Here is a 101873-nt window from a genome sequence, read left to right as displayed (position 1 = left end):
TTTAGCCTCCAACTCTTGATTTCAGCTCGGGCCATGATCTCAGGGGTCATGAGATATGCCCTGTGTCAGGCTCTGTGCTCTGCGTGGCACCTGCTTGAGATTTCTCTCTCTCCCTCTCGCTCTGCCCCTCCCACTCACGCTTGCGCACATGCTCTCTCTCTCTCTCAAATAAATTAATAAAATCTCTAAAAACAAAACAAAACAGCATATTATTAATCTCTAGGACCAAGATGGGATCAGGGAGGGGCAGAGAAGTCATAGGTGATGTGTTCTTTTCTGAACTGGATAGTGATACATATTTGTTTTATTGTTATGCTTCAAATATACATATGCAGTCCGTAAAATGTTTTATGCATGAAATACTTTAGAATTCTTGACATCAGGAAGATTATGTGGTTTCCAGTTCTAATTTAGCATTGCCTTCCATCCATTCATTCAAAATGTATTTCAAGAATTCTGGCTACATTATAAGCATTGTTCTAGGCTAGGTCTACAGAGATGAAGCAAGCCAGGTACAGGCCCTCTCACCACAGAGCACACATCCTAAGAACAATGGAAATTGATCCGGTAATCATCTATTGAGATTAAATATCTGATACAAGCTATGATAACTGCTATGGAAAAAATACAGGTGGTGGGATATTGATGGAGAAGGACCTTTAGGAATGGTGTGAACAGGTGCACATATTCAGGGACTGCTCCACCCATGATATAGACTGGGGGCGGGAGGGGAGTGGAGGTCAAAGAGGCAGAGGCAGTAAGGATGAGTTCCACGTTTTTGGCTTATGCTGTTGGATGGATGGAGACATTACCCACCCAGTGCTCACCCTGTGCCTTCTGCAGTGTCTGAGTAGAAAGCAACTTCTGACAACAGGCACAGAATAGAACTCTACCCACTGCCCCAAGGGGACAGGCCACCTGCTCCCCACACCCTGGCCCAGTCAGGGACCCTGTAGCTTCCTCCTCTTCAGCTTGGTTCTGGGTGAGCTAGATGAGGTTCCTAGTGGACCACGTCTGCCAGAATCTACCCAGCGCCTGACAGGATGGTTAGCACCCACTAAGGGCTCTGTTCATGTTTATTGAGAAACAGAAAGAGGCAGGAGGCAGGGAGGCTGGAACAGGAGGAGATCAGCCACTGGGGTCCAAGCCACCCTTCTTTCTCACCTGGATAACAGAGCCTCCGTTTCTGTCCTTTGGCTTTTAAAGGCCTTACCAACACAGCCAGAGGGGGATCCTGTTACCACGAAAGTCAGACTCAGTTACCTCAGGCTCTAAAATGAGCCTTTTCAACCTTGTTACTCTGTGGCCCCTGGTGATTCTTTGTGGGGGAGGGGAGAGAAATGCTGGCCTGTGCCTTATTTAGCAGCACCCCTGGCCTCTCCTCGCTAGATGCCCATATCCTGTCCTGACTTCTCCTCACCTACCCCCTCCCAGTTGAAAATGGAAGTGTCTTCAGACATTGCCAAATGCCCACTGGGAGCAAAATGACGCCCCCCCTGCCCGCCGACTCCCTCACTCCCCCCACCCCGCTCCTCCCTCTCCCCCCACTTCCCCCCCCCACCCGCCCCAGCTGGCCATTGAAAACCACTGCTCTCAACTCAGCAGTAACTCCGCATCTCACACACCCTCCCACACCCCCTCACCTCTCCCACCTCCTCCTGTTTTCAGCCCTCCCACTCTCCTCTTGCCAGGCCCTCTGGCCTCCTGGCTATTCCTCCAGCGCTGGAGGTCTGATCCCCGTCAGAGCCTCGGAGCCTGCCCTCCCATCTGCCTGGAATGTTCTTCCTTAGGATTGTCAGGTAACTCCCTCTATCACATTCTTCGGGTTTATTACTCAAACGTCATCAACTCAGTGAGGCCAGCTCGGGATGCCTTGTATGAAATCAAAATCTCACCGTGTTAGTCTGCTCGCGCAGCCATCACCAAATACCACAAATCCAGCAACTTAGACAACAACAGAAATGTATCGTCTCACGGTTCTGGAGGCTGGAATTCCAAGATCAAGGTGCAGGCAGGGTTGGTTTCTCCTGAGGCTTACACCTAGTGGCCCTCCTGCTCTGTCCTCAATGGTCTTCCCCCTGTGCTCACCTCTCTGGGGACTCTGTGTGTCTGAATTTCCTCTTTTTGTAAGGACACCAGTCATCTTGGATTAGGGCTGGCTCTAATGCTTCATTCTGACTTTAGCACCTCTAATGGCCCTATCTCCAAATATGGTCACATTGGGACATGGGGGGCGGGTTAGGGCTTCAACATATGAATTTTGGGGGAAGGGAACACCATTCACCCCTGTAACACCTACCAGACCCCCGCCACCAGCGCTGATTAGTCTAACATTCTGAATACTTTACTTATTCATCTCATTTATAGTCTTTTTCTTCTCCCATCTTCCATTCAAATGTTATGTTCCATAAAGGCAGAGATTTTGTTTATTTTATTCACCCCTACATTCCCAGTACCTAGAATAATGCCTGGCACATAGTAGGTGCTCAATAATTATTTGCTAAAGTAATGTGTAGACATAAAGTAATGAATAATGGCATCATGAATCTCCACTCACTGGCAGTAACCTTGGTGGAATCACTTAACTTCTCTGGGCCTCGGCTCCCTCTGACAAAGGAGAGAACTAGATCTGGAATGAGACAGCTGCTCTATCTGGATCTCAGCGCTAACTTAGCCCAGATTCCCTAGAAAAGTCTGAGGGGAGGCATAAGTGCTGACACTTCCTTAAGAGGTATAATCCCAGGGTAGCCAGAGTGAGGGACAGTGAGGTGATGGGCGGGGGGGGGCAGGATGGGAAACAAATACATGGACAGCAGCCTGCCACCAGGCAGACCCCCAGTTCAGGGAGGAGCCCAGCCAGGTCCCATATAGGACCTCTCCAGACAGGCTCTGAAGAAGCCCAGGATTGAGACCTGTCCGTGGAAAGAAGGCACAAATCTACCTCCTGCCTTTTGCTTCCCCCAGGTCAACGTTGGCTCATTGCAGGGCTAACTCTCTTGCACTTTAAAGTTCTCAGTGGGCCCTTTGAAGCAGCTCCTAGGGTTGCCAGAGCCCAGGTCCTGGGTTGGGGGGGGGGGGAGGTTTCCTCCCAGTCATGAAATGGGGCAGGTGTCTGAAGGGGCTGGCCTCAGGCTGTAGGGAATGCGGAAAGGAGCGTAATCTGGACAGCAATCCTTGGTCCCTAGGGCTCTGCAAGTGGCTCAGGGCCTTTGAGACTGGGGAGAGACAGGAGGGAGGAGGGAAGGAAGAAGTGGGGAAGGAAACAGCTGGTCCCTGTAACGTCCTGACAGGGACCCCAGCGCCCCAACAGCCCCGCCTCATGGAACTGTTCCGAGGGGCGTTTTGAAGAAGGGAACGCAACTGCATCGTCTGCAGGATCAGACTCCTGGTGTCTGCGGCGGCAGAGGGGCTCCGATGTTCTGGGCAGGGAGCCTCTTCTTTAGGAACAGTATGTGACCCCCAGCCCCCCCACGCCCTCCTTGGCCATGGGCCCCTCCCCCCATCATCACTTGGCAAACCATTCGCAGACTCCAGCTGCCCCCTTCACTGTCTCCGGAGAGAGAGACGGCATTCACCGCCGCGGCTCTCTGCCTCCTCGCAGGGGCTGTTTTTCCTCCTGTGTGGGCCGCGCGTGTTGGGCTGTGTCCCAACTGGAGGGCAGATTCCTCCCTCCAGAGGTGATGATACACGCTGGGAGCAGATTGCACATTTGTCTCCTGGGAGGCAGTGGGCGGGGGAAGCAGAGCTCAGCGTGTGAGCGTGGGGAGGGGTGTCTGCAGCACTGTGACGGGGTGAGGGGCCCAGAGAGCGGGGAGCTGATGCTGCGGGCTGTCTACAGAGGCAGCGGGATGCTGATTATAGGGCTGGGTCCCGCAGCCCTGGATGTGGGTGCAAGAAGCTGTGTACGCACTTGACTGTCAAGGTGGGAGTGATGGTTACCCTGGTGACCGGGCGAGGAAGTGGGTTGGCCCGGCAGGCAGAAATGCTGGAAAGAAAATATAGTAAGCCCCAGTGAGGGCTTCTGTCTTTCTTTTTTCTTTTTCTTGATTGGAGCACCCGTTAGATGGAGCCTCGTCATCGTAAGTCAAGGGCAACTTTCAGCGGTTGGGTCCTGCATCCCCTCTTCTGGTTTCCTGGGAACACACCCCCTCCACACTCTAAGCTGGCACAGAGGTCCCAGACCCTGGTCCTAACCAGCCCCAGGACAGAAGGCAGGTGGCTTCCTCGCTAAGCCTCTCTCAGCCCAAGCGGCCTCCAAGATCCATTGGTGCTCTGATTCCTCGACCCCACCTCCAGATATTTTGATGCAGCAGGTCTGGGGGCGTGCCCAGGAATCTGGATTGTGGCCACGCCCCCAGGAATTCTGCACCTGCTATTCAGAATCCCTGCCTCTCAACGTGGGCGTCTCTCCCCCAGGCGTGGGAATCAGACAGGCGCAGATTCCCACCTTAGCTTGGCCTCTCTGAACCTGTTTCTTTGCCTCCTTGATGGGGAAAGGACACAGGGTATTATGAGAAGGGGCTGAGAAGCGGCTACCACATATAGCATGGTAGCACGGCGCTCGGTAAGGGGCCAGTGAGTGGTCGGCTTTTCAGCTTCTCATTCTGTCCCAATCTGTAGGGTCTCTACGACCCTCTCCCCTGCCTGGCAGCCCCCTCCATTGGCTTGTTCACCTCCAGCCAAATCCCACATCCAGGAAACCGATCCAATGTTAAGCAAAGACTCCTCGGGGGAGGACCCAGGCAGAGGGAGGAGAGGGTATGCTCAGAGCAGGGGTGCCCACACCCAGTTCCAGCTCATCTGTTGTCATGACAACCAGCTTACCAGCCTCTGTGGGGTGCCATGGCTTCCTCCAGCATCTGGGGGCTCTGGCTGCGAACGGTCATTTCAGCAAGGTGCCAGGAGATGGGAGAACCCCCAAGCCCACCCCATCCTGACCACCACATTGTCATTTTCAGGATAAACTGAGGGCTTCTCCCGGGATGAGGACTTGGCCAAATCTCACTCCAAAGCCTCGGGACCTAATACAATGCCAGGCATACAGTAGGCACTCAACAAATAGTGGTTGAGTGAATAAATAAGTAAACGTGATATGTTTCTGATTCTCTTAAATCTCTTTACCAACAATGAGTTTCATTTAGGAGAGAAGCAAAATAAAAGGAGGACTTCGGGCATCTGCTGTTTGGGGTCTTCCCACCTATTCCCTTTGGGAAAACTGCATTCCTGCCCCTCTCCGTGCCATCAATATGTGAACACATAGCAGGTAGAACTCTCCAGCCCCTCAAAGTGTGGCAGTAGCATTGCCTCAACAAATTTGTTCCCAGGAGTGTGAGAATCAGCTGTAATATACAGCAGCGTGGTTATTAATAGATCAAATTATATACACCACGAAAATTCATCTTTCTGTAGCGGGGACTTGCTTCCCCCCAACCATGAATTTTTCATGTCCCATCAGTTTCTGCTCTCCTCTCTCGAGGCCCTGTTCTCTCGAGCGAAGGACAGAATTGATGAAACAAATCTGCTCAGTATTGCAGCTGATTAACAAAACTCATAGGAGAGAAAGAGATTAAAACTCTTGGCTCAGTTCTTTTTAAAAATCATCGTCTGCCATTCATAGACCATTGTGAGCTAATAGAGAATATGTGCCTTGGTCTCTCTGTCCCCAGCTCCTGGCACAGAGCTCCTAAAAGCCTTGGAAATTCCTAAGTGATAAGAGCACGAGGAGCCTTTTTGGTCCTATGGAGGCAGCTCTGGTGGGCTCCTGGGAAGCTCCTGGAGGGGAGCTGGTCCCTCATTCTCCAGAGAGGGAAAGATAGAAAAGGAGTTTATAATTGATCATGCCTAAGTAAGGAAACTTCCCTAAGATCCCAGCGACGGGGGTTCGGAGAGCTTCCAGCTTGGTGAGCAGGTGCAGGTGTGGGAAGAGCACAGGTGGACTGAGCATGGAAGCTCCATGCCCCTGCCCATGTAGCTTGCTCTCCACACGTCTTCCACCTGCCTGTTCGTCTGCATCCTCCATCCCATGCCTTTACCAGAAACCCACAAACAGAAGTAAACTATTTCCCTGAGTTCCGTGAATCTCTCTAGCAAATTAATCGAAACCAAAGAGGGGCTTGTGGGAACCTCTGATTTGTAGCTGACCCATCAGAATCACAGCGACATCCTGGACTGAACTTGCCATCTGATGTGAGGGGGCAGTCTCGTGGGCCTGAGCCCTTAACCTGCAGGATCTGATGCTGCCTCAGAATCAAGTTAAATTGTAGGACCTCCCACAGCTGATATCGTGGGGAGTTGCCTGCTGGAAGGTGGGGGGAAAGCTCCTCGCCCCCCCCCAACTGTTGTAACTGGGTCCCAGACTAATTTTGATAATTGAGGTTTGGTTGATGAGATGCCTGTGCTTAAGATGGCATTCATTCATTCATTCACCAAATGTTTATTGAGTACTTACTATGGGCTAGGCAGGGCCAGCTTCATGGGGCAGCTGCCTGGACAGTCTCCCAGGGAGGGCCCGGCACTCAGAAGGGCCCTCCCCTCAAGGCTGGGTGCTCTCCTGTCAGCTTCATGAAGTCCTTAACAACTTTACCTTTTTTTTTTTTTAAGATTTTATTTATTTTTTTGACACAGAGAGAGAGCACAAGTAGGCAGAATGGCAGGCAGAGGGAGAGGGAGAAACAGGCTCTCCGCTGAGCAGAGAGCCCAGTTTGGGGTTCGATCCCAGGACCATGACCTGAGCCGAAGGCAGACACTTAACGACTGAGCCACTCAGGCATCCCAACAGCTTTGTCTTTGAACTGATGCTTTGTAAACCCAGTCCGAAGGGACCCTAGGGCATGCCCATGAGCAGAGCAGATTAGCCCAATATGTGTGTGAAGGCAATGTTTCATGGGCATCTGAGGCTGGGGTTCTGTGCTTGTTGGCCAGCACAATATTTTGTTTTGTTTTGTCATTTGCATTTCAAAGCCATGAAAGGAAGATGGGCCAGCCTCACGGGTCCCCTGCTGGTGTATACCTGGCCACCTTACACCTTTGTGACTGGGCTACATTTTTACCTTGGATTTATTCGTTGATTCCTTCAACACAGACATGAAAGCTATCTAGGGTTCCTGTCCCGCATGCTCAGCTCTGCTGTATAAGGGAAGCGACTCCTTTATTCAAGCCCAAGATGAAAAACTTGTTTGATAGAACAAGAACATGAATTCTTGCACCATGTTTGGAGCCAAGAGAAAAAAAGAGGGCGCTAGGCAATGCACCCTCTGTCTGTATGAGCTTATGATCTAAGAGGAGAAAGAGGGCTGCCTGGGTGGCTCAGTTGCCTGAGTGTCTGCCTCCGGCTCAGGTCATGATCCCAGGGTCCTGCCTGGAATGGAGCCCCTCATCATCAGGCACCCTGCTCAGCAGGGAGCCTGCTTCTCCCTCCCTCTCTGCCCCTCCCCCACCCCTACTCATGCTCTCTCTCTGGCTCACTCTTTCTCACAAATAAATAACTCTTTTTTTTTTTTTTTGACAGATAGAGGTCACAGGTAGGCAGAGAGAGAGAAGGAAGCAGGCTCCCCGCCGAGCAGAGAGCCCGATGTGGGGCTCGATCCCAGGACCCTGGAACCATGACCTGAGCCGAAGGCAGAGGCCTCAACCCACTGAGCCACCCAGGCGCCCCACTCTCACAAATAAATAAACAAAAACTTTAAGAGGAGGAAGAAGATGAGCAAACTGTTAACAAGCACAAGTTCACATAATGACCCTGACAGTGCTTTAAAACCCAAACTGATCGTAGTTATGCAAGAGCTATTTCTCAAGCAAAACTGGGGAGTGTGGGGTGTGACTTAGATCTATGGGCAAATCAAACCTTGACCCTACTCACTCCTTCCCCTGAAAAAGACAGGGAGGAGAGGGAATATGACCCAAGGGAGGGACTTGCGGTTCTAGAAGATCGCGTCAGTCAATCTCCAGCCATCTAATGTAGTCCTTGAATTATCTGGGTGGGAGGGGGCAGGAATGAAAGTCCCCCCAGCTGAGAGAAAGGGAAGAGTGGGGACAGCCAAAACACAAGGCATGGGAGTAGAAAGACTTTTAAAGACGGTGATGTCCAACATTCAGTGTTGAGTTGTTGGCATTGCTGAGTTGTAAAGGCTCCTTCTCTGCCAATAAATTTAAATCAGATCTGCCCCAGTGACCAAGGCATGGTGCCCCACGAGTGGGGCTTCTTCACCATGAAGAATGACATTCACTTTCACATCTCCCCGTGTGCCTGGCACTTGGCAAAAAATTGATGAGTATTTATTATAAGAGAGAACAAATAGACACGTTTAATGAACGGACACAAATGAGAGCAGGAATAATGTTCCACCAGTGCTCTGGATCTCCCAACTGGGTGCAAGCTGGAGACCCAGAGTGCACAAGGAAGGGCTTCCAGCTGCTGTGGGTTGGATGGCGAGGTGAAGCGAGCTTTGGTTCATTTATACTTGGAGACCCCACTATAAGCAGACACTGTGGCCCTAAAGACTCAAAGCACCTTGGAAGGAAGCCTGGGTGAAACGGCTCACATTCAAGATGAAATGGATCCAGCTGATATCAGATGCGTCTACACAGTTTCTCAGTAAGACCGTGCGAGGATCTCCAACGCTGTGCGCCGTGATCACATTTGCCTTGGCACACAAAGTGAGGCAGACTGTTGCCACCTGTTTGCAATAATACTCACTAATGCTCATTCCTGACTCATGCTGGCTCACTGTTTCATAAGAGGGGGCAGCTCCGTTTCTCTCCCTGTGTCACCACAATAATTATTGAGAACAATAATTTGAACAATGGCAACTTATAATTCTCCAGTAACATGCAAAAGTACCATTGTTTACAGCAAAATAATCTCCCGAGTTTGGGTAATGGAAACCATTATGTGCTGCTTCAGTGTGTGGGGCAAGTGGGAACCTTCGCTGAGAATGGAATTGGACTCATTCACTCATTCATTCCTTTATGCAATCATTCATTCATTCAGCAACCCCAATAGATTACCAGCGATGGGGCAGGCACTGTGGCCCATGGTGTCTGGAATCTGGAGTCTGGCTTTATTCCCTCCCACATCTTGGCCTACAGGTAGGGTCTGCCAGAACAATGATCATCTGATGGTCACAGACACCCAAAAACATTCTGGCCACCATGTTTGAGGAGTCACACTATATATACGGGTCCAAGTTTCAGAAACCTCCTAACTTCCCCACCGACATGGCATGTGGGCTGATCTGGGTCTGAGTCCTAGTCCTGACCAAGGGGTATGGGACTGATCCTCTCCCAGGCTCTAGTGCAGGAGGTAAAATGGAAGTAAACCATGTCCGTGAAGATCGTTCAAGCAACAGAAAGTAGGGTGGATTGATGGATTTAGAAACTAAGGCAGGTCTTCAGAATACATATTCTCTGCTACACCAGGCAATTAAAACTCAAAACATAGCACGCATTAAATGGTAAACATAAGCAGATAAGATTAGATTCTCTTAAAATTAGCTCCAGACCCATGAAACCATTTCAGAAATACTACAGTCTTTCAAACTCTTTGTTAGGTGACTACATTGCAATGGCGTTGAGAGAAGATATCAACAAACGCACAGAATGTCCATCGACATTCAGCAGTGACCACACAGCTACCGATACACAGGAGCCCAGACACAAACAAGACCTACTTAACAGTTTCTAGTTTGTTGCTAAGAAACCCTGACTGCCTGGTATGGGTGTATGACCACTCTGCGTCTTGTGTCAACTCATTATGCCCACGTGATTGGAATGTGGCAATGACTTTTCATCACCTACACAGTGAGTCTACTATTGTCCCAAGGCCTGAGAAATCTTTTCCAGAGCTAGTGAGAGAACAGAGAGGTCAAGGAAGAATTGAGATCATGTGGAGGAAGTACAAAAGATTCTTCACATGCCGATCCACAAAGGCCTACCCACCGGGTGGCAGCAAGTCATTGTTCTTTCCCTTTCCAATACCGGGTTGTCATGTTGGTCAAGCGTGGACACGTGTCACTGGACACCATTATGTCAGGAGAGCAGAAGAGTGAGGCGACACATTCCCATGACTGCGGTCATGTCACCCTAAGCCACACTCCTCTCCTGCTCATAGGAGAATGAAGCGTGATGGGTACATGGCTGCATTTCTCCTCCCCCGCAGTGAGAGGGTCAAAGGTGATTGGTGTTTTCTCCTAGTAGCTCTGCCCCACTGTCCAGCCTGCCCTACGTGACCGAGTTTCCATTAACCTGTCAGAGGCTGCAGTTTCCCAGAATTCCACAATCACCCGGAGCCCCAAAATACACGAGATGGTTTCTTTCTGAGCTTTCTAGAGGGTAGTTCTTAAATCACTTCTCTTAGGAAAGCAAATGGTCTTAAGATAACATCATTCATTCACTCCCTCCATTGGGCTTAAATTCCCTTACCCCATTTCACCGGTCCACCAATTTTTTTTTTTAAAACATTGATCCAAGCAATGGCACACAGCCCTGGTGAGATCATAGGAGACAAGGACATAGCAAGGGACAATCCAGTATAAGGAACAATGTGACCAATATAACACATGGGGTTGTGGGGTCCCAGAAAAGGAACATATTCCTGTAGGGGATAGGTATGTGTGTGGCAGAGAGGGGGTCCTTGAAGAAGTGATGACAAATGACTCAGACTGTGGCTTCCCCATCCCAGAGGAGATTTGGCCTCACTGGCCATCCAACCCCACCCAGCACAGAGCCTCATTCTCAGCGGACGTGGAATCACCATGGCCTCAGACCACCACCCACTCAGGCATCTCAGAGGACCCCTCACCATCTCAATGCCTGCTTCCACCCCTCTGTAGCCTTCTCACTTCCAGAGCCCTGCAGGAGGCTTGTTTATGCTCCTTTAACTTTGATTTAACAATCTGATAAAAAAAAAAAAAAAGAAAGAAAGAAAGCCACTTCCAGGCTCTCACCATATCTTGGAAGAGGAACTCTTCCACTGTGGGTCTAAGCAGAGCCTGGCACCCTGGGCCCATACCCTGGGATGGCATCATACCCTAAAGATTCTCAGACCAAACCCTCCTTTTCCGCACCTGCTGGGAGTTCAGGTTTGTCAGGGGGCAGAGGTCAGGGTGCTGGCCACCAGTGCCCACCACGTCTATTGTCAAAGCCACAGGGCTCCTCTCACAGCTCTGTGGGCACACACAGACTTGTAGGTTTTATGGGGAGGGGAGTAGTTTTCCAGAAGAGCAATATAAGTGTCAGTTAAAACTCATTAAGTCAGAAAAAGGGGAAAACATCTACTTTATGTGTTAGCTACATTTGGAATGACGTATAGCCCTTTTTAAGCTATACCTGGGGCTAGAGGCAAAATACACGATGACTGGGTTTGGAAGTCACCTGCTAGTAACACCCAATTTATAGAGCTAGAGCACCTGCACCCTTCAGAGTCCCATCTGTGGGGGGTCAACTGAGTAACCTGGATTTCAATCTTCCTTAAATCACTGCTTCCATCCCTTTGCATTTCTTTCTTTTTTTTTTTTTTTTAAAGATTTATTTATTTATTTGACAGAGATCACAGAGAGAGAGGAGGAAGCAGGCTCCCCACTGAGCAGAGAGCCTGATGAGGGGCTCGATCCCAAGACCCTGGGATCATGACCTGAGCTGAAGGCAGAGGCTTTAACCCACTGAGCCATCCAGGCACACCCCCTTTGCATTTCTGTTAAGAAGTTGAGCCAGTGCCGATGGCGGACTGCTGGAGGCCAGTCCACCATCTTGCCACCATAACTTTTACTGCAAGCCCCTCCCCACTCCCAGCTGAGCCTCCTGCTCTCACCAGGACTGCTGTCTCTGCTTGCGCTAGACACCTTGCCCATCCCTGCATCCGTGTACTTGGTTATGCTGTTCCCTTGGAATGCTTTTCCCCTCGCTCCACTCATAGCAATTCACCTTGCCCTTCCAAGTTCAATTTATGCCTGCTTTCCTCCTGCAACCATCTCAGATGGCCTTAAGGCTCCTCCCCGCCTCAGTCTGGGTCCCCCTATTGTGTACGCACACGGTCTGTTCCAGGCTTCTGCTCCGTGTGCTTTGTGTCTCTGTTAGGTGTGGAAGACAAAATAGGGTAATACGAAGCATATAGGGTTTGAAATTGAGCCTTGGCTCTGCCACTATTAGCTGTGTGACCTTGGGCAAGTTACTTCACCTCTCTATTAAAAAAAGGACAACAACGTCTACTTTGCAGGATTGTGGCGATTACTTGAGATAATGAGCACTGACGGACCTGGCAAACAGCGACCTTAAGGATGGTGGCCACCATTGATATGAACGACCTCCAAACCCTCCCTCTTCAGGTCTTTCCTAAAGGACCCGATTAAAGACAGTTGGCCCCGGCGCCTGGTTCGTCCCATTGGGGTTGAGCATAGGACTCTTGCCTTTGGCTCAGGTCATGATCTAGGGGTTGTGACACTGAGTCCCCTGTCGGGCTCTGCCCTGCACGTGGAGTCTACTTAAGACTCCCTCTCCCTCTGCCCCTGCCCCCCCACCACTCACCCACGCTCTCTCTAAAATAAATAAGTAAATCTTCAAAAAAAGAGAGAGAGTGTGAGAGCACCAACTTGCTGGCTGCAGCAGGCAGGAAGGCAGGCGTCTTCCTCATCCCAATCCTGTCTGAACACGCAAACCCCTCCTCCCCCGCCCCCCGGCCCTCCCTCCTGCACACCCAGGAAATGCCACACCGCATTGTTGGTTCCTGAGACAAATTGTGGGTTTTGATCCAGGAGTGTTGTTTGCACACACACACACGTGTCCTCTTCAAGCAACTCCAAGTAGCAGGGACCTGCTCAGGTCCTCTTCCTCCCTTGACGCTTTAATCAAAAGTGGCTTAGAATGCCTCCTTATCTTCACCTAGTTTAGGCTTTACTAGCCCTTTGCTTGGGCAACAAGGATTAAATCAATGACCCTGTGAAAAACCCTCAGGACAATTCTATGGGCTGAGCCTAGCCCCGCCCCTCACCCTCTCAGCAACTCCCCCCGTGTTACTAGCTCCAAAATATAGCGGGGTCCCTTTATTAAAGTCTCCTGAAATCACCCCAATTGACTGTTTCTTTTCTTTCTTTTTTTTCTTTTTAAGATTTAATGACACACAGAGAGAGAGAGACAGTGAGAGAGGGAACACAAGCTGGGGGAGTGGGAGAGGGAGAAGCAGGCTCCCCGCTGAGCAGGGAGACCATGCGGGCTCGATCCTAGGACCCTGACACCAGGACCTGAGCCAAAGGCAGTGACCCAACGACTGAACCACCCAGGTGTCCCTCAAATTCACTCTGTTTCTTGCCAGGCTCCTGACTGGGACATCTCCTTTGTAAGTATTGCATATAACTATGCATGGTTCAGTCCAGTGTCATAGGTCAGTGTCCCTATAAAAAATAAATGTTAAATTTATTTTTTAAAAGACTATTTTAAATATATATATCTATTTTTAAGATCATTATTAGTGTGAACTTAAAAATTCATACTATTTAAAAAAAATTTTTTTAAGATTTTATTAGAGAGAGTGCAAATGCACCCACGCATAAGCGGGGGGGGGGGGCAGAGGGAGAGGGAGGGGCAGTCTCCCCACTGAGTAGGGAGCCCCACACAGGGCCTGATCCCAGGACCCTGAGATCATGACCTGAGCCGAAGGCAGATGCTCAACTGATGAAGCCACCCAGGTGGCCCCAAGAATTCATACTAATTTTAAATATTTGATCTTGAGGCTCCTGAGACTAGATCAAGGGACCCCTGGGATTTGGTTCCTCAAGAATGCCATGTGATGCCCCAGATGAGGGGTGCTGGGGGATGCTGAACAGGCCATTCTAGGAAGGCTGTGACCTTCACGACAGGGGCAGAGTCCCACAGGTGGGCCTTCAGGAAAGAGTACCTTCTGTCCCCTCCTCAGAGCTACAGAGTCCCCCAGAGATCAGAGAGCCGCCCTGGTCATCTGCCCTGAGCACCAAGGGAATACCAGCACACACCAAGGGTCACTCTACACATAGCTCTGGAAAACAGATTCGGGTGTGCTGGAGGGAGCCCCACACTTGATTTGTTCCAAGAAAAAATAAAGAAATGAGACAGTTCTTGAACTTCATGGTTGTGGCTGTGACTATAACCATCACCCCTCTTATTTTGTAGGAGAGGCTGGAGACAAGGGCCATCCAGAACAAAGGTCCTAGTTCCCTGATCCCTCACAGTTAGATGTGAGCAGAGTTTTGAGGTCCTGCCCTCAAGGAAAGGGACACAATCACAGGGGAGGACTCTCCCTGAGTTCTGCTCTGTGCCATCTCAGGGGCCATGCTCCTTCTTTCCCTAGGGTGGTGCCCTCCTCTGCACCATCCGAGTTGGTTCCCCACTTATGTCTGCCTACTGGGCGTAGTGGGGGGTTCTGGATGGGGCACGGAAGGGAGAGGAGGGAGCGAGTTCATTGGAGTGGCGGATCTGTTCTGTATCTTGCTTATGGTGAGGGTTATGCCAACCTATATGAGTGTTAAAAGTCACAGAACTCTATACCAAAAAGGAGAAAAAGTTAATTTTATAGCATAATTTAAGGAATGGAATTGTCTCCATGTATATGTGTGGTGCACACACACACACACACACACACACACAGTGTTTAGTGGTGTGCTTGATGCACAGAAAGTGCTAGAACAGGGCTCCCAGTGTGTGGTCCACAGATCCTGTGGGTCCGTGAAGAGACAGAACCTGGTGCAAGAAGGTAGATCAGCTACTTTGCTCAGCACAAGCCCCAGGGCTGTTGCAGACTTTTCTTTCTCATAGTGACTTTCTCAGTGGCACGACAGGCGTGTTGGCTTACACTCTGGTGCAAGCTCCTTTTGTGGAAGCAGACAGGGGCTCTGAGGAGCATCACTCTAGAATGAGGTTCCAAGCATGTTATTTATACGGAAGCATCGCAACAACGGTCACCCAGGGCAGAGAGCATGGCCTTGACCTCTGGGTGGCCTGCACCACACCCAGGACTGGCTGGCGGACGGGAGATGTCATGTCTGGTTTCTCAGCGAAGAAACAGAGGACAGGGAGGAATGGCCTGAGCACACAGCTCATCCACTCCTCGGACCGATGGCGTTTACGGAGGGGCAGGCAAATAAATGACACACTGTAATTCGAGATACGCTGAAATGGCAGCTGAACAATGGCCCGAGAAAGGAGATTAAAGGGGGTGACAACCGGTTGAACCAGTGTCTTTCCCTGATGCCAGAGATCTGGCCTTTCTCTAGGTGCACCTGTGAATGAGCCCTTCTCTCGAAGACCGCACAGGCTGCTCCCCACTCCCCCCCGCCCCCGGCCCCAATTTGAATCCGGAGCCCTTTCTCCTGCTTAAGAAAGTCAGACGAAAGCTGGTCCATGAAAATGCAGAGATGAAGCAAGAGGAGAAACTGGAGGTCATGGTCAGGAAACCAGCACGCTGGCCCCAGTGCTGCCCTCAAGAAGCCAGGTGGCCTCAGGCGGATGTCCCTGTCTAGGGCCCCTCTGTTTCCCCAGCTGCACAGTGGCTGGGCTGAGCTCTCAGCCTCTCTGGCCTCCTACCCGACATCCTCATATTCAATGGACCCGAAATCATCACTCACAGATTGGACCCTTTTCCACCTTCTGGCCCACGATCTGCAACTCTGAGAATGTAGGTCCTTTGCCAAAGGCCGGCAAGCTTTGGCCGAAGAGGAAAGTACAAGGGTCTGCTGACAGGAAATGCAGAAGTTGGACACCTGGCTTCAACCTCCGCTCTGTTCTCGAGTTCTCTCTCAGCAATCACCCCACCCCCAGCCCGCCCGCCACTCCCCAGCAAGGCAATCCGTCATCTCTGCCATCGCTAGAGCGTCTGGCAGACTGCAGCAGAATGTATATTATTTCCGTGTATAATTTATACGGCCCACTTCCGTGGCCAAGGACAGCCCACAAAGCACACCCGATCTCACACAGGGAAACCGGGAGCTTGCCCTCTGAGATGCACGTGCTCTCCGCCGACGGCCACTCACCTCTCCTCTGAAAGCTTTCATTTTACTGGGGCACCTCAGTAGGCCAGGAACAATGCGACCTCAGAATAATAGGACAGTCCCCTCCATTTCAAGGCTGCTCTCAGAGGCAGGGGTGTGGGTGACATCAAACACATCGGTGGTTTAAAGTAGCTACAGAGCTGTGTGCCTGGCAGGCGAGAGCCCATGGCTTCAGGCCAGCCCGTCCTCCTAGTCTAGCAGCGTAAACCAGGCATCGACTTGCTGATCAGAAAACTGGGTTCCTGGACACCTGAGTGGCTCAGTGGGTTAAAGCCTCTGCCTTCAGCTCAGGTCATGATCCCAGGGTCCTGGGATCGAGCCTGGCATCGGGCTCTCTGCTCAGCAGGGAGCCTGCTTCCCCCCCCCACCCTCCGCCTGCCTCTCTGCATATTTATGATCTCTCTCAAATAAATAAATAAAACCTTTAAAAAAAAGAAAGAAAGAATGAAATGAAAACTGGGTTCCGATTCCTAGATGTTACCCAGGCGGCTCCCAATGCAGTCCTGCCCGCTCCCCGATCCTTAGCCTCTAGCACTAGGGCTGCCTTGCCCGCCCTTCTGGGTGGCGGCAAGGAACAAGAGGAGTCATACATGCAGGAGACCTTTGTAGAATACGGTGCTCTGGCTCCACAAAGTGCGGTCCGAGGACCAGCACCATCCGGAACCTCGATAGAAACCCATGCCCCTCTCCAGACCTGAATCTGATCTCCTCACGCGGGCAGGAGCACCACCCTGCTGCCGTAGGAAAATGTGGAGCTAAGAGGGGAGCACGCAGAGGGCGGGAGGGCGGGGAGAACTTTGCAGATGTGGTGACAGGAAAGAAAGGAGCCAGGGAGGGATTTGGAGGAGAATTGGAGAAGAAGATAAAAGATGGAGAAAAACAGGAAAGAGCTGGGTGCGCCCTTCTGCCTGCCCCCTGTCACTTCCACTGTCTTCTCCCCAGCCACCAAAGCCTCTTGACTGATTCCCCAGCGAGCTGTTGACCAAAGGCAGCTGAGGAGTGGGTAGCCCTCGCTTGACTTGCAGATAACCAAAGGGGACAACCTATACCAATGGAAAGCGATGTTCCAAGGCTCGGGGCCGTTCCTCCAGGAGGGTTGGGGGGGGGGGTTCAGCCTGCTTCCAGACCACAAAGCACCCCACGCATGGGTCCTAGAGACAAGACAGGCGTCAGCCAATGATGGGAGAAGCACAAAGCAGGCCCATCCTCCAAGTTGCAAAGAGGACAGATGAGGTCTTGCTGGCTGTCTCTGAGGCATGGCCGGATCACTTATTGGAGATAGTCTTATGACACTAGCTTTTCTATTAAGCAAGCTTCCTGATATAACTTGAAGGTGACGGTACTTGACCTATGTTTCAAAATTTTCCAGCAATGCTGGGAAATGGACAGCAATCACACACAACAAATTTCCATTCAAGCAATAACCCAGGGAGAGGTATTATAATCGCCCAAATATAAGTGCTCCATTTCGTGGGTTTCAAAACACCACTTTCCAGGGCTGCGGCCAGCATTAAATGAGATAATGTGTGGTCCGCTCTTGGCACAGGCTCCTATGAGTCTTTCCCTGGCAGTCTTGTAGAGGAATCAAAAGCTTCACTGAGGCCCAGAGGCCTCTTCCTTGACCTCAGCCTTGGCCGCTGCACGCTAATGGCTCTACTAATGGAAGTTTCGGGTCCACAAGGATGGAGCCCCAGACCTGGATCTTAAAACCCCCACGTCATGCTGGGGAAGGTTTTTCAGTTTTTATTATTTTTCAGAAAGAGCTCTTCTGTCTTCTCAAGCACCACAAACAGATCGGCCCCCTATGCTCCCAGCGGCCAACAGCAGTCCCTTGAGGAAATCAAATTCAAGCCCTTGCAGACACACAGTTTTAAATTCTCCTGGGGGCACATTCAAAACCCAGGGAACTTACATGGTGACACACAGGATGAACGGCTCGTACTGAGCACTGACCAGGTGTGGATTGAATTACTGGCCCTGATTCTTACCCCCTGCCCTGTATTCACACCCTCGCAGTGGCCTCTTTTTGGGCTGGGTAATTCCATACTCCTTGATTTGGGCCTTGACCACGTGACTTGCTCCGACTGACCACTGGAAGGCACAGAACTACCAGCTAGCTAGATGCAAGCACAGGTCTCCTGGGGCCTGTGTTTCTGCCCTTCCCCTATAAAGAACTTCCTCTGGGCAGCTGCTGCCCCATCAGAATGGACTACAGAAGGGACACACGTCGACCAGAGCTGCCCCTGCTAACCCGGGAGCCATGACCACTTGAAGTGGTCACCCAGCCCAGCCAAGCCTGAATTCACAGAAGTGCCCTGGCCTGCCTACAGAGCCACAAGGAGGGAAGAAAGATTGCTGTTTTAAGCCCTCATAGTCAGGGAGAGCTTATTCTGCAGCATTCTGGAGGTTACAGCAAAGCAATCCAGCATGTGAGAGAATCAATAAACTAGAATCGGAGGAAAAGAAATAGGGAGGGAGAAAGGAGACCAGGACTGAGAGAAGAAATCCTTCCACCATGTTCACTCTTTGCAGCTAAAGACTGGTGTGGCCCGTGGGCTGTGCGCAGCTACAGGTGCCTGTAGTGAGAACGTACTTTGGGGCCGTGCAGCCCAGTTGGAACAGCTGCTCAGAATACTGAGAAAAGGTCAGACGGAGCCCAGAAGGAGTGGAGTCTCAGGGATGCAGGAAAGCAGCCACAGAGCTGGGAGCACGCAGGACCACAGGGATCCGGCAGGACCTGAACTGTGCCGGAGGGGGCAGAAGATCAGGGATCCGAAGTTACACCATACAGAGACACCGGCTCAGCTTTGGAAGGCTGGACAGGGCCAAAGCAGGACAAGGCCAAAGCAGCAAGGGAGAATGAGACCTGAAGCCATCTCCTATGGCAGGAACAAGACAGGTACCAGCTTTTAGGAGGCAAGACTTTGAGAGAGCAGGAAGAAGTCAAAGAGAGTGGATTCACCAGGCTTTTCCAGGGAGACAGAACACACAGGAGACATCCGTAAATAGATAGAGGAGGAAATATATGATAGGAAATGGCTATAGTCATTTCCATAGTCATGGAAACCAGAAAGTCCCCAGATCTATAATCTACAAGCTGGAGACCCAGGACGTGGTATGATTTAGTCTGATTCCAAAGTCCTGAGACCCGGGACCACCGACATCCAGGGGCATAAGAAGGTGAAGGTCTCAGCTTTGATCTATTCAAGCCCTCAGCAGACTGTGTGATGCCACCCACACAGGCGAGAGCCCCCTTCTCTTCTCTTTCTACCAGCTTCAAAGCCAATCTCTGCCAGAGATGCCTTCACAGACACACCCATAAAGAGTGCTTTACCAGCTCCCTGGGCATCCCTTAGAACAGTCAAGTTGATACATAACCTTGGGCATCGCACAATAACCCCCAGGGGTTGCATTAGGGAACCTTAGGGCTTGGGATATTTAACCACGGAATCTGTGACTATAACCTCATTTGGTAAAAACAAAAAAACACAAAACCACCTCCCCAGTAGTTGAGTTAAGGATCTCAATGAGATCCTCCTGGACAATCCTGGCAGTCCTACATGCAACAGTGAGTGTCCTTGTAGAAGACAGAGCAAAGCAAATAAACACACGGGAAAATGAACGCGGACAGCAGTGATACAGCCGCCAGCCGGGAACACCTGGAGGCCCCAGAAGCTGGAAGAAGAAGTATGGTCCTTCCCTGGAGCCTTTAGAGCGAGCGTAGCCCTGCCAACACCACGATTTCAGGCCTTTAGCTCCTGGGACTATAAGAAAATAGATTTCTTCTTTTTTCAATTTAAATTCAATCAAACCATATAATGCATTATTAGTTTCAGAGGTAGCGGTCAGGGAGTCATCAGTTGCTTATAACACGCCGTGCTCATTTTATCACATGCTCTCCTTCATGCCCGTCACCCAATTACCCCAACTCCCCACTCCCCTCCCCTCCAGCAACCCTCAGTCTGTTTCCTATGGTTAAGAGTCTCTTCGGGTTTATCTCCCTCTCTGATTTCATCTTATTTCATTGTCCTCCCTTCCCCTATGATTCTCTGTTTTGTTTCTTAACCTCCACCTAGGAGTAAAGTCATAAAGAGAGTGACCCTATGGCCCAGCAATTGCACTGGTAGGTATTTACTCAAAGGACGCAAGCATAGTGATCCCAAGGGGGACCTGCACCCCAATGATTACAGCAGCCATGTCCACGATAGCCAACCTATGGAAAGAACCCCGATGTCCATCAACAGATGAATGGATAAAGAAGATGTGGTGGATATAGACAATGGAATATTACTCAGCCATCAGAAAAATGAAATCTTGCCATTTGCAACCCCATGGATGGAACTAGATGGAACTATTATGCTGAGTGAAATAAGTCAATCAGAAAATAGATTTCTTTTTAAAGCCGGGCAGTTTGTAGCCACTTGTCAAGGCAGCCCAAAGTAGTTAAATCAATTATTCTCCCCTAAATCACACAGCACAAGATCGGCACTGAGGGCACCCTGGGTGCTTGAGTATGTGAAAAACAGCTCATCCCAAGGGGGGGCCTTGCTTCTCGTGTACAGCAGAGCACTGGGGGACTCCCCCCCCCAAGTCAAAACTAGTTTCAGGTGCCTGGTTTCAGGTAAGGGTGACCTGGCAGGATTGTTAAAAAAGGTTTCAGATTTTTTTGAAGAGGCGCGGTCTTACTGGGCAAGTCTGGGGTATCAGGTAACAAAACTTTGAAAGACTTCTTTGAAGCGCGCAGGTGAGTGGCTATCTAGTGAGATTACAGATGCTTCCGAAGGGACCGTTCTGACATTGTGCAAACGAGGACTCGTGGTCTTGGCATTCGCCTTCCCGCGACAGCATCTTTCATAGAGTAGAAGCGGGGGAGAGGGGGCATCAGTGAAGATTGGGGGCCTCAGCGTCCCCTTTCATCCGGCATGTATGGTATTTTTGCCCCACAGTTCAGGGAAAGGCTCTTGGTCAAGGCTCCATGAACGCCACTTTGGGCACGGGGTTTGACACGTAGAATACGTAAATGAAGAGTTGCTGAGTAAATAAATGAACTCCATTTTGGCACAGGCTTCCCTTCTCATAACTCCGTAATCCCACTTGGCCACTGAAGGAGGGCTGGGGAGGGGAAGAGGGTCCCTCCTCCCAAGCAAGAGGAGATCACACTTGGTCCATCCCTCAGCTCTGTCTCATGGGAGAAGAAAGACGGAAGCCCCGAAAACACAAACAAACAAACAAAAAACAAGTCAAACGGGCAAAAGCCTAGAGCTATCCCATGGCCAGGACCCAAATCCAGCCCATTTTGGGGTAAGCCCTCATTCTTCCTATAAATACATGCCAATTTGCTGCCAAGGACCCAGACCTGCATCTATCAGGGGGTGTTACCCACCAAGCCTATAGATGATTTTGCATTTCCAGAATCTTGAATGGATCTCCCCAAAATAAACACTAATGTCTGATTATTAACTTTAAAAATGTAGCAGGATCGTAACATGTACAGAAAACCTTCTAATTGTCCCCTGAGAGCAAATGCCCACAAGGCCCCAAGTCACCACCCTGCGACAACCACACAGCCTACCCCCTCAAGCTTCCTCCACCCCCTCTGACCTCATGTCCAGCCCTCATTCGCTCCATTAGTCAAAGTCACTTCCTCGGTGTTCTTCAAATACCTCCTGCCCCAGGACCTTTGCACTTACTGCTCTCTCTGCCCAGCACTTTTCCCTAAGGTGCTACATGACTCCTTCTGCTTCTTCAATTCCTTTACATCTTTGTTCAAGTCCCACCTAAGCAGAGAAGCCTTTATTGACTGCTCTGTTGACATTCACTGTTCCCCTTACTCTCCTTCCCTTTTCTTCATAGCTTTAACACTGTCTGACATGTTGTATACTTATGGGTTTGGTGTTTTATATTCATCACCTCTACATGACAGTAAAAAAAAAAATTTTTTTTGTTTACTGCTCTTTCCCTAGTTTCTACCCCCTCAAGCAGTATCATTTGATATGTAGACAAGGTCAATAGTGACTTGCTGAATGAAGACATGAAGGAGTGATTGAATGCGTAGCATTAAGACATAAGGAAGCATACCCACTAAGTTCTAGGAGCATCTCAGAGCCCAAAAGCTGGATGCGGCCAGACCTCAGGGGCTTCTAGAAAGGAGAACACAGGGAGAGCGCTCTCTTGCTCTCTCTCTCTCTCTCATACACACACACACTGTCCTCTTTCTGCACATTTGCTCTGTTTCCCCAGCTCTCTCTCTTACTCAATCCACGTGGAGGTATCAAAGTAGAACTAAATAAACCGCTGCCCCACATTCCCCACGTTATTATAGACCCAATCCAGTTAGTGTCTCTGTCTTGCTCTCCTTCCAAGTTTCCAAGGAAACAACCCTGCGTGGTCCAGATCTGCCAGATGCCCACCCAGGTCCTCTGGCTGTGGTCCAGGAAGTGATGTCATGTTCACGAACAGGGATCCCAGGAGCCCACCGGGTGAATGAGGAAGAAATAGCATTTCGTGGCCTGGATGGGAGTTGAGGAGACATCCTAAAAAGAAGGTACTGGAAAACCTCCGTCACTGGGAGATTTCCAGTGCTCCAATGTTTGCTCCAATGAAGGGAGCTGCCTTTGCAGCCCAGTCAGTTGGAGACTCGTGACAAACCTGCTCCGGCGCTCAGAACAAATCTCCATCCGAAGGTGTGCATCCCGGCCCACCTGTCGCCGGGCTTCAGTTCGACGCGCTGCCACAAGAGGGCGCTCCAAACCAAGGCCTCTGAAGTGATGGCTCTCCCCAACCCTCTTCTCCGCAGTGACCTCCGCGGGCCCGCCTGGGGTGGCTGCAGGTAGGGGAGCCAGGGGAGGACCCAGGGTCTCAGCAATCCTCCACCTCACCTCAGCCCAGCGCTGCCACATCTCTTGAAGAATGACACCTCCCGGGCAAATTCACTCACTTGGTTACGGGTTGGATGATTGCCTCAAGACCCAATGTAATTTCCAGAAGAGCTCAGGCAGGAGGCCATAGCCAGAGGCCATTCTAAGGTCTACATTGCAGGCAGGAAAAACAGGGAGAGAGCTCTGCATCAGACAAGAACATGCGTAGTGGTAGGAAACCACTAAGGGCTTTGATTTTCCCCCCCCACTTTGCTTATCTAGAACGTCTCAGTATTCTAACGACCACGTATTGCTTGCATTGTTTAATGTACATTATGGGTTCTTTGCGGGGCGGGGGAGGGGTGTGCTATTCGGAATTCCGCTGTTTTGGACTTCGTGTGCAAGTCCGTAAGTGGGGACAGATGTCTACATTTCTCTTGAGTAAACACCTAGGAGTGGAGTTGATGGAATGCTTGGAATCTATAGGTCAGTGTGTAATATATTGGCAACTTAAAATTCAATCTTCTGACCCATGAGTATGGTTAATCTCTCCATTTGGGGGGAGGGGAGGTCCCCTAAAATTTCTCTGTGCAATATTTTCTGGTTTCGATGTACGTGTCTTGAGCATCCTTTGATAATATGTCTCCCTAAGTGTTTTCTGGTTTCAATGCCATCATGTCATTTGAAACCCCTTTGATGTTACAAAGCGTCATTTTGACTTTTTGTGCTAACATTTATAAATACAACTGATCTGGCAATATTGTTGAGTTCACGTGTTAGTTTTAGCAGGGTTTTTTTGTGGATTCCTTAGGACTTTCTACATAAACAATAATGCTGTACATGAAGAAAATTTTACTGATTCCTTTCCAGTCTTGTGCCTTTCTCCTCACACACCCCCACATTCTTCCTTGCGCAGGGTAGGACCTCCAGCACAATACTGCAAAGTGGGGGAAATCCACATCCTTGCCTCTTCCCAGTCAAAAGGGGAATTCAAAATATAAGCATGAAAAATTATATTTGTTGATGGTATTCTTCATGAAAAACTTTTGTCAGATTGTAGAAGTTACTTTTCATTCCTAAATTACTTAGAATTTTTCATTAAAGTCTTTCTATTCTTTTGTAGGAATAATTTATATATTCTGATTATCAATTGTTTGTTACTTATATGTATGGCAAATATTTTTCTCCCACTGCATGGCTTGGGTTTTCTTTCTTTCTTTTCTCAGTGACTTTTGTTGAATAGAGCTTCTTAATTTTAATGTATTCACATTCATAGGTGCCTGGGTGGCTCAGTGGAGTGTCTGACTCTTGATTTCAGCTCAGGTCATGATCTCAGGGTCATGAGATCGAGCCCCGCCTCAGGCTCCGCGCTGAGCATGGAGCATCCTTGGGTTTCTCTCTCTCCCTCTCCTTCGTCTCTCCCCACCCATATGTGCGCCATCTCTCTCTTAAAAAAAAAAAAGGTATTCAAATTAGTCATCTTTTCCCTTAATGGTTAAATGCTTGCTTGTATTTGCTTTAAGCTTACAGTCTTTATCTGCAATATGGAGGAAATCGGTAAAGGCTCAGGAAGACAGAGAAGGTAGCTGCTAGACATGTCAGTTTTAGGTTTTCTTGGGAAGCAACTTCAAAGAATAATAAAGGCTCTTTGTGGCTGGAGTTTTTAGTTAATATTCAATTTATTGGAAAACAAATTAAAAGCTAGCATTCCTTAAGTATTTAGGTTTAATTAAAAACTGAATTTCTACTTATCAATCTAACAGGACTTCGCAACTTAATCAAATTCCCCTAAATACTCTTAGGCTGTGTATATTTTAATATAGCCAATTTTATTTCTCAGTTTGTGTGTATCTGTGTATAAAGATAAACTGAGGCATATTAAAAATTACAAGTGTTTATTTGAGCAAGAATTGATTCAAACTGGGTAGCACCCAATCTAGGAGATAGAAAGGGGATCTGGGGAGTTGTATAAAATGAGAGACTTTTGGGGGCGACTGAGTGGCTCAGTGCGTTAAACCTCTGCCTTCGGCTCAGGCCATGATCCCAGGGTCCTGGGATCAAGGCCCGCATTGAGCTCCCTGCTTGGCCGCAAGCCTGCTTCTCCCTCTCCCAGTGCCTGCTCCTCAGCCTGCTGCTCTGCCTACTTGTGTTCTCTCTCCAACTCTCAAATAAATAAATAAAATCTTTTTTAAAAATGAGAGACTTGTATAGGCAGAGGATAAGGGAACAAGGAAGTTATACCAGGCAAAGAAGCAGATTGGTTCCCACAAAGTTACTTTGCTTTAGGAAATGCCATGGGTCTATCAAGCAGATGACTCAGCTAGAGTTAACAGGCACTTCCTGACTGGTTTAAGAGTCCATTTCTGGGAGAACAAAAATTTAATTAAGTTAAATCTCAGTTGGGTGTTGCAGGGTTTAGCATAAGTGACTCCATTTGGGGCCTGTTGTCTTGTTTTTTTAGCATATATAGTCAATTTCCTTTTTAAAGAAACTTTGTTTCTAACAAGCAAAACCTCCGGAGTGAACACTGGTGAATCATATAAATCTAATAAAATAAGCTTATACAGTTTTTAACTTCCAGTATTTTTAAACAATACTTATTTTCAAAACTGGTTGAAAATATAATCTTTTTCAACTTTATAATCATAAGATTAAATTCTTATTGAAGTATGCCATTAAAATTATAATCATAATTCTAGCACTACATATACCAAGTTCTTATGCATAAGTTAAATACTCAACTTGCACAGATTAGTCTTGAAACGAATGCCCAAAATTAGATTTTGGTTTGCTTTATTTTATTTCTTTCTTTAAATAATTATAAACATCCCGAAATCCCTAGGTTTTTTGTTACTGTCCAAAAGGAGAGTTTTTAAACAGGGTGGTACTGCCCCCTACGGGACATTTCAGAAATTTGATTTTTTTAAAAGTGGTCCCAATGACAGTGGTATGTTACCAATATTTAGTACATAAGGGCCAGAGATGCCTGACATCCTGAAATATGCAGGACCATCTCACACACTTGGAAGTTATCCTGTAGAAATTTCAGAAGTCCCTTCGTGTAAGCAAAAAACTCACAAGTATCTGCACCTAGAATGTCACTAAATTTTACAGGTAAGTATTTTTTATAAGCATTTTTTATAAGCATCGTTTTAACATAGTTGGAATTTTCCAGAAATTGCAATTATCTTGCAAGTCAGAGAGAGAGACTCACAAGCAGACTTTGCTGTAAGCACAGTCTGACAGGGGGCTCGATCTCATGGCTCTGAGATCACAACCAGAACTGAAACGAAGAGTCGGTCACTTTAACTGGGTGAGCCACCCAAGCACCCCTAAAAAGTTAATTTTAAAAAGTGAAACCCCAGAAAAACCTAAAGAAAATGCAGGTGATGATGTATCTGATAGCTGACGGGAACAGCCTCTTTGGGGACACAAAGACAAAAGAAATAAAGTAAAATATTGGCAAATTTATGTAAGCATTAAAAAGTTTTTGTGTAAAAAAAGAGATGAACTTGGGCTCCTGGGTGGCTCAGTGGGTTAAGCCGCTGCCTTCTGCTCAGGTCATGATCTCAGGATCCTGGGATCAAGTTCCGCATCAGGCTCTCTGCTCAGGAGGGAGCCTGCTTCCCTCTCTCTCTCTCTCTGTCTGCCTCTCCGTCTACTTGTGATTTCTCTCTGTCAAATAAATAAATAAAATCTTTTAAAAAAATTTTAAAAAAGAGATGAACTGGAAACAAAATTCTGCAACATCTGTGAGAATGGATTAAGAGAATTAATATATAATTCCTATACATCTGTAAGGGGGAAAAAATGACACCTCGATGGAAAAAAAAATCCAGTATGTGGGAAGATAATTCACAACATGAGGATTGCATAAGCCTAATAGACCCCAAAATAATTAGCCTCTGTTAACTTCAAAAATAAATTGCCAGATATTTTTACCAGCAAAAATTGCTTTATCCAGGAATAGCAGAAAATTACAATCTACAATACAGAACTTTGGAGAGCACACAGGCAAATCTGGAGAAAAAGGAGAAGTAAGCTCTCTTACAGAGGCAAGAGGGTGACTGGGAGGGCTGTCATAAAAACAAAAAGTCCTTTGGAGTAAACTGGAAATTCACCGTGGCTGGAGTTGTGACAATCTCTCATTGGCTGGTCTATTGCCAGAGGAGCAGGGGTGGGGGTGGGGGGGGTGGAATCTTTTTTCTCCAGGAGTAGTAAAGTAGTAGCTAAAACAGTGTCCACTTGGAAAGTAGGTCTCTTCTTGGAGGTTTGCAGTTGATGAGGAGTGGTAGAGCGTGAGTGCACCCCCTCCTGGCCTCCCCACTCCATTTCAGTGAGGTTTCCTTTTATTTATACACTTCATTAGTGGTCATATATATATATATATATATACACACACATACACGTATATATGTATATATATATATTAAAATGTCATTATTTTTCACCTTTCTTTAGCAAAGATTTCTTTTCTTTTTCTATGACAAAGTTAACCGTTGATGAGTAGTAGAAAAAAATAGATCTTCTCACACACTTTTGACGGAAGTATAGACTGATAACAGTATTTTTGGAAAGTACCCTAACAATAAATATCAGTACCATAAGAAATGCGTATTTTCTGATCCAACAACTTCACCTCTAGGAACATATTATCAGAAAATATTTGTGTATGGTGACCTAAGCTCTTCACGCCAGGATAACTTATGCGAACAAAAATTCAATTCGACTCCCCCAAAACTAGCCTCCTTTGGGGTGCCTGAGTGGCTCAGTGGGTTAAAGCCTCTGCCTTTGGCTGGGGTCATGGTCTCAGGGTCCTGGGATGGAGTCCCCCACGGGGCTCTCTGCTCGGCGGGGAGCCTGCTTCCCTTCCTTTCTCTCTGCCTGCCTCTCTGTCTACTTGTGATCTCTGTCTGTCAAATAAATAAATAAATAAAACCAGCCTCCTTTTAACCAGAAACCTTACTGATCCCATAAAGAGTCGATTCACACATATTTTGTGTTATATGTATTATATATACTGTATTCTTACAACAAAGTAAGCTGGGGAAAAGAAGTATTGTTTAAAAAATCTTAAAATATATTTACAGTGCTGTACTATTAAAAAAAATCCGCATGTAAGTGGACCCACGGAGTTCAAACCCATGTTTTTCAGCAGCCATCTGTATTCTTTTTTTTTTTTTTTCTTCACATTTTGTTTTTTGCTGGAAACAATTCTGTTTGGATGCTTCAGGGCGCCTTTCTCGGATGGAGTCATTGAGCAAGACGGAAACCACCACAAGGTCGAAGAGCTGGCGGAGGGGTGGGGTCAGGAGCTGCGGGGCCGCACTTGCTGAGACCCGGAGCAGGGAGTGGAAGGGTAGGGGCGGTGGGCGGGACCATCCCGGCTTCTGCCTGGGCTGACTGGCAGGGAAGGGCCCGCCCCCAGAGGGCTGGGCGGTGTCCCCATTGGCTCGCCCAGGGAAATAAGACCCGGTGGAACTTACACGGTTCTGAGCTGCGCAGGGGGGCGGAAGAAGTTTCAGGGATGCGTGAGTCTGCCTCCGCGGGGGTGGGGGTGGGGATGGGGGGTGGCAGCCCTCCCTGTCCCCAACCCGGGCTGGGCCAGAGGGGTCGCTTCTATTCCTCACTCCCTCCACCTACTACTAACTAGCTGACTCATACATTAATTCTCTCTCTCTCTCTCCCCCTCCCAACCCCTTCCCTTTCCGGACCCCAAGAACGGGTGGCTGGCGCTGTCGTGGGAGGAGGTGAGTTGCCCGGATCCTCTGGGTCCCCAGGGAGGGGACTTGGGAGATGTGGCGCTGCACCGGCTGGGAGGGGCCGCCCCTCGGCTCCCGGGACCGCCCGGGTGAATCTCGGGGGCGGAGAGCCCCGCTCGCAGTACCCGCCGTTAAGGGGACACCTGATCCGGGACCTGGCTGCTGCCCTGGTCCTTCTGTCCAGCGAGCATGCAGAGATTGCCTTTGACCGGGCCGGGGGGTGACGGCTGGAAACCGCAATGCTGTGTCTCACCCTCGCACATTTACACACACGCGCGCGCGCAAGAGGCCCAGTGAGGGGCAGTGACGTCCCCGGTGTCGCACAGCAAGTTAGAGACCCAAACGGGGCCTGTCTGGGGCTCGTGTGACACCTGCGCACCCACCTGGCTCCATGTCCCCCACTTTCGCTTTGCCTTCGGACCCTCTCCGAGCGGCCTCCTGGATGCTCAGCGCAGACAGGCCCCCGACACCTCCAGGGGGTTCCGGAGGGGCCCCTTCCCCCGGCCCACGCCCCGACCCAGCCCCTCTTCCCCGCAGTTGTGACAGTGGCGGCCGTACCCGCCGTGCTGGGCGCCGTGGGCTTCACTGGGGCCGGAATCGCCGCTTCCTCGCTAGCGGCCAAGATGATGTCCGCCGCCGCCGTCGCCAACGGGGGTGGTGTGGCCGCAGGCAGCCTGGTGGCGACGCTGCAGTCCGTGGGTTTGTTGGGGGACAGGTGGGGGGAGGGGCTGGAGAGGAGGGGCGGGGAGCATAGCCAGGAGGGGATTCAGCCCGGAGACTAAGCCTGAGGAGCCTGCCCTCTCTCTCCAGTGATGCGATCCTCAGTGTTCCTGGTCCTTTGACTCTCCCTGACCTCTTTCTGGCACCTCCTGCGCGGGGTTTCGTAGGAGTGGAGGGCTAAGGGAGCTCTGGGAGGGAGAAGAAGGGAAGGAGCCCAGGGTTCCTGGAGCCCTGCCCAGATCTGACACTTAGGGGGCTTAGGAGGGTCCCTTCCCCTCTAGGCCTCAGTGGCCTCCTGGGTAAGGTGAGGGGACATGTCACTGTCCAGGTATGTGGCTGACAGCCCTCTGCCTCTCACTTCCTCACTTCTCAGCCTCCTCCAGCATCCTCTGTCCAAAGTGGAGCCCTGGGGGTTTCAGAACCTAGAGCAGGGATCCAGGTTCCTGGGCTTCAGATCTGGAAGGGGGGGTGCGGTTCGGGGCCTCTGGCCACTGAATGTTCCTGTGCTCACCCTCTGTCCATTCCTCAGGGGCAGCTGGACTCTCCACGTCATCCAACATCCTCCTGGGCTCTGTTGGGTCAGCTTTTGGAGCCTGGCTTGCAGGTTCAAAAAAGGGACCTTCTTCCTCTCCCCCAGCAGAAGAAGAGAAAGAGGCTGAAGAGAAAGAGCCAAAAGAAAATGAATCCCAAGCTGAACTTCCCAACCCCCCCATCGGGTCAGAGAAGCAGGAGAAATAAAGATCATATGCAGACACACCTCCCTGTCTTTGCTCCTTGCAGCTCTGGTGGAGGCGGTGGGGGGCAGGGGGAGGCTGGAGTTTTCTAAATCCCCAGTCCTCCCAACCTGCCTTGTGGTGGGGGCCGGGCTCGGGGGCAGGCTGGCTGAGCACAGAATCAGTTGGCAGGAGGCTTTGGTTGGTCCTAGTCTGACGAAGGAGGGGCTGTATACACCCAGGGCCTTTCCTGAGCCTTGCTGGGCCTCAGTTTATTCCCTCATTCAGCTATGGGGTCGACAAAGGTTCCCGTTGGGCACCCAGGGTAAAGGGTAGCTAGGGTACATATGGAACCACTGACCATTTTGCTCTTCCTGGTGCATGGACACTAGATGTCCTGAGATGAATCAGACGCTGTCCCTTCCCTGCCTGACCTCAAGTCTGGTGGGTGGGGAGGCCAACAAGCAAACCAGCAGGACAACATAGTATCATGAATGTCACAGTGAAGCTCTGGGCACTTTTGGTCAAGGAGACTGAGTCAGGGTTGGTCACTCCACTGTGTCTGGAAAAACCCTCCAGTTCCTACCATGGTGATAAGTGCTCTCGGCGTCACTTGTCTCTGCTCATGTCCAAGTTGAGGGCTTATTTCCTGCCAGAGAGGTCTCATTCTCTGGAGTTGTTCTGTTTGTTGTTTGGTTTTGGTTTTTAAGGATGAGTTATCATCCTTAAAATTCTAAAACTTCTGCTTACACCCCAGCAGATAGCCTGGAGGTCTCTGGGAGCACCCTCTGCATTTTGTAGACCCCTATGGATGCAGAAAGAGCATCACCCCCAACCGGTTACAAGAAAAATCCAGACAACCCACAAAAAGTAATTTAAAAAATGAATATAAAATAAAAATAAATAACCTTTCATGAACCCGTAAGAGCTGAAAAGGAGGTTCTCCACTGAGAAAGACTGAGGCAGGTGGAAACCTGGAGAAAACTTCCCTTGCTGGGAGGAGATAGGGAGGCGAGCTACAGCTGCACCTTCCTTCTCCCTTAGGGAACAGAGGCCTCACACTGCTGGGGGAAGGGCAGTAAACCTTGAAGCATCCCAGAGCGCAGATGAAGATCACTGTAGTTGGGGGAAAGAAAGGAAAAACCTCTCCGCCTAAGGTTGGGGTGCTAAACCTTCCTGGGCCCAGGGAGAACCCACCCACCCCTCGGGGAGAGACAGGGCTATTGAGAAAACCCCATTCCCCAGCCTGGACCCATGCTGCCTGCCCAGACTGAGGCTGGATGGGACCACAGAGAACTCCACTGCTGCCCTCCCACCACCACCAGGCTAGGAATAAGCAACAGCCATCTACACTGTAGGGGGAGCAGGTATGCGGAGACCTTCCCCAAGATGCATTCACCAGACTGAAGCCTAAAGCTAAGGTTAGAGCACAGACAGAGAGACCAGTTTCCACCGAAAGCACAAGGTAAGGTTAGTTGGAAGCTGATGGATCACTGATGGGAACCATAGCAACCCCAAGTCCAACCCCAGCTCAGTTCCCAGTAAGATTGAGTTCCCAGGTACAGACCTGTTTCTTGACATAAATACTCTTCACTTCCTTGTCTCCATGGGGCTTGTGCAGCAGACCAGTGGAGGCTTGCCTTGCCCATCCTCCTCCCTCCCCCGCCCCACCCCCAGCACTCACTCTCCAACACCTGCTGCCTTTAAGGCCAGCACCTGTGCCCCCCCCCCCCCCCCCCCCCAGCCAACAGGACAGGCCAGAAGTGTTCAGGTGTCAGTCCCCACCCCCCAGAAGAGACCTTAGCCAGGATTTTAACCTTAGCCAGGATTTTAACTGTGTAAACACCCGTCAGGTGGAATGACTCAGACATGCCCCAGATTCCCAGAGATCTCTGGAGGATCAAGCCTCAGTCGCTCACAGTGCCAACTCACTCCTGAACGTACCCTTTCTTGGCTGTGTCTCTCCCCACCTCATCTTTCATTTCCTCTGGTGCCCCCTGGGGTCACCTCCCAAACCAACACCTTCACTCAAGTCTTCATGTTGGAGCGTCAGTCCAAGACAACTTCCTGCCCTCTCCTCAGGCCCACTCAGGAGCCCACAGGGCTGAGCCCATGACAACTACAACAAGCGCCATATTGGATTGTTTCTGAAACTTGGCTGTGTCCAGGCCTTATCCTTCTAAGAGAAGAGGGAGGCTCAGACAAGAGGCTCTAAGGTCTGTCTTGCAGGAACACCCCCTGGTCCAGACCCCAGCCAGGTCCAGACCTGTGGTGGGCGTTCCAGCAGAAACCACAGCTCAGCTTTGAGGCTGGTTAAGGACTTTAGGGCAAATCCCTCAAACCAGTCCCTAGGTCTTTGCAATCCTCAGGAAAAAGTCTGGCACCATGTCTGTTTGGAAAATGTTCCTTCTCAATGTCCTTTTCCTCTCGAAAACTCTCCATTACGAAAGATTCTCGGGAGAGTCTGGATGAGGCCACCCAAAGGTCACTGAACCCGTTGAACCCTTCCATCTCCTGGTCCCCTACCCTGAACCTCTTCACCAGCTGGTTCATTATGAAAATCATTTTATCTCCCTGAATACAGGCTGGCTGTTCACAGAGGGAGCTCGGAGGGAGCTGGTGGGCAGGGAGCCAGGTCAAGGCTCCAAATCTGGAAACAACCCACAAAGCCGGCCATTCTCGTTCTGAGAGGAGGCGCCCTTCAACAGCAGCAGGAATTAGGAACTGAATTGATCTGAAGAATTCGGATCATTTCTTAACAGGTTCTTTCTTCTTTTTTAAAAGATTTTATTTATTTATTCGGGAAAGAGAGCGAGCAAGGGCATGGGTCGGGGGGGAGGGGCAGAGGGAAAGGCAGATTGGCCTTCAAGGACCTGAGCCAGAGGCAGACCCTTCACTGACTGAGCCCCCCAGGTGCCTCTTACTAGGTTCTCGTAACAAGATCTATAAAACCGGGGCAGCAGCCATTGCCTTTCTTGGAATGCTGGGCAGATTCTATGGGATGAGGTAATGTCTTGACCATAGTAGGTGCAGTTTCAACGTTGCTTGCTTGGATCCCTCTGTTCTCACTCTGTGCGTATTCAGGGTGCCGCTGTGGCATCTCCGAAGTCGCTGTGGGGTGCAGGAGGACGGTGGCAGACCTCCGTTTCTCCTCTCATGCCGCTGCCAGTGGCGAACAGGGGAAGAATGAGGCACAAACAAGTCAGCGGCCAGAGATTGGGAGCAGGGGACCACAGTCAAAAAGACCTGCTGCCCCGAGCAACTCCACAGTCTCACTTTTATTAGATAGAAACAATAGCCAACAGAGGAACTGATGAAGGTCAAACTTTAGTCCTATGTCTTGTGGACAAACGCAGAGGAGGTTAAAGTTTATAGTTAACCGAGCACGTTCAAAGGACTCCTCTAACGGTGGGCTCTTCTGCGAAGGGAAAGGAGCGACAACAGGAAAAGGGAAGCAGGTGGGATTTCGTTCTACCCTGAGCTGACCAGGCGTTCCCAGCGGCCCAGCTTCTCCCCAAAGACCTGTTGCCAGTCTATGTTTTTCTTAAGGCCACACCTAAATGTGCTTGGTAACTAGTCAAATCCTCCATAGTTTAAGTAACACATTGTTCCAAGGGGCAGCGGCACTCTCGCCCAGACAGGGTGCTAACAGAACTCATGGAACAGAGCATCCTTCCTGGGCCAGGCACAGCCTCCCCCCCGCCCCTCCCCCGCCTGAGGACCCCTTTCTGTACCCACTGTTTTCCACACTCTCAGACCAGGCTCCTTCTTTCAGTGAGCACCCCTCCCCCATGTGTCAGAATGCGAACATTTCTTTTTGGGGGGCAGGTAAAATTCTTAAGAAAAAGAATCCTCCCCCTTTTGTTCTGGCTGTTGCCACTTGGCCACCGGTGCTCTGGATATCCATGAAGATCGAGGGTCTGCACCCTTGTATGGGAATTCAGCATTTCTCATAGGAAGACGCTGCACTTTGTCCCAGAGACCCAAAGCTTCCAAAAATAAAGTGCAGGCTGGAGGGGAGCCACAGGGATCTGCCTGGTTCTTTTTTAAAGATTTTTTTTTTTTTTTTTTTTTTTTTTTTTTTTTTTTTTTTGACAGAGAGAGATCACAAGTAGGCAGAGAGGCAGGCAGAGAGAGAGAGAGAGGAGGAAGCAGGCTCCCTGCTGAGGCAGCGGCTTAATCCACTGAGCCACCCAGGCGCCCAATCTGCCTGGTTCTTAAAGAGACATCCAACAGGCTTGTGCTGGGACACCCCATGCCGCCTTCCAGGAGCGGAGCTCTTGGGGGTCTGCCTCTTTCTCCCCTTCTCTCCAGAGGGGAGAGCGGCCTCTTTCTCTCCTTCTCCAAAGACAACTTAAGATTCAGCTTTCTTGGGGGGCGCCTGGGTGGCTCAGTGGGTTGGGCCGCTGCCTTCGGCTCGGGTCGTGATCTTAGGGTCCTGGGATCGAGTCCCGCATCGGGCTCTCTGCTCGGCAGGGAGCCTGCTTCCCTCTCTCTCTCTCTCTGCCTGCCTCTCCATCTACTTGTGATTTCTCTCTGTCAAATAAATAAATAAAATCTTTAAAAAAAAAAAAAAAAAAAAAAAAAAAAAAAAAAAAAGATTCAGCTTTCTTGGGACTGCTCAGTGGAACCATGGGTCCGTGTGACCTCTGGCTCCCAAAGTTATGTTCTTGTCATCTTCTCTTTCCTTCTCTTTGCTCACGTGATGCTAAGCCTCTTTAGTCCATTACTGTTATCGTAGTGGTGTATGGAGAAGGATGGCTAAAGTCCACTCCATTGGACTGCTTCCTCTGTTGCTCGTCATCAAGCAATAGAGGAATTCCCTACTGTGTTCATTAGAATACGTCGTAGGTGGCTGCTCGCTGTGAAAGAGACCCTCTTGGTTTAAGCAAGAGAAGTTTTTTTTCTGTTGCTCCATCAGCTGAGTCTCGGCTGGGGGTGAGAGAGTGGTGGAGGGGTGGCTCTGCTCCTGGAGGCCCTGGGCTCCCACGGTCTTGTTCTTCCTTCCTGAGCAGGGGGCCTGATGTCGGACTTGATCCCAGGACCCTGGGATCATGACCTGAGCCAAAGGCAGATGGTTAACCATCTGAGGCACCCAGGGGCCCCGTTGTTCTGCTTTCCTCGACGGGCTGCTCACATCAGCAGGTTCAAGACGGGTCACTCCCCTGCCTGCAGCAGAGCTCATGGGAAGGAGGCCAGGGGCTAGGGTGGGCCCACCTGTCCCCTGTCTCTGCGTGCCCAGAGAATGGCAACCTTCCTTCTGTTCATCTTTCACTGGCCAGAACCCCGTCCAGTGAGCGCACCTACCTGCAGGTTATACTGGAAACGCAGTCCTTCCGCTGGGAGCATCACCTAGCCAAAAATCAGGGCTCTGTTCATGGGAGCCAGAAGGAAGGAGTGGACATTGAGCTGCTCCTAGCAGCCTCTACCCTGTTGAGGAAGATGCTCATGTTGGAGGCCACGGCACGGTTGGAGTCGTGGATCAAACCACGACTTGTGTCTCCTTTAAAGCCCAGACGCCTTGATAAGGGGTTAAGGACAGGAAAGTCGAGGAACACTGAGAAAGGGTCTGCGCGGTGTGTCGTGCGCTCGCCTAGGTGACTTCCCACAGGTTCTTCCTACAGAAGGGAACAATGTGGTCAGGGTCATGAATTCTTTTTTATTTTTTTAACATTCTGCAGTACTCTTTTTTTTTTTTTTTGATTTTATTTATTTATTTGACAGAGAGAGATCACAAGTAGGCAAAGAGGCAGGCAGAGAGAGAGGAAGGGAAGCAGGCCCCCCGCGGAGCAGAGAGCTTGATGTAGGACTCAATCCCAGGACCCCGAGATCATGACCTGAGCTGAAGGCAGCGGCTTAACCCACTGAGCCACCCAGGCGCCCAGGGTCATGAATTCTTAGTTGGTCCTTGTTGTTCCTGTACTTCCCATGATCCAGTCCCTGGTTGACTGTAACTTCTTGTATCAATAGTAGCTAATGGCATTAGCCGTGATTACCTGGCATCACGAGATTTGTTTGTAGTTAATGTAAGACTTGTTATAGGAACTTGCGGTTATCTGACTAGATACTGATGTATTACTCCTTCTATTGTGGTCTGCCTTGTAAATGCTTGTAAGATGCGGAATAAAATCGGCGCTGTTGGACATCCTCCTCCGTGTCCCTCCAGCCCCCGTCTCTTTGTCTCTTAATTTCTTTTCACCATCCTCCTACCCTCAGGTTCCTGGTCGATTTGTCACGGCGGCCGCAACATGCCCGACCCGACAAAAAGCCGTCCCCGATCCCCATAGTAAGACTGTGTTTTCCAACGCTCTCCCTGGCAGGCAGCGTGTTAGCCACCATGCACCAGAACATGGGGAGCAGGGAGTGTGCTTGACTTCCCGGCGCGGGGAGCTCCTTCGGACAACCAGGGGCCCCTGGAATCCCACAGAGGCAGGACCTGGGAGTTGGGAGACCAACTGAAACCAGGAATTTCAGGAATCCTGGGGTCTCGCCAGGAGTATTTTCATTCAGTTCCCTCCAAAGGCCCTGCAGGCTGGTTAAGCGAGAAGAGGTATCAAGTCTCCTATTCATTTTCTAGTCCGGCAGAGCAAATGACCCCAAAGCCAGCAGCGTCAAAGAACACCCATTTGTTATGTTACAGTGTAAGGCCGACGTCCAGGCAGGCTTCCCTGAGTTGTTTGCTCAGGGTTTTACAAGGCCAAAATCAAGTGTTCAGCCAGATGGGGCTCTCCTTTGGGGCCAGGGGGAAGAAATAAATCCCCCTTCTGCTTCAAATCTCTGGTTCCTCCTCTGTGATGAGCGGAGAACATTCTCTGCTTCTGAAGGGCTCCTACGATGAATGTAGACTCCCCTGCAGAGTCTCCCTCTGTGTATAACTGAACATAATTACGGAAGTGGCATCTCACCACAGGACCCCCCACACAGGACAGTGTATGAGGGTCAGGGTCACTGGGCACCAGGTTTAGAAATCTACCTACTCCAGAGGCCAAACCTGGTAGCAAAAGGGGAAGGTGCAGGTCAGCATTAGCAACAGGCTCCCTGGGAACTTGAGTGGGACGAAGGAGGTCAGAGCACAGTGTCCAGAACAAGGGGTGGTCTTGCGAATGGTCTGCTGGGCCTCGGCAGGGAGGGAGGCTGGCCTGGCCAACCTTCCAGATCCAAGGCAGACCCATGTGCCCGGGTGGAGGCCTGGACCTCCAGTGAAAGCAGGGACATTTACCTTTAGCCGCAAGGAGGGTCTTCAGAAGTCTTAAAGAAGGCTTTGAAGTTGGAGGCATTATTTTGGGAACCTGTGATTCTAGGGGGAGAGGATTCACAGCCTTTATCAGATTTTCTGAGGCATCAAGGAAAGAAAAGAAAGAAAAAGAACCAAGTATTGAATTAATACCCTAAGGGAGTATTCTTTGGCTAAGTAGCAAGCATGCTTCAGTGGCCCCACGAGGCACCACTGGAAGACATGGCCGAGTCGCTTAACTTCCTTCAAGGTCCAGAGCACTATACTCCTAAGTTTGGTTCTTGCTGGAAACCAAGATCTTGTCAGCCTGCTCACAGCACCTGAGACAGAGCGTGCAGGGGTATAGGTCTGCGATCAGGTCAGTGTCACATTGGAAACACTTGTCTCTCATGACCCTCAGGATAGAACCCAAATTTCTCTTCCCCGACACGCTTGCTGTGGTCTGAATGTTTGTGTATCCCCAAATTCAGGTTGCAGTCCTACCCCACAAAGATGGTGGTATCAGGAGGTGGTACCTTTGGGAGGTGCTGAGATCCTGAGGATGGAGACTTCCTGGGTGGGATTAGTATCTTTACAAAGGAGGCCAGAGGGAGCTCATGCCCTTCCGTGATGTGAGGGCACAGCAAGAAGGGGGCCATCTAGGGACACCTTCTCACCAGCTTCTCATCAGCAACCTAGGGTTACCAGCGCCTTGCTCTCTGACTTTTCACCTTCTAGAACTGTGAGAAATACATTTCTGTTATTTATAAACGACCCAGTTTATGGGATTTTTGTTAGAGCAGACTAAGACTTTCTGTGTCTTCTGCTGGGCCTGGGATCCCTGGGCTGGCCTCTGGCATGGCACTTCCCAGAGCACATTGTCGATGGCTGTCTACCGGTCAGTCAATCCTCCCCGACTCCCCACAGGAAGTCCAAGTTTGTAGCCCCCAGCCAGTGCCCGACCCACAGTGTGTGCTCAGAGAGTTGTGGAAAAGAGGAACAGATCAGCACGTCAGCCAATTTTCTGATGCTCCGAGTTGGAAGTCATCCTAGCAAAGAGAAGTTTCTAGAAGATCTTGTTCTGGGAGAAGGACATTTAAGGGTGAGTCACGGCCCTGAAGTTAGAAAGCTCAGAGCCTCCAGCAAACTCCATCTCCCTTCTTGCTGCTGAGGAGAAAGGCAAAGGCTAGACGGTGGCCTTTGACTTGAGTCTGGAGCAATGACTCATATGGGCCTGGGCCTTCAGAGCCGGGCCGCTTAGGACAGAGCCATTAGACCTGCAGCTGGGAGGTGGTGGCTCCGAAGAGGATGTCCTTCCCCGCCGGTCCCCCGCCTCCCCCAATCCCGTTCCAGACTGCCCAGGAACTGAGCCAAACACCCACCCATGGCTGAGACCTTTGAGGTCATTTAGACCAACTCCCCATGCCCAGAGGGACAAATGAGGGCCAGAGAGGAGGTGGCCTGCCCCGAGTCACACAGAGTCACAAGCAGGGTGGGGGCAGCCACTCGCCCCCACGTTTTGGCACATCCCAGCCGAGCGCACCCTGCACTCCAACACCACGTTGCTCCGGACCACAGGACTGGGAAAGAGGTGTGACCCACCCTCCCCCGCCCCCAACTTCGAGCAAGGAGGAGGGGATTCAGGATGGGCTGCAACTACAATTTTTATTGCTTATTTTCCTCAGGGCACACTCTCAGCCAGGGACTGGTCCCTCCCTGCATGGGGGGGTGGGGCGTGGGGAGGGGTGGGGGTGGGGCGTGGGGAGGGGTGGGGTAGGGCCGTTCTCTTCTTTGCAGGCAGAGAGCAGGGAAACTCTTAGAAGCTCAGGAACGTGAGCACAGAGCCCAGGGAGCCCAGGATGATCTTGGTTGACAGCGAGAGTCCTGCTGCTCCTGGGGGAGAAGGAGAGGGTGGGCAGAGTGGTAAGGAGCAGACCTGGGGCAGCTCCGTGGGACAAAACCGAGAGGTCAAAGACTCCAGGGCCCCAGTCAGCACCCTCCCGTTTCCCAAAGCCCTCCAGATCTCTGCTATGGGAGGCAACTGCCCGCAGCCCGCTGGCCAGCACCGCCATGGAGAAGCCCGGAGCTGGGAGCTGTCCCTCTCCAGGGAAGAAGGCTGAGCCCAGGCAGGGCGGAGATCCCCGAGGCACCCAGCAACCGCAGCCTGAAGCCGGCATGCCCCATGCCCGGGGCCTCCCTCCTGCACCTCCCGGGGAGAACCTGGAGGGTGACGCTTAGGAGCAGACAAGGAGGGTGGGGGAGGCTAAGATCCGGGCCGGGTACCAAGGCGCTGGTCCTCCTCGCCCCTCACAGCAAGTCCCCAGGGACACTTACCCACCGACTGCAGTGTCGCCACCAGGCTGCCAGCGGCGATGCCACCCCCGTTGGCGATGGCAGCAGAGGACATCATCTTGGCTGCTAGCGAGGAGGCAGTGATTCCGGCCCCAGTGAAGCCCACGGCGCCCAGCACGGTGGGCACGGACGCCACGTACACGACTGTCGGGTTGGGTTGGGTTGGGTTGGGTTGGGTTGGGTTAAGGAGTGCACACACTCAATCAGGCTCAGGGGGCTTTGGGAGGCGCAGGCAAGGGGGTGAACTCTGAGCTCTGGAGAGACTATGCGCATGGCCCATTTTTCAGAAAGGAAACAGGAGCTCAGAAAAGTCAGACACCCCCAATGTCACAGGGTAAATGCCTGCAAAGAGGAGATGGGGTCCCTGCTGGGATCGCCTCCACTGTGGAGTTTCCATGACACCAGCTGGTCCAAGCTCCTTGTTTCTTGTTTCCAGTTCCTGGCTTCCTCCCCATTTCCACCAGTCCACTTCCTCCCCACCATCCGCGAAAGTGCAGGACAGACCTGGGCCTGGACAAGATGGTTGCTTCCCAAGACCCAGACTCGGGGGAACAGATAAGGACTTGAACCCCTTCCCTACAAAGACTCACCTCCTCCTATCACAGCTGCCACAGTCTTGACTAGAAACCAAAAGAATGTTCTGTAAGTTCTTGGCTCCCTGAGCCTCCCCTTGGCTCCCTGAGCCTACAGCCCACCCACAGGGAGGGCATTGTCCATGTTGGGAGATGGGAAGGAATGACCTCATCTGACACCTGCCTACTGCATTCAGACAGGGGGATTTCTGGGAAAGGGGGCCCCTCTTCTGAGCTTGGCAAGGATTTCTGGGGAGTCAGATTCCAGACTCAAATGACTTGTCCCAGATGGATTTGCATGCTTTGACCTCAAATTATCTGGAGACAGAGTTTGAGGTCCTCATTCCAGAAAACCCAATGATCACATAGAGTCTGCTTTGTTTTCTCAATCTGTCTGCAGATTGGTCGGTGGGGGCCTGTTTGCGGGGAGAGCAAAAACGATCTTTCTCTTTCTCTCTGCCGTCCAAGCCTGATTTGTTTAAAACAAACAAAACAAAACAAAGACAAACACACCCCTACAGAAGGCTGCCCTGCATCCCTTCTCGGGTGGACAAGGGATACTTGGCAGAGTGGTTTAGGGCTTGGTGGTGTTGGTCGAGGCGAAGGAACCGGATGCCTTGCTCTCTGAACAAAGATGTTAGTTCAGGGTCAGTGTTTTTTTAGGGGGAGATTATTTAACTTTCTCCTGTTGCCCCACAGATCTTTCCAGGCAGCAATAAATCCTCACGGAGAAAGATGTGCTTCATTTTGCACTGCCCAGCAAGTCAGGGCAAGCACTGCTGAGCACTTGAACTCTACTTGAGATGAGTTAAGGCCGGACCTGTTGCCCACTTGTCTGAGAAGCCCCCAAAGGCAGCCAATCTGGACTCAGCATTGCCCCCCTGTGACCACAGCCTCTCAGAGCACTAAGACCCTTCCGGCTTGCATTGGCCTGTCTCTCCAACATGTGGGTCCCTAGAGGGCAGGCAGAGGTCCTGGTCAGCTGCCCCCATAAGGGTCAGGCCTGCAAAAGTGTGCAGGAATGAATTCAGCCAGCTCCCCAGGAAGAGAGCTTTCCGGGGATAGGAAGGGAAGTTAAAAGGTGAGAGTCAAACCCTTGCAACTGGACATTATGGTTTGGCTGGAAGGGTGATGCCGGGCTGGCCGGCAGCTTGGCCTATCTGGGTCCCGATGTGCACAGAAGGCCCATGGGAAAGAGGTGCTGTTCCCCTGCTAACCTGCTGCGGGGCACCCCCAACGGTCATCCGTGGGAGGGTGGCCTGGTCTCTCGAGGCTATTCAGAACCTACTCTGTCCTGAAGCCTCCTCCCTACACCAGATTCTCTGCCTTTTGGTTCTACTTCCTGTCCTCGGTTTGGTAGTAACCCCACCTCCCTGCCCAAAGGCCCAGGGCCAAAAACAATTCCCTCATTTGTAGATAGGGAACAATGGTTACCTTCTGGGGTTGCTATGGCGATTAAAACAATTGATAAATGTTAAGTGTTTGGCAGAGTGACTAGGACAGCAGAGCATTAGATAAAATCTATCTGTCCTTACTATTTTAAGGATTGCTTATCATAAGCTTAGGAGTCCTTTGTGTTACTGGTAAACAGGAAGGACTGCTGGCTGGAGACTTGTCACGGGTCTAAGTATTGGGTGGGGGCCCGAGAAGCAGAACTCTGTCACCCTGGGCCAGTTACCTCCGGCTCTGGAAAGAGTCAATGCTGCCATGCTGGAGGCTTTCAGTGTCCCCAGCAGGGATCCCACGGAAGCTGTAGCCTGGCTCAGGGCAACTGTGGATGACAGGGTGAGTCCAGAGAAAGAACAGAGGATGAGTGCGCAGGGTCAGAGGTCAGCAGTGGTCAGAGGCCCCGCCCTCCCCTTCCATACTATGCTGCTGTTCGTGCTGGGGAAGGAAGAAGGACCCCGGGGTGGACACCAGGAGAGCAAAAGCGAAGTGGCATGTTTGCAACAATTGGAAGCCAGTATTAGACATTCACCTAGTGACCCTGACAATCTCAGGGTGGAAAAAGCAATACAACGAGTTCAACAGCACACTATCTATACAGACATTAAAACACATGCAAACAAAAAGCCAACACCCATTTTGCAAAAATACATATGAAAAACAGATACACATTAAGCATATTGGAAAGGCTGACTCTGAGGAAGGGAGGTATTGCAGGGGTAGTTGGGGGGGCGTGTGGTTAAAAAGAAAGCCACAGGTCCCACAATGGTGTCCCTTCAGTTAAGGCCCCAAGTGTAAACTGAGACTTAATACCTAACCTGACTGCACTTTCAGTCCCCCAGGAATATATCCCTTAACCAGTCAATGTGGGATTTCCCAGGGAGCACTAGGAAATTTCCTGATGGGCCCCCTCCGTTCCCCTTAGGAGGGTGACCTTGCCTACAACAATGGTTTCTCTCCTAATAATTTCTTGTTTTCTGCTCTCTCTACCTTTTAAAAACTTGGATCCTCTGTAACCCTCGGGAGCTCCCCTCTCCTTGCTCATTGGGAAGCTGGCCAATGCATGAGTTGACTACCAATAAAGTCAGTTAGATCTTTAAAATGTCCTTGGTTGGATTCTTCTAATACAACGGAGGAAAAGGGGGAAGATAAACAGCAAGAACGAACGGCTAAGACTGGAGAGGGAGCTCACACAAACTAATGAAGAAAACGGGCCCGGAATGAAGAATTTTGTTAACATCAGGACACGTCAGTGAGAACCAAGGAGGTGAAGCTAGAAATAGACTCCGCCCCTCCCCATCGCCCTCCTCGCCCCCCCCCCCACCAGCCCCTCTAGGAGGGCTCACCCCCGGAAACCACCTCTGTAGCTTTGGCCACGCTCCTGTCATTACTCTGGATCCCATTAGCTTAGAGACCAGGGAAGAGGACAAGGTGGCCACCTGGACGAATTGCATGGCACAGAAATTGACATGCGTGTGTCAGGCTGAAAGGAGCCCAACACCTCCATTTTGTCTCACTTTTCCTTTCTAATTGATTCGGTTCGTCTTACAGCTTATCTTTAACTCGGGCAGAAGCCTGGGTGGGCAAAGCCTCCCGCAGTGGAAACCAAACTACCCCCAACTCCCCAGCAATAAAGGCCCTACGACTGGGGCTCCTGGGTGGCTCAGTGGGTTAAGCCTCTGCCTTCAGCTCAGGTGCTCAGCAGGGAGCCTGCATCCCCCACTCTCTCTCTGCCTACTTGTGATCTCTCTCTCTGTCAAATAAATAAAAATCTAAAACAAACAAACAAACAAAACCCCCGCGACTGACCCCGAGGCCATGACCTTCACTGCCTGTCTGCAGTACTCAGTGACTGTCCCACAGTTTCCTTATATAAACCTGGCCATGTTTTCAGCACTTTGGAGACAGCTTTGGGGACACTAGCCCACTGTCTTCCCCACGTTGGCCTCAACTGAAATAAATCCCTTTCTTGTGGCACCCCTGCACGTGTGTGCGCACTCTCTCTTTCTTTCTCTCTCTCTGCCTTTGGATTTTGTCAGCAGTTAGCCCTGTGCCCTGACTCCTGGTTACAGGACAGCAGCCCATCGAGCAAGTAGAGAGATGCTTGGAGAAGCTGCGCAAAAATGAAGGCTTTCCTAAGCAGCAAAACGGAAGGTGAGGAGTCATCAGTAAAAGAAAAGAAAGGATTGTTTCAGGCCCGGACATCAGGGGGAAACAGGGTTTGTATCAGGCCGATGGCAAATGACCTCACTAGTGCTGAGCAGGACAGATGGGGTGGACTTCCCAAAGGTCACCTTCCTGGGACAGGTTGACGTTGTTCTGAAGTCTTGGTGTGCTGCGGTTGGGGGCAGATGACTCCAATGTGGGCTTCCTTCTTTTTGAGCAGGATGGAGCTTTGGTGCAGGGAGGGGACCCCAGAAAGGAAGGGGATCATGCCCACAACTTTGAAAAACTCTGTCCAGTAGGGACAGAGAGACCTCTCTGAACTTGCCAGGGCTGGATGTCCGCAAAGGGTCCTGGAAACGGTGAAGGAAGGGTGGGGAGTGGACTTATTTCTCCAAGCTGGCTGCTTCCTTCCTCCCAAAAAGCCCAGCGCCAACTTCCTAGCTATTTCTGGGAATCTCTTAAATTTCCACAGAGCATTTTATTTATTTATTTGAGAGAGAGTGAGCAAGAGAGCAAGAGGGAGAGGGAGGGAGAGACGCAGAGAGAGAGCTCGAGGGGGGCTGGTGGTCAGCGGGAGAAGCAGGCTCCCTGTTAAGCAGGGAAGCCTGACGCAGCACTGCATCCTGGAAATCTCACAGAGCAGTTTAAAAAGCACTAGAGTTAGGAAATAAGAACCAGTTACGTTTTAAGGTATATACTGTCGTCCAGTTGCTCTGGGTTCCTGTTCTCATGCCATCCCCTTGATGAGGGAAACAAAAGCAAGAGAAATGTGACTTCAATCTCCTTAGCTTGGAGCTCACTGACAGATACCTGAAATGTGTACAACATGACAATCCTCAAGAAATTTGTGTACTTAAAAAAAAAAAAAGATTTTATCTATTTATTTGACAGAGATCACAAGCAGGCAGAGAGACAGAGAGAGAGAGAGGGAGGAGGAAGCAGATTCCCTCTGAGCAGAGAGCCCGATGCCGAGGATCAATCCCAGCACCCTGAAATCATGACCTGAGCCCAAGGCAGAGGCTTTAACTCACTGAGCCACCCAGGCACCCCGAAATTTGTGTACGTCTTATTAAGGACTAATAGTAACCCGATCTTAACAGCAGTTGGCCCCTCAAAATTCTGAAAGCCTTGCTTCTAAATTCCTTAGAGACACTATCCTTAATCCTCACTAATTACAATATATATAAGAACCAGTCGCTCCTCACAATCCCAGTGCAGCTCTTTCTGCTTATGGGTCCTGTCCCTGTGCTGTAAGAAAAATACCTTTTAGCACCATCAAATGTTTCAAGAATTCTTTCTTGACTGTTGGGCTCAATGATCCCGCACTATCCCCACTTAAGATAGTGAGAACAAAGAGATGACTACCCCCATTTTAAAGATTTTATTTATTTATCTGACAGAGAGAGAAATCACTAGTAGGCAGAGAGGCAGGCGGGGGTGGGGGGGAAGCAGGCTCCTCGCTGAGCACAGAGCCCGATGTGGGGCTCAATCTCAGGACCCTGAGATCATGACCCAAACCGAAGGCAGAGGCTTAACCCAGTGAGCCACCCAGGCACCCTGACTATCCCCATTTTATAGATGAGGAAACCCCTCTGGCACAGAGAGGGTAAGTGACACATCCCAAGTCCAGCTGCTTCTAAAGCCTGGGCTTGGAATGATTCCAGTTTGATCCTCCTGACATGTGTCTTCTCCCCTGGCCTCACCCGCTGCCACCCAGGCTTGAACAACGCTCATTGTCCCAGAGTCCCAAGGTCAAATGGCAGGGACTTACCCTTCCTCCCGACTGACCTGATGAGGAACAAAAGAGCTTTCTGGGAGTGGATTCCCGTGGCCTTCCCTTGCCTGCACTGAGCCTACCACCCACTAGAGCTGGAGGTCTCAGGAAGGAACCCCCTCTGCCCAACCCCCTGTCTTACCCAGAAGCAGATCCTCTGGTAACCGACCTGAGGTCTGAGCTTGGCTGTGTTTTCCAGATCAGACTCCCGGCTTTTATGGCAACTTCCTCTTTGGCTCCCCCTTTGAGCACAACCAATGGGATAGGTTTTATTTTTACTGGGAATTGGAAACCGAAACTGGAAACTGAAACAAGAAATAGTTTGGGTTTGGGGGCTGGCCAACTAATAGAAATTGACCTGGTGGGGGTGGGGACTGGATATAGAGAACAAGATGGAGTCATTCATGTCAAGCAGGGATGTAAGCAGCCAGGGGTGTTGCCTCTCTAAGACCAGACATCACCGAAAACCAGCACAGGCTGAGGACACATCCAGAACTGAGAACCAGCAGAGCCAGAGGTCTGCCAAGGTCCAAGACTGATTAAATCCCTTCAGAAGGTGAGGATTTTTGTAGCAAACTGGCAGACTTTTCAGACGCCCATCCTTTTGTGTCTGATCACATTGGAAAAGCAACTGCCCGTGGCAAGACCTTTATCTGGGACATTAGGCTGCCATCTGGACAGTGGGCTTTCTCAAATAGATTTTATGCCTGCTTCAACAGCTTGTCACTCAACTTACTGGACAGCCGTGAGGTAAGCAGATCGATCGTGGGTTAAGTAACACTCTTAGGTGTACAGAGGAGAGTATTAATGTCCCTACATACGTTGTTTCTTCAGTAGTTTTTATTTAAAATAATCGATGTACCCAAGTAGCACATTTTCGGCAGCCTGCCTTTGGCTCCTACACTGGTCAAAGGCAGAATCTAGTTATTATAAAGAGGGGATCTGGTCACTGTATCTGCCACCATCGGCTAATATAAAATGCTTTGTCATTTAATTTGGGGACAGGATGTACTCCCTGCATAATAAAGGTCATAAGAAATCTGATCAAAGTTCTAAAAAAAAGGATGAATATTGATTTCTAATAAAGACGAGGTGGTTTTCAGAATAATCTTAAGCCTTGCAGTGGCCAATGTTCAGCTATTTGGAAAGTCTGTACTGAAGGCCCATCATGGCAGACACCGATCTGGGCACTGAGACAGTACACAAGGCAGATAAGATCAAAGTACCTGTCCTTACAGTTTATAAGCCAGTGTGGGGGGAGGAGGAAACAAGATAAACAACTATATAGTTGTGCGATCTATTATTTGAAGAAGTACCAAGGCAAAAGGAGGTGGAGGAGGGAGTCGGGTAGAATTGTGGGGGAAAGTCTCTCCAGGTAAAAGGAACAGAGATGGCAAAGAACCAGGTATGAGAGGAACAGGGAAGAGACCAGTGTGGCTGCAGCAGGTGGTTGAGGGAGAGAGGCAGGAGCTAAAGACAGAGGCTGACAGGGAGCCAGGCCATCTGGGGCTCCCTACACCATGGCAAGGACCTGGTCTTGATCTCTGAGCAAAGTGGGAAGCTCTTAGAGAGGCTGAGAGAGAAATGGTACCATCAGATTCACAACAGCTGTTGCGCCAAGAACAGACTGAAAAGAAATTTGTGTGCTTTAAATATTCAGCATGGATGGCATGACATAAACACGTTATTTTTGTTAGCTTAAGCTACACTCTGATGTCAGTCTGTTGAGGATTAAGCTACACTCCAAGCCCTGTTCAGGAACCTACACTCTCCCCATCAGCTACATTCGGCAGCAGGAAATTTGCGAATTCACAGGAAGAATGTGTGTGTGTGTGTGTCTGTGTGTGTGTGTGTGATTGTATGTGCACGTTCGTGTATGTAAGCTGTGTCATGAGTCTCAACATCCTAACAACATTTGGGGTGGGGGAGCTCACCTGGATTCTTCAGGGGTGTTGAGCGGGAACTGAGGCTTCTAGTCACTTCTAGATGGAATGACACATGGTTGGCATGTCGGCATGGTTTTTATCCAACAATTCTGCAAAATGTAAACAGTAAATTCAACTTCTCCTAAAACTTCTCCCACTGTCTCCTCCCAACTGACTCTCAGATGGCTATTTATTATCTCATCAAGAAGTTAGATGCAATCAGAAGAGAATTCTCTTCCCCATGTCAGTTCCACGGAACCCCAGAATCTGTATCCGTTTACTCTGGTTATACTTCTGGTTGCTACAGATTTCGTCCCTTCTTGCCTACTCAGAAAGATCAAACGTTGCTCTTACAACGATCCACTCTCTCTCCTGAGTTCTCTAAATAAAGGGGGAGTGAGAAAGCGAAACAAGAGGCCTCTAGTGGAGTCATTTGCCTCTATGACACTGAACTGAAGCTTAACTGCAGGGATGTGACTGACCTTTAAGCAGTCCATCTAGAAATTCCTGAAGACCCACCTTGCCTCCCTGTCCTCCAAAGGAAGGTGATCTGGTCTGAAACAATCTTTTGTTTTCTTTCACTAATAACTTCCTGTCATGCCTGTTTCTGCCTGTAAAAGTCTCCCATTTCCCATACAGTGCCTCAGAGCCCCTTTCTGCTAGCTAGATGGGATGCTACCCTATTCAGGAATATTTGAATATTTGAATATTGAATAGATATTCAAATTTTCTTGTTGTTTTTTTTTTTTTGTAAGATTTTATTTATTTATTTGAGGGGGGGGATCAGAAAGGGAGAGGGGGAGAGAGAGAGAGAGAGAGAGAGAGAGAGAGAGAGAAACAAGACTTGTCGCTGAGCAGGGAGCCTGCTGTGGGGCTTGATCCCAGGACTCTGGGATCATGACCTGAGCTGAAGTCTGATGTTTAACTGAAGGACCCACCCAGGTGTCCTTCCATCCTGGTTTTGTTTTTTAACACTAGACTGCTTCCTCCTCAAACAAAGGAGGAAGGAGGAAGCAGTAGGAGTCACATGGGTGTAACCATCTTTTCTTTTAAGTACCTACATCATCTTTTATTTTTCGGAGTTTTTTTGAATTTTATTTTAGAGGGAGAGAGCGTGCAGGAGGGGGAGACGCAGGGAGGGGCAGAAGGAGAGGGAGAATCTCAAGCAGGTTCCACGTCCAGTGCAGAGACTGACATGGGGCTCAATCCCAGGACCCTGAGATCACGACCTGAGCTGATATCAAGGGTCAGGTGCTTAACTGACTGAGCCACCCAAGGTACCTCAACTTTTTCATTAACTTTTTGCAACACATCTTTCAGTAAAGCTATTTTGGAATTTCGAAGCCTTTTGGAGGGTTTGTACACCCATTAAAATAGGTATAGCATTCTGTTTATTTAATTTGGGGACTTTTAAGTGCACTTCCTAAATGATCTTATCTAATTGGAACATTCCTCATGATGATCATTATAATTGCCCCCAAGGGCTGGCAGCAGTTTGCTAAGACCCTACCTGAAAGTGAGGTACAACCCACATTTCAGTTGGGCCGTATTTTGGGGCCCCAACCTGATGATTACCAGGAAGGTTCTCAGGGCACAAAACAAGCATAGTAGGACTTGGCCATCTTTGTAGATATTTATAGCTTACAGGAGTCTCGTTCTTGGACACAGAATAACCAGGTGTGTCAGAAAAGTGGGACATTTGACTCTTTAACGTTTAAGAATCTTGTTGGCCAAGGCTTTGGGTTCTGAGGGCTAAAAGGGCTAAAAGGAATAGGTTGAGGTTGTGCAGTGTTTCATAGCGTACTTTGCTTCATAGCAATTTTCTTGAGGCTGGTGAGTGACAGAGTGTCAATTTAACCTGTTCTGTGATCAGATTATCCTAACATTAGGAGTCTTTGGGTTTGGGGGCAATTGCTCTAATAGCTCTTAAGTTCTTGACCCGTGACCACCAATTTCTGTGGCGTTTTGGCTTTGGAGATCCCTGTTAGCAATAACCTTTACTTACATAACACAAGACAAATATATGCATCTCAACATACCAACAGTACCCAAGAAATGTTACTGCGACTGGCCAAGAGAAGGCCACGCACACCACCAGCAATTCTCAGCGTGGGCTAACCTGGCAGACTAGTAAATGGAGACTGCAGGCTGGCGCTGGGAAAGGAATCCCCAACAACTGGGGGACTGTGAACTAAACCAAGGGCTGGGGATTCAGGTTCTGCACAGAATGGTCTGCCAGCTAAAGCCGACCTACTAAACCCAGGACTGAAGAACCAGTTCGAGGGGGAGCTCAATGCAAAGAGAGCAGAGCTCAGAACTAAAAGGAACTTAGCCCTAGTCCTCTATGGCACATGGATTGGGGGTGAACAGCATGACCTCTGACCAGTAGCCTGGGTTGGAATCCTTACTAGTTATGACCTTGGGCAAGTTCATTAATCTTGATGTGCCTTAGTTTGGTGACACAGAGGCACCAAAAAAAATTTTTTTAAAGGATTTTTATTTATTTTTTAAAAGATTTTATTTATTTATTTGACACACACAGAGAGAGAGAGAGAGAGCACTAGAGAGGGAACAAGCATGGGAAGTGGGAGTGCGAAGGCTCCCACTGAGCAGGGATCCCAAGGCAGGGCTCTATTCCAGGACTGTGGGATCATGACCTGAGCCTAAGGCAGATGCTTAAGGACTGAGCCACCCAGGAGCCTCTAAAAAATGATTTTTAAAAAGAAACTCTAATACTAACAGGGGTAGCTCTGAAGAAGAGAATTACACATAGCCAATAAATATTTGAAAAGATGGTCCATCTCACTAACAGTAAAATAATTTTTTAAGGAGATAACTGTGAGTGAGTGTGGGTATTTCACGAGTCCGTGAATCCACCCATTAGTCAGGGTTTGGCCATGGGTAACAGAAGTCACTTGGGCTAACTTAAGCAGAGTGAATTTTAACACAGGGAATCAGGTGACTTCAAAATTGTTCCAAGACTGGAGGAGGAGGTTCTAGGTTGAATTTCCAGGAAGGACACCCTCTCAGAATGATGCTGAAGTCCTAGACCACCAAGGGTGCAGCAACCGTTATCATGATCAAGAAATTGGGGTATAGGGGCACCTGGGTGGTTCAGTGGGTTAAAGCCTCTGCCTTCGGCTTAGGTCATGATCCCAGGGTCCTAGGATCGAGCCCCGCATTGGGCTCTCTGCTCAGCAGGGAGCCTGTTTCCTCCTCTCTCTCTGCCTACTTGTGATCTCTATCAGATAAATAAATAAAATCTTTAAAAAAAAAAGAAATTGGGGTATCTAGGAGCACCTGGGTGGCTCAGTTGGTAAACATTTGTCTTCTGCTCAGGTCATGATCCTGGGGTCCTTGGATCGAGTCCCATGCCAGGCTCCCTGCTCAGTGGGGAGCCTGTTTCTCCCTCTCCTCCTGCTCATGCTCTCTCACGCTCTCTCTCAAATAAATAAAATCTTAAAAACAAAATAAAACAAAACAAAACTGTAGTATCAGAAAGCCACTGTCTGGGGCGCCTGGGTGGCTCAGTGGATTAAGCCGCTGCCTTCGGCTCAGGTCATGATCTCAGTGTCCTGGGATCGAGCCCCGCATCGGGCTCTTTGCTCAGCGGGAGCCTGCTTCTCTCTTTCTCTCTCTGCCTGACTCTCCACCGACTTGTGATCTCTCTCTCTGTCAAATAAATAAATAAAATCTTTAAAAAAAAAAAAAAAAAAAAAGAAAGCCACTGTCTACCTGTTGGCTGTGGGACCAAAGTGCCTCTGATAACATGTACACCAGAATAAAGCTGCATCTTGGTAAGGACAGGACCCTGGAATTCTCTGCTGCACCAAAAACCAAAGCAAAAGCCACAGAAGCAGAAACATGTAGTAAAAGCCTCCATTCTATTTGGATCAGAAATTCTGCTTTCTGGAATTTTTTTAAAGAAAAGAATCATGGGGCACCTGGGTGGCTCAGTGGGTTAAAGCCTCTGCCTTCAGCTCAGGTCATGATCTCAGGGTCCTGGGATCGAGCCCCACGTGGGCCTCTCTGCTCAGCAGGGAGCCTGTTTCCCCCTCTCTCTCTGCCTACTTGTGATGTCTCTCTCTCTCTCTCTCTCTCTCTCTCTCTCTCTCTGTGTCAAATAAATAAAATTTAAGAAAAGAATTAGACACACACCCCGAAATGTTAGCACATAACGTTTACCATGGTGTTACTCATGACAGCAAATGTTTGAAATAACAGGAAATCAAGTAAATAAAATGTTGTACCTCCACATAACAGAATTCTAGGCACCTTCATTTTGTTTCTTGTGGTTGAGATTCTCTTATGGTTTGTCTCCCTCTCTGATTTTGTCTTATTTTATTTTTCCCTCCCTTCCCCTGTGAGTCTGTTTTGTTTTTTAAAGTCCGCAAAAGAGTGAGATCATGTAATTGTCTTTCTCAGATTGACTTATTTCACTTAGTATAATACGCTCTAGTTCCATCCACGTTGTTGAAAATAGCAAAGTTTTGGTTTTTTGAAGACTGAGTAATATTCCATTGTGCGTATATGTGCGTATATGCCTAGAATTCTGTTATGTGGAGGTACAACATTTTATTTACTTGATTTCCTGTTATTTCAAACATTTGCTGTCATGAGTAACACCATGGTAAACGTTATGTGCTAACATTTCGGGGTGTGTGTCTAATTCTTTTCTTAAATTTTATTTATTTGACACACATAGAGAGAGAGAGAGACATCACAAGTAGGCAGAGAGAGAGTGTGCGTGTGTGTGTGTATACATACATATATATATATATCATGTCTTTTCTAGCCATTCATCTGTCAATGCACATCTGGTCTCTTTCCATAGTTTGGCTATTGTGGACATTGCTGCTATAAACATTCAGGTTCACGTGCCCCATCGGATCACTACATTTTTATCTTTGGGGTAAATACCCAGTAGTGTGATTGCTGGGTCATAGGGTAGCTCTATTTTTGACTTTTTGAGGAACCTCCATTCTGTTTTCCAGAGTGGCTGTGCCAGCTCACATTCCCACCAACAGTGTAGGAGGCTTTCCCTTTCTCTACATCTTGGCCAACACCTGTCATTTCTTGACTTGTTAATTTTAGCCAGTCTGACCGGTGTGAGGTGGTATCTCTCTGTGGTTTTGAATTGTATTTCCCTGATGCCCAGTGAAGTGGAGTATTTGCAAACAGTGTCTGTACTGCTGCTATACCCCTGACATAGATGTGTGGGTTTTTCCATACCAAACACTGCTCTATTTCTCTGTGGGCAGCAACTCAGTGTCCTGCAATTTAACTCTATTCTGGTACTAACTGCAGTAACCCCACAGGTTAAGGGCTCAGGCTCCTAAGACTGCCTCCCTTAGATTCTAATCCTAAGAAATGGGTCCCAGGTTACCCACAAGTTCTGTCCATTTTGGCTACACATTGGGGGTTCCCATGACCCCCTCCTTGGCTTGGACAACTGGCTAGAAAGGCTCATAGAACTTGGGAAAATTATTGATTTGACTATTACTGATTAATTACAAAGGCTATTAAAGGGTACAAAAGAACAGTAGGATGAAAAGTTATATAGGGTGAGGCCCTGAGCACAGAACTTCTTTCTGTCCTATGGTTTGGGTGTTCCCATGGATAGATTTGTTTATTTGTTTGTTTTAAGATTTTGTTTATTTATTTGAGAGAGAGAGCACAAGTGGGGTGAAGGGCAGAAGGAGAAGAAGACTTGCTGCTGAGCAGGGCGCCTGATGTGGGACTCGATCCCAGGAGTCCAGGATCATGACCTGAGCCAAAGGCAGACGCCCAACTGACTGAGCCACCCAGGTGCCTGGTAAGGAGGTATTCTTGTTTACTAAGCCAGAAGTCCTGAGAACCCCACATTTTAGGGACTTTACAGAGGCTTCCTCATGTCAGGATGATCAACTCAGACTTCTGTCCTTTTCCCCTCTCTGGAGGGTGAGGCTTAAAATTCCAAGCGTCTGGTGATGAGCCCCCACTGAGGGTCCCATTAAGAATCAACCCATTACAACAAAAGATGTTCCTGTCACCTAGGAAATTCCAACGGATTTAGGAGATCTGTGTAAGATACTCCAAATACTCACACTCTAACCACGAGTTCCTTCCTAAGCTCCAGAAACCACCAATCTGTTCTTCATCCTGTGATTTTGTCCTTTCTTGTCCTACATGCCCTGGAGACAAGGGCTTTCTTCACTCAAAATAATACCCTTTACATCTATCCAAGTTGTTTGTGCTACTAGTTCATTCCTTTCTATTGTTGAATAGACATACCATAGGTATTCCTCCCGGCTTTATTGAGATATAATTAGCATACAACTTTTTGTAAGCTTAAGGTGTACAACATGATGACTTAATATATGTATATATCCACATACCACAATTTAACCATCCACCTACTGTAGGACATTTTGGTTGTATCCAGCTTGGGGACATAACAAAAAAAGCTGCTATGAACTAGGAACAGATGCCATAGGACAAAGTCAGCCTTTGTCATCACTTCTGGTGCCAGGTTCAACTACACAAATAGGCAGAGGGTATCAACCCTCAGGCTAAGGTCAATGGCTTTCTCATTCATTCATTCAGCAAACACTTATGACTCACTACATCATCTAGACACTGACTGAGCATGTTAGGGAACACCCAGATAAATCTGAGGGCAATTCTTTGAGGAATTTGTAATCTAGGAGAACTAAGACAAGAAAGTAAATCTCCCAGTATAATGCAGAGCAGAAAGTGCTATACTCCATAGAGGACACTCTGGGAATCCTGAAGAAGGAGATGCTTGCTGAAATAAATTATTTTAAGTCCAAATTATACTTTATTTAACCTCAGCCACAAGTTGTAAGTTCTGCAAGGAAATGCTCTCTCTCAGCCTCTTCAATTTTGATCCTTTCAGACTTAGAACTAGATATTAAGCTAAGTGGCATGTAACTTGTTTGGAGACAATTTCCTTGTCAGGTCTAATACTCTCTAAGAAACCTGCTTTGGAGAGCAAGGAAACTGTGCTCTTACTGTTTTCCTTTCCATCTTTGTGCCTCCACTAAAACTGACTCGGAAAGAATGCCATTTTAAAATTTCATCTGTAGGGGCGCCTGGGTGGCTCAGTGGGTTAAACCTCTGCCTTTGGCTCTGGTCATGATCTCACAGTCCTGGAATTGAGCCCCGCGGGCTCTCTGCTCAGCAGGGAGCCTACTTCCCTGCTCTCTCTGCCTGCCTCTCTGCCTACTTGTGATCTCTCTGTCAAATAAATAAATAAAATCTTAAAAAAGAAAAGTCTTTAAAAAAATAAAATAAAATTTCATCTGTAATAATTAGGGGGAAAACACCCCCTCATGAAAAAAAAATAGTGAGTAAACAAAAACACCATCTAATCTGATGTCATAATTTCCATCTCACATGCAAATTTGTAACTTCCCCCTTTTCCCCAGTTTAGGTCTGATCGGGGCTCTGAAACACAGCTGGGAAGAGGGGACGTAATCTGCTCTCACCTCTCTTTCGTCTACTTCCTCTCCATATGGCTGCTTTCAACTACACAAAACCATGAGATAAAGGGGCGAGAAGCTATTTTAACTTAGTGCTGTCTGCAAATCTTTCTTGGCTGTCCAACAGAGTTGTCTCCTCCAACATGGGAGATGTCCAAACAAAAGCTATTCTTTTCTCTCCTAGAATGCTGTGGTGGTTAACTTTATGTGTCCACTGTGCGTGGAAATTTGGTCAAACATTATTCTAGACGTTTCTGTGAAGGTTTTTTTGGGATGAGATGAACATTTAAATCTGTGAACTCTGAATAAAGCTGATTACCTTCCACAGCATGGGGAGGACCCATTCAACCAGTTGAAGGCTTTAATAAAACAAAGACTGACATCCTCTGAGCAAGAAGGAATTCCGCCAGCTGACTGCCTTTGGACTCCTCCCTGAGTCTTCAGCCTACTGGCCTACCTCATCTAAGTTTGGATATGTCAAGTCTCCACAATCATTTGTGAGCCAATTTCTTAAGACAAATTTCTCTCTCTGCATACACATATCCTGTTGTTTCTGTTTCTTTGGAGAATCCTAACTAATACAGATGCTTTTGCCAGTTTTTCAGAGACCTTCACTGAGAATCTTCACCATGCCCCATTATGACCCTAAGTACCACTGCAGGGGTCCTATTTCTAGTAGGTTTCTGCTGAGGACCCTTTTGCCACCAAACAGCCCTGTTAGGCAAGGTTGTTAGGACTAATGCTGCAATCCTCCAACTAGGCCAGAGGGGACAGAAACCCTGTCCTTCCACGTAGGGACGTGCAGCCCTTTCTCCTCACTCTACCATCCAGACAGCCTCAGTGTCTGGTCATCAGACTTCTTCAGACACTACTTGGGCACAGGTTTTATGCACCCAGGCCCTTGGGGACACACTGGCAAGTTCTGTCCCATGTTGGCTCCAAAGCAGGGTGGGGAGGCTCACTTGACCTAAACTTTATTTATTTATTTTTTTAAAGATTTTATTTATTTATTTGACAGAGAGAAATCACAAGTAGACAGAGAGGCAGGCAGAGAGAGAGAGAGAGAGAGAGAGAGAGAGAGAAGCAGGCTCCCTTCCGAGCAGAGAGCCCGATGTGGGACTCGATCCCAGGACCCTGAGATCATGACCTGAGCTGAAGGCAGCAGCTTAACCCACTGACCCGCCCAGGCGCCCCTGACCTAAACTTTAGAAATGACTTTAAGACTTCTCAAGGTCACCAGCCAGACAGCATGTGGGAAAGGTTTCCCAGGTGGTGTGGTGACGGCCACATTGAAAAGGCGACTGTCTACTGTGAAGGTGATTTCTCTGCATATAACAAAGGAACCAGTTCAGTTTGGCAGTGAAAACGTGAGCTTTGGAGTCAGGTGGATCTAGCCTGACCTCACCTATCAGTGAGCAATAGGTGAGGCATGAAAAAAACCAGCGAAAACAGCACCTCTGATACTGGCTGGTTGGGTTGTAAATTAGAGGCTAAAACGTTTGCAAGGTTCGCAGGCACCCAGTAGGTACTTCATTCGCGGACAGCCACTGCACTAAAACTAGACCAAGAACAGAAGGAAACGCGTTCCGGTGCACCAGCGGGCACTGAGCGGGAATGCTGCACCGCGGGTTCAGCAGCTCCACCCGCTCCCTAAGCCCAGCGGAGGAGTACCGCCGCAGCGGCAGCGAATCACGCGGCGGCCTTTAGATGGGGGCGGGACTTCCTATCTCAGGGGCGCGCGCGTGCGTGAATGCGAGCCCCGCCCCGGAACTGCGGTCGACGCTGCAGCTGAGGGATTTCGGAGGAGGTGTGCGCGGCGGTTGGCCGGCGTGTGAGGGGGCCGTGACGGCGTCTCCATGCGGTGAGTACGGGAGCCGGAGCGGGGCTGGGGCCGGCCCCCGGGGCTGGCGTGGTGGGCCTGTGCAGGACATGGGCCTCAGTTCTCCGGTCCAGAGAGGACGGCTGGGGGTCCCTGCTGTGGGCGTCCAGGCCCGGTGGCGTCGGCCTCTCAGCGTCGAGCGCCCGTTAAGCCCCAGGCGAGGCGCGGCTCTGGGTCTCTCGCCCCCGGTGTCTGACCACCCGCGCCGCCGTGGAAGCGCGTGGTTTGCGGTCGTGGAGCCGGGGCCGGGGGTGAAGCCTCTTTGCGCGCTGACGTGCAGAGCCGGTGAGGCGCCATGCCCAGCGGGTTCTGAAGTGCGTCACCTTTTCGCGTCGGTGTAACGACCCTCTGGGACAGATACCTTCATCATCCCCATTTACAGGCGAGGAGACAGGGGTTCACAGGCTCAGACGCCCGCCACGGACGCGGAGCCGGTCCGCATTTGAACAACCACGTATTACTTTGGGGCTTCCCTCCGGGACCTGTTATGTTCCTTAGTCTTTCTGGAAAGGGAGACCGCGGATGGAGTGCCAGTCAAACGTCTCTGTTGAAATGTGTGTTAAATCGCTCAAAATGTGACAAAAAAGCTGGATGGGCCAAGGCCAGCATGGTGAAATAGGCGTTTGCCTTCTTGGGTCAAGGCTTGAGCCCTTGCAATAAAGCTGGCCCCCTAACCCCCACCCCCAAACCAAAAAGAAAAAACAACAGCAGCAACACCCCTTCGCATTCTTAATTCGGCCTTCAAAATGACTTGGGAATGGCGAGCTTCATGCTCCATGCTTTACATAATTTTATTTCTTTGCATAAAACATTTTGTGCCTTAGATATTATTGGGACCCTTTCCCTTATTTAAAGGATGAGAGCACTGCGGTTCAGGGTGGATTAAACACTACTGTCCAGTGACACCCAAGCAGTAAGTGTTGGGTCTGGAATCCCAACCAGATCTAGCTCATGTGTCTGTGCCCCTCCATGCCCTGTGTACCCTCTGTTCCAGGCCAAGCAGCCTACTCTGTTGGTATATTTCCTCTCTTTGATCTTCAGGGTCTCTGTGTCCTCACCTCTTTGCAGGGCAGGATACTATAGGCTGCTTAGAAAATATTTGTTGACTCAGACCCCTGTGCGCTTCAGTTGCCAACCTAATGGAATGCTTCTCTCCTTTTCTTTTCAGCAACCATGAAGTTGCAGGAGACAAAATCAAAGCCAAAGGCACCAAGCTTTGGCAGATTTCAGACAAAGGGAATCAAAGTTGTGGGAAAATGGAAGCAGGTGGAGATTGACCCAAATATGTTTGCAGAGGGACAGATGGATGACTTGGTGTGCTTTGAGGAACTGACGGATTACCAGTTGGTCTCCCCTGCCAAGAATTCCTCCAGCCTCTTCTCAAAGGAGGAGCCCAAGAAGAGAAAGGCACAAAGTGTTTCAGGAAAGGAAGAAGGAGAGTCCAGCTCCTCAAAGAAAAGGATGAAGTTGAAGAAGAATAAAGACATGGAAACTGAAGGAATCAGTGCCCAGGAAGAGTTTGAAGTCAAAGATGCTGAACCAGAGCCTCAGGGAGATGGCACAGTTTGTCCTAATCCACAGGTAGAGGAGATGGTATCAGAAAGCTCAGCCCAGTCTGTTCCAAAAAAGAAAAAAAAGAAAGGGAAAAAAAAATTGGAGCCTTCCCAGGGTACTACTCCAAAAGTGCCCAAGAAAGCAAAGACATGGGTGCCTGAAATGCATGACCAGAAGGCAGATGTAACAGCATGGAAAGATCTATTTGTACCCAAGCCAGTTCTCCGAGCACTCAGCTTTCTAGGCTTCTCTGCACCCACACCAATCCAAGCTCTCACCTTGGCACCTGCCATCCGTGACAAACTGGACATCCTTGGGGCTGCTGAGACAGGTAAGAGCGTCCTTAGCTGGCCAGGGTAAGATTGCTTTTGGGTTGACCTTGTGGCTGCTAACAGGTTGGATGGCTTGGGAAGAGGGGAATTTGGGAACCAAACCACAAATGCATTGTTGAATGAAGGTGTTTAGAAGTCATCCAACTCTTGAGTTGAGATCTGCTACTTTATGATTGGTACCCTGGACAGGTCGCTTTATCTCACTGACACCCATAGGTGCTGTTATAAAATGAAGATAACACTAGTGCCTACTACTGTTTTTCCCCTTTCTTTATGGATTAAATGTAAATGCTACAGAAAAGTTTACACAGTACATTGCAAGTGATTTGCAAATGGTAGTTTTTTCCTGTTCTTGAGCCTTCCTAAATGACTCAGAGGGGTAAAGTAGGACTAAGATTAACCCTCTAAAGAGGTACATCTTCACTAATTCTCAAGAGTTGTCCAAAGATAAAAGGGCTGCTTTGGGAATTGCTGTGTTTATCATTACTGGAAGGGTTTGAGTGTGTGGTAGGTAACCATTGGGTGGATTTTGTAGGAAGATGTTGGCCTGAGGTGACTGTTGGTACTAGGCATTATTTAAAGTTCTCTCATTCCCTGGGCCATCTTAAGACTTTGTGAAATAATGCCAGGTTGATTTGACCTCAGTAATTTAAGTTACTGATTGGAGGGAGGAGCTTGTACTGCCTTGTACTAAAATCCAACTAGACCAGCAGTAACCGATAGAAATATGTATATAATGTGAGCCATGTAGGGATTTTAAATTTTCTAGGAGCCATATTTTAAAAAGGTAAGAATAGGTAAAAGTTAATTTTAACGCTGTATTTAATCAGTTTATAAAAATTTCAATATTTAATTAAAATTATTGAGATATTTTACATTCTTATTTTTATACTAAGTTTTCAAAATCTGACATGTATTTTGAATTTGCAGCACATCAATTTAGAGTAACCACATTTGAAGTGCTTGATAGCCATCCATACATGGCTAGTGACTGTTAGATTATATGAGATAGAAGTAGACGATCTAGACACTGTGTGCCTTGGGTTTCTAGAAAGGGTGATCAGGAAAATACAGGTGAGATCCTGTAGAAGAATCACGTAGATGGAAGAGTAAGGAAGCCTCGGGAGTGGAAGTAATAGTAAGTTAGAACATTTTCTTCGCATTTAAAATCTGTCATGCACTGTATTAAGTACATCATATTGATGAACTCCGTCCTCAAAATCACTCTGAAATAGGTTGCATTTATTATTATCATCTTACTCATGAGGAAACACAGCCTCACAGACGATAGTATCCCTAAAACAGCAGCTGGAAAGTGGTAGTGCCTGGATTCTAGACTAGGTCTGTGTGCTGTTAAGCATTCTGCTACATTGCTTTGGTTTGTGCAGAGGCCTGGAAGTGGGTTTCTGGAAACAGAGCCAAGGTTGTATGAGCCACTGTGGCTAGAACCTCACATTTGGATTCATACCACTGCTCCTTTCAGGCTATCCCAGTGGAATGCTGTGAATCTGCAGGTCCAAGACTCACAAAGACTTTTGGGTCCGTGGACAAGCTGCCACTCCCATACAGATAATGAATATTTCCATCAGCCCCAAAAGATGCTTTGAGTCCCTTTTGAAGCCTCTCTTGGGTCCTGCTCCTTGTTCATCCACAAGGCAACCTCTGATATGCTTTCTATTACTTTGAATTAATTTTCATTTTCCAGCATTTTATATAACGGAATCATACACTAGGTAGGTACTTTTGAGAGGGGTTGGGTGTTTGGCTCTTTGACCCAGCATGCTTTGAGATTTAACCATGTTACTGCAAGTACCAATAGTTCATTCCTTTTTATTGATAGTTAATATGCTAGTGTATAGATATAATACAGTTTGTTTATTCATCTGTTGATGGATATTTTTGTTCTGTATAGTTTTTGGCTATACAGATAAAACTGTTCATAGGAACAGCTGCTGGCTCTGTTGATTAAGCCTCTAACTCTTGATTTTAGCTCAGGTCATAATCTCTGTGTCCTGAGATTTATCCTCCTGTCAGACTCTGCACTCAGCATGGAGTCTGCTTAAGATTCTCTCTCCCTTGGGGCACCTAGGTGGCTCAGTTGGTTGAGGGATCTGCCTTTGGCTCAAGTCATGATCCTGGGGTTCTGGGATCGAGCCCCACATTGGCTCCTTGCTTAGCAGAGGGCCTGCTTCTCCTGCTCCCTCTGCCGCTCCCCCTGCTTGTTCTCCCTCTCTGTCAAATAAATAAATAAATAGAATATTTAAAAAAAAAAAAAAGGCTTCTCTCTCCCTTTACTTCTCCCTCCCGTGCCTGTGCACAGTGTTGCCCAGGAGCTCTTTGTCTCTCTCCCTCCCTCTCTCCACCAATCTTCCCCTCCCACACTGTCTCCTCCCAAATAAATAAATAGATAAAATTTAAAAACAAAAAGTACTGTAAATATTGTTGTGTTAGTCTTTGTATGGGTATATGCCTCAGTTTCTTTTGGGTAAAAATACCTGTGGAATAGCTAAGTCTTAAGGTAAATGTAATTTTTTAGGAGTTTCCTAAAGTGATTATAGCATTTTACATACCCACCCAGTTAGAGTTTGAATGGGTCTCTGTCCCTGCTGATACTTGGTATGTTCAGTCTTCATTTTATTTTACTTATTTATTTGTTTGTTTATTTTTTATTTTTTTATTCATATATTTGACAGACCGAGATCCTAAGTAGGCAGAGAGGCAGGCAGGGGGAGGGGGTGGGGGGAGGGAAGCAGGCTCCCTGCTGAGCAGAGAGCCCTATGCTGGGCTCCATCCCAGGACCCTGGGATCATGACCTGAGCTGAAGGCAGAGGCTTTAACCCACTGAGCATCCAGGCGCCCCTTCAGTTTTATTTTAGACTTTTAAACTTTTAGCATGGTTTCCTTGTGGTTTTAATTGATATCTCCCTAATGACTCATTGAGCATCTTTTCAAGTGCCTATTTCTGTATTATTTGGTGGTGTCTTTTCAGTCCTCTTGCCCATTTTTTAATTGGGTTGTTGTTTTCCTATTACTAAATTCATTATATATTCTAGGTATACCCCCTTTATCAGATACATGGTTTATGATTTTTTTCCTCCCAGTCTGTGGCTTGTCTTTTCATTTTCTTTACAGTCTTTCAAAAGATCAGAAGTTCTTTATTTTGATGAAGTTCAAATTATCACAGTCCTTTGTGCAGGTGTGCTTATCTACAAATCCTTTGCCTAGCCCAAGATCACAAAGATTTTCTCCATTGTTTTCTTCTAGAAGTGTTACTAGTTTTAGGTTGTATGTTTCAGTCTTTGATCTTTATTGGGCTTACTTTTGTTTACAGTGAGAAGTGTGGATCAAGAGTTCCTTTTTATTCCCCTGCATACAGACATCCAGCACTGTTTGTTAAAAAAAACAAAAACAAAAACACAAAACTATCCTTTCTCCACTGAATTGCTTTTGCATCTTTTTTGAAAATCAGTGACTATATAGGTGTGGTTCTTTTTCTGGAGTCTTTTTTTTTTCCCTCTTTGATCTACTTGTCTTTTTACATCAAAACTTCACTGTCTTGGATATTGCAGCTTTATTTATTTAGTTTTTTAAAGATTTTATTTATTTATTTGACAGACAAAGATCACAAGTAGGAAGAGAGGCAGGCAGAGAGAGAGAGGAGGAAGCAGACTCCCCGCTGAGCAGAGAGCCCGATGTGGGGCTCGATCCTAGGACCCTGGGATCATGACCCAAGCCGAAGACAGAGGCTTAACCCGGTGAGCCACCCAGGCGTCAATATTGCAGCTTTAGAATAAATTTAAAATCAGGTAGAGTAAGTCGTCTTTGTTCTTTATAAAGTTATTTTGTGCCTGGGTGGCTCAGTGTAGGTTAAGCCTCTGCTTTCAGCTCAGGTCATAATCTCAGTGTCCTAGGGTCAAGTCCCGCATCGGGCTCTCTACTCCGCGGGGAGCCTGCTCCCTTCCTCTCTCTCTCTGCCTGCCTCTCTGCCTACTTGTGATCTCTCTCTGTTAAATAAATAAAATCTTTGGGGGGAAAAAAGTTATTTTGGCTATTCTAGGTCATTTATGTTTTCATTTGAATTTTGGCTATAGGTCCTTTATGCTTCCATTTGAATTTTAAAATCAAGTTGTCCATTTCTATAAAAAGCCAGATAGTATTTGGATTGAGACTTCTTTGATTATAAAGCAAACTGAGGACAGATGACATCTGGATAATACAGAATCTTCCCATGATTGTAGTATATCTCCCTTTTTTTAGATCTTTAATTTTTTTAGCAGTGTTTTGTAGTTTATACTGTATACACATTTGTTATTAGATTTATCCTTAAATATTTCATATTTTTGATGCTACTGTAAATGGCAACTTAAAGTTTTCTATTTCAGATTGTTGTTAAATAAAAATAAATAGAAATATGAAGACTTGTATATTGACTTTGCGGCCTGCAACTTGGTACCATCAAGTCATTTTTTTTGCTTGTTTGTTCTAAGATTTTTATTCATTTATTTTAGAGAGAGAGAGAAAGAGTGCAAACGGGGAGGGGCAGAGGGAGAGAGAATTCCAGGCCCACTCTCCACTGAGCGTAGAGCCCGACACAGGTCTTGATCTCACAGCCCTGAAATCATGACCCACACCAAAATCGAGAGTCAGATGCTTAACTGACTGAACCATCCATATGCCCCCCCATCCCCCACACACTCCCATGAAGTAGTTTCTTAAAGATTGTATCAGGTTTTATATAGTTATCATCCAGTCCACATGCTTTTTGTTTATTTTTATCTTATTGCAGTAAAACCGCCAATACAATTTTGAAGTGGTAGAGTGGACACCATTATTTTGTTCCTGATCTTTGGGGGACAATACTCCATTTTTCATCGTTAAGTATGATGTTAGATGTAGGTTTTTCATAGTTGGGCCTTTATCAGATTGAGGAAATTCTCTTCAGTTCCTAGTTTGCTGAACATTTTTATCAGAAATGGTGGTTTCTGAAATGCTTTTTATGCATTTATTAAGGGTTTTCATTTAGCATCTGTTGATTATGGTGAATTACACTGATTCTGAAATACTAAACTAAACTTACAATCCTGGGATAAACCAAATTTGGTTACAGTGCTATTATTCCATTTATATATTGGATTTGATTTATTAAAGTTTTGTTGATAATTTTTGAATTTCTATTTATGGGATAGTGGTTTGTAGTTTTCTAGTAATGTCTTTGGTTTTTCGAATGAGAGTAATGCAGGCCTTGGAATGACTTTGAAGTATTCTCTTCAGTTTTCTGAAAGAGTTTGTATAGGATTGGTATTTTTTTTCTTCCTTAAATATTTGGTAGATTTCATCTGTGCTTGGATACACTTTGCTTTATAGGGTGGGTTTTAACTTAGAGATTTAATTGCTTCAGTGTATTAGAAGTATTTGTGTCACTTATTTTTTCTTGAGTGATAGGTTACTTTGCAGTTCCATAAGATTTTATTCTATGTGTTTTGAAGCTCTGTTATATTTAGGTATATAAATGTTTAGGACTGTTACATTCTCTAAATGAATTTATTCCTTTAATTATGAAATGGCCTTCTTTATCCCCAAAGTACTCTTTTTTCTAAAATCTTCTCAATCTGATACTAATGTATCTTTTTTAGCTTTCTTTTGATTAATATTAGCATGGTATGTTTTGCATACTTATTTTTTTTAAGATTATTTTTAAGTAATTTTTACACCCAGTGTGGGGCTCAAATTTACAACCCCAAGATCAAAAGTCACATGCTCTATCAACTGAGCCAGCTAGATGCCCCTCATACTTGTACTTTTAACTTATTCATGTCATTGCATTTTAGGTGGGTTTCTTGGAGCTTCTCAGTTGGTGAACCCATCCTTATGCTGGGATGGTGGTATACCCCCAGTTCCACAGGGACAGAAGCCTTTGGAACCCTTCCAAACCTTGCCTTATGTACCTCTTCATCTGGCTTTCCATCTGAATCCTTTATCATATACTTTATTTTAAACAGATTTGTAAGGGGGAAAAATGGCATTCTTGTAGAGAGCATGTGTTGGGTCTTGGTATTTAATCATTGTGACAGTCTGTCTTTTATTTGTTGAGGTCATATACATTTAATGTGGTTATTGATAATGGTTAAGTTGTAATCTGTTATTTTGTTATTTGCTATACTCTTTCTCCTTTTAACTTTTTTTAGACTGATTATTTTTTGTGATGGCATTTTATATCCTTTATTGATCTTATTAGTTGTAACTGTTGTTACATTTATATACCTAAATCTTTTTTAGTGGTTGTTTTTGGGTTCATAGTATATATCTTTAATGTGATATCTTCGAGTAATAATATATTGTTTTTATATAGTACAAGAATCTTACAAGACTGTATTTCCTTTTCTCCTTTACATTGTGCTTTTTGTTTTACACTTTATATGTGTTAGAAACCCAAAATACGGGCGCCTGGGTGTCTCAGTGGGTTAAGCCGCTGCCTTCGGCTCAGGTCATGATCTCAGGGTCCTGGGATCGAGTCCTGCATCGGGCTCTCTGCTCAGCTGCTCAGCAGGGAGCCTGCTTCCCTCTCTCTCTCTCTACCTGCCTCTCCATCTACTTGTGATCTCTCTCTGTCAAATAAATAAATAAAATCTTTAAAAAAAAAAAAAAAAGAAAGAAACCCAAAATACACATTTGACAAAGTACAGCATCCTCTCTTGGTTAAAACTCTTAATAGTTTAGGGATAGAGGGCACATACCTCAATATCATAAAAGCCATCTATGAAAAACCCACAGCAGATATCATCCTCAATGGGAAAAAACTGAGAGCTTTTCCCCTGGGGTCAGGAACACCGCAGGGATGTCCACTGTCATCCCTGCTATTCATCATAGCACCAGAAGTCCTAGGCTCAGCAGTCAGACAAAAAGAAATAAAAGGCATCCAAATCAGCAAAGAAGAAGTCAAGCTCTCACTCTTTGCAGGTGATACGATACTTTATGTGGAAAACCCAAAGACTTTGTCCCAAAACTGCTAGAACTCCTATAGGAATTCAGTCAAGTGTCAGGATATAAAATCAGCATTTCTATACACCAACAGCAAGACAGAAGAAAGAGAAATTAAGGAGTCGATCCCATTTACAGTTGCACCCAGAACTGTAAGATACCTAGGAATAAATCTAACCAAAGAGGCAAAGAATCTCTACTCAGAAAACTATACAATACTTATGAAAGAAATGGAGGAAGACACAGAGAAATGGAAAAACATTCCATGTTCATGAACTGGATGAACAAATATTGTGAAAATCTACAACAAATGTTGTGAAAATCTAGAGCAATCTACACATTTAATGCAATCTCTATCAAAATACCATCAGCATTTTTTCACAGAAACGGAACAAATAATCCTAAAATTTGTGTGGAACTAGAAAAGACCCTGAATAGCCAGAGGAATGTTGAAAAAGAAAAGCAAAGCTGGTAACATCACAGTTTCGGACTTCAAGCTCCATTAAAAAGCTGTAATCATCAAAACAGTATGGCACTGGCACAAAAACAGACACATAGATCAATGGAACAGAATAGAGAGCCCAGAAATGGACCCTCAACTCTATGGTCAGCTAATCTTCGACAAAGCAGGAAGGAATGTCCTATGGTAAAAAGAGTCTCTTTAACAAATGGTGTTGGGAAACTTGGACAGCCACATGCAGAAGAATGAAACTGGACCATTTCCTTATAGCACATATAGAAATAGACTCAAAATGGACAAAAGACCTCAGTGTGAGACAGGAATCCATCAAAATCCTTGAGAATACAAGCAGCAACCCCTTCGACTTCAGTAATAGCAACTTCTTCCTAGACACATTGCCAAAGGCAAGGGAAGCAAAGACAAAATGAACTGGGACTTCATCAAGATAAAAAACTTAAACAGCAAAGGAAACAGAAAACCAAAAGGCAACTGACAGAATGGAAGAAGATATTTGCAAGTGACATATCAGATAAAGGTCTAGTATCCAAAATCTGTAAAGAATTTATGATAATCAATACCAAAAAAAAAAAAATCCAATCAAGAAATGGGCAGAATGGGAAGCCTGGGTGGGTCAGTCATTAAGTATCTGCCTTCAGGTCAGGTCATGATCCCAGGGTCCTGGAATTGAGGCCCTCATCAGGCTCCCTGCTCAGCTGGAGGCCAGCTTCTCCCTATCCCACTCCCCTTGCTTGGGTTCCCCCTCTCACTCTCTCTCTGTCCAATAAAAAAATCTTTTTTAAAAAAGTGGGCAGAAGACACGAACAGACATTTCTGCAAAGAAGACATCCATATGACCAACAGACACTTGAAAAAGTCCTCAACATCACTCAGTATCAGGAAAAATCAAAACCACAGGGATATACCACCTCACAGCAGTCAGAATGACTAAAATCAAGATGTCAGGAAACGACAGATGTTGGTGGGGATGTGGAGAAAGGGGAACCTCCTACACTGTTGGTGGGAATGCACACTGGTGCAGCCATTCTGGAAGCAGTATGGAGGTTCCTCAAAAAGTTGTAAACAGAGCTACCCTATGACCCAGCAATTGCACTACTGGGTATTTACCCCAAAGATAGGTAGTGTTCCAAAGGGGCATCTGCACTGCAGTGTTTATAGCAGCAATGTCCACAATAACCAAACTATGGAAAGAGCCTAGGTGTCCATCAACAGATGAATAGATAAAGAAGATGTGGTGTATATATTCAGTGGACTATTACGCAGCCATCAAAAAACAGGTATCTTGCCATTTGTAATGATGTGGATGGAACTAGAGGGTGTTATGCTAATCAAAATAAGTCAATCAGAGAAGACGGTTACTATATGACCTTACTAATATGTGGAATTTGGGAAGGCAGAGGACCATAGGGGAAGAGAGGAAAAAATGAAGCAAGATGAAACCAGAGAGGGAGACAAACCACAAGAGACTCAATCTCAGAATACAAACTGAGGATTGCTGGAGAGGAGATGGGCAGGAAGGATAAAGAGGCTGGGTGATGGACATTGGAGAGGGTATGTGCTATGGTGACTGCTGTGAATTTTTAAGACTGATGAATCACAGAGCTGTACCCCTGAAACAGATAATACAGTGTATATTAATAATAAGTTTTTAAAAATCCAAAATACATTTTTATGTTTAATAATTTTTAGTTTAAACTTAAATAATATGATTTAAGAAAAATCTTTCATATTTACCCATGTTACCATGACTGTTTCTGGTAGTCTTTATTTGTGCAGATCCACAATTTCATCCGGTAGCATCTTTTGTATGGAAGACTCCTTTAGTACTTCTTGTAGTTCAGGTTTGCTGATGGATAAATTATTCAGCTTTTGGGTGCTTAAATGTCTTTATTTTGCATTTGTTTTGAAAGGAATTTTTGCTAAGTAGACAGTTGAAGGTTGTCTTTTTTTTTTTCAGGTCTTCAAATGAAGATGTAGTAATGTCTTCTAGCTTTGATGGTTTTTGATAAAAAGTACTGTTTTATCTAAAGTGTTAAGGGTCTGTTTTGCTCTCTTTTTTTCTTATGCTTATTTTTTTGTGGGCTTTTTTTTTTTTAACTGAGATCTCATTTTCCTTTGAAGATTATTTGTGAGAACTCTCTTCTTAATAGGTTTTAAAAAAAGAAGTTTTTATTTGAGAGCGAGCAAGAGATCAAATTGGGGAAGAAGCAGGGGGAGAGGGAGAGAGAGGATCCCTTCAGTGGACCCTGTGCTGACTTGGGGCTCAATCCCATGAAACCAGGCCAAAACCAAGAGTCAAGAAGCTCAACGGACTGAGCCACCCAGGTGCCCTTTGTGAGAATTCTTTGAGGTTTCTTCCTCCAGAGATCACTAATTTGCTTTTGTTGAGGACGTAACTTTGGAACTACTATAAATTCTCGACTTGAATTGTTTTGTTTGTTTGTATTAACTACCCAGAAGATGTGAATTTGGACTTCATATACATTCAAAGATCAGTTTGAAAATGTTCAAGCATAGATAAAATTGTGCTAATTTTAGGTTTTCTCAAAAACTAAGAAAATTATCCTCTACTCCCATCTTGTCCACCTAGGAAATTAGAGATTTCCGATCCCTATACTAATGTGGTAGTGTATGTTACAGCAATGACAAAAAACACAAAACTTGTCTATTTCTAGAGTTTCAGTGCTTGGATTTTGTGTGTAGTTTATATTGGTGATATCAGGCCTCAGTGCTTGTCTGCTAGACTTTTTCTCAAGCTCTTAATTATAGATACCCGCTGTTTGCAGTGCTGTCGGGAAGCCTCTGCTGAGTGTAGGAGCTTTGGGTTGTTTGGGGTAGCACTCGGCTATATTCTTTATATTCTTTACCCAGAATAAGGGCCCCTTATTCTGGGTAAAGAAAGAAGCCCAAACAGAAAGTATGTGTATTTATTGATTCACACTGTTTTTGTTTTCTGTTTTACTTCTAAGGAAGTGGAAAAACTCTTGCCTTTGCCATTCCAATGATCCATGCAGTGCTCCAGTGGCAGATGAAGAAGAAGCCTACTTCAGCTCCAAGTGACACAGGAGCAGTACCTGGTGAGACTAGAACTGAGGCGACAACAGAGTCTGGAGTTCCGCCTGATGAGATTGGAGTTAAGGGCGAAGTCCTGCCCAGTGAAGCTGGAGTGAAGGCTACAGCACCACCCAGCAAGGTCAAGTCCGGAGCTGCTGTCCCTGACCAGGTGCTGCCCTTCTGTGATGGTGATGCTGGTGAAGGACCTTCTTCTCTGGTGAGGGAGAAGGCCATCCCCAAACAGGATGAAGACAAAGAGGAAAAGCTTGATGAAGAGGAGACTGGAAGGTTGAAGCAAGAGTTGGATGGCAAAATTGCCACCTGTAAAGCACATCCAAAGCGCCCTCTGCTTGGGCTGGTTCTGACTCCCACTAGAGAGCTTGCTGTCCAGGTCAAGCAACATATTGATGCTGTGGCCAAGTTTACAGGTGAGGTTTAATTCCATTTAATAAATACTTCTGAGAGGATCTTAGAATCTGGGGTGGCAAAGGTGAATAAGCTATGGCTCCTGCCCTCTAGGGGAAATCTTTCTCACCTGCCAGAGAATTAAGCCTTACAGAAAATTGTTTGAGTTAACACTTTCTCAGTTCTCCCAAGGATGGCACATAGCTTATGCCACTTGAGATGCATAAGAAGTTAGTTTATTGGATATGATGGATGCTTAAGGCAGGGGTTGGCAAAGTACTTCTTTTTGTAAATAAAGTGTAGCCTCACCCATTTGTTAATAACATAGTGTCTGTGGCTGCTTTTGCACTACCAAGGTAGAATGAAGTAAAGTTAGTAGTGACAGATTTAGCTCACAAGGCCAAAATGCTTATATTGACCTTTAAGAAAGTGTATGCCAACCTCTGCCTTGGGGTACTAGAACTTACTCTCTCAGGGAATTCCTTTCGGGAAGGGCTGCACAGTGAGAATTTTATCTTTATAATAAAAGCAACAGTTACTTACCAAGCTTCTGCTATATGCCAGGCGCTTTGCTAAGCACTTTGCTGACATGATCCTGTGTTTTCTTTCCACATTGGATACCTTGAGAATCTGTTCTCCATCAGAGAACAGAACAGACAGTTGGCATTAGAGGAGGTTCATCTTAATTCTCATTCAAGGGGATGGGCAGGGCTTTCTAGGGAGGTGTTGTCACAGCTGCAGAGTGAGCTTATTCCCAGCACTGTGGTGCAGTATTGCTTAGTTTTCCTGGAACTTTGGGTAAATATGCCTGGGTTCAAATCCAGCTCTTCTATTGTTGATAAAGGGGAAGGATTAAGAAGAAATGAGGTTGGGGAAGTAGGCAAGGCCCAGATCTAGGAGTAGCGCAGAGAATCAGGCTAGGCCCACTTTTTAGCCTTCTACTCTTCCCCGCCCCCACAAAGGGGAACTGTCCTGGTGATTGATTGCCTTTGCCAATCTGGGGGCGCCTGTCCTAGTTGTGGCAGAAAATACACAGCCAAACTGGATAACAGGGTCTTTTATATTCTGTGTGTTGTAGGAATTAAAACTGCTATTTTGGTTGGTGGAATGTCAGCGCAGAAACAGCAGAGGATGCTAAACCGCCAGCCGGAGATTGTGGTTGCCACTCCGGGCCGGCTGTGGGAACTAATTAAAGAAAAGCACCCTCATTTGAGCAACCTTAGGCAGCTCAGGTAAGTGACAGTACTTCCCCTTTCCCTTTCACTCCCTTCTCTGTTGTGGGCCTGAGGTAGCACCATAGCGTACGCACTACCTTCTCCTGTCACTAAGTGCCATGGTGTGGTACCAGCTGGACTTTGGCCTCTAGAAAGCTGGGCATGAGGGGATGGAGTCCCTCCTGGTGGTGATGTGTGTATGTCTTTGTGTGTTGGGGGTGAAGCTGGTAGTTGAGTGTGCTGTGGAAATGACTCCTCAGGTTATGTGGGTCTCTCTGCATCTGCAGGTGTCTGGTGGTCGATGAGGCTGATCGGATGGTTGAGAAAGGCCACTTTGCTGAGCTCTCTCAGCTGCTAGAGATGCTCAGTGACTCCCAGTACAACCCAAAGAGACAGACGCTTATTTTTTCTGCCACACTGACCCTGGTACATCAAGCTCCTGCTCGAATCCTTCATAAGAAGCATATAAAGAAAATTGACAAAACTGCCAAACTTGACCTCCTCGTGCAGAAGATTGGCATGAGGGGCAAGCCCAAAGTCATTGACCTGACCAGAAATGAGGCCACAGTGGAGACACTGACAGAGACCAAGATTCATTGTGAAACGGATGAGAAAGACTTATATCTGTATTACTTCCTGATGCAGTATCCAGGCCGCACCTTAGTGTTCGCCAACAGTATCTCCTGTATCAAACGCCTCTCTGGGCTCCTCAAAGTCCTGGATATCATGCCACTGACCCTACATGCCTGCATGCACCAGAAGCAGAGGCTCAGAAACCTGGAGCAGTTTGCCCGTCTGGAAGAGTAAGTCAGGCCTGTACCCAGAGCCCAGTTTCTAGTCATTAGATCAAGGTTGCCAGGATGGGGAGATGATGGGAAGCTGCCTTCTGACATGGAGGTCTTATCAGTAGATGGTAGCCCTTTTTTGCACATCATGAGCAGGCTTACTCTTATCTGATGCATTTGGTTGCTGATAATGCCCAACAGAAACTCTCTTATTAATGAGTAACGGTGACAATAATACATGTTAACAATAGAGTAAGTATCATGTTGACATTTTAGATACGTTATCACGTTCATTCAGTTCTAGCATCTTTGAGAGGAAACAGAATAGATTTATTGTTAAGAACACAGACTGGAACCAGACTGCTTGAGATTAAGACCTTGGCTGTGCCACTGTCTTAACACAAATTACGTCAGTGTGTTCCATTTTTCTCATAATTAGTGTAATAGAATGATAGTAGAAGCTAATTGAGAGGGTTAGTTAGGAAGAGTAAGGGAATTTATACATATAAAGCATTTAGAACAAATGTTTAGCCCACAGTAGGTACTTGCTAAATGTTTTAATACTATGTAGCATATATTGTCATCATTTTCATTTCATAAGAGTAAGATCTAGAAAAGCTAATCAGCTTGCCCAAGATTTCTTAGCCTGAAAATGTCAGAGCACCCTCGGCCTCAGACCGATCAGACCCAGAGCTCTTGCTTTGTCCTGCTATGCTGCCACTGTGCATCTCCTTTTGGGCGCAATGATGCTCACCAGTGTGCATATTGTCAGGATATGGAAAAATTGAGGTCAAATGTAGATTGACTTTTGCCCTGTGTTTTGTCAGGTTACAGAGTGATTAATTTCTAGAACAAATGTCTGGTTTACCTCCCTTGGAATATTGCTAGGTAGAAGTTAGTGGTTTATATGGTGTCTAAATGGTGGTGTTTGTCTAATTGGATGGGGGACCCCAAATGTGGGGCAACAATCTGGTAGAAGCCAAGGTGCTGGCATTGAAAGAATTCACCTGAGGCAGAACAAAGGAGATGGAAGTTTATTGACTATACCACAAGGGAGTGGGCAAGCAGGACAGCAGAGGAGAGGCTTTCTGCAGTGAGGCAGTGGATGGGGCTCTTTCTAAAGGGGGAAGATGAGGAATTATGGCCATGTACGGAATTCTCCCTTTCTTGGTAACTGCCTAGTTGTAAGTAGCCTATTGGTCAGTTAGGGCCTGTGGGTATTTTGAGGTGGGTCCCCTGATGGGTCTGTCTGTATTCAGCCAGGTGGTAGCTGTGGGCCCTTTCTTTCTACATTCCATTCCTCAAGCCTGTTTGCCTGCAAATGGCCTCTACATTTTATTCAATCAGGAGATGGGAAACTATGGCCCATGGGCTAAATCAAGTAGTTTTATTGGAAGACAGCAAGACCCATTTATGTATTGTCTGTGGCTACTTTTGCAGTAGCAGAGTTGAGTAGTTTCAACAGAAACTTACCACCTTCAAAGCCCAAAATAATTTATGGTCTGGCCCTTTATAAAAAAAGTTACTGCTTTTGACTTCGAGCAGTAGTTGAATATTTTAAAAACTTGCATTTGCATCATTCTTCAGCCCGACCTCAGAAATATAGGGAGCAGGGATTCTGAAGAGCCCAGAATCTCAAGTTTTGAAGACACAGATCAGGTGCTTTTGACTTTTCTTGAACTACACATACATTAAGAAATTTATGAGTGTTTACTGGAAACCAGGAACCGTTGTAGGTAATAGAACAGTGAGTAATGCAAAGTCCTTGCTGTTACAGGGTTTACGTTCCAGTGGAGGGAGATCATAAATTGAAAAGCAAGTAATGTAGTTTGTCAAGTGGTGCTGAGTGCTGAGGAGTGAAGTTGTGCAGGGAGTTGTGCAAAAGCGGGGTCAGGGAGGTTTCCCTGAGAGGCAGGGGTTACAGCAGAGTGTGGACAAAGCAAGGAAACATGAATGTCTGAGGAAGCCTTGTAGGGCCTCTGGTGTAGCAAGTGCAGAAGCTTAGAGGCCAGAGCATATTTGACAAATTGGAAAGAAAGCGAGGATGTCTGTGTGACTGGAGGGAAGTGAGTAGGAGGGTGATAGAAAATGAGGTCACTGACGTAGAATATGTATGACCTCATTTAATTTACTGGCGGTGGTCTTTTATTACTGGCAGAGGGTGGCTGGTTGACTGTGGCCAGTGAGACCCAGCTTTGGATCCTGGCTCCACAAGTGAATAGACATGTTTGTGCCTTGGGAAGTTAATTTCTCTGAGCCTCAGTTGCTTCATCTGGCATACTCAAGAGGTGGTAAGAATCTGATTAATGATAGCTATTAGTTATTATTAATGAACTTCGTCTCTCTACCACAGTTGTGTCCTCCTGGCAACAGATGTCGCAGCTCGGGGCCTGGATATTCCTAAAGTCCAGCATGTCATCCATTACCAGGTAGGGGCATTAGGGAATTTGTTGCATCGAATGGGGGATTTTTCAAGCAAATGTTTGGGTAGGGAGGAGTGGGAGGGAGAAGAATTATTAGTCCCAAGGCCTCATGCCGCAGAGTACCACTGGCATCTGGTTTCTTATCATCTCTGGTTTCAGTGTCATTGTAAACTGGGAGTGATGATGCTGCCTAACCCTTGGGGTTACTGTGAGAATTAAATGAGCTCCTACTGATGAAACCCCTAGCACAGTGTTAAATATTCAGTAAGATATGGTTATTCTGACATTATTAATTCATTTCTAATCCCTCACGCTTTAAAAATCTTTCAGGGTGTAAGGGCGCCGCCCGGGCAGCTCAGTCAGTTGGGCATCCAATTCTTGGTTTTGGCTCAGGTCATGATCTTATGGGTCATGAGGTCAAGCCAGTGTGGGGCCCTGAGCTCAGTGGGGAGTCTGCTTGAGGATTCTCTCCCTCTACCCCATCCCCCAAGCACACTCTCTCTGTCTCTCCAATAAATAAATCTTCAAAAAAATCTTCCAGGGTACCAGTTCAGTTAGCAAATCTTTCTTCCTCCTTTTTGGGGAAGAGGCTGGACCAGTCTTCGTGGGAGATATCCACATGAACAAAATACAGTCTTAGCCCCTGAGAAGTATCAGCCCAACTAAAGGAGATGAGATGACCACAGCCATCATTTAAGGCAGAAGATATTAGAAAGTTGCAAAATATAATGGGAGAGAGTGGTAACTTCGAGTTTGGGAAGTTGGAAAGGGCTTTCTAAAAGATGCTTTGCATTTAAGGATGGGGAGGATCTGGGCATGTAGAGGTGGAAGGGAAGGAGGAGGGCATGTGGAAGTGGGAAGTTGGCTGCAGTGGGGGATTATGTGATGAGAAGAAAGTGAAAAATGGCCAATAGACCGCATTTCTAGCACCATTTTGAACAGTTAAGTGCTTAGAGCTGCGTTGGAAGTGGTTGTGTTCACCTAGGCTCAGTGGAAAAGACTGCTCTTGGTTGGCACGTGCCGCGGGTACAGGGGAGGGAGGGATTGTCGCACCCGTGCCACACCCGTGCATAATATATCCAGCATATCTTAGAGTAGAAGCAGTGGAGCCTAAGGGTTAGCGTGGTCTTTGCAGCTGGACTGCTTCAGGTCAGATCTTGGCTCCGCTATTTAATTCCTCAACCTAGGGGGAATTGCTTAACATCTCTTGTATGTCAGTTTCCTTGTCCATAATGTGGATAATCATGAAAGCACTTCGTGTTACTATTTGGGAGGAAAAAGTGCATGTAGAGTGCTTGGAATTGCCTGGCCCATTGTAATCACTCAGTAAATGTTCATTGTAATTACCATGCTCAGTCATTCATGTTGAGTTAATGAAGAATCAGTGGAGTTGCTTTAGTTAGAGTGGGAATTACGGTCAGAGCTTTGACTCACGAAAATTGGAGTGGCAGCTTCGGGCTGGGTCAAGCAGAATGGGAAAGACTAGAGATGAAATAAGTGATTGTCACTGTTCTGCTGAACAGTGTTCTTCGGACACCTGAAACTAGGGCAGAGGGCACGGGAGGGCAGACGCTGCACAGTGAATGGGCTGAAGAATTAGGACTGAGGGAAAAGGGCTGGATCTGTCCACAGTGTTAGAGAGGTTTCTAGCTGCCTAACTCGGGGAAGCTGGTCCTGAGGGGAAGAATACTGTTTGGTGATAACCGTGCATTGATGTCCTGGTTACTCTGGCAGGTCCCGCGCACCTCGGAGATCTATGTCCACCGAAGTGGTCGAACGGCTCGTGCCACTAATGAAGGCCTCAGCCTGATGCTGATTGGGCCTGAGGATGTGATCAACTTTAAGAAGATTTACAAAACCCTCAAGAAAGATGAGGACATCCCACTGTTTCCTGTGCAGACTAAGTACATGGACGCAGTCAAGGTAAAAAGAAAAGTTAAAAATCTAGTACTCATGAGGGAAGGGATCATGCTGTGCCTTCAGACCTGCTGTGAGGCTCTGGCAGTAGGACCCTTGGAAATTAAGGGTTCTGCCAACAGCTGAATAGGGAGATTTGTTTTTTAAAAAAGTGGTTGGGGAGGGAGAAAAACAAAATGGAGGGAATGGGGGCACTGTAGGTGGGAGAAGGGAGACAGGTGAGTGGTCAGAAACACAAGGAGTTTCCTCTTGAGCCCTTTCTTCACTGCCTACCCGTGGAGCCTCCACTACCACCATCTCCCTCCACTGGACAAGGACATTGTGGCTGCCTGGACATCAGTGGTTGTAGGGAAGTAAGGTCAGCTTGTCTGCTGAGGCAGATACTAAAGCTTTGTCACATCCCTGAAGCAAATGGCAGTAATTCTACCGTTGTGGTTTTGTTTTAACTCAGCATTCAGTGGAGTAGCTGCTGCTGACTATGGGCCACCGTGTGTCAGGTACCAAAGCCAGGTGGGTTTTCCTCCAGAGAGGTCCACTGGCTTGTGAGGGAGGCTGAGCCCATGCTGAATTTCAGGTACAAACAGAGCACCATGGGACTGGTGGAGATTATGCTTATATTGGTAGGAGGCAAGGTTTCCTCCAAGCCTCCTGCATATGGAGAGGTGGAAAGGAGATGGAATTCCAGGAAATGAGGGAGCAAAAGCATGGAACAGGTCAAGGACTCCTGGCTCCTCTGACTTAAAAGGAGTATTCGCCATGCGGGAAAATATGATGAAGAGAGGAGCTTGGAAGGATGGAGAGGACAGAGAATTCCCATTAGTAAGGAGTGTTGGGAGGTACTCTTCGCTTGTCATGGCTCCTTTCCCCACACTACAGTATCTCATCCATTTTACCCGTGTTTCCATTCATTGCGGTCTGACCCCAGCACCCTTGAGCAGGAGAGTTGAAATGTTTTTGGCAAGGACAACATGGAAGGAGAAGGAAGGTGGTTCTGTGAGTTTGTGGTCCCTGTGATCAGTCACAGTGTGGCTCTAACTTGGGGCTGTTGGGGTGTGTCAGGGTCCTAGCTCGGCTATGCTAACTATCTGGTGTCTAGGGAAGAGTTCTCTTTGGACACCTGTAAATTGGCGTCCAACCGAGGTGGGCTTCCCACAGGTGGGGCTCTTCGGGTTTATCATTTGGAAAGCTGGCTCTTGTGATTTCGTTTGTATACACTCATGTAATGGTTGCTCTCACTGCTTTTATTCTGAGGCCTGAGCGCTGTCAAATGAATACTCTATTCCCTTCCCCCAGGAACGAATCCATTTAGCTCGACAGATTGAGAAGGCCGAATATCGGAACTTCCAGGCTTGTCTGCACAACTCTTGGATTGAACAGGCAGCAGCCGCCCTTGAGATTGAGCTGGAAGAAGAGATGTATAAGGGTGAGTGGGCTGGATTCCGGGACTTGAAGAATACATTCAGCATTTTTCATTTTTTTTTTCCTTCAACTTTTATCCTATTGGAACTTCGCCAGTTCCATAGGTCCTGTTAAAATCAGCAGGATGCCTTTTCCTTTGTGACAGGCCTTACTCTCAGATGACCCTACCATCTTTGACTTTGTTGCCTCTGTCTTATTTGTCAGGAGCTTCAGCTGCTTCCCTCATGTGGAAAGGTAGTGACATCAGGGGTAGGCTGTGCGGCCAGTGCTGGTCCATCCACTTAACTGGCTGTGTGACGAGGTCGAGCTCCTTAATCTCGCTTTTATACCTAGGCTGTCATATATAAGATGCAGGTCATAATGTTCCTGCCTCATGGGGTTATTGCAAAAGATGGCTTGAATTGATGTATATAAAGTGCCTTAATCAGTACCTGGCAAATGGAAGGATTTGATACATTTTAAGTTATTATTTATGATCATTATTGTTTCTACTACACCAGTCATCATCTCATCTGACTTCTATGGTCTCATGACATGAACAGAGCAGGAATTATCATTCTTTTACATATGGAAACTTTGAGGTTCATGGAAGAGAAGCTGTTTGTGCAGGGAAATAGCTCCATTACCAGGCCTTTACTGAAGCCCGACTCTGAACCTGGGCAAGAGCCTAGGGATTCAGGGATGAATCTCTGTGGTCCCTGCTCGAGGAAGGCTCTTGAATCTAAAAAGTGGTGGAATCAGATCTTAAACTGATAACCAAAGTAGATCCGGTATTCTTTCCATCCCACAGTTGGGCAGCCCACCTGAGGTGTTGGCATCTCAGTGCCAAAGCCAACAAATTCAGAAGCTGACAAGTGTCTGCTTAGTATGGAAGCTGGGAACCAGACCAGTGGGCGTGGTGACGATGAGCTGTTCCCCCTGATAACTCAAGCTTGGGGCTTGAGCTCTGCTCCCTGAGGACTGGTTGGCTTGGGGCCCTTTGGCTGTGCCCACCTCTACAGGTGCAGTCACAGTGCTGGTGGGGAGGGGTAGGAGAGCTGGGCTCCCAGACGGTGTTCACAGTCTCCCGGGGTCTTTGTACCTGTCGAGTCACCATACCCCGACTAGCAAGTAGCAGTTGGGTGGGTCATAGGAAGAAAACTGATCTTCCAGTCAGGAGCCTTGGATTCTAATCTGTTTGACAGCAACTAACTAACTAACAGCTAGTTAGTTAGCTCTGTGACCGTCAGCAAGTGCCCTCGAGTAAAATGGGAGGTCATTCCTGTGTTAGAGGCTTTTTTTTTGAGGAATGAAGGATATAATGGCCCTGAGTATCCCTCCCCAGCTATGTTAGAAGTTAGCCAATACTAGCTTCTCTAGAGAACTTTTGAACCTTGATTCCTCAAGAGTTCCTGAACATTTTCCATCGCAAGTATCCATCAAGGGAAACAAAAAGTTTCCACAAATTATAGCAAATATGGTCTGTTCTATATTGTGTCTTAAGGAAGAAAAACTGACCAACAAGAAGAGCGTAGGAGACAAAAGCAGATGAAGGTCCTGAAGAAGGAGCTGCGCCATTTACTCTCCCAGCCCTTGTTCAAAGAGGACCTGAAAACGAAGTATCCAACTCAGTCTGGCAAGCTGCCCACACTCATGGCTACCCCAAGAAATGGTGAGTCTGCTTTGAGCTGCCTCGCCAAACAGAAGAAGAAGAAGAAGAAGAAGCCGCCGCCAAAAGAGCAGCAGCAGGAACAACCTCAGCCAAGTACAAGTGCAGATTAACTAGATTAACTGCCCTCCAGGTCCGTCTGTTAGTGACGGCACATTGTTTCTCTTCTCTGGTTTTGTGGATAATCTTCCCACTTTGCCTTTCATGCCACTGTCAACCCCGGTTACAAAAACCCTCTTCCGTACCAGCCCCCATTGCAAGAGAGCCCTCATGCACATTTGTGTCTTGGAGAAAGAATTCTGTGCAGCAGCTTATATCTTTCTGTATTCCAGTGTGTATAGGCTTCTTGTATGTTCAGCTTGTTTTTGTTAATTAAAAATAGTCAGAACCAGTGTGTTATCCAGAGTTTTTAGCCAGATATAGCTGTCCTATCCTCTGGTGGCAGGTTGCACAAGGGGTTCACGTAGGGTACATCTCATCCCATTGGATAGTGGGGATGGAGCTTTGGGTCTTCGCTTGTGTTCTGCTTTTCTCCACGGCACTCCACTAAAAGCTCTTGAGCTCTCTGCCATTCACATTCTCTTGTCTGAGCCGCGCTGCCGGGTGGGTAGGGAAGAGGTTGCGTCCTTGGGTTCAAGAGAACACCGGCTTCCTTAACATCAGAGCGGTCTGTAGGGAAGCCAGTGACCGTGTGCAGAGTCTGGCATTGTGAGGCACTTGGGATCTGGTGCTAGCCAGTTTCTGCAGCCTTGTCTCCCTTCCCCTCCTCTTGTGTCCGAAGTGGTGGTTTTCCACAGTCCCATGTGCTCTTTCTCTTGTCCTGAGCCTTTATACAAGCTTTCCCCTCTGCCTGCTTGCCTTTTTCCTCATCCTTGAGCACATATTCCCTAGGTCGCCAAGCCTCCAGGAGGGCACAGTGCCCATAGTAGTTGTGCTTACCCTTGCTGTAGCACTTGGCAGACTGTATTGTCTAAGCTCCTTGACAGCATAGGCTGCTGTATTAGCCCTTGTAGCCCTTGGGCTTAGGTCAGGGCATGATGTAAATATGTGCTGAGGTAATAAGTGACCTCTTGGTGTCCCATCTGCCCCCTCCCCCAACCCAGATTTCTCTAGGTAAGTCTAGGTGAGTAGCCACAATTGCTGGAGAAGCATACATTTCTTCACAGCTAAGTCTGGATTTCTAAACACATATCCCCTTGACTTCATCGTTGGCAAGGTTGGCAGGATGGCAGTAGTGTTCCCTCAGCCCCTCTGGGTAAATACAGTTGGACAGAGTCAGGTGTCCTTGAACGCTGATGAAGTACCAAGCACTGTTAGGCATTTTCATCTGTTTCATCATTTAGTTTCTTTTCTTTTTTTTTTTTAAAGATTTTATTTATTTGACAGAGAGAGATCACAAGTAGGCAGAGAGGCAGGCAGAGAGAGAGAGAGGGAAGCAGGCTCCCTGCTGAGCAGAGAGCCCGACGCGGGGCTCGACCCCAGGACCCTGAGATCATGACCCAGGACCCTGAGATAATGACCTGAGCCGAAGGCAGCGGCTTAACCCACTGAGCCACCCAGGCGCCCCCATCATTTAGTTTCTAACAGGCCTCTGAAATACAAGTCCTAATACCTTTTTGTAGTTGAGAAAGTTGACACTGAGTGATGTAGACTTGCCTCAGATCACAGAGCGGCCAAGTGGCAGGCCTGAGATTAAAACCGTGGGTATTTCCTTGTGGGCATGTTCAGAAAACTGCTTCAGTCTTAAAAGGACAGCAGTGTTGTCAAGGAATGTCTCCCCAGGGTCACCAGTGACCCAGGGAGGACAATGAAGTAGAAAACAATCCTAGTCTGTGAGATCATTTCTTGGGTGACAGCTGGTGGAGCTGCGGTGGTAGGGGACTCACCATTATCCAGAGGATACAGTGGCAGTTTGAGCAGCCTTCAGGAACCTTAGCAGTACCTGAGTCATGAGAGGCCTGAGGCTACTGGTTACAGGCCAGACAGACCCACTGATGTCTGTTGACATGCAGCCCTCGTTGTTTAACAGCACATGCTCTTATTTTTTTGCAGGGCAAGTCCTATGTTAAGGAGAGTTAGTTTTAAAGCTAAGGGTAGCATCCTTGGCAGTTCTATTCTTTGACCTGATGATGTAAAGCTTTGGTGAGTCCTGTGGTTTCTTTGGTATCTCGAGCCCAAAGGCAGAAGTTCCTGAGTATCTGGATCTTCCACGAAACGAGAACCCGCTCTCTGCTAATCCACTCATACACATAAGCCCCATGGGAGAGAGGTGATCTTCAGTGCATGTCAGATACCAAATACTAAGAAACCGGGACAAAGGTTGTCATGGAAACCATTTTAATGCAGGAAAATGTTTCCACCAACTGCCAGGAGAAGCTGTAGGGCCTGCCCATCCCACTCCCCCTCCCCCCACCAGCTGCTCACTGAGCCACAGCTGCTGCCCCCATTTTGCGCAGTATGAGAACAGTTCTTACACTTGTCTCATGGGTCCTGACACTTCCCTGTTGGGGAAGCCAGAGTTTCCCTGCCAAGGAAGTACCTGCCCGCATTGCAGCAAGTGTTCTGCTTCCCGGCTTGTAGAGCACTGGGTGTCTGGTCTCGCACATAATCTTGTTACACTTTAAGCAGTGATCCTGTGCTGCGTAGGTGCTGTCTCCGTTTCACTGACGTGGGAATTAGGGCTCAAGAGATGAAGTTCTTGGCCGAGAGCTTGTGGAAAGGGGAGATTCAAACCCAGGCGGGTCTGGCTCCAGAAGCCCTCTGTGCTTATAATAGGAACCCAGTCAAAAGCAAGGACAGTTTGTTCTTTTTGTTGCTAAACGTTCCCATTTATAAAGTTCCCTTTGGAAAGAAAGTAATAAATGTGCAGTTATACAGACTCTCAAAGCAACTCTCCCGCCTCCTTTCGGTCTGGACAGAGAGGGGTTGGTGAGGTGGGTGCAGACCTGTCCAGGAGGTTTGAATGCCAGCAGAACTGGCTGCTGTAGACCAGCAAAGTAACCTCCCCAGATGGCTAGATTTGAACAAGTTCCTGAATTCTGTCACTCCCTTTTCAGCATCGGTGCTTGCCTCAGACCATCTGAGGTTGGATGTGAGAGCAGAGAGCCATGGCTTGGATTGGACCAGTGGTTTTGTGGGAAAAGGGGGAAGCACATTGTAAGAACTTGAGAATAATTTGCCTGTGGCATTCTGATTTGAAACTGATAGGAACTCTTCTGGAAGAGGGTTCCATGGGAGCACTGGTGGGCTTAGACCTAGAAGCATGACATAGGAAGCCTGAGAGGGAATTTCTCCAGCCAGTTTGCCAAAGAGAAATCTCTACTTTTGTGAACATGCCAAGAAGTGGCCACTGCTGCTTATGCCAGGTGTGAGAGCCCAGGTGGAGGCATGGACCGTCCCACAGACCCTCAAGAGCAGCCACGGGCATGTGCCGTGTTCATACCCTTTGGTTTGAAAATTGGGAATCCTGATAGTCACAAGTCACATAACATTTCCCCCAGTCTTCCAGTGTGTTTGTCGCAGATCTAGCATTCCTACCCAGAGCAGGGTGGGATATCACCAATTCAGAGATCAAGGTCAGGTTTACATTCCTGTGGAAAAGTGACATGATCACTTAGTGTGAACCCTTGGGTTTAAGCTCCAGCTAATGCAGTAGGGGAACCTGGGTCCCTGCCTGGCATTAAGCACCCTAACATCTGTTTTCACAAAGGTAGAAGAATGATACAAATCTTCCATTTGTATACAAGGCCTCAGCAGTCTGCTACCCAGTCATTGTGTATGGTCTGGCTGCCAGCAGACATGCAGTGTGGATTCTCAGAAATCCCTGCAGAAGAGAACCTGCGAGAAAACACCTTGGGTTAGGGGAGTACCCCATGGGCAGTTCCACACTTGGACGGTCTCCATTTCCTCCCACAGAGGAAGAACGCTTGCTAGCAGTACCCCAGATCAGCTGGGCTCTTCAAGGTCCTTGGGGCAGCAAGGTGACAAGGCTTGTTACTAAGGGGAAGGTCTAGGGGGACAAACGAAGGAGGCTGCCAGCCTGGGCTCTTGGCTTCTAGGCAGTTTTCACAGCAAATGTCCCTCCTTGCCAGTTACCTCAGCTTGTCTGTTCTTTCCCCCCTAACTTCCTGTCAGTCCACAACACCCAGCAGAAGGGGGAAAATGGAAAGAAGCTGCAGACAACCTTGCAAAACATGTCTGCCCTGCCCAGCTGGAGTCTGTGGCTGCATGTACTGCTGTCTCCACCTGGCAGATTACCTAGATTCTACTTCCAGGCTGTTGGGGATGGCGAGACAGCTTCCTGGTCCCAGACCCCAGCCTTCCTTGAGCCTGTTAGGTGAGGCTAAGCTGCAGAATCCTGATGGGCCTGCCCAGAAGCAAGCAGGTCTGGCCCGGAGAGGTAGAGAGGAGGGGAGGCCACAACAACTTGAGCTTCATGCTGAAGGCCCCTTTTTAAACTTTGGCATAAAAGTCCTTTTCTCCTTAGGTTAGGGTAAGAAAACACTCCCCTGGTGAATGTTTGGAACCATGCTGAAGCCCTCACATTGGCCAACTAGCCAACACTTCAGTCAGCCATCCACCAAAGTCCAGTCTAACAGCTGATTGGACTAGATTCTTCTCTGTAGAACTGGAAAGTCACTGAAGACAGCTAACCTTGAGCTTTTCCTCCCCATTAGAGAGGCACAGAAAGGAAACCAGAGGGCCCTGTTTTTTATACAACAGAATGTCAGTACTGGCAAGAACCTTGTCCAGATGAAGAAATGGGTCCAGAGAGGGGAGGTGACCTGCCCAGGGTCTCAGGGAACTGGGAGCAGAGCCAGAGGTTCTGGCTTTGTAGCCCTGAGTTAGAAAGCATTTGATCCTCCATGAAAATAAATATTAACAGTACCACTAAGTTATACCAGTCCATGATGGGTAGTCCTCATTCCCAGTGACTTTGCCCAAAAGGCTGTACATTTTCTAACTATAGTTTTAAGTTGTTTAAAAAATTGAAAAGTCGGAATGTTCCATTGAGAATGCAGTCCCGTTAGGTGACAGGCTCCACTGCATGGCCTAAAAGTAATCAACGTTTATCGGCTGCATAAAGGATGTTGTAGTGGGATGTTTTATAGAGCAGGTAAACGGAAGGGGTGGCAGCCTCGGGGAACACGTGGTGGTTCAGGGCCGTGTCCATCTCATCCACATACTCCACCTGCAGGGCGATGTTCAGTGCCTGAGACAGGGCTGTGATCTGGATGTGGTCACACTCCATGGCCATGGGCTCCACTTCCTGCAAAGGCCAAAACGAAAAAACAAACCCAGATTAGGAAGGGGGCCTGGCAGAGGACAAATGAGAATTCCATCCCTGGCTTTCATGGCCCTGGGTCTAAGCATCTATGCTGGGAGATAATCTTCACAACAGCTCATCAGGTGGTACTGCCATGCCTAGTTTCTAGAAGAGGAGACTGAGGAAGAGCAGCCAGAAACCCACTAGCACTGCAAGGCTGGAATCTAGATCTTTCAGATTCCAGACTCTAGTGGTATGTGAGAAGAGAACACTACTTTGAAGTATTGGGATGGAGGTAGACAAGAATTTTTAAGCTTTGGCTTGGTAATGCACAGAACCAAAGAATTTCAGCAGACAAGGACGGTCATGAAGGGACTTCACAGAGGGCTAGGCAAGTGAGTGAGTCTGCCTCTCTCCACAGAGAGGCAGAGATGGTGGCGGCTGGCAAGTTTGTCCCACTTAGGGCGGCCGCCACTCCACTCCTGCTGATTGCAGCCATGCAGAATAAGGCCCTGGGAGCTGGCTCCCAACAGAAATCCAGAGTCAAGAGAGCTGCCCAGGGTTTAAATGCTGGCAGATCCGTTTAGATAAATACCGTCCATCATAAACAAAACACATCTTAAGATACATGTGACACAGGGGCTGCTACTCTCCAATTCTGTAAACAGGGCAGTCCAAGGCCCTCGGTTCTCGGATGGGAAATCTGAGGCCTGGATGGGGGAAGTACTTGCCCAGAGCCACGTGTTCAGGCAGTTTAAGTAGGATCTGTTTCTGGCTTGCTAATCTTGTTCTTCCAATTACAAATGCAGATGTGACATGAAGTCCCCTGGCTAGGGATGATGGCATTCAAGTCTCCTGAGGGGAGAGGGGCTTTCACGGCACTTCCCCATGGCCCACACACTGACTGCCCCGTCCTCCCCAGTGTGTACAAGCGCAGGAGCTGGGGGTTACACAGCAGGTCCCAGGGCTGTGGGCTGAGTCCTCAGAGCTTGAGACCCCGAGGACCTACATGAGTACAGAAATCCTTGATGTCCATCTCCTCATCAATGAAGTGTCGGAAGAATTCTGCGCGGTTCTTGATGAAGGCGGAGGTGAGCAGACGCAGAAACTGCACAATTTGGTCCGAGGCGCTCTGGTCGTTGAACACCTTCAGCAGGCTGGACACTGAGCCATCCTTCTCTACCAGCTCGACCACACTGTAAAACTGGACCCCGCCGGGCTGTCAGCTGGCAGGCACAGGCAAGACCTACCCTCCCCCATGGGGCTCTCTGCATCGGACCCTCTCCTCAGTGTATATTTCCATTTTTAAATCCTCAAATTGAGTTACCCAAGTCAGTCTGGGACCAAAGCTAAGTAGAGGGTTGGAAATGCCCTGCAGTGTGTACCTTAGCCCAGAGTCCTGTCTAGGGGACAGCAGTTGGGTCTCCTCCCGTCACTGTGGTGATTGGGATTCTTATTTATAACCCTCCAGTCCCACCTCCCTCACTAAGAGGATCGGGAGTAGGGTGGAGAGGGAATGGATAAGGGGAGCGGGGTGTTTCCGGCCTGAGAGCTACTGCCCCAAAGGAGGTACTTCCTCCCTATGGGAGGGCAGGGCCCTGGGTTCCCTGTCCCAACACGCAGGAAGCAGCTGTCCTCCAGCTGGGAGGAGCAGGGACACAAAAGCAGAGCCATGGGCTGTGGGGGGCTCCAGCCCCTGCCCATTCCTCTCTGCTCTGCCAGCATAGAAGCACCTGGACCCTCAGCCATCCTGCCCAGGTTAACTTACAGCATTAAAGAAGTTTCGGAACTTGTGCTCCTCAAACCCAGCAGCCAGAAGGTCATTTGGGGTCTGCAGGACACGTTCTTTAAACCTAAAGGGGTTAGACGGATGGCTTATGGGGAAGTGATGATGGAACACTGCTGTGACAATGTCTTCCCCCTCTCAGCCGATGCTCCCGACACCTGAGGAGGGGTGTGTCCCTAACGGGAGAAGGCAGTCCCCGTTAAGGACACACCCCTCCTCAGCTGCCTTCTCCCTTTGAGAGCACTTCCACCCCACAGTCTGGGTAACACACGGAGTTCTGTCCTCCCCAGCATATATAGTACCCATTTCACAGATTAGGAGATTGAGGCCGTCACTACCCACTCCCAGACATGTTACTTCTAGCTTCCCAAGCCTCCTGAATCTGTCCTTCCTGTCCCCATAGTTCTTGCCATCTCTGTGTTTATCTCTTCCTTGCTCCCTGCTCAGTGACCCCGCAGTGGTAGCCTGAAAACCAGTCACGAAAGGAGTATTTATACCACAGAAAGGGTTACCGCCACCAGTCAGGCCTCCGTGCCCCACAGCTGTGAAAGCTTTGTTGGCACTGGCCACCCTTTAAACCTGGTCCAGTGGCCCTTGCTCTGTCAGCGCTGGCTCATCCCTCTCTGCTCCCCGGCAGGCCCCTCACGGTGCCGCCCCCTTCCGAGACCAGCCCTGGCACTTGGGGGCATGGTGAGGAGCCCTAGCAGCCCCTGGCCCCAGGACACGTTTAGCAGCAGACATGAGGTACAGAACAAGCAACTGGTCCTTGGAGGGAAGGGAACAGCCCGTGCTAGAGGAACCAAGCAGCAGGAGGCTTGGGGCGGCGGGGGGGTGGGGGGGGGCAGCTGCCACTGGCTGTAGTGCAGTCTATCCCCTGGGAATGGAGGCTGGCCTCCTAATGGGACAGGAAGGGGGTTTTCACAAGGGACTAAAGGCCTGAGGGGGAGGCTCAGTTGTCTTGGGAGGGGACAGAGAGGAGAGGGGTGGCATGTGTGGTGCGCAAACATCTAAACCAGGAGGGGGAGGTGAATGCTGTCCAGAGTGGGTGGGGGGGACCCCCTGTGCTGGCAGTTGGCAGCCCTGCTGTTCAGCTGCCCTTGGGCTTTAGTCCCCCCCCCCGCCTTACCCTCCCTGAACCCCAGCTGCATTCCCACATCGATTGCTCACCTATGACTGCTGACCCCTGTACCGAGGACTGAGGAGTGCCACACAGGCCCGGCCGAGACCAGGCCAGGACTCCCACCCAGCAAGATGAGTGCGGGGAAGGGGGACGGCACTCGGACGGCACTGGGCGAGGCGCTCTCTGCAGCACTGCCAGCTTCACTGTGACCTTGGGCAAGGCTTGTAACCTTCCCAAGGCTCTGTGTACTCAACTGTAAAATGGGGTACCACCACCCTGAACACTCCTGCGGAAAGGCTCGCAGACATTCTGGACTCAGCATCATTTGGACTTTGGCAACACACTTAGCAGTTACCCTGGACTCCTCTCAGCTCGCGCACCCCACCTAACCATGACCAAGTCCTGCTGACTCCAGGAATCTGGAATCCAGCCCATCCCCTCCGCCTGCCCCTGCTGCCACTCTCCTCTCCCTTCTCCGAGCACATCCCCTGCTGTGCCCTCGCAGTCTGTCCTGTGGATAGTGGCCAGCAGGCCAGGCGATGCTCTGTTCAGACCCTTAGAGGATCCATCTCTTTCAGGCTGAAATTCAGGGTCTTTATAGAGGCCCATGAGGCACTCCCCACTTACCCCCACCCCCGCCTCCATCCTAACAACTTGGCCACCTTCCCCATCTGGTTTTTTCCTACAACACGTCTTGCCATCTGACATCCCATGCGGTCTGTTTTCTCCTGCTAGCATGCCTGCTCCAGAGGCAGGAAGTTTCTCTCTTGTTCTCTCCTGCATCCCCAGGGCCTACAGGGGGATCTGTGTGTGGTGTCCTGCTGGGTGATGACTGCAGGGAGGGAGGGTGCCCTGGGAGGAGTGCAGGGGTGAAGCCCAGCATTCAGGGCTGGGCTTTGCGAGCATCACCTTGCTGAGTCCTCCAAACACGGAGTATGCAGGATTACCCACGTTCCGCAAATGTGGAAACTGAGGCTTAGAGAGCTGCGGTTACTTGCCCAAAGTCACACAGCAAGTAAGGTAGAGTGAGGTCTGGCCTCAGAGCCCCGGACCTCAGCATGGCACAGCTCTGGGGGACACAGTGGGAGAAAAGCCCTGCACTGGACTGCACTGGAAAGTGACTTGAGATAGGGGACTCCATCAAAAGGGACTCAGTCTGTCCAAGAATGACATTCCAAATAAAGAACGGGTGGCCTAATTTCTATCCCTTTTGAGGGAATCTGTATTTTGACCAGGAGATGATTATCTTAACCTAGCCATTCTCAATCAGGGCTGACTTTCCTCAACCAAAGAGGTTTCTGATGGAATCTGGAGAGAGGTTTCTGATGGAATTTGGAGACATTTTTGATGGTCATGGCTTGGGGCGGAAGGTGCTCTAGGGGCATCTAGTAGGTGGATGCGAGGGACACTACTAACCACCCTATACCACCCAGGACCGACCCACAACAAGAATGATCGAGCCCAAAATACCAGAGTAGTGCTGCTGTTGAGAAAGCGGCCCTCACAAAGCAGCTCTGACACCAGGGTCCACGGATCAAGCCCGAGTTCTCTGACCTACGGCCACTCTGTTTGTGTGTGTGGTGGGGGGAGTGGGGAGGGCTTCATCTGATCCTCTCAGGGCAGTGAAAGCTCCAAGATCAAGAAGTAGGTCTTTTAGCTCCTTGCTGTGTTCTGAGACCGGCAACATCTCCTGGGATTTGGGGAGAAACAGAAGCCTGCCCTAGATGGACCGAATTGGTACCACATTCTAAAGGTCCAAGAAGTTTGAGCAAATGCTGACGCAGTAGGGGCCCTGACTTGAACCTCAACACAAAGGTCTAAAGGGTTGCTCTTGGGAGCTGCTGCTGGACAGAGACCTTCCTCAGCATTGGGTCAGGACCCAAGGCCTGACTAGGTAGATACCCGGTTACACACCTTTAAGAACAGGGGCAGCTGAAATTACTCAGAATAGGCAAAGCGTTGTTTTCCTCTTGGAGTGAATCTTCAGAGGCAACCAATGCAACCCACCTAGGCGAACTTAAGTCACGGTTCCATCCCAGACCACATGGCTGCCCCCACCCCGCCCCCACAGCAGCTCACTTTCCGGGTTTGGCAGGCCTGTGCCTAGGAAACCCCATCAGGGAGACCCAGGGCACCCAATCCTGCCCAGCAGTCCCTTACACCCACTCACTTGAGGACCTCCCTGCTCTTCCCCAGCAGGGACTCCAGGTAGGAATAGCCCAAGGCCCGGTAGAAGCAGTTCCCATCCCCCTTGGTCTTGCGGATCGCGGTGAACCTTTTGCTGAGTTCCTGTGGGGCAGAGAAGGAAATGTGGACGTCTGCACCACCATCACCCGTCGCATCACATCCTGTGGGGGACCAGGGCCCCTACCTCCCCCAGGTAGCACCTGCTGCCTCCTCTGAGAGCCTTCACAGTCTCCCAGCTACCCTCCATCGCACGTAAAACCACGCTGAGCCGGTCCTTGTGGCAGGCACCGAGGGATGAACGGGTCACGGCCCAGCCTCTGGCAGCCTACGGTCTGGGGAAGATGGACCATTACACAACTAGGACAGGACAGGGGAAACACGGGGGTGCCTCGGAGCAGTGGCATCAGAAGTCTAGGAAGGCTTCCTGGAGGAGTAGCACTGAGAGGAGCAGAAGTGGTATGCGTGGCACAGGGGAGGCACAGCTAAGCAAAGCCCTTGCGGGGATGGGGTGTAGCTGAGCAGTGAGCCAGGAGTCTGCAGAGTTTGTAGAAGAGGCCTCCTCAGACATAACGAAGCAGTCTGGCCAGACCTTCAGACATGTCTCAAAAGGCGTGGCTCTCCCCAGGCCACCCACCTCCAGCTCTGCTCTGAGCTGCCAATTTCCCTCTGAAATGTCTGGAGTCTCCTTGGGCGCCTCCTGGAGCTATGGGCAAGGTTTTGATAGCAAAGCACGGTCTTCAAGGTGTCGGGGAGTCCCTCCTCCCACCACAGCAGTGAGAAGGCTTGGGGTTGATGGGGCCCCCTCTCAGCTCTGCAGGGAAGGTCATGCTCCGTGAGAACCGCATCTCATCTCCCGAGAGGGCTTCAGGGTACACAAGGCCCTGCGGCTGCAGGAGACAGTCTTCCCAGTGAGCAGAGAGAAGCAAAGGCATGCTGCCCCTGAGGTGGACAGAGCCTAGGCTGCTGCTCCTGCTCTGGTTTTGTGAGCTGTGCCCCCACACGCTTCTGGCAAACCCCTTCTGCAAAGGCCAACGGAGTGGCCCTTTGCTGCCGAGATGCCCTAGCACTGTGGTTATGGGCGCAGCTTACGAGATCTGGCTTCCTTGTCCACATCCTACCTTCTTCACGGATGAGCTGGAGGACTGTGGGGCTGCCATTTAATATCTGTGCCTCCCTTCCCTCAGCTGTAAAATGTGGATAATACAAGTACTGGTTTTGCCACATAATGTCTCAGTAAATAAAGCACTTAGGATAGTGCCTAGCTTTTAAAAAAAATTTAAAAATTGCTATATATATTGCAACTAAAAGATTTCTCACTGAGGCAAATGCCCAACATCAAAATATTCTGGGAGCCCTTGAATTTGCCCGGGAGCCTGGCCCCAAGGCTAGGACTTTCTGCTTTCAAAGTGGCACCTCGGACTCCAATCCCAGCTCCAGCACATTAGCTCTAAGATCCTCTCCTCTGCAAACCTCTCTCACCTGGATTTTCCTCTGGTAAATCCTGTTTTCAGGATGATCCCGAAGAATTGATAGAATGTCACATTTTTCTGATATTAGGTTGAAAGATGTTTCACTCTGAAAAAGAAGCAAAGCTGTGACAATTTTAAAGCCACGGATAGGCTTCCATCACGTAATTCCATAATATAGGGAATGGGACCTTGCCACAAAAGGCACGTTACCAGTTATCTTGGATGTCAGTTCCCTGGACAGGGAGTCACGGTCGGCTCCATCGTGTACGGGATCATCCAAATGGATTCATTTTCGAGTATAATCCCTTAACCTATGAGCCTTCATGCTGGAGTATGAGCTCTCTCCTTGTCACCTGTCCTTCCTGTCTCACTCATTCATTCTTTCCTTTGCCACTAATTCCTGAACATCCAGCCTGCACTAAGCACTGTGGGATAAGCTGGAAGTAAGAGGTTAGAACATCTGGCGGGTGTTCTACCTGCGGTACCACCTACCGGCGCAAGTCCATACTGCAGCCCAGTTGGAGTCTGGTCAGTTCCAAACCAGAGATCAGCTTCCTGGCCCAGAGGCAGGGCTCTGGAGGGCTGAGAAGAAATCCGCAGGGAGCAGGTAATGGCAGGAGGCGGCTTTGGAGCCGCCCTCGGAGCCAGGGAAAGTGCAGGAGGCATCTCTGTTCTAACAGTCAATTCCCTGCAGCCTCAAGCTGTTTCTGCCCAGACTGCCCAGAGAAGTGGCAGATGCACCCCTGCCTCCACTCCCTCCCTAGACGTGCTCTGATTCCAGCATGAAAATAATGTACGAGGAATCGGTATTAAAGCCAATGACCCAGGTCATTTACTTTAAGAGAAGTAAAATGTTCAAGGGGACAGTTACACAATACCGTACGAGTAACCAGAGTTGGCCAACCAGATCATGACAAGTATTCTGGGGAGCTGAGGGAAGGCTTTCGGTTTTGGATAAAAGGAGCAGAGACAAAGCATGTCCTATTCCTTCCTCCTCCTCCCTGCCTTCAATGTCTTCAATGCAGATGCAGTGTCTATATTACAGCGGCCATCCTGTGACCATGACGCTGAAAGCTAGTATGTGGGAAATGGTTGGATGATCTGCTGCTATCCTAAGTCCAAGATGTAGAGAATAACAAGATGCCATGATTGTACATCTATGATGTGCCAAGCTCTGGGACAGAGACATACATATCCCCATTATCTCATTTACTCCCCACTAGCAATTATACCCACTCTACTGACAAGGTCAGGTTCCTTGGGCCAGGAAGTGATTTAATCCAATTCTGGCTCTGAAACCCATGGGAATTCTATAAGCCAAACTGCTAGGCAAACAGAGCTCAGAGTCTAGCTCTTGAGGGAACAAAGCTGCTAGACCTTACAGGAACACTGTGTACAGGGCAGACTAGGGCCTCTGCATCATCAGGCCAGGTCCTAACCTCCCGCCCCTGGGGTCCCAACCAGGCAGACAGCCTAGCTCTCTACCCAGCTCAGTGCCCACAGCAATGTCCCCAGTCTGAAGACACTTGTCACAGAAGGAACAAAATATTTATAGGTGGTGTCTGGACATGTTAAAAGACGGGACATCTGGAGGAAAAGTTGTTCTCTTTTCAGTTTCCTTCAATTTTTATAATAATCATGCCAAGGAGAAAGGCAGCTTCCAACATACCTTTAAATCCTTTCCACTCTGCTAGTGTCTTTTGGCCAGTGAGCAGGGAGCCTAAAAGTGTTCCATTTTCTTTAAGCTCTACACCCAATAAGAGACTTGAACTCACAACCCAGAGATCAAGAGTCACAGCTTTACTGAGCCATCCAGGTGTCCCAAAGGGTTCCATTTTTCATTTGCAGTACTTTTTAAATGTAAAACAAGTCAGCTTTGGGGGACACCCAGCTGGCTTAGTCAGTAGAGCTGAGAATCTTGATCTCTGGGTCAGGAGTTCAAGCCCCCCCGCCCTTTGGGCACAGAGCTTATTTCAAAACAAAACAAAAAAGCCTGTTTTATTGACTTGGTTGGCGTTTTTATGAGATGTGAACATGTTTTGATCTATTCTAAATCATGGAAGAGTTCCATTATTGGCATAACAACTGTTGCTGTGCGGTTCGTTTTGCACTCCTACTACTCTGTGCTAAAAAAGGACCCTGTAAGTTTCCGAATTAAAAAAAAAATCCACTTCTGCTGCTTTGAGAGAAAGTAAGGTGACCCTCAGGTAGGTTACAACACAGCCGGCGTGCCGGCCCTACAGCACCCTTTCCCTCACGCTCTCGTTTCATTCCAGACTCCCATTACCCACCTCACTAACAAAAGGCTTGTTTCTATAGACCGCGGACTTAAAACGTTGGCTCGGGTCTTTCTAAATGTGCATTAAAAGCAGTACCACCGGTATTTAGTGCTGCTTCTGCCTGGCCTGCTCCAAGCAAAACCCCAGCAGACAACAGGTGGGGGAAAGTGTAGTTGGCCGTACTTAGTCGTTTCTGAGAGGACAGTGACGGAGGCGTGGAAAGGAGTAACAATGTAAAGAGAAATAATGAAGATGGTGGCAAAGCGCCATCAACAGTCAAAATGAGAATATAGCACTGGATCAGGGAAAGGGACACACACCCTGGACCAGGAAAGCTGATCCAGGTCTTCCCACTGGCCATATAAACTTGGCCTGTGGGGCAAATTTCCTTAGGCTATTGAATTTAAAAGAAAAATATTAAATAGCAGTTTGGGGCACCTCTTGGCCGCTGAGGATGGAGCCCATCACACTCGGGGTTTGACTGTCAACACTGGCTTCCCCTTCGTCCCTGTTCCCATGTCCCCCTCATAGGTAGTTTCTGTGGCACGTTTCAATAAGTACCTTTTTTTTTTTTTTAAAGGAAATCCCCCCCCTTTTAAAAAGATTTTATTTATTTATTTTTTTGACAGAGAGGACATGCAGGCAGAGAGAAGAAGGGAAGCAGGCTCCCTGCTGAGCAGAGAGCCCGATGCGGGGCTCGAGCCCAGAACCCTGGGATCATGACCTGAGCCAAAGGCAGAGGCTTTAATCCACTGAGCCACCCTGGCACCCCTCAATAAGTACCTTTTTATTGAGGTACTTCATTCCTCAATATTATTGATATAATTGATTGAGGGAAAGTATCAAATACTGAGGTATTGAGGGAATATTTGAATTTACCTCAATATCAAATATTAGTGATATTGACACAGCACTGAGTATACTCAGTATAATGTATACAGTATACTAATTTCCCTCAAAATTATTGATTCCTTCATACTGAGGGAATCAACTGAGGGAAAGTATATATAAAATATTCCCCCATAACCACTTTTAAGTGTGCAGTTCTGTGGCCTTCTGTACACCCATGGTTGTGCAACTGTCACCACCTTCCATCCCTGGAACTTTTTCATCCTCCCCACCTGACACTCCACCCATTAAACATGAACTCCCCATCCCCGCTGCCGCCATCTGACCGTCTCTGAATCTGCCTAGCCCAGGGACCTCATGTAAGTGGAATCCATTGGTCTTAAAACTACAGAGTTGTTTTATGTATGCACGTGTCTTATATGTGCACACAGATTATTCTACAGATACTGTGGCCTTTTTATTTTGCTTCACCCAATTTTTTTTATTAACATATAATGTATTATTTGCTTCAAGGATACAGGTCTATGAATCGTCTTACACAATTCACAGCGCTCATCGTAGCACATGCCCCCCCCCCCCCAATGTCTATCACCCAGCCACCCCATCCCTCCCAGACCCCTTCCTCTCCAGGAGCCCTCAGTTTGTTTCCTGAAATTAAGAGTCTCTATGGTTTGGCTCCCTCCCTGGTCCCATCTTATTTCATTTTTTTCCTGCCCTTTCCCCTATGGCCCCCGTCCCTCCCTGCCCGCCTCTCAAATTCCTCATATCAGGGAGATCATATGATAATTGTCTTTCTTGGACTGACTGAGTTCGCTTAGCATAAGACCCTCCATAAGACCTTGAATAGCCAGAAGAATGTTGAAAAAGAAAACCAAAGTTGGCAGCCTCACAATTCCAGACTTCAAGCTCCATTACAAAGCTGTCATCATCAAGACAGCATGGCACTGGCACAAAAAAAGACACACAGATCAGTGGAACAGAATAGAGAGCCCGGAAATGGACCCTCAACTCTATGGTCAACTAATCTTCGACAAAGCAGGAAAGAATTTCCAATGGAAAAAAGACAGTGTCTTCAACAAATGGTGTTGGGAAAATTGGACAGGTACATCCAGAAGAATGAAACTGGACCATTTCCTTACACCACACACAAAAACACAATACTATTTTAAGATCTGCCCCTCCTGCAAACGGTTCACGGGTCGGTTTCCTCCACCACAGGTGATGGAGCCTTGGGTTCGCTCTAGCGCCCCCCCTGTGGCCGTAGGTGGATTTATCGGGGCAGCGTGGAGCATGGGGTTTTCCAGAATGTCCCAAGTCTGAGGTCCCTGCCCACGACCCCTGCCCCCCGACCCACCACCACCACCTCCTCAGCAGCACTGCCCTCATCACAGCTCTGGGGAAAAACAAGAGTCTCAAATGCCACGGAGAACTTGGGCATAGCCTCAAAGTACTGGCCCATATATCTGGCACAATGCTCTCTGGGTTTGATATTGGCTGACTCTTAATTGGTATTATTTTATTATATTCTAATCGTGGCTGAAAATTTCCAGGATGTTATGTTGAAAGGACAGGCCTGGCAATGTCCTGTCAGACCTAATCAGGACACCTGAAAGGATCTTAGCCTTTAATTGCTGGTGTGCAAATACATGCTAATTAAGTCAGGCAGAGGGCAAGTCGGCTTGGAAACCGCACTTAGCAGGTTAAGTCGAGGCCTGCATTTCAGAGTGAGAAAAGGACATCTCTGCCATCACTGGCCCTTCCCTGGCAATCCTGGGACCCAGCCCCATGCACTCGCGAGTGGGCTCGGCATTCAGACCAGGTTTGAGTCCTCACTGGGAGCCTGGCCTCGGTCTCCCTGGCCTGGTTTCCTCCTGCAGCCTTAAAACCCCGGGTGGAAATCCAAGCACATACTGTGGCAAAGTGGATCCCAGCCCGAGCCCACACCCCCTCCAAGCACGGGTAGAGTCAGGTTCCCCATTTTCCTCTGGTTTTCTCTCCAAAGCCCCTGCAGTACGAAAACCTTGCCATGTAACCCCAAGCACTGCTCCAGCAGCCTCAGACCAGCAAAAAGCCAGGCTCCTCCAGCCCTACATCTGTAGCCCAATCTGCGCATCCAACCACTTTGGTTCAAAACCCTGAAAGCTTCTGGTGAAGAGGCCTCCAAGTGGGGACAGGGAGCGGCCCCCGCCAGGGTGATGGGGGAGTTCTGGCCCCACAGCTCTGCCTCCCTGCCCGAGGGCCCCATGTGCCCAGCTGTTCAAGGATCTCCAAGTATCCTTGGGAGATGATGGGATGGGCTGACAGGCTGCAGGACAGGGAGGGGCAGAGCCAGAAGGAGTGGGCTCCGGTAGCTCAGTCCAGCTGGCCCTGAAGGCCTGTCTCAGGAGATGACATGTGACCCCAAGCAAGACCCCTGCCCTCCCATGAGTTCTCAGTAGGCTCCTCTTGGAATCGGTACAGCTCAAGGTCTGAATTCAGTCTCCCTGGGCTTTCATGAGAAGCAAAACAGTAAGACAATAAAGCTCCAAAAGATCAGGGTCCCTGGTCCCTTTTGTTCAAGGTTGTACCCCAAGCCCTTGGAACATTCCAGCAGCTGGTGCCCAGCAGGTACTCAGTGATCACTTGCTGAATGAAATGAAACCACCGTAGCTGGGCATTCACTGTGGCATGTGCTGTGGATTATCTCCTTTAAGCCTTGAAATATGTTTTACAAATGGACATGGAGGCACAGAGAGGTCAAACCATCTGCCTGAAGTCACAGAGTGAGGCAGTCTTTGGTAGGGACTCAGACCCTGCTCACCCAGCCCATCAAAAGTATTCAACAAGGGGCACCTGGGGGGCTCAGCTGATAAAGCATGTGACTCCTGATCTCCGCTCAGGTCTTGATCTCAGGGTCGAAAGTCCAAGCCCTGCACTGGGCTCCATGCTGGGCTTGGGGTGTACTTAAAAAAAAAAAAAGTATTTGACAGACCTGGCTACCTTCCTGCACCTTCTTATCCTCCAGGGAACAGAACCCACTTGACCCTCATGTGTGCCCACTTGTCATTTCCTGCCACCTCCTCAATGGTCAGGACTCACACTTCTGCCTACAGAGCCCCTCTCAACATACCCTTTATTGCATCTGTGCACAGCCCCGAGCCCAGGCTCCAGGGTGCTGGTGGGCCCCAGTGGGCAATGCCAGCCCTCGGCCAGCCTGACTTTCCTCCGAGGCTGCTCCAGGGGCATGGCTGACCGCAGGCTGAGTCAGCCTCATTAACCAGGCCCAGTACCCCAGAAGCCACGACTCACCGCGTGGCCTGACCTCAAGCTACTGGCTCTTTCCCAGTAGAGGCCAGAGCTTCCAGGGTCACCGGGACAGAGCTCAGAACCTGGCCAACCGCCCCTCTCCTCTCAGAAGCTCTTTGTCACTTCCCAAGTCTCCCCGGGGCCACAACCCTGGTCTTGCTTGCCCGGGACTGGGGTCTCCCCGGTGGGCTGCCGCTGGAGCTACAAGGAAACTCCCTTTGAATGGTCCGCATTAGGACAGGATGGAGGATACACGAAGGTATAGAATAATCCATTTTTTACTGATGAGTGATCACAATGTTTGCAGGCAAAAGATCTAGGGAAGACCTAGTGTCCAGAACTGGCTTCCTGTTGTTGCTATGGCAAGAGAGCAAATTCTGTGACTTAATAACCACACGGATTTGTTAGCCTGCATTTCTGGGGGCCCCGGGGGAAAACCCATTTCCTTACCTTTTTCACTTTCTAGAAGCTACCTGCGTTCCTTGGCTCACGATCCCCCTCCTTCCACCGCTCCTCACGTGAATCCTCGCGTGAGCCCTCCTGCCTCTACCCCCAGCCCTTTTTTTTTTTTTTTTAAATTTTTTTATTTATTCATTTGATGGAAAGAGATCACAAGTAGGCAGGGAGGCAGGCATTGGGGGGGGGGGGCGGGGGGAAGCAGGCTCCCCGCTGAGCAGAGAGCCCGATGCGGGGCTCGATCCCAGAACCCTGGGATCATGACCTGAGCCAAATGCAGAGGCTTTAACCCACTGAGCCACCCAGGGGCCCCACCACCCAGCCCTTTTATAAAGACCTTTGTGATGCCATCCCAGACCCCACCTGGGTGATCCGGGCCTCTCGCAGCTCAGCACCCGTAGCTTCACCACACCTGTGAGGCCCTGGTTGCCACGTGAGAGCCCTTATTCACAGGTTCTGGGGATCAGATGTGGAAATCCTTGGGGGGCTGTTCCTCAGCCTGCCCCCTCACATGCCCCTTCTGTGCTGTCCAGCTAAGGAAACAGGGAAGACCCTGCGTCTGGGTGCCCACCCCTCTTGGGTCACAATTATTCGCTAGCCTTGCAGAGACCCTGAACTCAGACCCCAGCCACTTTCTCATTTGACGCCTGGACTCACACATCTCCTAAAGGAGCCTCCGATTTTCGTCTCTGGCCCTGACCTCCCCCTGACGCTCTGGCTTAAAACAGCCAGGAGCCACCAGGATGTCTGACCAGCATCCCTGAGCTACTGTGCCGCAACTTCTCTCTCGCTCCACACCTGCCTCCCCTCCAGGGGTCTCAGCTCCCCACTCCATCCAGCCAGAGCTTATGCGAACCGCGGCACCCCTCTTGCTCTCTTTTCCCCATTGGCTTTGTTCCTGGGTCAGGCCAGAGTTGCCGCCATCTGCCTTCAGGAAGGCTGCAATAGCACTGGCTTCTGCTCCTGCCCCCCTTCCCTACCATCCTCCAAGCTGCTGCACATGCAAGCCAGAGGAGGGCACAACTGTCCTCAACTTCCTCCTGGGGCTCCCTCATGTAGGAAAGGACTCAGCCTTTTGATGACAACCTCCCAAGTCCTACAACGCCAGCCTTGCTTCCCTCATGCTCCCAGGGATCCAGCCTTACACCCTCTTTGTGTTCCTCCAACAAGACATGCCCATTTCTACCTCAGGGCCTTCGCACATGCTATTCCTGCTGCCCAGATGCTCCTCTTCTTAAGACTCAGGTGGCATCACCTCCTCAGAGAGGTCCTCCCTGAGCGCCCTGTGTTATGTCACCCCTCCCCCACCACCTTGACTTGCTTTATTTCTTCAATACACCGGCTATCACATAGGTTCGCTCGTTTCCTTGCAGTCTGTCTGTCCCTCCACTTGAATGGCAACAACAAGAGGGCAGGGATTTTGTATGCCTGTCAAGACCAGATCCCCAGTACTTGGCACACGGTCATGCTCTAGAAATGCAGACTGAGTGGACGGGCGAACAAATGCCTGAGCCTCCAGCGCTGTGTTTGCCACACTGCCAGAGAGATGACCCAAGTCAGCCCCCTCGTACGTGTCCGAAGTATGTTACAGTGCTTGCCCCCTCCCCATCGGCAGCATCCTGAAGGGGTGACCATCTCCCTGTGCAGCTGCGGGACGGAGGAGGCCAAGAAGAACCAGACACCTGTGCCCACCGACTTCCAGGACTCTGTTGTCAGAGGAGCAGCTGCAGCTAGTTACCTGGGCCAAGCAGCCCACGTGGGTCACCTCGCTGTCCTCACAGCGCCCACTGTACAGACACACAAAATAGTGCTGGGTGAGGGGGAGCTGGGCAGGGGGGAAGACCAACCAAAGCCTCTTGGCTTTCCAAGGGCTGGAGGAGGCATCTGAACTCAGAGCTGTGCGACACCAAGCCACCATAAGGGTCCCCAGCCCTCACACTCTACACTACAGCAGGGGGCTCAGGATTAAGGGCTTTTAGGCCATCCTCACACCTAATCCCCTGCAGACTGCCTGACCCCTCCCCCCATGCCCTTGAAGGTGGATTGAAGGAGCACTGGACTGGGAGTCCAGAGGCTTGGGTTCAAGTCCCAGACCCACCACAATCAGTCCCAGTCCCCTCCTTACCCGGGCCTCAGTTTCCCCACCTACCCAAGTTCCAAGTTTGACCTGGCTCAGGTTGTCTGTGGGGCCATTTCTGCTCCAAGAAGACTCTGAATCAGGGGTTCTCCTAGTCTTCACTCTGCCTAGACCCCTAATTCATGTGCCTCACAACTTGAGGCGGCCTCTCAATGGGCGTCCTAATGCACACACCCTCTGTTGGTGTGCGGGATGGAGAGCATGTCCCCCGACCGCAGCTCCTGCACCTCCTAAGTCACTTGTGGGGCTGGGGGAGAGGGGAGGTGTCCGATGGCCAAGGCCCTGAGTGGGTGGCTTCCCGAGCTGCCTACTATAGGGCTACTTAACAAAGAGGACGATCCTTAGTCTTGAAGCCTCCCAGTTCCCGTTCCCGTCGAGGGCGCCTACCTTGCACCGTCGGGCGGCACCCTCGGACACACCGGGGACGAGAGCTCCAGGGACGGGGGTCCTAGAGGCCAGGCTGGGTCCCCTTCGCTGGGCGTCCACGGGGGACGGCGGGGCCTTACAGGGCCTTCCCAGGAAGTACGGGGCCCCCCAGCATCCGTCCCGATTCACCCCTCTGAGGGGTCCGAACGCCGCGGGAGCCGCGCTGGGGGCTGAGCCTGACGCTGTCCCCTGTCCCGCGAGCGCACATGCGCCCCAGCGGCGAGCCCGCCCACCGCGCCCCCCTTCCAGCTCCTCCTCCACCGCTTCCCCCCACGACACTGACCATAGTGACCGGAGCCGTCGGGCCAGGTCCCGCCCCAGCAAGGAGCGATCCGGTGCGGGAGGGCGCCACGGAAGCCACGGGCTGGCTCCGCCGTTGGGTCGGGCGGCGGGGGCCTCGAGGGCGTGGGGGCGAGCGGAGAATACACCCGACCACTCCGCAAACCACAGGGTAGACCTCCACTGTGTCCCAGCAAGACACACGCCCCGCGATTGACGTCTGAAGTGGGCAATCAGAAGCCGGGACACAGGACGTCACAGAAAGTGGGTGGGACTTCACGTGCCTTCAGCCTATGCTTTAGGGTTCATTTGACAGGGTGCCGCCCCCTTTTAAAGACACAGAAAGCTTTTAACTGGCAAAGGAGTTAGCCCAACCCAGAAAGACAGGTCTTCATTTGTAAAGGCTGATGGGCTTTTGACCAAAACTGCAAATTGAGGTCTTCTGAAAGATCAGTTGGCTCTCATTAATCCCTAAACAGGGCTACGTTTAAATAGTTTGTTCAAGATCAGAGGACAGGTGCTTAGGGAACACGTGCCCAATAACATTAAGTAAATTGCCTGCCCTTGTGTAGCTTCTAAATAATGTTTTACCCACTTCCAACTCATGAATCAGTAGGTTACCAGGCATCCAATTAATGGTTGTTGAATGAATGAATTTCCAGGATCGTTGATGCTGTGCCTCTGAAATTGTATGGCTATCTATGTATGGCACAGACGTGAGTCAGGTTTGGTGACTCAGCCTGCATACAAGCTCATTAATACTGAACATCAAACACGGGAATATGTCTTATTCAAACTTCATTCACCAGCCCTCACCCCCTGGAGGAGATGCTGTGGTTGGGGGAGGGAGGGTTTCTGGGGAAGGGGGTGCCTTTGCCCCCTTCCAATCCAATGCCCATTGCATGTGCCCATTTTACAGGTGTTAATACTTCTAGGTGCGTGTATTAAGCAATTGCCCATTCCCACACTCGCTGTCCCGCCCCAGGCATCAGGCTTGACTCTTGGACAAACATCTGTCTTCCAAGTGCATATCATTTACTGTGATGGGGAATTTGGGGGTTAATCGTGGCTCAAGGAGAAAGAACAACAAAGACTAATTTTTATTGAGTACTCACTGTGTACTGAACACTGTCCTCAACTCTCAACCTGTATTATCCTGCTTAATGTTCTCACAACTAATTTATGGGGATAGGTCCTATTATTATCATCCCCATTATCCCTGTTTTACAGATGAGGAAACTGAGGCACAGGAAT

At 48.6% G+C, this 101873-nt stretch overlaps 4 protein-coding genes across 11 annotated transcripts; 2 read left to right on the top strand and 2 right to left on the bottom strand.

Moving 5' to 3' along the window:
* The first annotated feature begins 28281 nt into the window (after nucleotides 1-28281).
* LOC131836942 (interferon alpha-inducible protein 27-like protein 2) lies at nucleotides 28282-30105 on the top strand. The gene is made up of 4 exons (XM_059182994.1): nucleotides 28282-28398; nucleotides 28588-28617; nucleotides 29167-29328; nucleotides 29879-30105. Exons 1-4 carry the CDS (start codon nucleotides 28395-28397, stop codon nucleotides 30085-30087), a joined length of 405 nt encoding a protein of 134 aa, XP_059038977.1. The 5' UTR covers nucleotides 28282-28394; the 3' UTR covers nucleotides 30088-30105.
* An 8816-nt stretch (nucleotides 30106-38921) lies between these two features.
* On the bottom strand, nucleotides 38922-45845 carry LOC131836940 (interferon alpha-inducible protein 27-like protein 2). Of its 6 annotated transcripts, none has more exons than XM_059182988.1 (5): nucleotides 45728-45845; nucleotides 41878-41970; nucleotides 40218-40247; nucleotides 39610-39771; nucleotides 38922-39168 (listed from the first exon to the last, which is right to left on the bottom strand). In XM_059182988.1, the coding sequence occupies exons 2-5, from the start codon at nucleotides 41906-41908 to the stop codon at nucleotides 39092-39094; spliced, it is 300 nt and encodes a 99-aa protein (XP_059038971.1). In that variant the 5' UTR covers nucleotides 41909-41970; nucleotides 45728-45845; the 3' UTR covers nucleotides 38922-39091. The 6 variants fall into 6 exon arrangements, with proteins under 6 accessions (XP_059038971.1, XP_059038972.1, XP_059038973.1 ...); XM_059182989.1 differs by having other exon boundaries at nucleotides 45755-45834; XM_059182990.1 differs by lacking the exon at nucleotides 45728-45845 and adding an exon at nucleotides 45583-45612.
* Nucleotides 45846-45965: 120 nt separating this feature from the next.
* Nucleotides 45966-79471, top strand: DDX24 (DEAD-box helicase 24). Of its 3 annotated transcripts, none has more exons than XM_059182986.1 (9): nucleotides 45966-46141; nucleotides 58042-58758; nucleotides 69185-69697; nucleotides 70753-70906; nucleotides 71176-71691; nucleotides 74027-74102; nucleotides 75831-76019; nucleotides 77307-77436; nucleotides 78916-79471. In XM_059182986.1, exons 2-9 carry the CDS (start codon nucleotides 58047-58049, stop codon nucleotides 79191-79193), a joined length of 2568 nt encoding a protein of 855 aa, XP_059038969.1. In that variant the 5' UTR covers nucleotides 45966-46141; nucleotides 58042-58046; the 3' UTR covers nucleotides 79194-79471. The 3 variants fall into 3 exon arrangements, with proteins under 3 accessions (XP_059038969.1, XP_059038968.1, XP_059038967.1); XM_059182985.1 differs by lacking the exon at nucleotides 45966-46141 and adding an exon at nucleotides 46148-46335; XM_059182984.1 differs by lacking the exon at nucleotides 45966-46141 and adding an exon at nucleotides 56048-56855.
* A 1929-nt stretch (nucleotides 79472-81400) lies between these two features.
* On the bottom strand, nucleotides 81401-100825 carry OTUB2 (OTU deubiquitinase, ubiquitin aldehyde binding 2). Its single transcript, XM_059182987.1, has 6 exons — nucleotides 100624-100825; nucleotides 90919-91014; nucleotides 89423-89541; nucleotides 86115-86199; nucleotides 85356-85550; nucleotides 81401-84349 (listed from the first exon to the last, which is right to left on the bottom strand). The coding sequence occupies exons 1-6, from the start codon at nucleotides 100624-100626 to the stop codon at nucleotides 84143-84145; spliced, it is 705 nt and encodes a 234-aa protein (XP_059038970.1). The 5' UTR covers nucleotides 100627-100825; the 3' UTR covers nucleotides 81401-84142.
* Nucleotides 100826-101873: the final 1048 nt, after the last annotated feature.

The sequence above is a fragment of the Mustela lutreola genome, chromosome 7 (genome assembly GCF_030435805.1).
Source record: "Mustela lutreola isolate mMusLut2 chromosome 7, mMusLut2.pri, whole genome shotgun sequence".
Taxonomy (NCBI): Eukaryota; Metazoa; Chordata; class Mammalia; order Carnivora; family Mustelidae; genus Mustela; species Mustela lutreola.
This window is presented reverse-complemented; position numbering and strand designations above follow the sequence as displayed.

Coding starts and splice junctions, on each gene's coding strand:
- LOC131836940 (XM_059182988.1), bottom strand. CDS start 41,908: ATGGCAGCATTGACTCTTTCCAGAGCCGGAG. Junction 40,248..41,877: donor GACTCTTTCCAGAGCCGGAG/GTAACTGGCCCA, acceptor TTTGGTTTCTAG/TCAAGACTGTGGCAGCTGTG. Junction 39,169..39,609: donor GGCGACACTGCAGTCGGTGG/GTAAGTGTCCCT, acceptor CTTCTCCCCCAG/GAGCAGCAGGACTCTCGCTG.
- OTUB2 (XM_059182987.1), bottom strand. Junction 89,542..90,918: donor TTTACCAGAGGAAAATCCAG/GTGAGAGAGGTT, acceptor TCTGCCCCACAG/GAACTCAGCAAAAGGTTCAC. Junction 85,551..86,114: donor TCCGAAACTTCTTTAATGCT/GTAAGTTAACCT, acceptor GGCGGGGTCCAG/TTTTACAGTGTGGTCGAGCT.
- DDX24 (XM_059182984.1), top strand. CDS start 56,702: ATGGGGGCGGGACTTCCTATCTCAGGGGCGCGCGCGTGCGTGAATGCG. Junction 69,698..70,752: donor TGCTGTGGCCAAGTTTACAG/GTGAGGTTTAAT, acceptor TGTGTGTTGTAG/GAATTAAAACTGCTATTTTG. Junction 76,020..77,306: donor AGTACATGGACGCAGTCAAG/GTAAAAAGAAAA, acceptor CCCTTCCCCCAG/GAACGAATCCATTTAGCTCG.
- LOC131836942 (XM_059182994.1), top strand. Junction 28,618..29,166: donor TGGCGCTGTCGTGGGAGGAG/GTGAGTTGCCCG, acceptor TCTTCCCCGCAG/TTGTGACAGTGGCGGCCGTA. Junction 29,329..29,878: donor GGCGACGCTGCAGTCCGTGG/GTTTGTTGGGGG, acceptor TCCATTCCTCAG/GGGCAGCTGGACTCTCCACG.